Raw genomic sequence first — 144,179 nt, 5'->3', positions numbered from 1 at the left:
AATTTAAATAATATTTTCTCAGGTACCCAAGGACCAAAAAACCTAGGTGGAGTAGTAAATGTGGATTTTTTTTAAATAATATTTATAAATTATAAGGACACATTGATCAATAAAATTTGAATTTTTTGAAGAATATTTTTTCAAGGACCGCATAAAATTGGATTTTTAAAGAACATTTTTCAGAGACATTTTTTTAAGAACAAGAATAATTTTTAAGAATTTTTAAGGAACAATGGACAAATAAAACGTGAACCAATAAAAGGTGGACCAATAAACGAGGATTATTTAAAGAATATTTTTCCAATTGCTAGAGGACAAATAAATGTGGATTTTTTAAAAAATATTTATTCAAGGACCCAAGAAACGTGGATATTTTAAATAATATTTTTTCAAGGATCAAATAAACCTGGATTTTTTAACAATGTTGTATTGGAGAACCAAAGCAACGTGGATATGTTAAAGATTTTTTTCAAATAATATTTTTCTCAAGGACCAAAAAAGCATGGATTTTTTGAAGAACATTTTTTCAATGATCAAATCAACGTGGATTTTTTAAAGAATATTTTTTCAAGGACCAAATTGAACGTGAATTTTTTTAAGAATATTTTTTAAGGACCAATTGAACGTGGATTTTCTAAAGAATATTTTTTCAAGGACCAAATTGAACGTGAATTTTTTTAAGAATATTTTTTAAGGGCCAAATGAACGTGGATTTTTTAAAGAATATTTTTTCAAGGACCAAATGAACGTGGATTTTTTAAACAATATTTTTTCAAGGACTGAATAAACGTAACCCAAAGTAAAAAAATGCATGTACCAAAGAACAAAAAAAATTGGATTATTTAAAGAGTACATTTTCAAGGACCAAAGGACAAATATAATTCGGATTTTTCAAAAAATATTTTTTCAAGGTCAAGGGACAAATGGATGCTGATTTTTCAAAAAATATATACCAATTTTCAAAAATATTAAAAATATTTTGTGTTTAGAGAAACATGCAAGCAGAGGTTTATACATATATTAAAAGAAAAAACATAAATCGGAATTATAATCATAGATTTAGTTTTATTTTCAAGTCATTTTAGAGATCTAATTGTGGATTTTTGAGAAACTATTTTTAAGACCCCTCAGAGTTACAATCGTAGATTATAAATAAATATTTTCCAATGTGAGCTAAAATTATTGACTTTAAACATGAAATTAGAATTTTTTTGAACTTCTATAATTTCTACCGAATCAACTTTCCCAAACGATGTTTTTCACAATTGGAATGAGAATTTAGAAAGATTTTAAAGTTTTGACCTGTCGAAGTTATAATCATGGAGTTTTAGATATATTTTTGTCAAGGTCCTTTAGATTTGTAATCGTGAGCCTTTGAAAGCTCTTTTTCCAAGGCTATACACAGCTATATTCGTGAATTTTTCAAATATTTTTTCAAAGTCTATCTATCTTTCTACAGCCCCTCCATGGACTACTTCTAAAGGACTTTAATGAACCTCCATAAGACTTTCATGGACAAAGAATTTTCATAATTTTTTTTTTGGACACTAAACACCTTCCAAAGACCTCTAAAAACGGAAGACTTTCAATGATTATTTTTTGGACAAAGAGAAGATCTTCCACATATCTTCTATGGGCAGGAAAAGTTGTTTTTGCACGGAATATCTTTCACAGATTATTTTTGAACATGAGACCTCTCAGAGGACTTTTCTGAACAGAAAACCTTTCACATTTCGCCTAAGGACCTCTCAGAGGACTTTTCTGGCCTTAAAATTTGCCACATGTCCCCTAAGGACACTCTATAACTCTTCTATGGATATAATACCTTCAAAAGTTCTTCAATAGATGGAACATCTTTTTAAGGCCCTCTATAGGCATAAGGACTTTACACGTTCTTCCATATACCGTAGGATACATTGGATAGAAAACTTTCTGCAATACTTGGAAACTTTCTGGCGAAGGCATTTCCTAAATCGTTTTTAAAAAGGAAAGAGGATGGGATGTTGATATAAATTAAATTTTCCTCTCCTAACTTCTCTTCCTTTTTCCCTCTCCTCTCTATTTTAGATATCGTTGGCACTACAACAAAGTTCTCCAATGTGTCAATAGTCCTCATATTCAGTATCGCTCCCTATTTGTAGGCCATGGACCTATTTTTCTATCCCAAAAATTTTAAGTGGTCTTTAATTTCAAAATAATTTCCTGGAACTACATAACGTCATAACCAAACCATTTACAATTTGAAAAAAAAAGTTGGGCGAAACCTACAGCTAAAAATGTTCAATTAAAATTTTCAATCCGCATTTGACATTTGCATTTGTTTTGTTATTTCTGATGTGGCATTTGAAAAGTTTTCCGTATTGGCACCGAATATGGTTGCCCAGAAAATGGGTGTTACTCTCGACGCATATTTGGAAGGCCACGCCATTTCTTTATGGCATTTTGGGGTGGCTTCCAACGGTAATGATTGGAGGATGGCCATGTAATCACTGGTCCTCATCAACATTTGCGGTGGTCTATTTTTATACAGATAAAAAATAATCAACGACATATCTCCAACTTGTCGATGATGAAGGCGATTGCAAAAAAAAAAAAAAAAAAAAAAAAAAAAAAAAAACATTTCATCGCCCACAATGAGGAATTTGGCGGCATGTCGGATAATAAAATAAATAAATTGATTGAAAAATAACACAAATCAAACGCTTGTTGATGCTAATGTTGTTGTTGGTGCTGATACTACTGGCTAATGGTCATTTCCAGTACCATTTCAGCAATGCTGTCCAATGGCATTTTTCTAGCCCAAAAATGCCACTTGAGGTGGCATGATGCATGTTATGGAGGAAACGCGAATAAAGGAAAAACATGGGCGAACAATAAATGTAACAAAACACTTTTTCATTGAATAGCCAGCCCAACGCTTTAGCCAAAAGCCTGAACGGGAAAAATCAACTGCGTGTGACCAAAAAAGGATAACCAAGTTAAACCGAAAATGAAAATGGTGCAAAAGCAAACACTCGGTTGAAGTAGTTTTGTTACTGCTGCCTTACAATTGCCCATGACTGGCAATGGTATAGGGAAGTTAAATTGAGAAAAACAGATATGTGGGAAATTCCAGAAAAAATAAACTAACGTAAAATATAAAAAAAATAAGGACCAAAATGTTTAATTTCTTAAAAATATTAATTCAAGGATAATTAGGCGTGGATTTTTTAAAGAATATTTTTTCAAGGATAACAATACACGTGGAATTTTTAAAGAATATTTTTTCAAGGATAATAATAAACGGAGATTTTTTAAAACAATATTTTTTAAGGATCAAAAAACGTGGATTTTTTAAAGAATATTTTTTCAAGGATAATAATAAACGTGGATTTTTTAAAGAATATTTTTTCAAGGATAATAATAAACGTGGATTTTTTAAAGAATATTTTTTCAAGGATAATAATAAACGTGGATTTTCTTAAAGAATGTTTTTTCAAGGTTAATAATCCTCGTTTATATTTCAAAGAATATTTTTTCTAGGATAAGGATGACGTGGATTTTCTTAAAGAATATTTTTTCAAGGATAATAATAAACGTGGATTTTTTAAAGAATATTTTTTCAAGGATAAAAACGTGGAATTTTTAAAAAATGTTTTTTCAAGGATAATAATAAACGTGGATTTTTTAAAGAATATTTTTTCTAGAACCAAATAAATGCGGATTTTTTAAAGAATATTTTTTCAACAACCAAATAAATGTGGATTTTTTAAAGAATATTTTTTCAAGAACCAAATAAATGCGGATTTTTTAAAGAATATTTTTTCAACAACCAAATAAATGTGGATTTTTTAAAGAATATTTTTTCAAGAACCAAATAAATGTGGATTTTTTAAAAACATTTTTGTCAAGGACCAAATTATCTATTTTATTATCCTTGAACAAGCATTCTTTATAAATCCTTTAAAAATATTAATTTAAAAAATCCACATCCTTATTGTCCTTAATAAAATATTCTTTAAGAAATGTTTATTGGTTTTTGAAAAAATATTCTTTACAAAATCCACGTCCTTGAAAAAATATTCTTTACAAAATCCGCGTCCTTGAAAAAATATTCTTTACAAAATCCACGTCCTTGAAAAAATATTCTTTACAAAATCCGCGTCCTTGAAAAAATATTCTTTACAAAATCCACGTCCTTGAAAAAATATTCTTTACAAAATCCGCGTCCTTGAAAAAATATTCTTTACAAAATCCACGTCCTAGAAAAAATATTCTTTACAAAATCCACGTCCTAGAAAAAATATTCTTTACAAAATCCACGTCCTAGAAAAAATATTCTTTACAAAATCCACGTCCTAAAAAAAATATTCTTTACAAAATCAACGTCCTTAAAAAAAAGTAATCTTTAAAAAATCCACGTCCTTGAAAAAATATTCTTTAAGAAATGTTTATTGGTTTTTGAAAAAATATTCTTTAAAAAAATCCTCCTTTGAGTCGGTTCTTGAAAAAATATTCCTTACAAAATCCACGTCCTAGAAAAAATATTCTTTACAAAATCCACGTCCTAGAAAAAATATTCTTTACAAAATCCACGTCCTTGAAAAAAAAGGAATCTTTAAAAAATCCACGTCCTTGAAAAAAAAGGAATCTTTAAAAAATCCACGTCCTTGAAAAAATATTCTTTACAAAATCCACGTCCTTGAAAAAAAGTAATCTTTAAAAAATCCACGTCCTTGAAAAAAAGTAATCTTTAAAAAATCCACGACCTTGAAGAAAAAGTAATCTTTAAAAAATCCACGTCCTTGAAAAAAAAGTAATCTTTAAAAAATCCACGTCCTTGAAAAAAAATAATCTTTAAAAAATCCACGTTTATTTGTCCTTTGGTCCTTGAAAAAAGCAATCTTTAAAAAATCCACGTTTATTTGTCCTTTGGTCCTTGAAAAAATATTCCTTTAAAAAATCCACATTTATTGGTCCTTGAAAAAAAACCACGTTTATTGGTCATTGAAAAAAATATTCTTTAAAAAATCCACGTTTATTGGTCATTGAAAAAAATATTCTTTAAAAAATCAACGTTTATTTGGTCCTTGAAACAATTATTCTTTAAAAAATCCACGTTTATTCAGTCCTTGAAAAAGTTAATCTTTAAAAAATCCACGTTTATTCAGTCCTTGAAAAAGCTAATCTTTAAAAAATCCACGTTTATTTGGTCCTTGAAAAAGTTAATCTTTAAAAAATCCACGTTTATTTGGTCCTTGAAAAAATTATTCCTTAAAAAATCCACGTTTATTTGGTCCTTGAAAAAATTATTCTTTAAAAAATCCACGTTTATTTGGTCCTTGAAAAAATTATTCTTTAAAAAATCCACTTTTATTTGTCCTTGAAAAATGTAATCTTTAAAAAATCCACGTTTATTGGTCCTTGAAAAAAAATATTCTTTAAAAAATCCACGTTTATTGGTCCTTGAAAAAAAATATTCTTTAAAAAAATCCACGTTTATTGGTCCTTGAAAAATATATTCTTTAAAAAATCCATGTTTATTTGGTCCTTGAAAAAATTATTCTTTAAAAAATCCACTTTTATTTGCCCTTGAAAAATGTAATCTTTAAAAAATCCACGTTTATTGGTCCTTGAAAAATATATTCTTTAAAAAAATCCACGTTTATTGGCCCTTGAAAAATATATTCTTTAAAAAATCCTCGTTTCTTGGTCCTTGAAAAAATATTCTCTAAAATCCACGTTTATTGTTCCTTGAAAAAAATATTCTTTAAAAAATCCACGTTAATTGGTCCTTGAAAAAAATATTCTTTAAAAAATCCACGTTTATTGGTCCTTAAAAAAGAAAATTCTTTAAAAAAATCCACGTTTATTGGTCCTTTAAAAAAATATTCTTTAAAAAATCCACGTTTATTTGTCCTTGAAAAATGTAATCTTTAAAAAATCCACGTTTATTGGTCCTTGAAAAAAAATATTCTTTAAAAAATCCACGTTTATTGGTCCTTGAAAAAAAATATTCTTTAAAAAAATCCACGTTTATTGGTCCTTGAAAAATATATTCTTTAAAAAATCCACGTTTATTTGGTCCTTGAAAAAATTATTCTTTAAAAAATCCACTTTTATTTGCCCTTGAAAAATGTAATCTTTAAAAAATCCACGTTTATTGGTCCTTGAAAAATATATTCTTTAAAAAAATCCACGTTTATTGGCCCTTGAAAAATATATTCTTTAAAAAATCCTCGTTTCTTGGTCCTTGAAAAAATATTCTCTAAAATCCACGTTTATTGTTCCTTGAAAAAAATATTCTTTAAAAAATCCACGTTAATTGGTCCTTGAAAAAAATATTCTTTAAAAAATCCACGTTTATTGGTCCTTAAAAAAGAAAATTCTTTAAAAAAATCCACGTTTATTGGTCCTTTAAAAAAATATTCTTTAAAAAATCCACGTTTATTGGTCCTTGAAAAAAATATTGTTTAAAAAATCCACGTTTATTGGTCCTTGAAAAAAATATTCTTTAAAAAATCAATGTTTCTTTGGTCCTTGAAAAATTATTTTTAAAACATCCACGTATATTTGTTCTTTGGTCCTTGAAAATATTTTCTTTAAAAAATCCAAATTTATTTGTCCTTTGGTCCTTGAAAAAATATTCCTTTAAAAAATCCACGTTTATTTTGTCCTTGGCAAAATATTTTTTTTAAATTCCAACAAATTATGGATTGACCCATATATGGTTTCCACGTAGCTCCCTTGCTTGGCATTATGGAAAAAATGTTATTTGCTGATCATGGCAATGGACGTCTATGACTTTTATGATGATGGTTATGACGAGACCAATGACGACGACAGCATCGATATTGACGATGATGATGATGTTGGTGGCGATGATGATGATGTTGGTGGCTATGATGACGATGATTGATTGAACAAATTTGATTGACTTGTGAGAGCTTAGTTTTGTCGAAACAACATTGCTATTCATGTTACACTACTACCACCACAACCTGCCGGTGGCAAATCCAGGCCAACAACAAACCACATCAAGGAAACTTTAGACTTTTAAAGGTAAATCGACCAAGACCCATCAGCAGCAACTACAACTAGGAACCATCCGAAGCAAGACACATTTCAGTTAATGCATTTGTTGGCTGCCAACTGATGTTGTGACTTGTAATGTAACTTGTGGCAGAGAGTAGCTGCAGCATTACACCCTCTGCCTGGTGTTTTTGTGGCAAGTCTTTGTTGTTTTTTGTTTTATTTTTTCTGCCCCAAAAAAGGGGATGCATTTTGGATCAGCATAGTGCCATGGTTTCTAGATGGTTGTATAAAAACTAAAGCATTTCATCACAACATCAGTAGTTGCCCACTGGCATTACAAACTGGCAAATAGTCAACCCTCCAAGAAAATCAAGTGAAGAGAGTGAAAAGAAAAGAAACAAAACAAAGAAATCCAAGTAAACAACTCAAAGTTAATTGAAAATAACGAAAGACTGTGTTTTGAAAAAGGATCAGACCAAAGGATTTCATTTTGTCTTAGTCGAACAGACATATTACATCTTGCAGGGTGTGTGTGTGTGTACGTGAGCGTGTGTTTGTGTGGAAAATACAATTAAAACATTGTTAAAAGCATAATCATGGAAAAACAAAAATATATTGTGAGTAAAAATAAAATAAAAACAATTAAGAAAATAAATAAGTTAAATAAAAATCATTCGAGGTATTTAAAGCTTAATTAAAAGGACTTAAAATAAAAAAGGATTAGTGATTTATGATAGTTAAAAAAATAGTGGAGGCTAAAAGAGAGAAAAAATAAGAGAGAGAGAGGAAAAATAAGAGAGAGAGAAAAATTATTCTTAGAGTTTATTTTCAAAAGTAAAATCTTTACAAGGGATCGAATCAGAAGTCACTTAAATTAGAGTCCCTTTTGGAGATCTTTTTATACCCTCCACAATAGTATGGAGGGTATCTTAAGTTTGTCATTCCGTTTGTAACACCTCGAAATATGCATTTTAGACCCCACAAAGTATATATATTCTTGATAAGCATGAAATTCTATTTCGATTTATCAATGTCCGTCCGTCTATCCGTCCGTCTGTGGAAATCACTCAAGCATCCGAACGATATAAAGTAGGTTGATAAAATTTTACTCAAATGTGTATTATGTCTGCAGGACTTTTGGTATTGGAAATGGGCCATGTAGGTCCATGTTTTCGTATAGCCCCCCATATAACAGTACCTCCCGATATGCGGTATTTTGATGATTTTAAGGACATTATTTACTGGAATAGTTTCAAAATTAATATTTAAAGTTCGTAATAGATACTACGGCTTAAGTTAGAAAATGAGCCATCTAGGTTCACGTCTTCGTATAGGCCCCATATAACGGTACCTCCCGATATTCGGTATTTTGATGATTTTAGCGACATTATTCACCGGAATTGTTTCAAATTTGGTATTTGAAGTTCGTAATGGATATTACAGCCTATGACAGAAAATTGTCTATGCAGGTCCAGGTCTTCGTCTAGGCCCCATGTATCAGTACCTCCCTATATTCGGTATTTTGACGATTTAAGCAACATTAATCACCGGAATTGTTTCAAATTTGGTATTTGAAGTTCGTAATCCTTACTACAGTCTACGGCGGCAAATTGTCTGTGCAGGTCCACGTCTTCGTATAGCCCTCATATATAGGTACTTCCCGATATTCGGTATTTTGATGATTTTAGCGACACTGTTTACCGAAATTTTTTCAATTTTGGTATTTGAAGTTCCTAATGCATACTACATCCTAAGACAGAAAATGAGCTATCTAGGTCCACGTCTTCGTATAGCCCCCATGTAATGGTACCTCCCGATTTTCGACATTTTGACGATTTTAGCGTCATTATTTACCGGAATTTTTTCAAATTTGGTATTTAAAGTTCTTAATCGATACTACAGCCTACCACAGAAAATTGTCTATGCAGGTCCACGTCTTCGTATAGCCCCCATATAACGGTACCTCCCGATATGCGGTATTTTGATGATTTTAGCGGCATTATTTACCGGAATTGTTTCAAAATTAGTACTTGAAGTTCGAAATGGATACTACAGCCTAAAACAGAAAATTGTCTGTGCAGGTCCACGTCTTCGTATAGCCCCCATATAACGGTACCTCCCGATATGCGGTATTTTGATGATTTTAGCGGCATTATTTACCGGAATTGTTTCAAATTTGGTATTTGAAGTTCGTAATGAATGCTACAGCCTATGACAAAAAATTGTCTGTGCAGGTTCGCGTCTTCGTATAGCTCTCATATAACGGTACCTCCCGATATTCGATATTTTGATGACATTATTCACCGGAATTGTTTCAAATTTGGTATTTGAAGTTTGTAATAGATTCTACAGTATTAAACAGAAAATGACGTGGACCTAGTCTTCGTATAGCCACCATATAACGGTACACCCCGATATTCGGTATTTTGATGATTTAAGCGACATGAATCACTGGAATTGTTTCAAATTTGGTATTTGAAGTTCGAAATGGATACTACATCCTAAGACAGAAAATGAGCCATCAAGGTCAACGTCTTCGTATAGCCACCATATAACGGTACCCCCGATATTCGGTATTTTGACGATTTTAGCGGGATTATTTTTCGGAACTTTTTTCAAATTTGATATTTGAAGTTCGTAATGAATACTGCAGCCTATGACAGAAAATTGTCTATGCAGGTCCACGTCTTCGTATAGCCCCCATATAACGGTACCTCCCGATATACGGTATTTTGATGATTTTAGCGACATTATTTACCGGAACTATTTCAAATTTAGTATTTGAAGTTCGGAATGGATGCTACAGCCTTAGACAGAAAATTGTCTGTGCTGATACACATCTTCGTAAAGCCCCCGTATACCGTTACCCCCCTATATTTGGTATTTTGATCATTTTAGTGACATTATTTACCGGAACTATTTCAAATTTGGTATTTGAAGTTCGTAATGAATACTACAGCCTACCACAGAAAATTGTCTGTGCAGGTCCACGTCTTCGTATAGCCCCCATATAATCGTACCACCCGATATTCGGTATTTTGATGATTTTAGAGACATAATTTACCGGAACTATTTCAAATTTGGTATTTGAAGTTTAAAATAAATACTACAGCCTATGACAGAAAATTCTCTGTGCAGGTCCACGTCTTCGTATAGCCCCCATATAACGGTACCCCCCGATATTCGGTATTTTGACGATTTTTTTTCAAGTTTTGCATTTGTATATTTTAATAGCTTGTAACAAAAGTTGCCTATGCAGGTCCACGTCGTCGGACAGACCCTAATGTAACAGCTACATTCGGTATTTTTAAAATTTTAACAGAATTATTAACGGATTTCATTTTTTTTTAAATTGCCAAATTTGTACCAAATGGTGGAGGGTATTCAAAGTTCGGCCCGTCCGAACTTTCAGCTTTTTTACTTGTTTTTTAATTATTTAAAAAAAATTTCGTCCCGCATAGATTGGTTTTCTCATCCTTGGCTCCCTGATAAGCTGCCTGGATGCCGAGATTGTGTATGCCCAAATAACAGGAATGCCAATGCATTTACAACTTCCACCTAATATGAGGCCGCTGCAATCCGCTGGACCACCTCAACTACAGAGGCAACAACGTTCTCTCTATGGTGGGGGATGGCATTCACCAATCCACCCTCCCCCTCCAATTGGTTTGGGACACATCAGCAAGGATGATTTGGTAACACTATTGCAGGCAGCAAAGGAGGTGGCCAAGGAAGAGGCAGCGGCTGCAGCACCCCCAGAGCCGGAGCCCGAACCAGAGCCTGAGCCAGAACCTGAGCCTGAACCAGAGCCCGAACCAGAGGAAGCACCGGCGCCAGATGCTGGTGCCAAGGCTCCACCACCTGGTGTGCCACTCACTGTGAGTTTGCCTGCCTTTGTGCCCATTCAATTGTCGGCCATGTACACTGCCCCGGCACCACCTGCCGCCCCTGAAGCCCCAGCCGAGGGTGGTGATGCGGGCGGCGACGAAGAGGCTGCCGAAGAAGGTGGTGATGAGGAGGAAGCCGAAGAAGAGGAGGAAGAAGAAGTTGTGGAGGAGGAACCTGAACCACCAGCACCCATTCATCCGGCACCCATTCATCCCGGCTATCATGGTTGGGCTCCGGCATATCGTGGTTATCCAGGTTCTAGGCAATTGCCTTTCAGAACTTTCAGTAAACCACGTACCGTTAGCAAGGCCCGTAAGACGACACGCACCAAGTCGAGGAAATTGAAGTCAAAATCCAGATCGAAGACTAGGAAATCGAAAGCCCGGTAAGATAGGATTATTATATTATATTATATTATATTATATTATATTATATTATATTATATTATATTATATTATATTATATTATATTATATTATATTATATTATATTATATTATATTATATTATATTATATTATATATTATATTATATTATATTATATTATATTATATTATATTATATTATATTATATTATATTATATTATATTATATTATATTATATTATATTATATTATATTATATTATATTATATTATATTATATTATATTATATTATATTATATTATATTATATTATATTATATTATATTATATTATATTATATTATATTATATTATATTATATTATATTATATTATATTATATTATATTATATTATATTATATTATATTATATTATATTATATTATATTATATTATATTATATTATATTATATTATATTATATTATATTATATTATATTATATTATATTATATTATATTATATTATATTATATTATATTATATTATATTATATTATATTATATTATATTATATTATATTATATTATATTATATTATATTATATTATATTATATTATATTATATTATATTATTATATTATATTATATTATATTATATTATATTATATTATATTATATTATATTATATTATATTATATTATATTATATTATATTACAAAATTTACAATAAATAAAAATTATTATTAATAATTCTTAAATATTCCTCTCTTTGCAGCAAGGGTTCCCGCAAGGCCGCCAAACCCAGGTATTTTCAAATAAAATATATATATATTTTAATTTAATATTTTTCCACTTCAAATTGTCTCCCCCTTTAGATTCCTCAAATCGAAATTGAGATATGCCGGCTCATCGCAAAGCTTCACAGCTCTACCTCCACCACCGTTTTTGTCCCGGCCCCCAGCACCATTGAAGCTGGTGCCATCCGATCAATTGCTCAGCAATTGGAATTGAGTGTTTTCTTTTCTTTGGCGAAAAGAATAAAAATTAGAGACATTTTTTTAAAAGATTTTTTTCTAGTGGTTTTTTGTTATTGTTGTAAGAATAAATAATTAACACAATTTTGTTTTGTAGTCTGTTAACTAGAATAATTTTGTTTTCTATTTAATTGTATTTTAATACTAATAAGAATCATATGCATTTAAAAAAATAATTAAATATGTGCAATATATCTTAAATAAATGCAAAGTCAATTTTTATATATATTTTTAAATATAAAAATATTTTTTTTTTCAAAAAATATTAAATATCGGAAATCAGGCTATTTATGTCAAAGACTTGGGAGAAATGAGGTTTTGATATTTAAGCCTCTAAGGCGAGCAGCGGAATTTCACATGCAATCAAGTTTCAGAAATATAACTCCAATGGTACAGTGTCAATATATTTCACTACAATTTCTTTAAAAGCTCAACTTTATCACAATCCCAGTTCTAAATCTCAGAATACTCAATACTCCACAGATTTCGAAATCGTATTCTGCAGAATATGCTAGCTTCGTTAGACCTTTAAGCTGTAACAAGCTTTAAAAAAGACTGTGGTTTGGATTTTGCTAAACTCCCTCACATTTAGCGCTTTTGGCACAATGTTAGGTACGAACAAGTAAAAACTGTGTAAGTTCGGCAGGGCCGAACTTTGAATACTCTCCACCAATCGGTGCAAATTTGGCAATTTTCAAAAAAAAAAAAAAATCCGTTAAAAATTCTGTTAAAATCTTAAAAATAGCGAAAGTAGTCGTGTATTTGGATCTACACTACGACGTGGACCTGCATAGGCAACTTTTGCAATAAGCTATTACAATATTCAAATGCGAAACTTGAAAAAAATCTGTTTATAATGTAGCTAAAACCATAAAAATACCGAATATAGGGAGGTACCATGGAGGTTATAAAACGTGGACCTGCACAGAAAATTTTCTGCCATAGGATGAAGTATCGAGTATGAACTTCAAGTACAAAATTTGAAAAAATTCTTGTCAATAATGTCGCTAAAATCATCGAAATACCGAATATCGGGAGTACCGTTATATAGGGGCTAACGAAGTCGTGGACCTACATGACTCATTTTCTGTCCCAGGCTGTAGTATCCATTGCGAACTTCAAATACCAAATTTGAAATAATTTCGGTAAATAATGTCGCTAAAATCATCAAAATACCGAATATCGGGGGGTACTGTTATATGGGGGCTATACGAAGACGTGGACCTACATGGCCTCATTTTCTGTCTTAGGCTGTAGGATCCATTACGAACTTCAAATGCCAATATTGAAACAATTCCGGTAAATAATGTCGCCAAAATCATCAAAATACCGCATATCGGGAGGTACCGTTATATGGGGACTATACCATATGGTGGACCTATATAAACAGTTCTTCTTCAGGGGGTAAGCTACACATGAGGAACACCTTGTGTGGAATTTCAGACAATTCCATTGAAAATGTGGGTAAAATCATCAAAATACAGAATATAGGGGGGTACTGATGTATAGGGGCTATGCGAAGTAGTGGACCTACATGACTCATTTTCTGTCCCAGGTTGTAGTATCCATTGCGAACTTCAAATACCAAATTTGAAATAATTTCGGTAAATAATGTCGCTAAAATCATCAAAATACCGAATATCGGGGGTACTGTTATATGGGGGCTATACGAAAACGTGGACCTACATGGCCTCATTTTCTGTCTTAGGCTGTAGGATCCATTACGAACTTTAAATACCAAATTTGAAACTATTTCGGTGAATAATGTCGCTAAACAACAATTTGAATAACCATAACAAAAGTCAAAATATATTTAAACTATCGAACATTGATGGCAAAACCGACTGATACTTTTTGACTTGTTAAATAATATGTTGTTGATTACGTCTTCGTAAGAAAAGTGTTCTGCATAGGTCGAAGTTTTGGAGCGGTATGACGTTACGGACCAATTATTGGTGTTGCGAATTTTCGGACCAAATTTCTTTACAGGATATGCTTAACTTTGGTACTTCTGATTAGTAGGGATTTTAAAAGCATCAAAATATTTCCCCCATGTTACGGTAACTTCCCATTTTCAGAAAATGTTTAATCCTCCACAGGCAATATATTTATATCTGAACCGGGTTTCTCCAAATTTGAAGTATTAGCTTCTAGACTGAATTCGGTCTTATGTACGAAAAATCAGGTGTTTTGGGCTGATATTGGCCATTTGATGCACAATTAACACGAAATCGGATGAAGATATATATGGGAGCTATATCCAAATCTGAACCGATTTCGATAAAGTTTAAAACAGATATTCCTGTGCTCCATCTAATACCTGGTACCAAATATCACGGTTGTGGAGTGAATATTACGAATGTAAGGGACTAAAACACTAAATGGGATGAAACATATATATGGTTGCTATATCTATATCTGAACCGATTTTCACTAAATTTGATATACTTGCTTCTAGGCTGAATTTGGTCCGATGTACTAAAATTCAGTCCATTTGGACTTATATCGGCCATTTGGTGCACAATTAACCCGAAATCGGATGAAGATATATATGGATGAAGATATATATCCAAATCTGAACCGATTTCGATAAAATTACAAACATCTATTTCTGGGCTGTATATTTTATCTGGTACCAAATATCATTCTTGTGGAGTGCATATTACAAATGTGAGAGGCTTAAACACCAAATCGGATAAAACATATATATGGGAGCTATAGCTGTTTCTTAACCGATTTTCTCCAAATTTGTTGTATTTGCTTTAAGGCTAATCTCGGTCACATGTGCCAAAATTCGGGCCATTTGGGCTGATATTGGCCATTTGGTGGCCAATTAACCTGAAATCGGATGAAGATATATATGGGAGCTATATCCAAATCTGAACCGATTTCGATAAAATTTAAAACAGTTATTTCTGTGCTCCATCTAATACCTGGTACCAAATATCACGGTTGTGGAGTGCACAGTAGGAATGTGAGGGACTTAAAGATCAAATCGGATGAAAGATATATATGGGAGCTATAGCTATATCTGAACCGATTTCCTCCAAATTTGATATACTTGCTTCTAGGCCGAACTCGGTTGGGTGTGCCAAAATTCAGGTAATTTGGACTGATAGTTGACATTTGGTGCATATTTAACCCGAAATCGGATGAAGATATATATGGGAGCTATATCTAAATTTGATCCGATTCTCACCAATTTCAATAGGGTTCGTCCTTGGGCCACAAAAATATTGTTTGGAAAAGTTCATCTCAATCGAATAATAAATACGACCTGCATTTTGTTCACAAGAATACATGGACAGACGGACGGACGGACAGACGGACTGACATGCATAAATCGACTCAGAAAGTGATTCTATGAAGGTTCTCAAAAGTAACTATGGGTCTATCTCGTTTCCTTCTCCATGTTACAAACAAATGCACAAAGACATAATACCCTTATCACTATGTGGTGTAGGGTATAATTACCAACATTTTTTTTTTCGAATACAACTACAGAGTGAGATAAAAAACTAAACAAGGTCAAACGCCATAGTATTTATTATTTTTTAAGTTTTATCGAATTTTAATTTGTATTGAATGTCGGAAATAGTATTAAATTTTAGAATTGGTCACCTTTGGCACGAATTATGGCCTTCAAACGGACAATGAAACTGTCACACGCTGCCCGAATGTTGGTCTGCGTTATTTTGGCCAATCCCAGCGAAGCGCTTGCTTGAGGTGATCGACGCTTTGGTATTTTTTTTTTAGTGCCAACATTAATTTCCAAAATACTCCAGACATAATAGTCCAACGGATTGGTATCCGGAGATTTTAGTGGCCATTGTGCGCTGGAAATAAAGCGAGAAAATCTCATTTTGTAACCATTCTTGGTTGGCGCGTGCTGAGTGCGATGAGTCCTGTTGTGCAAGGATCGCGGTCAAAATGTTTGCGTGCCCAAGGCTTTAACACACCCTCCAGAACATTTTCGCGATAATATTGAAGTCCATCAAGAATAACTTATTTTCTGGAAAATTTTCACCAAATAGTTATATTCTGTCTAATATTACCGTTATTAATACTAGTAGGCGTAATTTTGCGAAGGCCAATATACCCCTACTACGCTCTCTTTCGTTTTATGTGGTGCATCAATGGCGTCATTGATTCATGTGTTTCTAAATTTAATGGACAGCTCAATTTCGCTTTAATTAGCTCCGTACCAATGGCAAAACGATTAGTTGACCAAGGACCTGCCTGGTTTACACCTACACTAAGACGTCAACGCAATATTAAAAATAGATTTTTTAAAATTCTCCAATGATCTAACAGTGCCGCAATTTATCCAAAATATTGGATGGCAAGAAATAGACATAATTCGGAAAATTCCAAATGATATTCTCAGCATTTTGACCAAATGTGGCAGAATTTATTAAACAATCCTAAGAACTTCTGTAAATTTGTAAATTCCAAAAGGAGACCTCCGAAATGTCCTTCCAGCTTGAAACTTGGTAATAAAGAGTCTTTAGACAATCTTGCTGACTTTTTTCAGTCTTCCTATACCCAGGGCACAACTATAGCCCCTTGCGAAATTCATACCACTACTTTGTATCACTTTCCCTGCATTATCTTAATCGAAGACGAAGTCTTCAATTGTCCACAGACATTACGCTCCTCATTTACCTCTGGCCCTGACGGTGTTCCAACCTATATTTTAAAATTTTGTGCTAGAGAATTATACTTACCTTTGAATAAAATATTTAATTACTTCTTGAAAATAGGTCGGACTAGTGGCTTAGAAATGACTCAGGTCTGAAGTTGGTTGCAGTTTTTTCATCTCACCCTGTATATTTTGTATTAAACCAGAAATATTCAGCCTTCCTTAAAACTTAACGTCCCTTACCCTAATATCCTGCATAAATTGATGTTAAGCCTAGTTAAACTACTTTTTCGAAGAACAACACAAATAACTCAGCATTACCACCCTCGCCACTCTCTCTCTCTCTCTCTCTCACACTCTCTCTTGTAACGGAGAAATGTATTTATGTATTATTTATAACAAACACACACACATACACGTTGACACATTTCCTTTCCTATGAATTATATAACTAAAAATATATATTTTATTTATGCACGGCATTGTTTTTCCTGTCCACACACACACACACACACACACTGACACATAATACAAGTTTTATCTGTGTGTTGGTGTTAACAACTTGAGTACCGTTATAATAAATATTTCCGTTTTCTATTTAACTTCGTGTGTCGGCGCTAATGTATGTAGATGGTACTTGGAAAAACAGTTATTGTTTGTTCATTCATTCGTTCGTTCGTTTGTCGGTTGGTTTGTTTGTTTTGTCATTATGTTTTGAGAGAGATGTAGTTAATAATGCCACTGAATCACTTCAAGGCCAAGAGCAATTACTCATGCCATTTGAAGACAGTTTAAAAGCTTCAAGTGCCAACTAAATTTGTTGATGCGTAGATTTTTGTCACGACATATACATGAGGTATTTAATTTCCTCATGGAAGTTGAACTTTCAACTTTTAGATGTTACTACCATTGGATTATTTCGAGAGAGAGAGAGAGTTGAACTTTGGAAGGAAATTATTTTCATTGATCCTTTAGAATCGAAATTGAAATCTAAAATCGAAAATATATAGGAATAAATGGAAGAGGCCTAGAATCTTATTGATAGTAAAAAATGTCAATAATATCGCTAATTTAAAGAGCATATGGACCGTAGGATAAGTAGTATTGTTTTGGCAAGCCAAGCCGTTGTGATATTTTCAATCTCAATACTTAGAAGTAAGAAAAGGCATTGAAAAAATGGTTTAAAAATCCACGTCCTTATAGTCCTTGCAAAAAATATTTAAAAAATGCTTGTAGTCCTTGAAAAAAATTATTTAAAAAAATCCACGTCCATATAGTCCTTGAAAAAAATGGTTTAAAAAAATCCACGTCCATATAATCCTTGAAAAAAAAATGGTTTAAAAAATCCACGTCCTTATAGTCCTTGAAAAAATGGTTTAAAAAATCCACGTCCTTATAGTCCTTGAAAAAAATGGTTTAAAAAACCCACGTTCTTATAGCCCTTGAAAAAATGATTTGAAAAATCCAGGTCCTTATAGTCCTTGAAAAAAAATGTAAAAAGTCCACGTCCTTATAGTCCTTGAAAAAATATTGAAAAAATGCTTATAGTCCTTGAAAAAAATTATTTAAAAAATCCACGTACTTATAGTCCTTGAATAAAAAATTATTAAAAAAATCCACGTCCTTACAGTTTATGAAAAAAAAATATTTAAAAAAATCCACATCCTTATAGTCCTTGAAAAAAATTACTTAAAAAAATCCACGTTCTTATAGTCCCTGAAAAAATGGTTTAAAAGATCCACGTCCTTATAGCCCTTGAAAAAAATTATTTAAAAAATCCACGTCCTTATAGTCCTTGAAAGAAAATTATTTAAAAAAATCCACGTCCTAATAGTCCTTGAATAAAAAATTATTAAAAAAATCCACGTCCTTACAGTTTATGAAAAAAAAATATTTAAAAAAATCCACATCCTTATAGTCCTTGAAAAAAATTACTTAAAAAAATCCACGTTCTTATAGTCCCTGAAAAAATGGTTTAAAAGATCCACGTCCTTATAGCCCTTGAAAAAAATTATTTAAAAAATCCACGTCCTTATAGTCCTTGAAAGAAAATTATTTAAAAAAATCCACGTCCTAATAGTCGTTGAAAGAAAATTATTTAAAAAATCCACGTCCTTATAGTCTTTGAAAAAAAAATTATTTAAAAAAATCCACGTCCTAATAGTCGTTGAAAAAAATTACTTAAAAAAATCCACGTCCTTATAGTCCTTGTCCACGTCCTTATAGTCTTTGAAAAAAAATTATTTAAAAAATTCACGTCCTTATAGTCCTTGAAAGAAAAAATTTTAAAGTATCCACGTCCTAATAGTCCTTGAAAAAAATTACTTAAAAAATCCACGTCCTTATAGAACTTGAAAGAAAGTTATTTAAAAAATCCACGTATTAATAGTCCTTGAGAAAAATTACTTAAAAAATCCACGTCCTTATAGTCCTTGAAAAAAAAATTTTTAAAGTATCCACGTCCTTATAGTCCTTGAAAAAAAATTACTTAAAAAATCCACGTCCTTATAGAACTTGAAAGAAAGTTATTTAAAAAATCCACGTATTAATAGTCCTTGAGAAAAATTACTTAAAAAATCCACGTCCTTATAGTCCTTGAAAAAATTACTTAAAAAAATCCTCGTCCTTATAGTCCTTGAAAAAAAAATTATTTAAAAAATCCACGTCCTTATAGTCTTTAAAAAAAATGGTTTAAGAAATACACGTCCTTATAGTCCTTGAATAAAATGGTTTAAGAAATCCACGTCCTTATAGTCCTTGAATAAAATGGTTTAAAAATCCACGTCCTTATAGTCTTTGAAAAAAATGGTTTAAAAAATCCACGTCCTTATAGTCCTTGAAAGAAAATTATTTAAAAAATCCACGTCCTTATAGTCCTTGAATGAAAATTATTTAAAAAATCCACGTCCTTATAGTCCTTGAAAGAAAATTATTTAAAAAATCCACGTCCTAATAGTCGTTGAAAGAAAATTATTTAAAAAATCCACGTCCTTATAGTCCTTGAAAGAAAATTATTTAAAAAAATCCACGTCCTAATAGTCGTTGAAAAAAATTACTTAAAAAAATCCACGTCCTTATAGTCCTTGTCCACGTCCTTATAGTCTTTGAAAAAAAATTATTTAAAAAATTCACGTCCTTATAGTCCTTGAAAAAAAAATTTTTAAAGTGTCCACGTCCTTATAGTCCTTGAAAAAAATTACTTAAAAAATCCACGTCCTTATAGTCCTTGAAAGAAAGTTATTTAAAAAATCCACGTATTAATAGTCCTTGAGAAAAATTTTTTAACCACGTCCTTATAGTCCTTGAAAGAAAATTATTTAAAAAAATCCACGTCCTAATAGTCGTTGAAAAAAATTACTTAAAACAATCCACGTCCTTATAGTCCTTGAAAGAAAATTATTTGAAAAATCCACGTCCTTATAGTCCTTGAAAGAAAATTATTTGAAAAATCCACGTCCTTATAGTCCTTGAAAGAAAATTATTTGAAAAATCCACGTCCTTATAGTCCTTGAATGAAAATTATTTAAAAAATCCACGTCCTTATAGTCTTTAAAAAAATGGTTTAAGAAATCCACGTCCTTATAGTCCTTGAAAACAATGGTTTAAGAAATCCACGTCCTTATAGTCCTTGAATAAAATGGTTTAAAAAATCCACGTCCTTATAGTCTTTGAAAAAAATTGTTTAAAAAATCCACGTCCTTATAGTCCTTGAAAGAAAATTATTTAAAAAATCCACGTCCTTATAGTCCTTGAATGAAAATTATTTAAAAAATCCACGTGCTTATAGTCCTTGAAAGAAAATTATTTAAAAAATCCACGTCCTTATAGTCCTTGAATGAAAATTATTTAAAGAATCCACGTCGTTATAGTCCTTGAAAAAAAATTATTTAAAAAAATCCACGTCCTAGTAGTCGTTGAAAAAAATTACTTAAAAAAATCCACGTCCTTATAGTCCTTGAAAGAAAATTATTTGAAAAATCCACGTCCTTATAGTCCTTGAAAGAAAATTATTTGAAAAATCCACATCCTTATAGTCCTTGAATGAAAATTATTTAAAAAATCCACGTCCTTATAGTCCTTGAAAGAAAATTACTTAAAAAATCCACGTCCTTATAGTCCTTGAAAAATATTATTTAAAAAATCCAAGTCCTTATAGTCGTTGAAAAATATTATTTAAAAAATCCACGTCCTTATAGTCCTTGAAAAAAAATGGTTTACAAAATCCACGTCCTAATAGTCCTTGAAAAAATGGTGTACATAATCCACGTCCTAATAGTCCTTGAAAAAAAAAATTATTTAAAAAATCCACGTCGTTATAGTCCTTGAAAAAAAATTATTTAAAAAATCCACGTCCTTATATTCCTTGAAAAAAAATTATTTAAAAAATCGACGTCCTTATAGTCCTTGAAAAAAAATGGTTTAAAAAATCCACGTTCTTATAGTCCTTGAAAAAAATGGTTTAAAAAATCCACGTCCTTATAGTCCTTGAAAAGAAATTATTTACAAAATCCACGTCCTTATATTCCTTGAAAAAAAATTATTTAAAAAATCGACGTCCTTATAGTCCTTGAAAAAAAATGGTTTAAAAAATCCACGTCCTTATAGTCCTTGAAAAAAATGGTTTAAAAGATCCACGTCCTTATAGTCCTTGAAAAAATGGTTTAAAAAATCCACGTCCTTATAGTCCTTGAAAAAATTACTTAAAAAAATCCTCGTCCTTATAGTCCTTGAAAAAAAAATTATTTAAAAAATCCACGTCCTTATAGTCTTTAAAAAAATGGTTTAAGAAATCCACGTCCTTATAGTCCTTGAAAACAATGGTTTAAGAAATCCACGTCGTTATAGTCCTTGAATAAAATGGTTTAAAAGATCCACGTCCTTATAGTCTTTGAAAAAAATGGTTTAAAAAATCCACGTCCTTATAGTCCTTGAAAGCAAATTATTTAAAAAATCCACGTCCTTATAGTCCTTGAAAGAAAATTATTTAAAAAATCCACGTCCTTATAGTCTTTAAAAAAATGGTTTAAGAAATCCACGTCCTTATAGTCCTTGAAAACAATGGTTTAAGAAATCCACGTCGTTATAGTCCTTGAATAAAATGGTTTAAAAGATCCACGTCCTTATAGTCTTTGAAAAAAATGGTTTAAAAAATCCACGTCCTTATAGTCCTTGAAAGAAAATTATTTAAAAAATCCACGTCCTTATAGTCCTTGAAAGAAAATTATTTAAAAAATCCACGACCTTATAGTCCTTGAATGAAAATTATTTAAAAAATCCACGTCGTTATAGTCCTTGAAAAAAAATTATTTAAAAAAATCCACGTCCTAATAGTCGTTGAAAAAAATTACTTAAAAAAATCCACGTCCTTATAGTCCTTGAAAGAAAATTATTTGAAAAATCCACGTCCTTATAGTCCTTGAAAGAAAATTATTTAAAAAATCCACATCCTTATAGTCCTTGAATGAAAATTATTTAAAAAATCCACATCCTTATAGTCCTTGAATGAAAATTATTTAAAAAATCCACGTACTTATAGTCCTTGAAAGAAAATTATGTATAAAATCCACGTTCTTATAGTCCTTGAAAGAAAATTATTTAAAAAATCCACGTCCTTATAGTCCTTGAAAAATATTAATTAAAAAATCCGCGTCCTTATAGTCCTTGAAAAAAAATGGTTTACAAAATCCACGTCCTAATAGTCCTTGAAAAAATGGTGTACAAAATCCACGTCCTAATAGTCCTTGAAAAAAAAAATATTTAAAAAATCCACGTCGTTATAGTCCTTGAAAAAAAATTATTTAAAAAATCCACGTCCTTATATTCCTTGAAAAAAAATTATTTAAAAAATCGACGTCCTTATAGTCCTTAAAAAAAAAAATGGTTTAAAAAATCCACGTTCTTATAGTCCTTGAAAAAAATGGTTTAAAAAATCCACGTCCTTATAGTCCTTGAAAAAAATTATTTAAAAAATCCACGTCCTTATAGTCCTTGAAAAAAATTATTTAAAAAATCCACGTCCTTATAGTCCTTGAAAAAAATTACTTAAAAATCCATTATTAAAAAAATCCACGTCCTTATAGTCCTTGAAAAAAATTACTTAAAAATGCATTATTAAAAAAATCCACGTCCTTATAGTCCTTGAAAAAAATTACTTAAAAATCAATTATTAAAAAAATCCACGTCCTTATAGTCCTTGAAAAAAATTACTTAAAAATGCATTATTAAAAAAATCCACGTCCTTATAGTCCTTGAAAAAAATTACTTAAAAATCCAATACTAAAAAAATCCACGTCCTTATAGTCCTTGAAAAAAATTACTTAAAAATCCATTATTAAAAAAATCCACGTCCTTATAGTCCTTGAAAAAAATTACTTAAAAATGCATTATTAAAAAAATCCACGTCCTTATAGTCCTTGAAAAAAATTACTTAAAAAATCCACTGCCTTATAGTCCTTGAAAAAAATTATTTAAAAAATCCACGTCCTTATAGTCCTTGAAAAAAAAATTACTTAAAAAATTCACGTCCTTATAGTCCTTGAGAAAAATTATTTAAAAAATCCACATCCTTATAGTCCTTGAAAAAAATTATTTAAAAAATCCACGTCCTTATAGCCCTTGAAAAAAATTATTTAAAAAATCCACGTCTTTATAGTCCTTGAAAAAATTATTTAAAAAATCCACGTCTTTATAGTCCTTGAAAAAATTATTTAAAAAACCCACGTTCTTATAGTCCTTGAAAAAAATGGTTTAAAAAATCCACGTCCTTATAGTCCTTGAAAAAAATTATTAAAAAAATCCACGTCCTTAAAGTCCTTGAAAAAAATTATTTAAAAAATCCATGTCCTTATAGTCCTTGAAAAAAATTATTTAAAAAATCCACTGCCTTATAGTCCTTGAAAAAAATTATCTAAAAAATCCACGTCCTTATAGTCCTTGAAAAAAAAATTACTTAAAAAATTCACGTCCTTATAGTCCTTGAGAAAAATTATTTAAAAAATCCACATCCTTATAGTCCTTGAAAAAAATTATTTAAAAAATCCACGTCCTTATAGCCCTTGAAAAAAATTATTTAAAAAATCCACGTCTTTATAGTCCTTGAAAAAATTATTTAAAAAATCCACGTCTTTATAGTCCTTGAAAAAATTATTTAAAAAACCCACGTTCTTATAGTCCTTGAAAAAAATGGTTTAAAAAATCCACGTCCTTATAGTCCTTGAAAAAAATTATTAAAAAAATCCACGTCCTTAAAGTCCTTGAAAAAAATTATTAAAAAAATCCACGTCCTTATAGTCCTTGAAAAAAATTATTAAAAAAATCCACGTCCTCATAGTCCTTGAAAAAAATTATTAAAAAAATCCACGTCCTTATAGCCCTTGAAAAAAATTATTTAAAAAATCCTCGTCCTTACAGCCCTTGAAAAAAATAATTTAAAAAATCCACGTCTTTATAGTCGTTGAAAAAAAATTACTTAACAAAAATCCACGTCCTTATAGTCCTGGATAAAAATTATTAAAAAAATCAACGACCTTATAGTCCTGGAAAAAAATTATTTAAATAATCCACGTCCTTATAGTCCTTGAAAAAAAATGTTTTAAAAAATCCATGTCCTTATAGTCCTTGAAAAAAATGGTTTAAAAAATCCACGTCCTTATAGTCCTTGAAAAATATTGTTTAAAAAATCCACGTCCTTATAGTCCTTGAAAAAAAATTATTTAAAAAATCCACGTCCTTATAGTCCTTGAAAAAAAATTATTTAAAAAATCCACGTCCTTATAGTCCTTGAAAAAAAATTATTTAAAAAATCCACGTCCTTATAGTCCTTGAAAAAAAATTATTTAAAAAATCCACGTCCTTATAGTCCTTGAAAAAAAATTATTTAAAAAATCCACGTCCTTATAGTCCTTGAAAAAAAATATTTAAAAAATCCACGTCCTTATAGTCCTTGAAAAAATGGTTTAAAAAATCCACGTCCTTATAGTCCTGGAAAAAAAATTATTTAAAAAATCCACATCCTTATAGTCCTTGAAAAAAAATTATTTAAAGAATCTACGTCGTTACAGTATTTGAAAAAAACAAAATTATTTAAAGTATATATTTAGTGTGTGTTATATATAGTATATTTTGGTCCATTCCCTGCGATGCGCTTGCTTGAGGTGATCGACACATTGGCATTTTTCAGTGCCAAACTTGCTTTCAAAATCCGGAGATTTTGGGTGGCCATTGTGCGCTGGAAATGAAACGAACAACCTCATTTTGTAACCATCCTTGGGTGGCGCTTGCTGAGTGCAATGGTGCTGAGTCCTGTTTAGAATGTCCAAGGTCTGCGGTCAAAATGTTTGCGTGCCTTTTAGACTTTAAGACTTTAATACACCCTCCACATTATTTCCGCGATAATTTTATGATGATTATGAATATTTATACTCTATGGGATCTATGACGAATATTTAGGAATGTCACAACCGGAATGACAAAGTTAATAAAACCTCGTTTTCAAGGTGGAGGGTATAAAAATAATAATAATTTTAAATTTGAACCCACTTTTGGTCGCCGTTGTCCCAAATTTCCCTGTCCCATTTGCTCCGTGTAGGCCATACCGGTGTTGCAAATAATCAACACCTTATTCATTGTTGTCGTTGTTGTGAGACAAGTTAGTTGGACACAGCCGTTATGGAAATAAAGTCAATAATACGGTTAATGTGTAACTCAGTTAAGCTACTCGCCAAATAACGGTTGCATGGGTCCAAATGCGTGACAGACAGAGAGAGAGAGTCATGTTTTATGTGAGTCTGTCTGTCTATCTCTGAGTTTCTTTTGTTGTTTTCAAGGAACTGTCACCCATGTAACATTTTTTTTATTTGGCTTAAATACTTAAAAATCTTAAATGGCTAAATATTATGGACAGCCTGGCTCTTTAGGCGGCGGCTGGTCCATCCGACAGTCATTAAAGTTAACACCATAAGTGTTTAAAGGAAATTTCGTGTTTTTATTTTACTTTCGTTTTCTAAATGTGGAGAGAGGGGGGAGGGGGGGGGGGTTGTCTTCTGAACACCATTTGGCTTAAATTTAAAATAGTTTCACGTGCCTCGCATAACTGGGCCATAAAAATGTGGATTTTGTGTGTAAGTCTGTATATTTATCACCGGCGATAGACTCGGAAAATGTTGAAAGAAAGAAAATTGAGTTTTAAGGAGAAAGCAAAGACTTTCGTACTCCACCTCCGTGAGTACTTCTTAACTTGGAAATTTTCCTTGAAAATTTTCAGAATAAACAAGTTAAAAAACAGTAAATTTGGCCAGTCGGAACTTTGAATACCCTCCACCATTTGGAACGAGTTTCAAAATAAAATCCTTAACAAATTCTGTTAAATTTTAAAAATACCGAATATAGCCGGCATTGTTAGGTCATAAGTCATTACCAAATTCAAATTCGAAACTTGAAATAAACGGTGAATAATGTAGCTAAAATCATCAAAATGTCGCATATAGGGAGATATTGTTATATCGGAGCTGTGCGAAGACCTGGGCCAGCAAAGACAATTCTCTGTCATAGGCTGTAGCATCCATTACGAACTTCAAATAGGACATTTCAAACAATTTCAGTGAGTATTGTACCTAAACTCGTCAAAATACCGAAAATAGGGAGGTACTGATATATGGGGCCTATACGAAGTCCTGGACCTGCATAGACAATTTTCTGTCACAGACTGTAGTATGCATTCCGAACTAGAAATAACAAATTTGAAACAATTCCGGTGAATAATGTCGCTAAAATCATAAAAATACCGAATATCGGGAGGTACGGTTATATGGAGACTATACGAAGACGTGGACCTGCACAGACAATTTTTTTCCATAGATTGTAGTTCTCATAGCGAACTTCAAATACCAAATTTGAAACAATTCCGGTGAATAATGTCGCTAAAATCATAAAAATACCGAATATCGGGAGGTACCGTTATATGGAGACTATACGAAGACGTGGACCTGCTCAGACAATTTTCTGTCTTAGGCTGTAGCACCCATTTCGAGCTTGAAATACCAAATTTGAAACAATTCCGGTGAATAATGTCGCTAAAATTGTCAAAATACCGAATATAGGGAGGTACCGTTATATGGGGGCTATATGAAAACTTGGATCTACATGGCCCATTTACGAACTTAACCTGCCTACTGGAAAAATAAACATGTGTGCAAAGTTTTAGCCTACTATCTAAATTCGTTCGGAAGATAGCGGACATACAGACGGGCAGACAGACAGACAGGCAGATAGACAGACGGATATATAGACAGACATCGCTAAATCGACTTAGAATTTTACGCTGATCAAGAATATATATACTTTGTTGGGTCTGACATGAGTATTTCGAAGAGTTACAAACGGAATGACAAAGTTAATATACCCTCCAAACTATGGTGGAGGGTATAAAAAAACGGTACACCACATCATCAAAAATGTTATCAAATGACATTTCTTTGTTGTTCTCTTCTTAAAGACATTGTGACATCATGAATGGTTTTTTTTTTTTGGCCATAACAAAATGACAAATTATGCAATAAACCAGTAACCAGCCATAAGATATGGGTCATAAAAACTATGAAGACAAACATAGGACACATACCCCCCCTTACTCTACCCCTCATAAAACAAAGATTAAAAGCAAATTTGTTGGGACCACTCAAATGATGATTTTGTTTTGATGCCACCTGAATTGTCAAACAGCGGCATTGCCATAAAAACAGACAATGTCCTGTAGGTTACCTTTTTTGGCCGTAAACCGAAATGAAAAATCTTTGGAGCCTATCTTGCCGCACACGTTGTGGGTGCATGTATGTGTGTGTGTGTGAGTTTGTGATTTCCTAGATTTTATGAGCAAAATGGGATAAACATTATTTTATTAAAATTCGGGTGATGATGCCACTACAAATTGGGGTTCTGATTTTTTTTGGGGAATTTTGAAAGGATTAAACAGGAAATAAAGAAAGTTTTAAAAATAAATACGATTAATTTTTAACTTCACTGCTTTCAGAAGCAATATTAGTAATTTCAAAATTATTTGACAAAAGAATGATTAATCGACGATTAAAAACATTTTGAAAAAAATTCCAGATAAAATAAAAATGTAAAAAAAATGTTATAAAAAAATTGTTAACAAATATTATAATAATATCCACGATTAAAAAATTATTTAAAAAAAAATCGTAAAAAAACCTCGATTTAAAATAAATCATACAAAATTTATGAAAAATAAAATTAAATCATAAAAAATATTTTTCAAAATGACTTATTATTTTTTCTACAAAATAGCCAAGCTTAATCTCATTATTGTTGTTTATCAGGGGGGGGGGGGTAAGGCAGAAACTACCATTATTTCGGAAAGAGCCACGAATCCTCTTTCCAGGGTATATTCTCCCCAGGAGTTGTTTAAAAATTGTACTTTTGATAAAACTTTTTTGTACGAAATAATAAGCTGAATACAAGATGAAGAAAAAACAAGAATAATACAGAATTCAAACAAAGGTAAGTCTACGATTGGGAACTGTTATTGAAAAATATATCTGAAAGAAGATAATTAGTAGATAAAAATTAGCAAAAAAAAAATGAGCAATAAGAAGAATACTCATTTAAAAAGTATTTTTTTTATTAAAAATTATATTTTAAAATGTTAAAAAATCCACAATAAAAATATATTTAAATATCAGCGCTTAAATGGAGTTTATTTTCCTCCACCTTGGGGTAAAGGAAGCATTAGAACCCATAATGACCCACAAATACCACTTTAAAGACATATTCATGGGAAACTGTGGCAAAAATCATCAAAATCCCGAGTATAGGGAGGTACCGTTATATGGGAGCCATACCAAAACGTGGACCTATACATACAAAGTTTCGCCAACGGAGCTAGGACCCATTATGTCCTGCAACTACCAATTTTCAGAGAAATTCGAGACAAAATCTGTCAAAAATCACCAATATACCGAATATCGGGAGGTACCCTTATATGGCGGCAGTACCAAATCTTGAACCCATACATGCAATGTTTCGCCACCAGAGCTGGAACCCATTTTGACCAACAAATACCAATTCTTAGACAAATCAGTGAAAAAATGTGGCAAAACCCATCAAAATATCGAATATCAGGAGGTACCGTTATATGGAGCTATACCAAACCGTGGACCTATACATGCCGTTTTTTGCCACAAGTACAGGGACCAGTTATGACCTACAAATACCAATTTTCAAACAAATCAGTGAAAAAATGTGGCATAAATCATCCAAATACCGAATATCGGGAGGTACCGTTATATGGGGACTATACCAGAACGTGGACCGATATATCTCATTTTCAATACCAACCATCCTAGACACAATACAAATTGCTCTGCTACATTTTGGCGCTCTACGACAAATAATGTGGGCTGTATCGTGATTTCAACAGACGGACAGACAGACAGACAGACAGACGGACGGACGGACAGACAGACGGACATCGTTAAATCGACTTAGAATTTTATGCTGATTATGAATATATATAAATACTTTATGGGATCTACGACGAATATTTAAGGATGTTACAAACGGAATGACAAAGTTAATATACCCTCCTTTCCAAGGTGGAGGGTATAATAATTATTCGACACAAAAATGGGTTAATCCACGATTACAATGTATTTGGAAAAAATCGGAGATTACATTAATATTGAACAGGTTAAAAAGTATCAGACGGTTTCGCCGATAGATATATGCCCTCAGCCAAAGTTCGATTATGAAAATATATTTTGACTTCTATTTTGCTTATTCATATTGTTGACCCTCTATGGATGTGTCACATTGAACATGCCAGGAAGAGAGAATCAGGAATATGCCAAATTTAGTCCGCATACACGGATTATATATATATATATATATATATATATATATATATATATATATATATATATATATATATATATATATATATATATATATATATATATATATATATATATATATATATATATATATGTGCATATAAAATCTAAATTTTTGGGAGGTACCTCCGATTCTGATGCTATAATAGCTCCAGTTTCTAGTGGAATTTCAAAAATTTATATAGCCTATGTTACTTTCAGGCAATGTTGTAGTATATTTAGAAAATTTCAGGAAATTCTTTGAAATTTTGACCCTTTGTGGGGGAGGTGTCAGAAGGTGTGAGCCGATACACCCCATCTTCACAGCAGATCGTGTGTTAGTAGTAATAATGAAATGTGTGAAATATGAAAAGAACTGGATTCTTATTTCGGATTTTATCATTGTTTTGGTTATTTAAAACTTTGACCCAGAAGGAATGGTCCGATCTATACCATCTTTATAACAGATCTTGTGTTGCTGGAAATATTGAGATGTGACAAGCCTGAATGCAATCGGATGATAATGTCATGTTTTATGAGCTTCATGAATATTGAAAATTTTGACCCTTTGTGGGAAATGTACCAGAAGGAGTGGACCTATATATTTCCATCTTCGCATCAAACCCAAGGTTAATAAAAATACTGTGAAATGTTTAATTCGAAGACAATCAGACTTTTATATCACATTTTATTAGAGATATAATTATTCAAAATTTCGATCCCTTTGTGGGGAGGTACTTGATGGAGTGATCCGATATTGTCCATTTTCGCACCTAAACTAGCACTGATGCAAATATTAGGATTTGCAAAGTTGTAGAAAAATTGGATTATTTTTCCCTTTCTGTGCAATAAATTATATTGTTTGAAAAATTCGACCTTTTACGGGGGAGTGGGCCGATTTTTCATACCTCCGAAGTCGATTTAATTTTGACAATAATATTACGATGTACCAAATGGATTTGGTCCAAAGAGACCTAGGGTCTAAAATCGTTATATGGATGAGGCACGTTTTGGCCGTATCAAATGATATATACCATCTATAGACATATGGCTGAGGGTAAGTTATCTTGATATATATGGCATGAAAATTTCTAATTTTTTTGCGTCTCATTGAGAAATTTGAAGGAGAATTTTTTTTTTGACCAAATATATGGTGCAGAAGACACCATACAAATATTTAAAATGTTTGGATTCCAAGGAATCTTCATCCGAAATTTTTCAAAAAAAAAAAAAAAAATTGAAATGTATTGCACAGTTTTAAAAGGGTTCGAAATTCATTGGTCCGTGACCGATACATTCTGACTTTCTACCTTAAGTCTAAATCATTTCCATAGCCATATGACTCTCAAAAGTTCAAGTCTGACACACATGTCTTCTTTTTTAGCTCTACTTTTATAAAATTCTTGATTTTCCCAGCAATTATTTTTTGTTAAAAAAATTATCAAAATCCATTAATCCAGCGTCAATCGTTATGCCTCCAGATCGCATTAATCTCATAACATCACACATAAATGTCCCATCGTGAGTGTATATTTTAAACACATTTCAATCGCCACCATCATTTTCATAATATTCACCATCATTACGTTAATATAAACCATATCAATCATTACATTACCAGGCCGTAATGACCAGACCAACGACTATTCTGGCCATAAAAACAACGTCGGCGACCACCAACAATTATTCACACGAGATGAGAAAAAGAGCTTTGGCCAGTAGCCAAACGTCACAGCCGATGTTCCGTCAAACAAATGTTATGGACTTCCTACTTGGCCGAGTTGTTACTGACCTAACATGGTTGTGGGCGACAAGTGTGTGCATGTGTATGTGTGCGCTTGTATGTTTGGGGTGTTACACTGATGATTTAATGCCAAGCTTATGGTCACACCATATAATGCCTCCAGATCCACTCTCATGTGATGCGATTTCATTCCACTTGATTTGTTGCAATGCCAGCGGAAAGAGAGGCAACAAAAAATTTAATTTGTTGCTCTTTGATGGGAGCATGTGGGTGAGTGTATGTGTGTGTGTGATGTACAACATGACTGGACTAAAGTGCTCAATGGCTGCAATCATTTATGTGGCTATTATTTCTTTCTCATCTCTCTTTTCTCTTTTTTTTTTTTTGTTGGAGGGGTTTCATACATTTATGTTTTGTGTCATTTTAAGAATCCCTTTGGGACATAAAACATTTGTTATTTTCGATAGTAGTTTTTTTTTTAAATTTTTTGGTGGTGTGTGTGTGGGTGTAAGTGTGTTTCATACACATATGTGTATAAGTGTCTTTTTGTTGTTGGTGAGATATTAACTATCATCCATAACCAATCATAGACCAATGATGGCCCATCAATTCCATTCGATTTGTTGGAAGGTAGCTTCGTTAACTGCTGTGTCGTCCAAATGAAAAACTGCAACCGATGCGAAATATTTATCATTTGTGATGACAAACATTAACTTTGTGACTAAGTGTCATATTTGTGACAGGTTTTATGTGTGGTCACTACAAAGTTTTTGAGCTCATGTTGAGCGGGGTGATGTACTTATAACGCATGGAAATTTAAATACAAATACTGATTTTTAAAGGAAAGGAAGATATTCTCTTTGTGTGAAGTTATATTTCACATTATTTGGTTGGAATATAAAAATTCATGAATCCGCCTATTGAAACACATATTATAAAAAACCATAATTAAATAGAGTCCTTCAAAAACTTTAAAATATTTTTAAAACCTTAAAAATTTTATAAAAATCCAATTAAAAAAAAAATATTAAAGTCAAATATTTGAAGTCAGGAGTTACTTGAGTTTTTTTTTAAATTTAAGAGGTCTTACAAAAATCCTAATAAATCGATTAAGTTTTTCTTTAAAAAAAATACGATTTTTATAGGAGGTCCTTGACTATTTCTTAAAAAATCCACGATTTATATCGAAAAATCTTCAATTTGAATTTTTATAACCAGTAAAGAAAGTCTTAAAATCGGGCGGGGCCGACTTTATGATACCCTACACCACTTTGCTAATTTAGTAGAGCTCCGCATAACAAAAGTTTTTTTTTTGTGGGAGAATTCAATCATACACGCTATGATTATAATTTAAAGTTCAAAGGACTAATTATGCCGAAGCATTTGTATCTTTGAAATTCGGATTTGTATTGTCCATTTGGTGCACAATTAATATGAAATCGGATAAAAATATATATGGGAGCTATATCCAAATCGGAACCGATCTCGATAAAATTTGGCAAAGATATCTCTGAGCTGCATTTGATGTATTTCCCTGAATATCGTTGTTACGGAGTGCATATTACGGCTGTGGGTAACAAATACAACAAATCGGATGAACAATATATATGGGAGCTATAGCTTTATCTGAACCGATCTTCACCAAATTTTACATTCTAGCTTCTAGACTCAATTCGGTCGTATGTGCCAAATTTCATCCCATTTGGGCAAATATTAGATGTTTGGTGCACAATAAAATATAAATCGGACGAAGTTATATATGGGAGCTATATCCAAATCTGAACCGATCTCGATAAAATTTGGCAAAGATATTTCTGAGCTGAATTTGATATATTTCCCTGAATATCGTTGTTACGGAGTGCACATTACGGCTGTGGGTAACAAATATGACAAATCGGATGAACAGTATATAAGGGAGCTATAGCTATATCTGAACCGATCTTCACCAAATTTGACATTTTAGCTTCTAGACTCATTTCGATCGTAAATGCCAAATTTCATACAATTTGGGCAAATAGTAGACGTTTGGTGCACAATATAGGGTAAATCGGACGAAGTTATGTATGGGAGCTATATCCAAATCGGAACCGATCTCGATAAAATTTGGCAAAGATATTTCTGAGCTGTATTTGATGTATTTCCCTGAATATCGTTGTTACGGAGTGCATATTAAGGCTGTTGGTAACAAATACAACAAATCGGATAAACAGTATATATGGGAGCTATAGCTATATCTGAATCGATCTTCACCAAATTTGACATACTAGCTTCTAGACTCAATTCGGTCGCAAATGCCAAATTTCATACAATTTGGGCAAATAGTAGACGTTTACTGCACAATAAAAGGTAAAACGGACGAAGTTATATATGGGAGCTATATCCAAATCTGAACCGATTCCAATAAAATTTAGCAAATATATTTCTGAGCTGTATTTGATATATTTCCCCAAAATATTGTTGTTACAGAGTGCATATTACGACTGCGAAGGACAAAAATAACAAATCGGACGAAGATATATATGGGAGCTATATCTAAATTTTGACCGATTATCTCCAATTTCAATAGGGTTCGTCCTTGGGCCAAACAAATGATTTTTGCAAAATTTCATCTGGATCGGGCAATAAATGCGAACTGTACTTTTTTTACAAAAATACATGGACAGACGGACGGACGAACGGACATGCATAAATTGACTCAGAATGAGATTCTATGCAGATCATCAAAATGAACTATGGGTCTATCTCGTTTCCTTTTGCCTGTTACAAACAAATGCACAAAGACATAATACTCTGACCACATAGTGAAACACATGTTTAATAAAATAATCCATGTCCATGTCGTAAAGTCCTTTAAAAAAAGATAAAAAACTACGATTTTTTGTCGTAAAATCCTTGAAAATATTATTTAAAATTAACCAGTTTTTAGTCCTAAAAATTCCTTGAAAAACAGATTTTTTAATCCACGATTCTTAATGAAAAGTAAGCGACTCATGTAAGCAGTTAATTATTTTTTTAAATTCCACTATTATTGTCCTGAAGTCCTAGAAAAATATTTTTAAAAAATCGACCATCCTTGTCTTTGAAAAATATTTCACATATTTTTAATCAATGATTTTTGACAGTAAGTCCTTAATTCTTTTAGGCTGAGAGTTCTTGACAAAAGTTTAAAAACATCCACCATCTTGGATTATGAAGTCCTTGAAATTTTAGAAATCCACGCTTCTTGGGCTTAGTGTTTCAATATATATTTTCTTAAAAATCCATGATCCTTCTTGGTGTAATCCATTGAAAATATTTTTAAAGGAAATCGACTCAGCTCAGCGAAATAGGAAGATCCATATGTAACATTACAATATTTTGGACACAATCATACGTATAATACCCCCAACACCCATTGTTGTAGAGTATAAAAATTCACAATCTTTGCGTTGAAAGTTCTTGAAAAATATTAAAAAAAAAAATATTACCACTGGGAGGCATTTAATTGACAAGTATTTTTTAGAAATCCACAATACTTGGTGCAAAGGAATTTGAATATTTTTTTTTTTAAAGTCTTCGATACTTGAAAGAAGAATTATTGAAAAAATTTCCCAAGGATACACTTCCATGAACATATTTTACCATACCGGGACAAGATGTTCTCGAAAAGATATTCTTGGTATTGTTATCCTCGAACTCAGTTTTAGGACCCATCATAGTCGGCATCACCTGCCCCATTTGTTTCTCTTTCCTTTAATCCCTATTTAAACATTTCATATGGCTATAAATGTGTTAAATGAATGATTTATTATCGAAATCACATTTGCACACACACACAACTATTTACAACTGAGAGTGTTTTGAGTCCAAATGTCAGTTCGTCATCAAATCTATTTTCCCCTCTGTTTTTGGAGATAATGGGTTGAAATTTTCAATGGCCAAATGGGTTTTTAATTAAGTTCGTGAGAAGCCTTTATAAATTAATAGATGTAATATATTATGGAAATCTTTTGATGGGCTGTTTTAGAGAGATTTGTTTAAAAGGTAGAAACATTTAAATAAACCTCTTTTGTTGGCAGGTGTTTGATTCGGATTAAGGGAATTTGTGTGCCAAGTTGCTCTGTAGATTTTGAGGTATTTGAAATAGGAATAAATAGATGGAAGTTTCATGAAACAATTTTTTCAGAATACTTAATGGTATAAGTAATAAGCATTGTTAAAATGCTATTATTTCAATTTTTTTAAAGCTCAACATTAAGACAAAGAAAAAATATAAAATTAAAATAATAAAAAGTAAAAAAAAAAATGTCTCGATTTTTTAACCGAACTATTTTTTTAATTACCACAGAATCTTTTTTATACCAAGTCGTTAAACATTATATTACAATATATTACATTTTCTGTAAAATTTTATTTGAAAATATATTTTTTAAACAAATCAAAGAGTTTTTGTCAAGAAATTGATTAGAAATAATTTGAAAAAGTCCTCCTGCTTAAAGTCCGTATAAGTCCAATACACTACAAATACATGTTTTTGCCCAGGAAGACCTCATACAAATATTTCTAAAAATCCACGATACTTTGTCAGGAAGTCCTATACGAATCATACTAGGAAATTCTTTTATAAATCTGCAATTATTAAATAAAATCTACGATTGTTGTTCTGAATCAACGACATATAAAAAACTATTTATAAAAAGAAAAATTCTAACAATTTAAAATCATGGACGGAAATCTTTTAAAAACGATTCAAAAAAAAAAATCCACGACCCTTGTTCTTCCTTGTAGAATATTTTTTAAAAATCCACGACCCATGTTCTTCCTTGAAAAATATGTTTTAAAAATCCACGATTTGTGTTCGTTCTTGAAAAATATTTTTAAAAAAATGCAAGATCCTTGTTCGTCTTTAAAAAAAAATTCTTTACAAAAAAATTATTTTTAAACAGCCACGGTGTTTGGAAAATTTTTGTTTTAGAATATACTACCTTTTTTGTCTTTGAAAAATGTTAAAAAAATCATGTCTTTGAATAATTAGTTTAAAAATCCTCGGTTCTTTCTCGTCCTTGAAAAATATTTTTTTAATCCACTTTCCTTCCTCGTCCTTGAAAAATATATATATTTTTTTAAAATTAATCGTTTCTTCTTCGTCCTTGGAAAATATTTTTTAAAAATCCACGACAGTAGTTCGCTTTTGGGAAATATTTTTAAAAATCCACGATCCTTATTGTCTTTGAATTTTCTTTTTTAATTCCTTTCTGCTTTTGAAAAAATATTTTCAAAAATCTACGATCCTTTTTGTTTTTGAAAAATAGTTTTAAAAAATTCACAATCCTTTTTGCCTTGGAAAAAAAAATTAAAAAAACCCATGATCATTCTTAGTTTTTAAACAATTTGTTTAGATAATCCTTGAAAAATATATGTATATATTTTAAGAAATTCACGGTCCCTCCTCGTCTTTGAAACAAAAATATATATTTTTTAAATTATCGTTACTTTTTCGACCTTGAAAATGATTTGGAATCTTTGTTCGTCACTTTAAAAATAATTTTTAAAAAATTACACGATCTTTGTTCGTTCATGGAACATATTTTTAGGAATCCAAGGACCTTTTGTCTTTGAAAATGTTTAAAAAAAAATCGCGATCATTGTTCGTCTTTGAAAAATTGGTTTAAAAAATCCGCAATCCTTCCTTGTCCTTGAAATTTATTTTAAAAATCCGTGGTCCTTGCATGTCCTGGAAATATATATATTTTTAAATTATCGTTTCTTTTTCGCCCTTGAAAAATGATTTTGAAAATCGATTGATCTTTGTTCGTCCTTGAAAATATATTTAAAAAACCACGACCTTTTTTCGTCACTTCGTTCTTGGAAATTATTTTTAAAAATCCACGATCCTTCCTCGTTCCCGAAAAATATAGTTTTTTAAATCCAAGGTCCTTCCTCGTCTTTGCAAAAAATATATTTTTTTTAATCCACGTTCCTTGTTCTTCCTCGGGTTAGAAGTCCCTGAAAATAGACGTGATTTGAAATCCTCGAAAACAATTGTAAAACATCAACGATATTTGGTAGTAAAGTCCTTAAAAAATATTTTTTTTTTCAAAAATCACTCAAAAGTCTATGAAAAAAAGGCTCTAATATCATTGTGAAAGAATTTTTTAAATGCCCAGTTTCTTGGACGTGATTTCCTTGAAATATATTTTTGTACAATCCACTATCATAAACTATTTTAAAAATCCACACTCATTGGTCGTGTAGTAAATTATTTTTGAAAAATTAAGGATCTTTTGTCAAAAAGTTCTTTAAAAATACTTATATTCTTGAAAAATATTTAAAAAAGGATCCAAATTTTTTAGTCTTAATAATATTTAAAAAATAGGAACGATTTTTGCTAGAAACTCCTTAAAAATGTTTTATTGTTTTGAGATTATCCTTTAAAAATATCGACAATTCTTGCCAGGAGACATTGAAAAATATTTAAAAAAATATTCGCTTTTTTCTAGGAGGTTCTTGTAAAGTATTTTCAAGAAATACTCCGGTAGTCCTTGAAAAATATTTCTAAAAAAAAAAACACTATTTAGAATCTGGAAGGTTCTTTAGTCCTTAAAATATCAAAAATAAAAATCAAGCATCCTGATTTTTAAGAAATATTTTTAGGGATTAAAGGACCTTCCAGACTTTTAATAGTGTTTTTTAGAAATATTTTTCAAGGACTACGGGAGTAGTCCAGAAAGTCACTGGAGGCAATTTTCATAAAAACCGAGATTTTTGCCAGAAACTCCTTAAAAATGTTTTTTTTTTTTTTTTTTTTTGCAGATCATTTTTTCAAATTCACGATTCTAGCCAGGATGTCATTGAAAACTATTTTGTATACATTCCAAGAAATACGCGATTCTCGCCTAGTAGTCGTTGAAATATATTTCGAAAAAACCACGATTGTAAATCTGAGAAGTCTTTCACCAATTCTTGTTTAAGAAGTCCCTGAAAAATATTTCTAAGCTATCCTGGATTATTGGAATGTAAATCAATCAAAAAATCCTCAAAAGAAAAATTTACAGTTATTTGCTCTCACTCGTGAGAAACAAAAAACCGTTACTTAGAGTACAACATCAGTCTTCTCTCTTTTAAACCAAAAATTTTTCCAAATTTTCAACAAACGACTCTAAAAGCATCCTTGAATCCCAAATTAGATCAACGTCTCTTAAAAAAAATAATCTCCCAAAAATTATAAAAATATCCTCGACGATTATTTTTCAAAATTTACCTCAAAAATCCCTTGTAGATAATTTTTCCTTCCTTGTTCTCTACCAAACCCCAATAAATGATGATCTCTTCCAAAATATCGTTAAAATTCTATACTTAAATTAACATTGAAATATTCCCAAAAATCCACGAGCGCCATCTTCAAAAATATCCTCAAATAAAGACGACCTTTATTCATGAAAAATATCCTTTAGAGAACACCACCTTATTCTCCAAAAATATCATTAAAATTCCACGACTTAAAATATCCTTGAAATCGTAGACTAAAGCTACCTAAATGATCCTAGATTAAATCTTCTAAAATTATCCTTGAAAGTTCACTGCCAAAGCCTCTGAAATATTCCTGAAGCCTACGAATGCTATAAAAACAATGACTTTCATCTTTAAAAAATATCCTTAAAAGGCAACCACACATAGCCCCGAAAAAATCATTCAAATTTTAAAATTTATACTGTCTTTGGTCTTGAAGTCCATGAAAAAAAGGAAAAATATCATCGATCCTTGAAAAATATTTTTATAAAATCCCCGATCTTTGGTCATAAACTCTTTATAGAATAGTTCAAAAAGTCTTTCAAAAATATTTAAAAAATATGACCAATCCTTGGCCGCCTAGTCCTTGAAAAAAAATAATCCTTGGCGCCAAGTCCTTGAAAAATAATTTTTAAAACCGTCCTTAGCTGTAAAGTTCTTAAAACATATTCTTCCATAACCCACGATTCTTAGTAGTTAAGTCCTTAAAAATAATTTTTCTTAAACCATCATCCTTGATGGTCAAGTCCTGTTTTTATAATTAATGTTGTTGTTGATCACAAATAATAGCTAAAAATGCTGAAATGTCAATATAAAGGAGTTATGGCCTTTTTTATTTATGCTATTTGTCCTCTTTGAAAAATTGATCACAAATAATAGGTATCGATGTATTTTTGCCAGAAACTTCTTAAAAATGTTTTTTTTTTTTTTTTTTTGACAAACATTCTTTAAAAAAATCCATGATTCTGGCCAAAAGATCATTGCAACATATTAAAAAAAAATCTTCTCTTTTTGCCTATGAAGTCCTTGGAAAAATGTATGTATGGAGGATGGTATAAAAATATCTTTAAATATATCGACTGTAACATTCGAAAATAACCTTAAAATCCAATACCTTAGTCTCCAAAAATATCCTTGAAATACAAATTTAAATGACATTAACAAAAATCTAACGATTTCTTTGAATCCTTAATTTGCGGTACCGATCCGAATTTCCCATTTTCTCGAATTGAATTCTCCATGAAATGTTTGCTTTTCTTCGAATAAATTTATGTCAACTAAATGGTCTGCGAAATAATGTCTGTAGATTATTTTTCCTTCCTTTTCCTTGACTAAGGCCTCTTAAATATCCCTGAATCCTACGACTAAGGTATCAAACATTTTTCTTAATAAATAATAATTTTTAATTTCTAAATATAACATTGAAAATCCACTACTAAAGCCTTGGATATATCCCCAAACACTACCGACGTTAGCCCCTAAAAATATGCTTTTGAATTCCTCTTCAATTTTAGCTAAAACACCAATCAATGAAAGTTTAACAAATTTTTGAGAAACTCTCACCATCAGCTATCCTTTCGCTATCAAAGGAAAATTTCTTTAATATTCGACATCTAGGCTCTCCCTCCTCCCTTTTGCAGAAAACTGTCCCAAATTTTGTCTTTTGTATTCTCTCTAAGAAATATTTGCTTTCCTTCCAAATAAATTAATGCCAACTAAGTGGTCTAAAAGTTGTGCAACAAATTTCTGTAGATTTTGTATTTTATCCTTCTCTTTTGTTAATTTTTACATATTTCCACTGAAAATCATGTAGCGAAGCGTTTCGCATTTCATTTCTTCGAAATATAATATCTCTGCCAAGTATAGCCTCCATCGAAATTATGTGATTATTCCATGGATGCCTTTGTAACCCAGTTTCATAACTGACCAACATCGTAGTTGTCCAACAAAAACATTTCATGCGAAGCTCATTAATTTGATTAAGACGGAAGTTAATCATGATGACAAGAAATTTCTCTCCCTTATTCTCACCCACTCTCACACTTTCTCCTTCGTTCGCCCTCTCTCTCTCCCTAGTAATTATGTTACATTTCGGCCTTCATCTCACAATTAGAGAAATATTCAACACATAACTGGCTGACTAAATGCATGTGTGTTAAATGGAAGAATCAGAGAAATTCGTAACCAATTGAGAAGGAGTAACTCCTTCAAAGCAAAACAATGATGAATGTGTCCCAAATGGCTAGCCTTGGCATTGCCAATTCAATGCCGACAGAAGATGTTGCCTTAAAAGTTAATAGTGACTTTTGCATGAACGGCAACAGCTCCTTGACTGTGAACTGAACATGTGTATGGAGTGTGTGTGAGTAATATGTGTGTGTGCGTATGTATTCCATGGAGACCACATGGAAAATCTGGTCAATTCTTGACAATTCATTACACCATTTCACAGTTAAATGTGTCTCCGGGAATCAAATGCCAAGACAAATACATTAACGTCTAGAGTTTCATAATTTAATTTTAATTATTATTTACCAAAATGAAATCTTACTAATGGCATTGTCGAGAACGGGAGATGGACGACGATGGCGGCGGCGACGTGTTAGAAGGTCAATGTTAAATCTATATACTAAAATATAGCCATTTTAGTTGGCCTTTTTTTTTGGGATTTGTAAATAAAGATTTAGTCGTAAGTTTTGTTATTTTCAAATAGTCTAGGATTCAGTTTTAGTTAAATATTGATCTGATAATCCTTTTTTTTTTTTTTGAAAACATCATATCTTAAAAAAGTTGGTTTATATAACAAGAATACATTTTTGAATAATATCTCCTCCAAAAATATCCCAACAATAGATTTATATTTTTTTAATTCCAAAAATGTTTTCAAAAATTCCACGAATAAATGCCTTAACAATACAAATAAATCCTCGACTACAGCATCACGAATATTCTGTAAAATCCGCGATTAAAGAAAAAAAATCTATTATAGCCTCCCAAAAAAAAAATATTTTTAAAAAAATGATTATTATACCCTCCACCATACTATGGTAACTCCTAGAAATACTCATGTCAGACTCAAAAAATTATATACATTCTTGATCAGCGTAAAATTCTAAGTCGATTTAGCGATGTCCGTCTGTCTGTTGTAATCACGCTATCTTTTGAACGATTTGAGATAGAAGGCTAAAATTTTCCACACATGTTAAATTTTCCAGTAGGCAGGTTAGGGCCATGTAGGTCAACGTTTTCATATTGCCCTCACATAACGGTACCTCCCGATATTCGGTATTTTGATGATTTTAGCGACATTATTCATCGGAATTGTTTCAAATTTGGTATTTGAAGTTCGAAATAAATACTACAGTCTGATATAGAAAAATTATCTGCGCAGGACTACGTCTTCGTATTGCCCCCATACAACGGTACCTCCCGATATTCGGTATTTTGATGATTTTAGCTACATTATTCACCGAATTCTTTTTATTCGAGTTTCGCATTTGAATATTGTAATGGTTTATGCCTTTGCAGGTCCACGTCGTCGTATAGACCCTAATATAACGGCTACATTCGGTATTTTTAAGATTTAGAAGATTTAGAATTTTTAACGGATTTTATTCTTTTGAAAATTGCCAAAATCGCTCCTAATGGTGGAGGGTATTCAAAGATCGGCCCGGTCTAAGAGTTTTTTTTTCTCGTTTTTCATTTTTAAATTCGGTTATAAAGCTTCCAACATTATTTTTAAAAACCCACAATTTGGTATTTAAAATCGTTGGTTTTATTTAGGGTTAAGTCTCAAAAAATATCCTTAAATACCAACCTAAAATAAATGACAATAAAAAAATTAACGACTTTTTAACGCCTTTTCAAAAAATCATAACTAAATCCTCTATAAATGTCCTTAAAAATCCACAAGAAAAGTATCTAAAACTATCCTCAAAAAATCCTATATATTAATTGGGAATGGAGCCTCTAACAATATTCTTAAAGACCTTTACCTATGATTCCTAAAATATTTTTAAGAGAACACAACTTATATTCCACAAAAATATCCATATCAATCTACGACTAATGTCTCCTAGAATACCTTTACTTTTTGCCTTGGATGATTTAATGATATTTGTCATTAAACCATCCAAGGATATTATTATAAATCCACGACTAAAGCATCTTTTATAAGAGTATCCACAAATAAAAATGCAAAACCTTGTCTCCAAAAAAAATATCCTTTACAATTAACTATTTATCATTCCAAAATATCCTTGAAATTCTCGACTAAAGCCTCAAACATATTCGTATAAATCCATGACTGAGGCCTCTAAATCCGTATCCGTAAAAATTCACCGCTGAAGCCCAAAAATATCATTGACTCAGTTCTCTAAAAAAAAAGAAACATAAAAATCCATGATTAAGGTCTCGAAAAATCCAAGATATCAAAAAAATGTTTAATAGCTTTTGCAAACATATCCTTAAAAATCCATCAATTAGTCTCATTCCCTAAAAATGCATATTTTTTAAAACATATTTAGAAATCCCGGCTTATGTTAATCTACAAACATTCCTAAAAAGCAACGACAAAAATCTAAAACATATTCTTAAAAAACAATGACTTGAGTTTAAAAAATTCATGATATCCTTTGTTCTGAAAATAAACTAAAACAAAAAAATCCACGAAAATTTTGAGGCTATTTTGATTACCGCCTCTAAAAATATTTTTTAAAAAACCGAGTGTACCCCCAAAAAGAGTCTTTCGAAATCCTCAAATATATTTCAACTAAATCTAATCTGTTCTAATTTCAAAATTATTGATTCTTAAAAAATGTTTTCAAAAAACTCTGCAACAGCTTTTAAAAACATTTCTAACAAAAATATACATAAAATAAGTAAAAAAGTATCAGTATATAATTATTATAATTATTCAAATTGTTGACTCTCTATGGAGTAGATTCGGAAGGAATGGCCCAATATTGTCCCTATCGTGTCGCACCAAAATAAATCTATATATATAAAAATCAATTGTTGTTTGTTGGTAACGGAATCAGTTGAAAACGGCTGGACCGATTTGCATAATTTTTTGTACAAACGTTTGTCGTACCCCGAGTTAGGTTTTTAAAGAAACAAATATTGACCACGCCTCCTTTTACGCCCACTATTTCGATTTATCTAAAATCCTTATATTTCCCAAAAAAAAAAAAAAAAAAAAAAAAAAAAATATTACAGGAGATACTGTTGATCTTCCCTCCAACCCTAAGTATTTGTTTGGGGGCTGAGGAACTGACCACGCATACTTTTTAATCTATCTATACATCTTCTATACATATAAATGAAAGTTGTGTTAGTTACTGCGCTTATAACTTAAGAACCGCTGAACTGATTTTAATGATTCATACAAATTCGGGGTTGTCTCTTATCCGAAAAGGATAATATCCAAAAAAATCGCGTAAAAATGTGATATGTTAACATTTTCATTTTGACTTTTGAAATGTACAATAGTAATGTTTTTTTTTTTTTGCATGATTTTTTCCATTTTGACTTACTTTTTTCTAATGTACATTTGTAGTGTTTTTTATATTTTATTTTTGAATTCGAATATTAATACCAATTTATTTAATTGACTTGATTTCTTGAGAACTGAAATTGATGGCGGGTTACATGGAAGTGTAGTACCGAATAATTTAAGGCGGTCACACCAAAGTTAAAAGATAATTACTTTTTCAAAATCGTTAAAAAAATCACGAAACAAGAGACCTCATTGCAACAATTCTCAAAACGAGAAAATATCGAAAAAAAATTTCCAATTGAATTGAATTTTAAAATAAAAGGTGAATGCTATTGACAAACTTTTTAAGGATCTTTAAACAGTTGCTGTAAAGAATCAGCGAACAAGTTGAAGATTTTTTCAAATTGTTTTTCTCCTTTTGTAATTTTTTTTTTCAATTTGTAATATCATATTGAATTCAGTAGATTTTTTGGGAACAAAATAAAGAATAATTTTTCACTATATACAATTTTTCACCAAAAATATGAAATAAGTGCGAAATACGATGGTAACTGACATCTACCTTTCAACTCCAGGGCCTACATCGTGCTTCAGCTGAAAGATGCGCAAACATTTAAACAAACAAAAATGACCGAAAAAGACTAATGGGGCTTATTTCAAAGCGTGGCCCTACTTCTTTCATGTGACAATAATCCGTCCAATGAGAGCTCAAAATGCAAAAATTTTTGGCAGTACAATCAGTAAAATACCAAATATAAACGGTGCAAAATAGTAGAGCGAATGGGACTTTTAGTAAGAAAAGGATTTATATCCTTCCAAAAATTCTTCCTGAACATTTAAGACACCTTAAATCACTTTTGCAAGTCATGATATCGATCATAAATAACCATCGTATGATTTAAGCCATTTTTGGAGTCTTCGCCACTTTCTTCTATTTTTGGTCCTTATTTGGCATCTTTGTTTCTAAGGGGGTAGTAGTAGTAGTAAAATTTTCGGAGTAGTGCCCATATTGGTCTTGACCACTAAAAAATTGTATTTATGCTACCCTGGGGTAAGGAACCATCGTACTTGCCACATAGAAATTTATTCATGTGAAGTCCCCACATTGGAGTATTCCCAAGTCCACTTACACATATAATGTGTGGTCAGAAAAAAAAAAAAAATTGTATTCTATTGAATTTGTAACCCCCAAGAGAATATTGGTTGGGAACGTAGATTTGGGATATACACCTATATGAAATAAATTGTGAAAACTATTCTGAAATTAGTCTGACCTCAATTATGAGGTGGATAAAACTATTTTTACTTATTTAAATCACGTGATTTTTTTTTTTTTTCAGTTTGATATGCTATGTTGTTCTGCTATATTTTCGATTTGGCCTCTATTTGTCATCTTGAATTATAAGGGGTGAAGAAAGTTTTCAATGTAGGTCGGTGTTTCGCATTTTACCATATTTCAAAGGATTTGGCTAAAAATGTATATTTGGGGGTGAAAATCTTACACAAAAATTTCAACATATCTACGAATTTTAGAATTTTCTCCATGTAATAGTATCCCCTCAAGTCCACCTTTTGACGGACAAACAGACCGACATGTTTAGGGGGACTTATGAGGACTCACAATCTGAGGTGCTAATGGGTTTAAAAAAGTAATTATCTTTGGATATTCTTAAATCAATTAGCCCTTAATTATGAGGTGTACAAAGTACAGTAAATTCCAAATTACTGCTCATTTGACTAAAAATTAAAAACTAATCGACCAGTACGTGAACATTTATAACATTCATATCTTTGAATAATTATGCTTTGACAAATATGCATAATAGACAAAAACTACGGGCCGGCAACGCGGACCGGGCCAGCTAGTATCATATAAATATTGCGACGTGCCAGGTTTGGACTATATTGGTTACTTCCTGCACTTTATATATGAAGTATGTGATAATTTTCAAAAAATGTTAAAATATGCGTGAGGCACCAGCTGTAGTCGACCGAAGTATTTCATTTTCACACATCATCTAATACAGATAAAAATATTGGTAAGGGCAAAATTACAAGAAAATCGAGCATTTATATCCAATTGATTGCGAAAACATAAATTCCATATTCATATCAGGTTTCTGATTGAGAGATATTATTCAGGCATATCAAGTTGTAAATAATCGCTGAGTTGTTTCGCATGTTATGACAGATATAAGCATTGGATTGTGACCTTTTGTTGGTGAGGTACCAGAAAGGGTTCGCAGATATATAGCATCTTCACAACAGATCTTGTGTTATCAAACATGTTTGTATGTGTGAAATTTGAAGAAAGTTGGATGTTTATTTCACTTTCTTTGAGCGTTTTGTTTTTCAGATCTTGTGTTGATGAAAATATTCAGATGTGCCAAGTCTACATGGAATCGGATGTTACTCTCGCATTTTATGAGCTTAATGGATATTCGACCTTTTGCGGAGGAGGTACCAAAAGGAGTGGACCGATATTTCCCATCTTCACACGAGACCTTGAGTTAATAAGAATACTGTGATGTATGTAATTTGAAGAGAAATGGGTGCTTATTTCGGATTATATTATCGTTTTGGTTATTCAAAACTTTGACCCTTTGTGAGGGAGGTACCAGAAGAAATAGTCCGATCTCTACCATCTTCATAGCAGGTCTTACGTGAATGGAAATATTCAGGCGTGTCTAGTCTAAATGGAATCGGATGGACGGAATTTCGCGTTTTATGAGCTTAATGGATATTCAAAATTTCGACCTTTTGTGGGGGAGGTACCAGAAGAAGTTGACCGATATATTCCATCTTAAGACCAGTCCTTGGGCTAATAAAGTTATTGGGATGTGTGAAATTTGAAGACAATCGGGCACTTACATCACATTTTATAAAAGTTATAATTATTCAATATATAGACCCTTTGTGGGGGAGGTTATTTATGGAGTGGAAAGATATTGTCCATTTTCGCACCTGACCTAGCACTGATGAAAATATAAGGATTTGCAAAGTTGAAGCTAAATAAGATTACCATTTCTCTTACTGTGCAGAAAATAATTTTTGTTAAAAATTTCGACTTTTTGTGGGGAGGTACCAGAAGGAGTGCACCGATGTATTCCATCTTAGCACCAGAGCTTGGGTTATTAAAAATATTCAGATGTATGAAATTTGAAGACAATCGGATTCTTACAATACATTTTATAAGAGTTGTAATTATTCAAAATGTGGACCCTTTGTGGGAGAGTGGACCGATGTTGTCCTTTTTCACACCTGACGTAGCACTGACTCAAAAGTTAGGTCTTGCAAAGTTGGAGCAAAATCGTATAATCCTTTCTCTTTCTGTGCAAAAAATTATTTTCTTTGAAAACATTGACATTTGTTGGGGAGGTACCGGAAGGAGTGAACCGATATTGCCCATCTCGAACTCGATATAAAAATATAAAAATATTATGATGCGGCAAGTTTGGATCGAGTGTTATCGTGCGCAGCAGTCTGCCGGGCAGACGAGTGGACGGACGGACATCGCTACATCGACTCCAAATGTCGTTAAACGGATTTGGTTCAAAGAGACCTAGGGTATTTCGATGAGGCACGTTTTGGCCGTATCAAATGATATATACCCTCTCTAGCTGAGGGTATGCAAATATGGTTAAATTGCAAAGAAGTACCTGAAATCGGGGTATACCCCTATATGGGGGCTGTACCAAAACTTGAACCGACATGATCCATATTTTGTACAATTTTGAAGACCTATCTTAAATTATGCCAAGTATAGAGTAAAATATAATATAATGGGCCCTCGAAAGTGTTCGACCAGGAAAGTCAAAGCCCTGCCATTTGAAATTTCCCACCAACCAGATAGCTATTGTGTAGGTTTTTCTTCGATGGTTTAAAGTAATTAAATTGAAATGATTATAAAACCATTGTCCAGGCAAATATGTTCGCTAAAAATACCAGAATAGTGGTACGATTGGTTTTTGATGAAGAATTTTGTCCCCAGGGACTTGGAAAATTTTCCAAGAAAAAAATTAAATTTTTCAATTGAAAATGAAATCTGCGCTCCCTTTTTTATATCCTCCACCATTCTATGGAGGGAATATTAGCCTTGTCATTCCGTTTGTAACTCCTTGAAATATTCATGATAGACCCTACTACAAAGTTTACATATATTCTGGATCAGCGTAATATTCTAAAACGATTTAGAGATGTCCGTTTGTCTGTGTGTCTTTCTGTCTATTGTAATTGTACGCTATCTTTCGAATGAATTGAAATAGAAGTCTAAAATTTTCCTCACAAGTGTTTTTTGCCAGTAGGCAGGTCCACGTTTTCGTATAGCCCCCCTATAACGGTACCTCCCGATATTCGATATTTTTTGATTATTTTAGCGATATTATTCGCCGAATTTTTTTTTTTCAATTTTGGTATTTGAAGATCTTAATGGATACTACAGCCTGTGACAAAAAATTACTTATGCAGGTCCACGTCTTCGTATAGCCCAACTATAACGGTACCTACCGATATTCTATATTTTTTGATTATTTTAGCGACATTATTCGACCGAATTGTTTCATATTTCGTATTCGAAGTTAGTAATGTGTACTACAGCCTACGTATAAAAACTTCGTATGCAGATCTACGTCTTTGTATAGCCCCCAAATAATAGTTATTCGTTTTTTTATGATTTTAGCGATATTATTCACCGGAATTGTTTCAAATTAAGTATTTGAAGATCTTAATGGATTCTACAGCCTGTGACAAAAAATTACTAATGCAGGTCCACGCCTTCATATAGCCCCCGAATAAAGGTATAACGGTATTTTTCAGATTTTTTTTTTGTAATTTTTCAAGTTCAATGGTGGAGGATATTAAAAGTTCGGCCCGGCCAAACTTAGATGTTTTTAAACTTGTTTAACTTTTAAAATAGTTTCTTTAGACACTTCTCGAAAAATCTCCACAATTGCAAAATTTTTCCACTCACCATTTGATTTTCCAAAATAAAAAGACATTCATATTTTTTTTTTAAATTCATTCAACATTTAATAAAGAGAATATATATATATATATATTTTTTTTTTTTTCTTAAATCAAATTCGTTATACATTAGCAATTTATATATATATTTACTTATTTTACAATTATATACACAAATATAAGTCTTAATCTATTTTTCGTATTGGAAAACACAAAAATGCTTCCGTTATAAAATAGTTATACGAAAATTTAAGCTGCTGTGGACCACCTCTTTACACCTTCGAGAGAGGCTGTTTGATTGGTCAACTAGTTGGGTTGGTCCGTACGAAGCAAGAAACCCCATAGGTTATGGACTTGGTATACATTTAATAGAGCTTATCGAGCATAAATAACAATAAATATAGAGTTTGAATATACGTCGTGAATTCATTATTTTCAACAAATTAATAATAATTTGATTTAATATTTTTTTTTTAATTAAATAATATATGTATGTATATTTACAACAATAATAATTTACAGTGTTAATGAGACTTTCTTTTTTTCGTAAAATTATTTATTTAAAATTAATCTATTAAAAGTATAAAATATTTTTAGTCTTTCTTCGAAAACGGAATATCAAAACAAATTGCTATAACTACATTTTTTTTAATATTTTATAAAATAATTGTTATAATATTATTAAACATAGTTTTTGATGTATTTAACGACATTTATATTTTAGTAAATATTTTTCGTATATTTTTATATAATTTAATTTTTTTTTTACTTTGGTTTTGTGAAATTACAACAATAAACAAATTAGTAGTAGCATCACAAATAATCACAATTATTTCAATAGTTTTGTTTCCGTTGTTGTTCTTTTTTTTTGTAATATAATATGTCGTCTTAACTCTATGAGAAAAAAATATAGACTAGTATATAGATTTATATTTATAAATAAAAATAATTTAATTTTAGTTGCAATGTTGAAAAAAAAAATATGAGAAAATTGGGAAATCTTTTTAATAATTAATTAATTAATAATTAAATGATAATTAATTAATAATTAATTAAATAAGTAATTGTAAGTAATTTGGAAACTTTTCCAATTCCTTTTTTAACCTAAAACTGTTTTTCCAAATCGAAAAAAAAATCTCTTAAAACCCGGCACTAAGAAAATATGAAGTAGGACTATTTTCCTTAAACTTCGTATAAATCAATATGAAAAAAAAAATCAAAAAATATAACGGTTAAATTAGAATTCTGAAATTTGAAATATGAGTTGTCAAGATACTGTTCCCACTTTCAAAAAAAAAAAAAAAAGAGAGTCAAAGCAGATCATTTTTTCACTTTCGAACATTTCGAATACGTACGTTTTGGTAATTTTGCGCAAAACTAAAACGTTGGAAAAAATGTCACTTTTTTCTGAACAAACATTTCAAATGACTACGGTACGAATGCGTACTTTTTGAAAGTAAAGGTGGTTCTCTTTTCGTAAAATAATTTGAAAACGTTATGGATGTGAATGTGTAATTATTGCTAAAAAAATTATAATCCTTTAAACACACAGGGTACACAGAAAACGAGATTGGAATTTTAAAGGTTATTTTTTCATAAATCAATAATCGTGGATTTTTTATTTTTATTTTTTTTTTTTTTAGAAATAATAATTTTTGGGAAATAAGGTCAATAAACGCGAAATTTCAAATATTTTTTTTTAAAAGACCACACGACCAATTATAGCCAGATTTTAGAGAATATTTTTTTGAAGGACCAACAGAAATATATCCATAAATTAAAAAAAAAAAACAAGTTAAAAAGCAGTAAGTTCGCCCAGGCCGAAACCTCCATCCTCCCTTGAATAGCCTCCACCATTTGAAACGAATTTGGAAATTTTCAAAAAATAAAATCCTTAAAAAATTCTGTTAAATTTTTAAAAATACCGAATATAGCCATTATATTGGGGTCTATATGACGTGGGCCTACATAGGCATTGTTTGCTATAAGTCATTGCCATATTATAAACGGTGAATAATGTAGCATCATCAAAATACCTTATATAAGGAGGTACAGCTATATCGGAGATAGACAATTTTCTGTCACAGGCTGTAGCATCCATTACGAACTTCAAATACGAGATCTCAAACGATTTGGGTCAGTATTGTACCTAAAATCGTCAAAATACCAAATATAGGGAGGTACTGATATATGGGGCCTATACGAAGACAATTTTCTGTCATAAGCTGTAGGATAGTATCCATTACGAACTTTAAATGCCAAATTTGAAACAATTCCGGTGAGTATTTCGAGGAGTTACAAACGTAATGACAAAGTTAATATACCCTCCATAGAATGGAGTAGGGTATAAAAACAAGTAAAAAAAGTATCAGTCGGTTTTACCGACAGATGTATACCCTCAGCCAATGTTCGATTATTTAAAAATATTTTGACTTCTGTTATGATTATTAAAACTCTTGACCCTCTTTGGGATGGGTTATGAAAAAAATGGACCAATATTGTCCATTTCGTATCGGACCTACATAAATATGATATGAATATTGCGACGTGCCAGGTTTGGACTATATTGGTAGCTTCCTTCACTTTACATGAGATATGTGATAATTTTTAGAAAATTTTTAGAAAATGTTAACATGTCCGTGAGGTACCAGATATAGTCTTCCGAATTATTCTATTTTCATATTCCATCTAATACAGATAAAAATATCGGTATGGCCAACATTTTAAGAAAATCGAACATTTGTATTCAATTTATGGGAAATCATAAATTCAATATTCATCTCAAGATTCTGGTTGAGAAACGTTGATTTAAATATAGGAAGTTGTAAAGAATCGCTGAGTGGTTTCGCAATTTGCAACAAATAAAAGTTTTGAAAATTGTGACCTTTGTGAGTGAGGTACCAGAAGGGGTTGGCTGATATATATCATCTTCACAACAGGTCTTGTGTTAGCAAAAATGTTAGTGTGTGTGTGAAGTTTAAAAAGAGTTAAATGCATATTTCGCTTTCTTTGAGCGTTTTGTTTTTCAAAATCTTGAGCCCTGTGTAGGGGAAATGGTCCGATCTTTACTATATTTTTTTTAACAGATCTTCTGTTGATGGAAATATTGAGATGTGCCAAGTCTGAATGAAATCTGATGTAAATTTTGCGTTTTATGAGCTTCATGGATATTAAAAACGTTGACCCTTTGTGGGGGAGGGATCCCAGAAAAAGTGGACCGAAATATCCCACTTTGACAGCAGATCTTGCGCAAGTAAATATAATGTGTGATATGTGAAATTTGAAGAGAATCAGATGTTTATTTTGCATTTTAAAAGCTTCATGGTTATTCCAAATTCCGACCCTTGGTGAGGAAGGTACCAGAAGGAGTGGTCCGATACCATCCACCTTTAGTGTTAGTAAAAATAATGGGATGTGTCAACTATAATGAGAACCGATTTTTTTTTTCGGATGTTATAATCGTTTTGGTTTTTCAAAACGTTGACCTTTGTGGGGGAGGTACCTGAAGAAATGGACCGATCTCTGACAACTTTATAACTTATCTTGTGTTAATAAAAATATTGATATGTCCCAAGTCGGAATGGAATCGGACGTTAAGTTTGCGTTTTGTAAGCTTCAGGATATTCAAAATTTCGACCCTTTTTGGGGGAGAGGTACCACAAGGAGTGGACCGATATATCCCATCTTCTCATCAGACCTTGCGATAATAAAAATATTATGATGGGTGTAAATTGAAGACAATCGGAAACATACATCAAATTTTATAATAGCTAAAATTATTCAAAATTCTGATCTTTTGTGGGAGAGGTACTTGATGGACTGCAGCGATATTGTCCATTTTCTCACATAACCTAGCTCTGATGCAAATATTGAAATTTGCAAAGTTGGAGGAAAATCGAATGATCCTTTCTCTATCTGTGCAGTAAAATATTTAGTTTGAAAATTTCGACCTTTGGTGGGGGAGGTACCGGAAGGAGTGGACAGATATTGCCCATATCCGAACTCCATCTAAGTTTGATAATAATATTATGATGTACCAGGATTGGACCAAATCGGATACTCCCTTCGAGAGTTATTGTGCCCAGCAGCCAGCCAGACAGACAGACGGACGGACGGACGAACGGACATCGCTAGATCGCCTCCAAATGTTCTGAAACGGATTTTGTCCAAGAAGACCTAGGGTCTAAGAACGTTATTTCGACTAGGCACTTTTTGACCGTATCAAATTATATATACCCTCTGTAGCCATATGGCTGAGGGTATAAAAATTAATTTTATAAAGACCATTAGTCCGAGTATCGGGGATCTTTTAAAGAATATTGTTTGAAGGACCAGAAAGGGCCCAGTAAATGTGTATGCTTAACAAAATTTTTTCAAGAGTCAACAGACCAAAAATTGAACTTTTTTATGAAAATAAATGTTTAAGGGCCAACAGATGATTAATTCTTTTTTTTTAATTATTGTGAATTTTCATGGAATATATTTTTTGAAAAAATCAAAATTATTGAACAGTTGGTCCAAAAGCAAAAACTATTCGTGAAAATATTTTTATAATTTTTTTTAATATATTTTCCTAGAAGAAAAATATCTTGATCATAGAAGAAATATTTTTAAGCAGACATACCGCTTGTTTGCTTAAAAATATTTCTTCTAGGATCAATTTTGATTTTAAGTTTTTTTAAATGGTTTTAAAAAAATCCCAATTATTTTTTAATTTAATTATTGTCAAAAAATAAAGAAAAAAAAACTTGATATAATATTTTTAAAAGTTTTTTTTTCACATTCTGGAAATTTTGGAAAATTTCCATATTGGTCCTAAAACAGTCACATATTTTTGAAAATATTTTTAATGTTTTCCTAGAATATTTTATCAGGACAAGCAGCACCCAGGAACGTAGGAAATAATTGTTCATTGACCAATAGTACAATTAGCAAAAAAAAAAAAAAATAATCTTTAAAAAATTTATAACATTTTTTAGAGACCAGACATTCTGGAATTTTTGGAATATATCTAAGTATTTTTCGTTAGACATCTATGATGGTCCTGGAAAAAAATATTTTAAACACCAGGATGTCTATTGATCCCTGAAAAGAAAAAAAAACTCAAAATAGATTGTCGGCCTGTTTATCTTGGAAACAATTTTGAATTTTCATAAGAAATATATTTGGAAAAACTATGAATTATCGGACTGTTGGTCCTCGAACAAGTAAAATATTCATAAAATAATTCTCAATTTTTTTTTTACTTATTTTTTTTTTATTTATTTATTTATTTATTTATTTTTTTTTTTTGAAAAAGTTGGCATCCTTGTATTTTAAGAAAATTTTTTTTGATCAAATAATTTTTTTTAGTTTTGTTGATTTGATTTTTTAATAAAAATAATTTTCAAAGAAAAACAAAAAAAAAACAAATCTTGAATTTTTAAAAGCTGACCATTTTTTAGGATCGTCACATTTTTTAAAATTTTTGATTTGATTTTTTAATAAAATAGTTTTCAGAGAAAAAAAAAAAAAAAAAAAACAATTTTTAATTTTTAAAAGCTGACCATTTTTAATATTTTGATTTGATTTTTTAATAAAAATAATTTTCAAGGAAAAACAAAAAAAATGAATTTTTAAAAGCTGACCAACTGAGAAATGGCAATGAATTTTTTAATTTTTTTAATTTTGTTGATTTGATTTTTAAATAAAAATAATTTTCAAAAAAAATTGACTTTTTAAATTTTTGATTTGATTTTTTAATAAAATAATTTTCAGAGAAAAACAAAAAAACAATTTTTAATTTTTAAAAGCTGACCATTTTTAATTTTTTTTTATTTGATTTTTTAAAAAAAAATAATTTTCAAGGAAAAAAAAATTGAATTTTTAAAAGCTGACCAACTGCGCAAATGCAATGAATTTTTTCAAGAGTATTTTTTAAAGACTTAAAGACAAATTGCCGAGGTTTTTTATTTATTTTTTTATTTTTTATTATTATTGTTTTTTTGTTTTAAATATTTTTTAATTTTTTATTAAAGGATTTCTTAAGAAAAAATCAAATATAAAATTAGCTATATGTGTCATTTTCTTAAAAAGATATAATTCTTATTTAATTTCTGTCGACCAAGTAACGAAATTTGGAACAGATATATATTCATATTTTTGGAATTTAATTTCATCAATATTTTGGGTGTTTCGCAATGTGAGATATTTTTTTTTTAATAATCCAAGATCATAACCTTTAATTTTCATAATTCTCCCCAGGATTTCAGGATCTTAAATATTTTTTTTTTCACTGAATGATTAAAAGTTTGGATAAATTTCATAAAATGTCAACTAATTAAATTGTTTAAATTTAAATTTAAATAATTCTTATTTAAATATTTTTCCCAAATTAAACAAAAAAAATTCCCAACTTCTCACTAAATATTTAAAATAACAAAACGTTTTATATATACACTTAATCATACTTAAAAATAGAAAAGGAATTTTCTTCTATTCTAAAATTTAAAAAATGCTTTCTCTTTTTATACATAATTTACACGTACCGAAGTTTGTCGCCTCACTCTGGCCTTGGACTATATGCAGGTCTCGTTGGTCTTATATTTGCTCAACAGAGATTCCTTGGCTTCGTTTTCGGTGAAAACTTTGGTGCGTCCATTAATGCCATTATCGACGCACACCACCATGGCATTGGTTCCAGTTGATAGAGCGGCCGTGTGATTTTGGGAAATTTCCTGCAACGACAAGGAAGAGCAGAAGGAAAAAGAACATAAGTATAATGATGATGCTGATGATGATGGAAATTGGGAAAAAGTCTTAAATAACATTCGTTATAAATATGAAATGACAAACCAGGAACCCAAAACGCAAAAAAGTTTGTTTTCTTTGTGGCCGGGAGATTTTATGGAGATTGTGAAGGCAGTTTTCTTGGAGCGTGCTGGTCATTCATAAAATGTGGCGATTTTTATCACTACTAGGCAAGGAGTGACGGACAGTTGTAGGCCACCCACAACATCATCAGTTGTTGGTTGTGGTTAAAAGCACCGTAACATAATGGACGAGATCCATTATTTCCACCATCGTGGTGTTCCAGTTTTTTCCAACGAGCGAATGTGTTAATATTCCTTGACAGATAAAAGAAATGTTAGGGAGGGTGGGGGAGGGGGTCAAAGTGGCATATTGTAATGGCTCTTAACATATTTTAGTTGTATTTTTTTTCGGCTCCTTTACTTTATGGTCGTTGGGGAGGGAAGGAAAAAAGGTTATTGGTCCTCCTAGGCATTAAACTTCATCATATTGGATGGCTGAACATTGAACTTTTTCCTATCAGCAGCCTGCCTAGAAGCAGGCAGGACATGGCCCAAGGAAAAAACATAAACAAAACTTCGCGTTTGATTTGCTTTCATTGATGACAGTGACAAAGGCGAAGTGTCAAAGTGGAATATGGCTAATTCCCGGCATTTTTGTGTTGTTGTTGGTTTAATTAAGTTGCCATGTTCAAAAAAAACTAATTACAAACTTTAATAATAATTTGGGATGAAATGTTTGAGTTACGGGTGCGAGGGTAGGATTAATTAATCAAAGAGAAAAGGGAAGGGGGGAAAACAATGGAATTAGGGAGCTTTTATAATTCCCAAGGACCCAATAAACGTGGATTTTTTAAACAATATTTTTTCAAGGACCAATCGACGTGGATTTTTTTAAAAAATAATTTTTCAAGGACCAATGACGTGGATTTTTTAAAAAATAATTTTTCAAGGACCAATAGAACGTGGATTTTTTAAAAAATATTTTTTCAAGGACCAATAGAACGTGGATTTTTTAAAAAATATTTTTTCAAGGACCAATAGACTTGGATTTTTAAAACAAAATATTTTTTCAAGGACCAATAAACTTGAATTTTTAAAAAAATATTTTTTTAAGGACCAATTGACGTGGATTTTTTATAGAATATTTTTTCAAGGACCAATAGAACGTGGATTGTTTAAAGAATATTTTTTAAGGACCAATAGACGTGGATTTTTAAAAAAAATATATTTTTTTAAGGACCAAATAAACGTGGATTTTTTAAAGAATATTTTTTCAAGGACCAAAGAAACGTGGATTTTTTAAAAAATATTTTTTCAAGGACCAATAGAATGTGGATTTTTTACAAAATATTTTTTTCAAGGACTAAATGTCCAAAAAAATAAGATTTTTTAAAAAATATTTTTTCAAGGACCAATAGAACGTGGATTTAAAAAAAATATTTTTTCAAGCACCAATAGACGTGGATTTTTTAAAAAATATTTTTCAAGGACCAAATAAACGTGGATTTTTTAAAGATTACTTTTTTCAAGGACCAATAGAACGTGGATTTTTTAAAAAATATTTTTTCAAGGACCAATAGAACGTTGATTTTTTAAAAAATATTTTTTTAAGGACCAGATAAACGTGGATTTTTTAAAGAATATTTTTTCAAGGACCAATAGAACGTGGATTTTTTAAAGAATATTTTTTCAAGGACCAATAGAACGTGGATTTTTTAAAGAATATTTTTTCAAGGACCAAATAAACGTGGATTTTTTAAAGATTACTTTTTTCAAGGACCAAATAAACGTGGATTTTTTAAAGATTACTTTTTTCAAGGACCACATAAACGTGGATTTTTTAAAAAAATATTTTTTCAAGGACCAATAGAACGTGGATTTTTTAAAAAATATTTTTTCAAGGACCAATAGAACGTGGATTTTTTAAAAAATATTTTTTCAAGGACCAATAGACGTGGTTTTAAAAAATATTTTTTTAAGGACCAGATAAACGTGGATTTTTTAATGAATATTTTTTCAAGGACCAATAGAACGTGGATTTTTTAAAGAATATTTTTTCAAGGACCAATAGAACTTGGATTTTTTAAAAAATATTTTTTCAAGGACCAATAGAACGTGGATTTTTTAAAGAATATTTTTTCAAGGACCAATAGAACTTGGATTTTTTAAAAAATATTTTTTCAAGGACCAATAGACATGTTTTTTTTAAAAAAAAATATTTTTTTAAGGACCAATAGACGTGGATTTTTTGAAAAAAAAAAATATTTTTTCAAGGACCAATAGACATGGATTTTTAAAAAAAAATATTTTTTCAAGGACCAATAGACGTGGATTTTTTGAAAAAAAAATTTTTTTTCAAGGACCAATAGACGTGGATTTTTTAAAAAAAATATTTTTTCAAGGACCAATAGACTTGGCTTTTTTAAAAAAATATTTTTTCAAGGACCAATGGAACGTGGATTTTTTAAAAAAATATTTTTTCAAGGACCTATAGAATGTGGATCTTATAAAAAATATTTTTTCAAGGACCAATAGAATGTGGATTTTTTAAAGAATATTTTTCAAAGACTAATAGAACGTGGATTTTTTAAAAAAATATTTTTTCAAGGACCTATAGAATGTGGATCTTATAAAAAATATTTTTTCAAGGACCAATAGAATGTGGATTTTTTAAAGAATATTTTTCAAAGACTAATAGAACGTGGATTTTTTAAAGATCACTTTTTTCAAGGACCAAATAAACGTGGATTTTTTAAAGATTACTTTTTTCAAGGACCAAATAAACGTGGATTTTTTAAAGATTACTTTTTTCAAGGATCAGATAGACGTACTTTTTTCAAGGATCAAATAAACGTGGATTTCTTAAATATTACTTTTTTCAAGGATCAAATAAACGTGGATTTTTTAAAGATTACTTTTTTCAAGGACCAAATAAACGTGGATTTTTTAAAGATTACTTTTTTCAAGGATCAAATTAACGTGGATTTTTTAAGATTAAAAAAAACGTGGGTTTTTAAAGAATATTTTTAATTTTTTATTTCAAGGACCTCTGACCAATAAAAGTACTATTTTAAAAAGAAAAGTTCCAGGATCTTCTGAATAATTAACGCAGGCTTTTTAAGGATTATCTGAACAATAAACATGGATTTTATGCCCTCAACCATATGACCACAATGTCATAATCTTATGTCTCTTGTCCTTGACAAATTATGGCCATACTGCCACCTTTTTAGCAAAAGATCCTTTTTCTCTGCAGTTATTGCCTTATTTTCTTGTAATTACTTTCCCACATTTTCCCAAGGCTAATTTATTGCCTCGAAGGTATAATTTTTGGCCTTACAACATGTCCCTGATTGCTAATTCGGCTGCAAGAGAATATTTGCTTTTCGCATAATCATTTAAATACACACAGATATCAAGGGCAATAAATAAAATTCGACTAAGAGGATGTCTGGCCCCTGGTTCCGATTCCACTAATTTGAATGCCTCCACTTGTTTATTGTTTGATTTATGCTTTAACAACAACAACAACATTGCAAATTAATGTCTTTGAATGCCACAAACATTGAAAAATATTTAAATTTATTTTTCTCCATTGATGCCTATGAATGGTTGTGTGTGTCTTATCTGAAAATTTAAAGTTGAAGCAGACACCACCAACATCCTTGACGTCACCATACCATGGCGAATACTTGACTGGCTGGCTGGAGTTGTTGTTATCTTTGCCATTGCGCTGTTCGCCGTTCGTTTCCCCAGTTGGATTGTCATTTGCAAAGCTTACCCTTCACCGACATGAGTCTTTTATTTTTCTGAGGAAATTTTCCCCGTCTGGTGGCCTCCTTTCATTCTTATCATTCAATTTCGTGGAACGAATTTATCCACCCCTCCGTCCACCGATAAATTATATTTTCTTTGAAAATGTCTTTAAGGGATTTCCGATGACTTTTCTATGTCGCCTTCAGCTTTAAGTATTCCAAGTATTTATTTATTTATTTTTTTTATCTTACAATAATTTAATCTTTGTGCTTCGTATCATTTTGTTTATTATTTTATGTTAATTTGAATACAAATGATTTGGAATTCAAGATAGATATGTATAAGTGTCTTAAAATTGTATAAAAGTTTCAGACGACAACGAATTTTTAGTTTTTAATAAAAAATCCTTGAAAAAATATTTTTTAAAAAATTCACGTTCATTGATCCTTGAAAAAATATTCTTTAAAAAATCCACGTTTATTTGGTCTTTGAAAAAATTATTCTTTAAAAAATCCACGTTCTATTGGTCCTTGAAAAAATATTATTTAAAAAAACCACGTTTCTGTTGGTCCTTGAAAAAATATTCTTTAAAAAATCCACGTTCTATTGGTCCTTGAAAAAATATTATTTAAAAAAACCACGTTTATTAGTCCATGAAAAAATATTCTTTAAAAAATCCACGTTTATTTGGTCCTTGAAAAAATATTCTTTAAAAAATCCACGTTTATTTGGTCCTTGAAAAAATATTCTTTAAAAAATCCACGTTTATTTGGTCCTTGAAAAAATATTCTTTAAAAAATCCACGTTTATTTGGTCCTTGAAAAAATATTCTTTAAAAAATCCACGTTTATTTGGTCCTTGAAAAAATATTCTTTAAAAATCCACGTTTATTTGATCCTTGAAAAAATATTCTTTAAAAAATCCACGTTTATTTGATCCTCGAAAAAATATTCTTTAAAAAATCCACGTTTATTTGATCCTTGAAAAAATATTCTTCAAAAAATTCACGTTTAATTGATCCTTGAAAAAATATTCTTTAAAAAATTTTCGTTTATTGGTCCTTGAAAAAATATTCTTTAAAAAATCCACGATTATTTGATCCTCGAAAAAATATTCTTTAAAAAATCCACGTTTATTTGATCTTTGAAAAAATATTTTTTAAAAAATCCACGTTTATTTGTTGCTTGAAAAAATATTCTTTAAAAAATCCACGTTTATTTGTTGCTTGAAAAAATATTCTTTAAAAAATCACGTTTATTTGTTGCTTGAAAAAATATTCTTTAAAAAATCCACGTTTATTTGTTGCTTGAAAAAATATTCTTTAAAAATCCACGTTTATTTGTTGCTCGAAAAATATTCTTTAAAAAATCCACGTTTATTGTTGCTTGAAAAAATATTCTTTAAAAAATCCACGTTTATTTGTTGCTTGAAAAAATATTCTTTAAAAAATCCGCGTTTATTTGTTGCTTGAAAAAATATTCTTTAAAAAATCCACGTTTATTTGTTGCTTGAAAAAATATTCTTTAAAAAATCCACGTTTATTTGTTGCTTGAAAAAATATTCTTTAAAAAATCCACGTTTATTTGTTGCTTGAAAAAATATTCTTTAAAAAATCCACGTTTATTTGGTCCTTGAAAAAATTTCTTTAAAATATCCACGATGATTGGTTTTTGGACAGTGAAATTATTAGAAGGTTTACAATCATGTACCCCAAAAACTTTGTAATTTTCTTTCCAATCTAATTAAAATTAATGGGGCCCCTTGCAAAACTTGCATCGTATTGCCAAACAAAAAATCTTTCTCAAAATGAACAGAATTCCACAGCAACATGTCATCTCACCACGAATGTCAATAAAACGAAATGTGTTAAAGTTATGCGCCTGGGAATGTATGAATATAAAATATTCATTCGCAAAACTCTCTAACAAAGTGGAGAACTTTAAGGTCAGAAACGCATAAAATTTTGGGAACCCGAAACTTTTTTTACGATGCTTTGTTACTCAATATTATTATTATTTGTTTTTGTTGTGTTTTGAATTTATTGAAATACCCAGCCTGAGTCATGTCACACAAACCATGCCTGTCTCTGTGGATTAGAGAGAAAAGTTCACTTTAAGAAGCAACAACAAAGGCAACAACAAAAATTTTATTCATTATTCTTATAGTTTTTTGTTACTGTCCTTGTTGTTGTTTTTGTTAGATGTAGAGATAATAAAATTTCATATAGTATGTCAGGAATTTCAATAACAAAATTTTCCGGATACTTTTATTGCTTACCTGATAATAAATGTGTGTATGAGGGTGTGCTTGTGTGGCTGTGTAAGTTAGTGCCTTTGGGTATGTGTATTTCTGGGTGAATGGGTGTGTGTGTGTGTCTGTGAGCTTTGCTCTGTTCTGACATTGCCAGCCAACAAATAATAACAAATATGTGAAATTCCTTTAATTAAAGTTTTAGTTTTGAATTATTGTTAACAGGCGAATCTGGCTTTTTGGAATGGGAGAAGGGTAGGTGGTAGTAGGTGCCCAAGAAGACTGTAGGGTAGTAAGGGAATTTTTGAGGTGAGAGTCTAAAATTCTCATATTTTTGCTTTCACATAAAAAAATCTATAATTACCGAAAATTTTGAAAATTATTTAAAAAAGTCGATAATCATAGAAAATAATGAAAAATGTTGTTAAAAATTTAAAATAATTGAAAAAGATTCGCAATGTTTAAAAATTCAGCAATTGTAGAATTATAGGCGGCAACTGGGCCCATCTATTCTACAGTAAATGGCCTCCGGGCCCATCTATTCTAGATGGTATTTGGGCTTATCTACTCTGGATGACCTCTGGACCCACACATTCCAACGTAGATGGCTTCTGGGCGTATCTACTCCACGTAGATGACCTCTGGGCCCATCTAGTCTACTGTAGAGTAAACGGACATCGGGGCCATCTACTCTAAAGTAGACGGCCTCCGGGCCCATCTACTCTACAGTAGACGGCCTCTGGGCCCATCTACTCAACAGTAGACGGCCTCTGGGCCCATCTACTCAACAGTAGATGGCCTCTGGGCCCATCTACTCAACAGTAGATGGCCTCTGGGCCCATCTACTCAACAGTAGATGGCCTCTGGGCCCATCTACTCAACAGTAGATGACCTCTGGGTCCATCTACTCAACAATAGATGGCCTCTGGGCCCATTTACTTTACAGCAATCGTGGATTATTGAAAAAAAATGATAATGCCTTAAGGACCCACGAAATTATTTTTTAGCTATCCACTATCAATGACAATTATTGAAAAAATATTTTTTTTAAATCCATGATTAGTAAAAAATAATAAATAAATATTTTGAAAAGCTCTCGATTGTTGAAAAATATTAAAAAAATCTCGATTGTTGAAAATCAAAAAAAAAAAAAAAAACTTCAAATAATATCTATTGTTGAAAACATATTAAACAATATATTAAAACATATTAAAAAATATTCAAAATTAATAAAAACTAAAACAAAATATAAAATAAAATTTTCGATTGTTGAAAAAATATATTTCCAAAAAATTTAGAACAATAAAAACTAAAAAAATATTTATTTTTAAAAAAATCTCGATTGTTGAGAAGTATTTTTATATACAAAATTCTATTTTTTATATTTTTTAAACCAAGTTTCTCGACAATTAAAATAATAAAAAAATTGATCGTTGAAAAAAATATTTTTTTATTGAAAAATCTACGATTTATAAAAACTTTTAAAAATTGTAAAAAAAATTCTCTATTTTTGGAAAAATTATTTTTTTAAAATCACTTTACGTAATAGTGGATTATTGAATATATATATATATATATATATATATATATATATATATATATATATATATATATATATATATATATATATATATATATATATATATATATATATATATATATATATATATATATATATATATATATATATATATATATATCTGATATTGACTTAAGGACCCACGAAATTATTTTTAAGATAACCACGATCAATGACAATTATTGAAAAAAAAATTTTAAACCCAGGATTAGTAAAAAATAATAAATAAATATTTTGAAAAGCTCTCGATTGTTGAAAAATATTAAAAAAAATCTTAATTGTTGAAAATTAAAAAAAAAAACTTCAAATAATATCTATTGTTGAAAACATATTAAAAAAATTCAAAATTAATAAAAACTAATAAAATAGGAAATAAGAATTTTCGATTGTTGAAAAAAAAATATTTCTAAAAATCTACGATTAATAAAAACTAAAAAAAAAATTATATCTCGATTTTTCAAAAGTATTTTTATATACAAAATTCTATTTTTTTACATCTTTTAAATCAAAATTCTCGACTATTAAAATACTAAAAAAAATGATCGTTGAAAAATTATATTTTTTCTTTAAAAATCTACGATTAATAAAAACTTTTAAATATTTTAAAAAATTTTCTCTTATTGGAAAAATTATTTTTTAGAAAATCTGGGCCCATTCACTTTACAGTAATTGTGGATTATTGAAAAAAATATGATATTGTCTTAAGGACCCACGAAATTATTTTTAAGCTATCCACGATCAATGAAAATTATTGAAAAAATATTTTTTTTTTTAAAAAATCCACGATTAACAAAAATAATAAATATATATTTTTTGAAAAGTTCTAGATTGTTGAAAAATATTTTTTAAAAAACTATTAAAATATTAAAAAAGCTCTGTATTGTTGAAAACATAGTAATCCACAATTAATAAAAACTAATAAAATATAAAAAAAAAATTCTCGATTGTTGAAAAAATTTATTTCTTAAAATCTACGATTAATAAAAATTAAAAAAAAATATAATATATATTTTTATTTTTAATATATATATATATATTTTTAAAAATCTCGATTGTTGAAAAGTATTTAAAAAAAACTATTTTTTATGGTTTTTAAATCAAAAGTCTCGACTATTAAAATACTAAAAAAAATTGATCGTAGAAAAAATATATATATTTTTTAAATCTACCATTAATAAATACCTTTAAAAATTGTAAAAAAATTCTCTCTATTGGAAAAATTATTTTTTAAAAAAAATCTACTATTAATAAAAGCTATTAAAACACATTTAAAAAAATTCGATTTAAAAAAATCCACGATTAATAAAAACAATTAAATATATTTCAAAAAAAAGATCTCAAAAGTTAAAAAAAAATATTTTTTTAAAAAAATATTAATAAAAACAATTAAATATATTTCAAAAAAAAGATCTCAAAAGTTAAAAAAAAATATTTTTTTAAAAAAATCCACGATTAATAAAAACAATTAAATATATTTCAAAAAAAAAGATCTCAAAAGTTAAAAAAAAATATTTTTTTAAAAAATCCACGATTAATAAAAACTCCTAAAATATATAAAAAAAACATTTCAATTGTTGAAAAAATATTTTTAAGATATCCACGATTAATAAAAACTATTTAAATTAAAAAAAAAACGAGATGATGAAAAAGGTATTAAAACACATTTTAAACAATTTAAACAAAAATATCCACGATTAATAAAAAAAAAATTAAATATATTTTAAAAAATCTCAAAAGTTGAAAAATATTTTTTTAAAAAAAATCTACGATTAATGCAAACGCCTAAAATATGTATAAACAAATTTCAATTGTTGAAAAAATATTTAAAAAAAAATCCGCGATTAATAAAAACTCCTAAAATATATATAAAAAAATTTAAATAGTTGAAAAAATATTTTTTTAAAAAAATCCACGATTAATAAAAACTGTTTAAATTAAAAAAAAATCGAGATGATGAAAAAGGTATTAAAACACATTCTAAACAATTAAAAAAATTAAAATTAATAAAAAAATGAATAGATCTCAAAAGTCGAAAAATATATTTTTTTTTTAAAATCCACAAATAATGAAAACTCCTAAAATATATATAAACAAATTTCAATTGTTGAAAAAACATTTTTTTAAAAAAAATCCGCGATTAATAAAAACTATTTAAATTAAAAAAATCGATTGATGAAAAAAATATTTCAATCAACGATTAATGAAAACAATTAAATATTTAAAAAAAAATCAACGATTAATTACAACTCCTAAAATATATATATAAACATTTCAATTGTTGAAAAAATATGTTTAAAAAATCCACGATTAATAAAAACTATTTAAATTAAAAAAATCGATTTATGAAAAAAAATTTAATCAACGATTAATAAAAACTATTAAATATATGTGATCTCAAAAGTTAAAAAATATTTAAAAAAAGAGCACGAATTATTAAAACTCCTAAAAAATAAAAAAAATCCCGATTGTTGAAAAAATATTTTTTAAAAAATCCACGATTAATAAAAAGTATTAAAAAAAAAATACTTGATTGTTGAAAAAAAAAAATTAAAAGATCCACCTTGTAAGGGAGTTTTTAACAATTTTTTTTAAATGCCACTTTGATGACAAATAATCTTCTTATTGTTATTTGTAATATTGCCGAAGACAGTATATACCAAAAATGAACAGATTCCATGGAAACTTAAATCGAAAATTTCGAAAAATGTGGGATCCTGCTCTCTCTATTTAGGTAACGTGGCAATATAAACTTTCAAAACGCCAATACACGTGTCATCTATTTTGTAGCTCTACTTTCGTAAACTGCTGGTCACTAAAACTACTAAAAATATTTATAAGAAACCCAGTATTATAAAAAATTTCTAAAAATCCACGTTTATTAAAAAATTATAAAAAATATATTTTTTCCAAACCACTTTTATTCAATTTACTAAAAAATAGGTTTAAAAAATCCAAAACTATCCAAAACGATTGAAAACATAGAGAAATCTATTCTTTGAACTAATTTTCTCTCCTTGACAATTTTGAATATTTTTTTAATTTTCCAATTTCTATCAACAATTTACATTTAGGCAGATTCAACTGTTCCAAAATTCTAATTTCTGTTCGGGATGATCTTCTTCGGCGAGATAATAATTCAAATATATGCATGAGCAGCCAACATATCCACACTCACACACACAAATATAGTTACATTTGTTTATATTACTTCCCCGAATTCTGTGTGTGAGCGTGCGAGTGTGTGTGTGTACACAAATCATAAAACGAGTCTATTTTCAGGAGTAGTTCATTTTAATTTATTGCATATCTTGAGGAGCTGTGCTGAAAACAATAAATGTGTATGTGTGTGTAGGAATATGCCTGCCAAAACATTATTCTGCGAAAGGTTATTTTTTGCATTCTGTGTCGATTTTATGTCTCCATAAATGTCAACCTATAACAAAGGCATTTTGTGTGGAGATATTGTATCCATTGTTGTTACGATTATTTTTTGTGTGTGGAAATTTTTGGAAAAATTAAAATGGACTTTCTATTCATAATGAAATCTATACAAATTTCAAGAGACGTCACTTTTTTTTGGGCAGTAGTGTGAAGGGCACATTTAGTAAAGGAAGTTCATCATTAGACTGTGAGAGAAAATACAATTTTTCAGATATTACAAATAAAACTCAGATAATTACACTATGCTACCAAAATATTGTTTTTCAATAATTACAGAAAATATCCATAGAGCCAAAAATAGAAGACACGGTTGTGGGCGTTTTTAAAGTTTACATCGCAAAGTATCGTAAATAGAGGGGGCAAGTTCCCCTTTCTTCAATACTTTTGAAAATTTTCGGATTAAGATTCCCTGGTGTCTTTGGCAATGTAACAGATAACAATACGAATATGATTCTGGTCCAAAAAATTAACCCTCAAGCGAGTCAAGAAAAGGGGTCTTTTTGGTCCTTTTTTTCGTAAATGTTGTTAAAAACACCCTTTAAACATCAAGCGAGTCAAGAAAAGAGATCTCTTGGGACCTTTTTAGAAAATTTTTCTTTAAGACTCCCTTTAAATTTTAACCCTCAAGCGAGCCAAGAAAAGGATTTTTTTGGCTTAAAAAAATAAATAAAAACTCCCCTTAAATAAAATAAAACTCTATTTAAATTATATAACAAGGAAATATTTGTTTCAATTTGCAAATTTGGTATTTTGGCACATCCGACCGAATACATTATAGAAGGAAGAACAAAAAAGTTGGTGAAAATTGGTTCAGATATAGCTATAGCTCCCATTTATATGTTTCATTCGATTTGGTGTTTAAGTACCACACATTCGCAATATACACTCCACAAGAATTATGTTTGGTATCAGATTCAAATACAGCTCAAAAAGATCGGTTCAGATTTGGATATAGCTCCAATATATATTCAACCGATTTCGGGTTAATCCGACCGAATTCAGTTAAGAAGAAAGTTCATCAAATTTGGTGAAAATCGATTCAGATATAGCCTTAGCTCCCATATATATGTTTCATCCGATTTGATTTTTAAGTCCCTCACATTCGTAATATGCATTCGACTACAATGATATTTTTGGTACCAGATATCTTATAGAGCTCAGAAATACCTTTGCCAAATTTTATCGAGACCGGCTAAAATTTGGATATAGATTGCTTCCATATATATCCTTAATCCGATTTCAGGTTTATTGTGCCAATAATGGCTAATATTGACCCAAATGGAGTGAATTTCGGACGTACGTTTCCATTTGGCGGAACTCTACTATACATAGTATGGAGGGTATATTAAGATAATTATTCCGTTTGTTACTCTTCTTATATTCTCTCTTATATTCTAGATCAGCGTAAAATCGTAATTACGTTAAAGTCAAAACGTCAAAAAAGATAGGAAGCTGCAATTTTGGATAGATCAGACTTTTGAATGCAGGCAGGTCCATTTCGAAGATGGGCTATATCGTATAGCCCCCTTATAACGGTACCCCAACATTCGGTATTTTGATGATTTTAGCCACATTTTTTAATGGTATTGTCTGCACAAGGAGTCGTTTGTGGGTACTTTACCGCCTCTAAGAGAATTATGTCCATAGGTCCAAATAACGGTACCTCCCGATATTCGGCATTTTAATGATTTTGGATACCAGATACGAGATACTATGTAATTGTCTAAAAATGCACACCAGGAGTTCCTTCTAAATACTTCACCCCCTGGAAGTGTATTGTCTATATAGGTCCACCATATGGTATATCCCCTATGTAATGGTACCGCCTGATATTCGGTAATTTGATGATTTTAGCCACATTTTTCAATGGAATTGTCTGAAAATCTACAGGAGGAGTTCCTTCTAAGTTTTTTTTTTTTTTTTTTGATTTTCAAGATCCTTTAATATGGTGGAGGGCCAGGCCGAACTTAGCTGCTTGTTTACTTGTTTTAATTTAATCCTTCTCGAAGTGATATCATGCACTATATAACATTGTTATTAGGTAAAAAAGATAAAAATGTCTTCTTTAAATTTAGTGAAAATTGATTCAGAACTAGTTCCCTCTGAAACCAAACTATAACTGCTCTAAAGCCAAATATTGATAGGTGGTATGATCTACTTCAAATAAACTATTTTGTTACGGGAGATCTACTATGCTTAAAATGCACGTTTTATCCTTCAAGTATCGTAGATAAAAAATTTTGCACATATAACCAAATTAGGACTGCAAATAAATGTGCCAAATTTGAACGAAATCGGTTCAGATATAGCTATAGCTCCCATATATATTGTTCATCCGATTTGTTATTTTTGTTATCCACAACCGTAATATGCACTCCATAACAACGATATTTAGGGAAAAATATCAAATACAGCTCAGAAATACATTTGCTAAATTTTATCGAGATCGGTTTCGATTTTGGATATATATCCCATATATAACTTCGTCCGATTTACTTTTTATTGTGCACCAAACGTCTAATATTTGCCCAAATGGGATGAAATTTGGCACTTACGACCGAATTGAGTCTAGAAGCTAGTATGTCAAATTTGGTGAAGATCGGTTCAGATATAGCTATAGCTCCCATATATATTGTTCATCCGATTTGTTGTATTTGTAACCCACAGCCGTATTATGCACTCCGAATTTAGGGAAATATATCAAATACAGCTCTATCTAAATCTAAATATCTTTGCCAAATTTTATCGAGATCGGTTCCGATTTGGATATAGCTCCCATATATATCTTTATCCGATTTCACATTAATTGTGCAACAAATGGGCAATAGAAGTTCGAATTTAAAAGATACAAATACTTCGGCATCGGCTTTGGTCCTTTGAACTTTAAATTATAATCATAGCGTGTATTATTGAATTCTCCCATAAAAACTTTTAATTGTTATGCGGAGCTCTACTAAATTAGCAAAGTGGTGTAGGGTATCATAAAGTCGGCCCCGCCCGACTTTAAGACTTTATTTACTGGTCAAATTTCGTTAATATTTTTTTTCTTTGTGTGTATGTTTTATAAACCAAAAAAGTTTCCTTGTGGCATTCAAACAGGGTCCTTGTGCAAAATGTGATCTGCTTGTCATCAAATAATAAGAAAAATCTCAAATTTGACCAAAAACAAACAATAGCAAAAAATCATTTTTTCCATTTTTAAAGTTTTCCTGATTTTTCAAGGAACTTTTTATTTAAGAATAAAATTCTATAATTTAATTTTTTACTTTCATTTTTGTTGCTTTTTTATACACCAGGATAATGAGGGTACTAAACAGGTTTTTTTGTGACAATGAAGTTTTCCATTTTCTCTCACAAATGATTTCAAGAGTATTATACACGCCAGCAAAACATGACAAACTTCCACATCTACCGACGGCCAGCAGACAATGGCTTCTGACAATAGTTTTTTTTTGTTTTGTTTATTATAATCCTACGGTGCCAAGAATTCCATCTATTCTGTCATTGAAGAATGGAAGATGCCATGATTGTTGCCATGTCTAAGGGTCATCACAAAAGGATGCATGCATGCCCGTATGCATGTTTTATGGCAATAATTGAATGTAAGGTAAAAAAATTTTAATTTCATAATAAAAGAGTGGACGAATGTATTATATTCCAACAAGTTGTTGTGAAAAAGGGTAGATACGAAGTTCAAGTCAAAGGCAAAAAAAAATATTTTATGCCAAAAAGGACCTTGATTATTTTTTTTTTTTTTTTTTTTTTTTTTTTTTTTTTTGAGAATGGAAGTAGAAGCTTTAATTTAACTTCACAATTTAATTAGTCTAAGTAAATTTTCGCTCAGATTTTTTCGTTATCCTGGCAATCTCTTTTAATATTTAATATTTTCTTTCACATTTAAAGAACAACTCCCAAGGAGTAAAAACATTGCTCTCTCTCATTCGACACAAAAATAAAGACAAATGTACAATTTCCTCAGAAGAAATTACTGCTCTTTGTGTAATGTTTGCTAATGATTTTTTAATGTCTGAAAGAAGAACATTAAAACTGTCATTCGAAATGAATAACAGAAGACAAACAGATTTGATGTTTAGCCATGAGCGCATTATTATTGTCTTAAAGTCTTTGTAATTTCATGGCGATAGAAAAATTGGGTAATTCAATAGTTTTTTCAAAGATGGAAATAGGAATAAGGTAATATATGCAAATATTGCAGGAAATAAATATGTTGTTCCTAAGGAGTAATTCTCTCTCTGGGAAGAACTAAAGAAGAACTACTTTTACCACAAAAAACCAAAAAAAAAAAAAAAAACCAAAAAAAAACAAAAAAAAAACAAAAAAAAACAAAAAAACAAGTAAAATCAGTAAAAAGAAGTCCTAAAGGGGAGGGGGCGACTTTATGATACCCTACATCACTTTGTTAATTTAGTAGAGATCCACATAACAATTAACGGTTTTTATAGGAGAATTCAATCATACACGCCATGATTTTAATTATAATTTAAAGTTCAAAGGACCAAATATGCCGAAGCATTTGAATCTTTTAAATTCGGACTTGTATTGCCCATTTGGTGCACAATTAAATTGAAATCAGATAAAGATATATATGGGAGCTATATCCAAATCGGAACCGATCTCGATAAAATTTAGCAAATGTATTTCTGAGCTGTATTTGATATATTTCCCTGAATATTGTTGTCACGGAGTGCATATTATGGCTGTGGGTAACAAATACAACAAATCGGATGAACAGTATATATGGGAGCTATAGCTATATCTGAACCGATCTTCACCAAATTTGACATACTAGCTTCTAGACTCAATTCGGTCGTAAGTGCCAGATTTCATCCCATTTGGACAAACATTTGACGTTTGGTGCACAATCAAAGGTAAATCGGACGAAGTTATATATGGGAGCTATATCCAAATCTGAACCGATCTCGATAAAATTTAGCAAATGTATTTCTGAGCTGTATTTGATAAATTTCCCCAAATATTGCTGTTACAGAGTGCATTTTACGGCTGCGGAGGATAAAAATAACAAATCGGAGGAACAATATATATGGGAGCTATAGCTATATCTGAACCGATTTCGATCAAATTTGGCACACTTATTTTCAGGCCTAATTTGATTGTATTTGCAAAATTCCATACCATTCGGGCTGATATTACACGTTTTGTGCACAATAAAAGGCAAATCGGACGAAGTTATATAAGGGAGCTATATCTAAATTTTGACCGATTATCTCCAATTTCAATAGGGTTCGTCCTTGGGCCAAACAAATGTAGTTTGCAAAATTTCATCTCAATCGGATAATAAATGCGACCTGCATTTTGTTCACAAGAATACATGGACAGACGGGCGGACATGCATAAATCGACTCAGAATGTGATTCTATGGAGATTCTCAAAAGTAACTATGGGTCTATCTCGTTTCCTTTTGCCTGTTACAAACAAATGTACAAAGACATAATACCCTTACCACTCTGTGATGTAGGGTATAAACATTAAGTTCGGCCTTAGAATAAAGGAAACATTAGAACCCATTATGGCCCACAAATACCAATTTTTAGACATATTCGTGGGAAAATGTGGCAAAAATCATTAAAAAAAAAATCGGAAGGTACCATTATATGGGAGCTATACCAAAGCGTGGACCTATACATACATTATGACCTACAAATACCAATTTTCAGACAAATCCGTAAAAAAAAAATATGTAGCAAAAAATCATCAAAATACCGAATATCTGGAGGTAACGTTATATGAGAGCTATACCAAAAACGTGGACCTATACATACAATGTTTCGCCACCGCAGCCAGAACCCATTATAACCAACAAATACCAATTTTTAGACAAATCCATGAAAAAATGTGACAAAAATCATCGAAAATACCGAATTTCGGGAGGTACCGTTATATGGGGACTATACCAAAACGTGGACGGATATATCTCATTTTCAATACCAAACATCCTAGACACAATACAAATTTTTCTGCTAAATTTTGACGATCTACGTCAAATAATGTGGGCTGTCTCATGATTTCAAGCGACAGACGGACATCGTTAAATCGACTTAGAATTTTATGCAGATTATGAATATATACTTTATGGGGTCTACGGCGAATATTTAGTTTTAGTTACAAACGTAATGACAAAATTAATATACCCTCCTTTCCTCCTTTCCTTCGGAGATGGGTAAAATCGGTCCACTTCTTTTGGTACCTCCCCCACAAAGGGTCAAAGTTTTAAAAACCAAAACGTTTATAAAATCCGAAATAAGCATTAGATTCTCTTTATACTTCACACATTCCATTATATCCACTAACAACAGATCTGTTGTGAAGATGGAATAAATCGGTTCACTCCTTCTGGTACTTCCCCCACAAAGGCTGAAAATTTTAAATATCCATGAAGCTCATAAAAAGCGAAATTAACATCCGATTCCATTCCAGACTTGGTACATCTCAATATTTCTATCAACACAAGATCTGATATAAAAATGGTAGAGAATGGACCATTTCATTTGCTACCTGCCCCACATAGGGTTCAAGATTTTGAAAATCAAAACTAGCACTAAAAGCGAAATAAGCATCCAACTCTCTTCAAATTTCACACACATACAAACAATATATCTGCGAAACCCTTCTGGTACCTCACTCACAAAGGATCACAATTTTCAATTCTTATATCTGTCATAACTTGCGAATCAACTCAGCGATTCTGTACAACTTGCCCTAAATCTAAATATATGTCTCTCAACCAGAATCCTTAGATGAGAATGGAATTTTTGATCTCCCATAAATTGGATATAAATGTTCGATTTTCTTATATTTCGATAATAATATTTATATCATATTTATTCACGTCCGATTCGAAATGGACAATATTGTCTCATTCCTTCGGAACCCCCTCCATACAAGGTCAAGAATTTGAAAATTCAAAAAACAGAAATCAAAAAATTTTTAAATAATCGAACATTGGCTGAGGATATATATCTCTCGGCAAAACCGACCGATACTTTCTTACTTGTTTTTTGGGGAATGTGGACCAATTATTTCTACTAACATAAATATCAAATTTCAGAATTCCAGTCCTATCCGTTTACTCTTAACAAAACTGTTTCAAATTTAGTACCATTTAGTACAGTTCCCACACTCAGTACATATTTCCAAAATCGCCTTCATATATCAAACTTACTTTCCAACTCGGATACCAAATTTCATACCAAATTTCAAGTTGTTAAATCGAATCATTCGTCATGTTCAAGTTCCTTCTAAATGTTGAAGGGTATTAAAAGTTCGGTCGGGCGAACTGTAAGATCAACTGGCACTGTAAAAAGGGCTAACAAGTCGGAAAAATGAAGATTGCGGAGGGGGCCCGGACCGCCAACCTGTATTCGTCCCTATTCTAGGTATGTGTTCTAATTAATTCAGAACATGTTTTTTAAACGTTCGGTTACTTGTTTTCATACCTGGATGGGTCTTTTAAAAACTTTTATTCTACGACTTACCTTTTCCAGTGTTGAATTGTAATCCGCTTTCTTCCATGTAAGATGACTCGATTTTATTGACATACGATCTTTCAGATTATTCGTATATCGGAAGGATCTACCATACTGTTGGAAGGGAGAAAAATAAAGAGAAAATAAAGACATTAAATTAGGAATAAGTGATGTAAAATATTGTTTCCAAATATTTCAAAAATTTCATAAAATTTTTCTTCAAAAAAAAAAACAAAAATAAAAACTAGATTTTTAGGCTGCTATTATAAACTAACCAGTACAGGCTGTGTATGCCGAAGGAAAAACATCAGCTCAATGTTTGATTTTTATTTAAAATTAAAAAAAATATTTTGAAATCGCCCTAAAAATTGGGTGTTTTCTTCGCACTCATTTCCTTTCGACCTACAGGGTGAGATAAAAAAAGACTGCAACAAAGTCAAACGACATCATTTTTACATTTCTTATACCCTCCACCATAGTATTAAGTTTGTCATTCCGTTTGTAACACCTCGAAATATACATTTTAGATCCCACAAAGTATATATATTCTTCCGTCCGTCTGTCCGTCAATACGTCTGGGAAAATCAATTTAGCTTCCGAAGGAAATGAAATAAGTTGCTAAAAATTTACTCATGTGTGTAATATGTCTGCAAGACTTTTGATAGTGAAATGGGCCATGTAGTTCCACGTCTTCGTATAACCCCCATACAACGGTACCTCCCGATATTCGGTATTTTGATGATTTTAGCGACAATATTCATCATAATTCCTTCAAAATTGTTACTTAATGTTCGTAATGCAGCCTATGACTGAATATTGTCTGTGCAGGTGCACGTCTTCGTATAGCCCCCATATAACGGTACCTCCCGATATTCGATACTTTCTTGATTTTAGCTACATTATTCATCGGAATTGTTTCAAATTTGGTATTTGAAGTTCGAAATGGATACTACAGCCTAAGACAGAAAATTGTCTGTGCAGGTCAACGTCTTCGGATAGCCCCCATATAACGTTACCTCCCGATATTTGGTATTTTGATGATTTCAGCGACCTTATTTATCGACATTAGTCGACGGAATTATTTAAAATTTGGTATTAAAAAATCGTAATGGATACTACAGCCTAAGACGGAAAGTTGTCTGCGCAGGTCTATGTCTTGGTATAGTCCTCATATAACTGTACCTTCCGATATTGGGTATTTTGATGGTTTTAGCGATATTATTTACCGGAATTGTTTCAAATTTCGCATTTGAAGTTCGTAAGGGATATTACAGACTAGGACAGAAACCTTCCTGTACAGGTCTACGTTTTCGTATAGCCCTCATATAACGGTACCTCCCGATGTTCGGTATTTTGACAAGTTTAGCGACATTATTTACCGGAATTGTTTCAAATTTTGTATTTGAAGTCCGTAATGGACACTACAGCCTATGTTAGAAAATTGTCTGTGCAGGTCCACGTCTTCGTATATCCCCCATATAGCGGTACATCCCGATATTCGGTATTTTGACAATTTTTGGCGACATTATTTACCGGAATTGTTTCAAATTTGGTATTAGATGTTTGTAATTGATACTACAGCCTAAGACAGAAGTTTGTCTGTGCAGGTCAACGTCTTCGTATAGCCCCCATATAAGGGTACCTTCCTATATTCGGCATTTTGATGATTTTAGCGACATTATTTACCGGAATTGTTTCAAATTTGGTTTTTGAAGTTCGAAAATCATGCTACAGCCTAAAACAGAAAATTGTCTACGCAGTTCCACGTCTTCGTATGGCCTCCATATAACTGTACCTCCCGATATTCGCTATTTTGATTATTTGATTATTCACCGAAATTGTTTCAAATTTGGTTTTTGAAGTTCGTAATGGATACTTCAGCCTAAGACAGAAGTTTGTCTGTGCAGGTCAACGTCTTCGTATAGCCCCCATATAAGGGTACCTCCAGATATTTAGTATTTTGATGATTTTGGCGACATTATTTACCGGAATTGTTTCAAATTTTGTATTTGAAGTTCGTAATGGACACTACAACCTATTCCAGAAAATTGTCTATGCTGGTCCACGTTTTAAAACCCCCATGGTACCTCCCTATATTCGGCATTTTGATGATTTTAGCTAGCAGAATTATTAACGGATTTTATTTTATTTTATTTTTTTTTTGTTTTTTTGAAAACTGCCAAATTTGTACCAAATGGTGGAGGGTATTCAAAATTCGGTCCGGCCGAATTTACAGCTTTTTTAATTGTTTTTTTTTTTTTTTTTTTGAATGAAATCAAAAAATTTCGGTAACAGCATCAAATTTTAGAATAAGTTTAGATTTGTTCGAATTGATCACCTTTGACAGGAATTATGGCCTTCAAACGGCAAATGAAACTATCACACTCTGCCCGAATGTTGCTCTGCGGTATTTTGGCCCATTCCCGGCGAAGCGCATGCTTGAGGTGATCGACCCTTTTGGTATTTTTTTAGTGCCAACCTTGCTTTTCAAAATACAATAGTCCAAGGGACTGCTATCCGGAGATTTTGGTGGTCATTGTGCGCTGGAAATGAAGCGAGGAACCTCATTTTGTAACCATTCTTGGGTGCCGCGTTATGAGTGCGATGGTGCTGAGTCCTGTTGGAATGTCCAAGGTCTGCAGCCAAAATGTTGGCGTGCCCCCAAGGCTTTAATACACCCTCCAGAATATTTTCGCGATAGTATTCGACATTTATTCTGATGCCATGGTCGATTAAAACGAGCGGAGAGAGATCATCGGCTGTTATAGCGACCCATACCATCACCATGACCGGCGCTTGAGTTCTGGTGGTGGTGTTGCAGTCCTGTTGGAATGTCAAAGGTCTGCGGCCAAAATGTTTGCGTGCGCCCAAGGCTTTTATACACCTTTCAGAATATTTTTTTGGCGATAGTATTCGTCATTTATTCTGATGCCACGGCCGATTATTACGAGCGGAGAGCGACCATCGGCTGTTATGGTACACCACACCATCATCATGGCCGGTGCTTGAGTTCTGGTGGCCAACCGAAGGTGCAAATTTTCAGCTGACCTATTTGCAAAGTGGCGCGTGCTGAGATGGTGCTGAGTCCTGTTGGAATGTCCAAGGTCTGCGGCCAAAATGTGTGCGTGCCCCTAAGGCTTTAATACACTCTCCAGAATATTTTCGTGATAATATTCGGCATTTTGTTCGCTGCCACGGTCGATTAATACGAACGGAGAGCGACCATCGGCGGTTATGGCGGTGACTATGACACCATAACCATGATCAGCGCGTGAGTTCTGGTGGTGGTGTTGGAGTCCTGTTGGAATGTCCAAGGTCTGCGGCCAAAATGTGTGCGTGCCCCTAAGGCTTTAATACTCCCTCCAGAATATTTTCGCGATAATATTCGGCATTTATTTGGATGCCACGGTTGATTAAAACGAGCGGAGAGCGACCATCGGCTGTTATGGCGGCCCATATCATCACCATGGCCTGCGCTTGAGTTCTGGTGGCCAATCGGAGGTGCACATTTTCAGTTGACCTCTTTACAAAATGGCGTGTGCTGAGATGATGCTGAGTCCTGTTGGAATGTCCAATGTCTGCAGCCAAAATGTTTGCGTGCCCAACGCTTCAATACACCCTCCAGAATATTTTCGCGACAATATTCCGCATTTATTTCGATGCCACGGTCGATTAATACGAGTGGAGAGCGACCATCGGCTGTTATGGCGGCTCACACCATCACCAAGGCCGGTGCTTGTGTTCTGATGGCCAGCCGAAGGTGCACATTTTCAGCTGACATCTTTGACAGGTAAATACGATAATTTTATTTGTTTACAAACTGCTGGACAACGAATGTTTTCTCATCGGAGATGGAGAAAACCAAATTCGGCAGTTCACTAGTTTCGGTCAAGAGAAGTAATTCTTTAGCTCTTGTGAGTCTATTTTCTTTCAGTTGCGGTGTAAATTCTTGCACTTTTTGGAATTTCAATGGCTTTAACCCGAGTTCACTTTTCTATATTTGGCGAATGGAATATTGCACTATTTTCAGCTCACAAGTCATTTTTCGGCCACTGCGACACGGGCGTTTCGATCAAGTCGCTTCTTTAATTTTCGAACCATTTCTGCTGATGTTGCTGTGTTTTCTTCCCTCCACTTCCTTGACGTCGGGCTACGCTACCAGTATCACGTAATCGGTAACGAGCGATGGTACGAGCCACAATCGATTTATTCACATTTAAATGCTGGAGTGCTCTAACGATAGCCACTTGGTTGGTGGTTTTCCAGCCAAATATAAAGAAATCACACTATCACCCTTGATTTCCATCACGAATAACTTTTTTTCTGGAAAATTCTCAACAAAATGCTTTTGTAGGTTTGTAAACAATATACCGAGCTGTCACTGGAATAATTTTAACAGCTGTCAGATGAGTGGCTTAGAAATGACAGTAGTCTGAAGTTGATTGCAGTTTTTTTTTTCATCTCACCCTATACATAACTCCGCCTTAGAAACAATTTTTGAAAATCACAAAAATTAATTCCGATTTTTACTCACCCTATCATAGTTGCCATTATTAGACAGACTTGTTGCCAGGGTGTTTTCACGAAAACTCGATTGATCGCGGGCGAAACCATTTTTCCGGCATTTGCCACAGAGGGTGTCCTTGAAGGCGACACGATAGCGATGTGACATCACGTTGTACAAAATCGGATTAATTGTGCTAAAAATAGGAAAAAATAAATAAATAAATAAACACACACACACACGGGTAACCCATTCACACTCACACACACACACTCAAACACACCCACCCACCCACAACTTACCAAGACAAATAATAGGCAAAGCCGGTTATTGAGAAAAGCCATTCGTTGATTTCGAAATAATATTTGCTCTCACGACCGTAGATAATAAATAAACGCTGGATGTGAAACGGCAGCCAGCAGATGAAGAATGTCAGGACAACGGCAGCTGGAAGAGGGCGACAACAAATAAATTATTTACTTTTTTTGTTCAGAGCAAATTCTTCTTCTTCAAATCGAGAGAAAAAATAATAAAAGATTCTGTTTAGCTGTAAATTTGTCTACATCACTTGGGCAGGCGGGGCCTGAGAAGGCCCAAATCTATGTAAATGTTAAACAAATAGCCAACCAACAACATCCACTCGTATTTACATTTGCCAACAATCGTATTTCATTTATTAAGATAACAGATTTAGTTCATAAAAAGCTGTAGCAGAATGCCAACTCAGGTAGATAAGAAGATTAGATAAAATAGCTCATGGACACAAGTGCGAACATTGGTGGGAGTATATTTTTAGAAATGCATCTTTTTATGATTTAATCGTTTCAGGGTTGATGGTATTTCAAATGAATAGATATTTAATGCGGTCTAGTGTGGGAAGATCTAGGAAGGAGAGAAAGGAGGTAAATTGGCAAAACATTGCCAATGACTGAGTTGAAGAATTAAATTGATATGGTAATGGATATTTGAATTTTTTTTAACACAATCCGAATAGACTTCGGCCGACTTCGGAAAAATTATATAAAACAAGTTAAAATGTAACAAGTTCGGCCGGATCGAACTTTGAATACCCTCCACCATTTGGAAGGAATTTGGAAATTTTCAAAAAATAAAATCCTTAAAAAATTCTGTTAAATTTTTAAAAATACCGAATATAGCCGTTACATTGGGGTCTATACGACGTGGACCTACATAGGCCTTGTTTGTCATAAGCCATTACCATATTCAAATTCGAAACAATTTTCTGTCACAGGCTATAGCATCCATTATGAACGTCAAATACGACATCTCAAAAAATTTCGGTGGGTATTGTACCTAACGAATATATGGAGGTACTGATAAATGGGGCCTATACGCAGACCTGTACCTGCATAGACAATTTTATGTCACAGACTGTAGTTTCCATTACGAATCTCAAATACCAAATTTGAAACAATTCCGATGAATAAATTCCCTAAAATCCTCCAAATATCGAATATCGGGGGGTACCGTTATATGGCGCCTATACGAAGACGTGGACATGCACAGACAATTTTCTGTAATATGCTGTAATATCCATTTCGAACTTCAAATTCCAATTTTGAAACAATTCCGATGGATAATATCGCTAAAATCATCAAAATACCGAATATCGGGAGGTACTTATATATGGGGGCTATACGAAGACGTGGACCTGCACAGACAATTTTCTGTAATATGCTGTAGTATCCATTTCGAACTTCAAACACCAAATTTAAAACAATTCCGGCGAATAATGTCGCTAAAATCATCAAAATACCGAATATCGGAAGGTACCGTTATATGGGGGCTATAAGAAGACGTGGAACTGCACAGACAATTTTCTGTAATATGCTGTAGTATCCATTTCGAACTTCAAACACCAAATTTAAAACAATTCCGGTGAATAATGTCGCTAAAATCATCAAAATACCGAATATCGGAAGGTACCGTTATATGGGGGCTATATGAAAACGTGGACCTACATGTCGCATTTACGAACTTATCCTGCCTACTGGAAAAATAAACATGTGTTCAAAATTTTAGCCTTCTATCTCAATTCGTTCGAAAGATAGCGTGATTACAACAGACAGACAGACAGGCGGACGGACAGGCGGACGGACAGACAGACACACCGACAGACAGACTGACATGGCTAAATCGTCTTAGAATTTTACGCTGATCAAGAATATATATACTTTGTTGGGTCTAAGATCATTATTTCGATCAGTTACAAACGGAATGACAAAATGAATATACCCTCCTCCATAGTATGGTGGAGGGTATAAAAATAGGTATTTGTTGGTCATAATGGGTTCTAGGTCCGGTGACGAAACATTGTATGTATAGGTCCACGTTTTGGTATAGCCTCCATATAACGGTACCCCCGATTTTCGATATTTTTTCTGAATTTCGACTTCGGAAAAAAATTATCAAAAAATATTTAGACCCTACAACACAATGTGTTGGGGTATTATAAGTTTGATTGTGCCAAAATGTTTGTAACACCGATCCTCAGGAAATTTTTGTATGGAGGTGGAGTTAGGATCAGAATATAAGTCTATTGTTTCTGCAGATGATTGCAAAATATTAAGGGGTTAAAATGAACATTTTCTTGTTTCAGGTCACAATTTAAGAAGACCAATCGACACTGAATTTTGCATGGGGTTAGAATTAAGGCCAGGGCAGAACCTGGCAGTTTCTATGGTCATCAGTTAGGGGTTAAATGCGCTACAACTTTTGTGTAAAAAAAAAACTAAAATTAACAAATTACTAAAATTGCCAAAGGTAGGTGAATTATTAACAACATTCATTATACCCTCAGCCATATGACTGGAGCAGGTATATATCATTTAATAGGACCAAAACTTGCCTCATCAAAATTAAAACTTGGTACATCGTAATATTATTATCAAACTTAGATCCAGTTTGGAGATGGGCAATATCGGTCGGCTCTTATCAAAAAAACAAAAAACAAAAAAAAGAAAACAGTAAAAAAAGTCCTAAAGTCGGGCGGGGCCGACTTTATGATACTCTACACAACTTTGCTAATTTAGTAGAGCTTCACATAACAATTAAGGGTTTTTATGGGAGAATTCAATCATACACGCCATGATTATAATTATAATTTAAAGTTCAAAGGACTAAATATGCCGAAGCATTTGTATCTTTTAAATTCGGACTTGTATTGCCCATTTGGTGCACAATTAATTTGAAATCGGATAAAGATATATATGGGAGCTATATCCAAATCGGAACCGATCTCGATAAAATTTGGCAAAGATATTTCTGAGCAGCATTTGATATATTTCCCCGAATATCGTTGTTACGGAGTGCATATTACGGCTGTGGGGAACAAATATAATAAATCGGATGAACAATATATATGGGAGCTATAGCTATATCTGAACCGATCTTCACCAAATTTGACATACTAGCTTCTAGGCTGAATTCGGTCGTAAGTGCCAAATTTCATTCCATTTGGACAAATATTAGACTTTTGGTGCACAATAAAAGGTAAATCGGACGAAGTTATATATGGGAGCTATATCCAAATCTGAACCGATCTCGATAAAATTTAGCAAATGTATTTCTGAGCTGTATTTGATATATTTCCCCAAATATTGTTGTTGCAAAGTGCATATTACGGCGGCGGTGGACAAAAATAACAAATCGGATGAACAATATATATGGGAGCTATTGCTATATCTGAACCGATCTTCACCAAATTTGACATACTAGCTTCTAGGCTGAATTCGGTCGTAAGTGCCAAATTTCATTCCATTTGGACAAATATTAGACGTTTGGTGCACAATAAAAGGTAAATCGGACGAAGTTATATATGGGAGCTATATGCAAATCCGAACCGATTTCGATAAAATTTAGCAAAGGTATTTCTGAGCTGCATTTGATATATTTCCCCAAATATTGTTGTTACAGAGTGCATACTACGGCTGCGGAGGACAGAAATAACAAATCGGATGAACAATATATATGGGAGCTATTGCTATATCTGAAACGATTTCGATCAAATTTAACATACTTATTTTCAGGTCTAAAAATTCCACACTATTCGAGTTGATATTACACGTTTGGTGCACAATAAAAGACAAATCGGACGAAGATATATATGGGAGCTATATCTAAATTTTTACCGATTATCTCCAATTTCAACGGGGTTCGTCCTTGGACCAAACAAATGTTGTTTGGAAAATTTCATCTCAATCGGATAATAAATGCGACCTGAATTTTGTTCGCAAGAATACATGAACAGACTGACATGCATCAATCAACTCAGAAATTGATTCTATGGAGATTCTCAAACGTAACTATGGGTCTATCTCGCTTCCTTCTACATGTTACAAACAAATGCACAAAGACATAAAACACTATGTGTTGTAGGGTATAAAAAAGAAATAGTAAGGACTATATGTGATACCCTACACCACCATGCACATTTAGAGGGGCCCCCTAAAAAGAAGAATTTATTTGAAGTAGATCGTATCAACTATCAACATTCACATTTGGCTTTAGAGCAGTTATAGTTGGGCTTCAGAGGGGACTAATACAGGGTGCGATGAAAAAACTGCAACCAATTTCAGACTGCTGTCATTTCTAAGCCACTCGCCCAACAGCTGTTAAAAATACTCCAGTGACAGCTTATTATATTGGATTTTGGTGAGAATTTTCCAGAAAAAAAGTTATTCGTGATGGAATTCAAGCGGGATAGTGTGATTTCTTTTTTTTGGCTGGAAAACCACCAACCAAATGGCTATCATTAGAGCACTCCAGCATTTAAATATGAATAAATATTTTGTGCCTCGTACCATCGCTCGTTACGGTTACTCATTACTGGTAGCGTAGCCCGACGTCAAGGAAGTGCACGTGGACGGAAGAAAACAACAACATCAACAGAAATGGTTCGAAAAGTAAAGAAGCGACTTGATCGAAACCCGCGTCGCAGTGGCCGAAAAATGGCTCGTGAGCTGAACATATCGCAATATTGCATTTGGAAAATATTGAAAAATGAGCTCGGGGTAAAGCCAATGAAATTCCAAAAAGTGCAAGAACTTGCACCACAACAGAAAGAAAATAGACTCAAAAGAGCAAAAGAGTTGCTTCGGTTGGCCGAAAGTGGTGAACTGCCGGATTTGGTTTTCTCCAATGAGAAAACATGTGTTGTCCAGTAGTTTGTAAACAACAACAAACAAAATGATCGTGTTCACTTGTCAAAGAGGTCAGATGAAAATGTGCACCTTCGGTTAGCCACCAGGACTCAAGCGCCGGCCATGGTCATGGTGTGGGCTGCCATAACAGCCGATGGGCGTTCTCCGCTCCTATTAATCGACCATGGCATCAGAATAAATGCCGAATATTATCGCGAAAATATTCTGGAGGGTGTATTAAAGCCTTGGGCACGCAAAAATTTTTGGCTGCAGACCTTGGACATTCCAACAGGACTCAGCACGCGCCACCCAAGAATGGTTACAAAATGAGAATGGTTACAAAATGAGGTTCCTCGCTTCATTTCCAGCGCACAATGGCCACCAAGATCTTCGTATACCAATCCGTTGGACTATTGTGTCTGGAGTATTTTGGAAAGCAAGGTTGGCACATAAAAAGTACCAAAGTGTCGATCAACTCAAGTAAGCGCTTCGCCGGGAATGGGCCTAAAAACCGCAGAGCAACATTCGGGCAGCGTGTGACATTGACCGCTTGAAGCCCATAATTCGTGCCAAAGGTGACCAATTCGACCGAATCTAAACATATTCTAAAATTTTATGCTATTTTCGACATTTTTTGCTTTTATTTAATAAAATTTAAAAAATTTGTAAAAATTATGACTTTTGTCTTTGTTGCAGTTGCAGTCTCACCCTGTAAATACACATTACATTACAATATAATACAATATTTTTTAATGTTGATTCTCCCAGCTTAATTTCATCAAAATAAAAAAAAATCCTGCAAATTTTCTCCAAAAATGTTCTCAAATCTTTTTTTTTTTTTTTGAAAGCAACTTTGAATCTGCCATTTACTTTTTTCTATAGAAAAACCTTGGGTCCTCTGAAATTCAGAATGAGAAAAATTTGCACAAAGCAGAACAAAAAAGGCTCACAGGTCTGTAGTTTCTGTAGAAATTATGTTAAGAAAATATGGAAAAAATTTTCATAAAATGAAGTAGATATCGAATACGAAAATTGTCTGTTTGTAGAAGGTGTATATCTATCGGAAATCCGACTTATACATTCTAGCATTTTTAATTTTTTTTTTTTAAAGATAAGCCTTACTTATTGAATATTGTCTTCTCCGCATCAAAGCCCTTGATTTTATTATCCTCAGTTTATTACATTGATTCAACGGAATGTCTTGGTAAGACATTCTTAAAGACTCTTCATAGGTTGTCTGCTGCCAGGCAATTTTTTGTTCTTTTCTCTCTCTCTCAAAAAAAAAAAATATATATATATATATATATGTCGCAGGAAATTAAACATTGTTAACATCTGTGTCCTACAGACGGTGTTGTGAACACAACAACCACAGCGACAACAAAAATGCTACTTTACGACAATTCTATGACATATATTTATTCGAAGATAATTTTTACGCACGCACACCAAAGCACCAATAACAAAATTAGCACTCCCAATCAGAGTAATGGCAAAGTGACTTCAGACGGAGAGAGAAGATGGACGGACAGACAGACATTCAGACAGCCATAGATTGTCAAAGTGCAAAAAAAGAACTCCTGAGACAGAACAAAGCCATTGATAGCAACTGCTACAAGCTGTGTTAATAACTTTTTCTGGTCGCCAAAGGCTGGTTGGCTTGGTTGGTTCGGTTCAGTTGGATTGGCTTGGCTTGCCTTGGCAGACAAACCGAAAACAATTTCCCAAAGTATTGGCCAAATCAAATCAAAGTCCAAAGATTCTCACACCTTTTTATGGTGCAACGAAAAGAACCAAAAGGGCATGTTTTTCACATGCCAGAGAGGGAGTGCGTGTGTGAGAGAGAGAGAGAGAGAGCGAAACAACAAAAAGGCTTAAAGCCATTGAACTTGTATTTGATGGCGATAATAAACATCGACATTACCGAGATAAACATTTGTAACGAAACCATGCACCGATGGCGTCTATGTGTCAATTTACTCGCTCTCCCTGGCGCCTTTTCCTCTCCCTCTCTCCCCTTCTCTTTCTCCCTTTAAGGGACACAAGAAAACATGCCATAAATTTAATATGGCCACATTTAAGAAATTGTTTTTTTAGGGGCTGCCATTTGGCCATGGCTGGTCATCAAATTTTATGGCGGCCAAAGTTGAAAAATGTTAGCTAACATTAACGAAAGCGATGATATGGCATGTTTTTCCTCTACACACATTCATACGCACATACATACACATATGTACATATGTATATGTGTGTGTGTATTGGTGTGCGTGAGTATATTACAGCCATCAATAAAATTGATTGAGTTATTATGATTATTATTAGCACTTTCTTTTTTTGTTACTGAAACAATGCCAATAAATGAACGTCCAAATGGCCAAAGTTCAAAAGGAGAGAAGAAAAAAAATCGGAAAACACATACACATGTAATAAATGTCATATATCCATGACAGACAATGGCTTATCGCCAGAGAGTATGACACGCAGTTTTTTGTTGGAGTTAAATGAGAATCAAAGGAAATTGGTTATGACTGGGAATTTTATATTTTTTATTTAAATTCAAAAATATTAAATATTTATGAGTTGAATGAAATTCAAGGTCTAACGGGTATATTGGGCGCCATTAAAATCAGATGAATTGAATTTTTGGCTTTCAATGGGATTTTCAAACCAAAAATCTTGTGGATTTCTTACCATTCCCAATGGAGGCAATTAAAATAAAAACAAAATAGGTATCAGTCGTCTTGCCGACATCTGTGGATAGTTGTAGTAGTTATACCAGCAAATGTCCAGTACTTCGTCATCGTCCACCTTAAAACTTTAGATACGTTCCAAGAGTTAATGTTGTGCCTTTTCAGTACTCAACAAGTTAAAAACCAGTAAGTTCGGCTGGATCGAACTTTAAATACCCTCCACCGATTGAAACGAATTTGGAAATGTTCACAAAATGAAATCCGTAAAAAATTCTATTAAAATCTTAAAAATACAATTGTTTGTTATAAGCCATTACCATATTCAAATTCGAAGCTTAAAATAAACGGTGAATAATTTAGCTAAAATCATCAAAATGCCGTATATAGAGAGATATCGTTACATCGGAGCTGTACGAAGACCTGGACCTGCAAAGACAGTTTTCTGTCACAAGCTGTAGCATCCATTACGAACTTCAAATACGACATCTCAAACAATTTCGGTGGGTTTCGTACCTAAACTCGCCAAAATACCGAATGTAGGGAGAACTGTACGAAACCTATACGAAAACCTGGACCTACATAGACAATTTTCTGTCACAGACTGTAGTTCCGATTACGAACTTCAAATCCCAAATTTGAAACAATTTCGGTGATTAATGACGCTAAAATCATCAAAATACCGAATAAACGGAGGTACCGTTATATGGGGGCTATATGAAAACGTGCACCTACATGGCCCATTTACGAACTTAACCTGCCTACTGGAAAAATAAACATGTGTGCAAAATTGTAGCCTTCTATCTCAATTCGTTCGAAAAATAGCGTGATTACAACACACAGATAGACGGACAGTAGACAGACGGACAGTAGACAGACGGACGTCGCTAAAGAATTTTACGCTGATCAAGAATATATATATACTTTGTTGGGTCTGACATGAGTATTTCGAGGAGTTACAAACGGAATGACAAAGTTAATATACCCTCCATTGTATGGTGGAGGGTATAAAAAATGCACATTTTTTGTCAAAACTTTACGCATCCTACTAAATTTTCAGTCTTTCAGGGATTTATATATTATTTTCCTTGAACGGAAAGAAAAATGGGAAAAATGTTTAACTTTTCCTCCAATAATTCCTCAAAATATTTCGTTTTGATGTTTACCGAGGAGGAGATTAGTAAAACCATTGCACAATGGACCCTCATACAATTTTGCTGTTCAAAACTATTTCAATGCCTCCATATCTAAACCCTTGAAACCAATAGTGACCTCAATATCATATTTCAGAAATTCAGCTCTATCTCTTTACCCAATACCAAATTAAGTAAAATTTAGTACGCATATCAGAAACAATCTCATCTCTACATCATAGACAACAACAGTGATCCATACTAAGTACCATTTAGTACTTTTCGAACAATTATAGTATGCATTTGCGAAATCACCATCAGATCTCAACGTCAGATACAAACAGAGACCTGAATATCAAATTTCGGGATTCGAGTTCTATCCCTCCACCCAACTCCCAATTTTGTATCAATTAGTACTTTTGGTACAATTATAGTACAAATTTCCAAAGCCACAACCGTATCTCAATTTCGGATACCAACAGATATCACAATATCAAATTTCAGGTTTTCAGCTATATCCCTTCACCCTATACAAAATTTAGTACTTTTTGTACAATTATAATACACACTTCCAAAACCACCGCCATATCTTAACCACTGACCAAAATAGTGGCATCTCTACCAAATTTCAGGATACAGCTCTACTTCTTCATCCAATGCCAAATTTCGTACCAACTAGTACTTTTGTTACAATTATAGCACACATTCCCAAAATCAGCGCCATATCTCAATTCTAGATACCAAGGGAGATCTCATTATCACATTTCAGCCCTGTTCATTCACCCAATACCGAATATCGTACCATTCAGTACTTTTCGTACAATCATTGTACACATTTCAAACCCACCTCCATATCTTAGCCACATACACCAACAGTCACATGTGCTTCAAATTATAGGATTTCAGCTCTATCCCTTCAGCCAATATCAAATGTTGTACAATTTAGTACTTTTCGTACAATTATAGCACACTTTCCGAAACCGCCTCCACATCTCAATTCCAGATACCAACAGCGACTTCAATAAAAAAATTTTAGGATTCCAGCCCAATCCCTTCACTCAATAAAAAATTTAGTACTATTAAGTACTTTTCGCACAAATATGGGAGACATTTCCAAATCACCTTAAATTTCCTACCTCAAATACCAACAGTAATCTAAATATCAAATTTCCAAAATTAGCCAAATTTAGTATCATTTAGTACTTTTTGTACAATTACAGTACACATTTTTAATCCTCTAGGCTACAGACGAACATTGACCCCAATACCGAATTTCACATTTCAAGCACTATATGTTATCCCGATACCAAATATATTACTACTTAGTACTTTTCGTACAGTTGTAGTACACATTTCCAAAACTATCTTTTAATCACAAACCCCAAAACAAAATTTCAAAATTAAAGCTTCGTCCGTTCACCCTAAACTAAACTGGTTCACATTTAGTACCATTTAGTACAGTTTGCACACTTAGTACATTATCCATGAAACCACCATCATATATCAAACTTACTTTCCAACCTTGATTCTCATACCAAATTTTAAGTTTTTAGCTCTATCAGTTAACATAATACCAAATGGTACCACTTTAGAGGTTTAGTGCCATTTTAGAACTTTTCGTAACCTTAAAATTCGAATTTCCAATAGCCCTTTTGATGCATCATCTCTCCTGCACTCCATCAGTGACTCTCATTCCAAATTTCGCAATTACAGTTCCATCGGTTCATCACAAATGCAAATTGTACCCAGTTTAGTACCATATAGTACGAATTTCCAAAGCTTCGTACATACCCCAATTCTTCACTCCCACAGTAAACCCAACTCCAAATTTTAGGATCGCTTAGGTTTCGCTTTAGGTTCGCCCAAATACAAATTCTACCTTATTTAGTACATTTTAGTACAAATTTATAAAACTACCACCATATCCCAATCCTACACTCCGACATTAATCTTATTTCCAATTTTCAGGATACTAGCCCTATCGGTTCATCCAAATTTTAATCTTAGTACTATTTAGTACATATAAGTACGAATTTCCAAAGCTGCCAACATACCCCAATCCTACACTTCCACAGTAATCCCAATTCCAAATTTAAGCATTTCATCCCTATCGGTTCGCCTAAGTGCAAAATGTACCATATAGTACAGATAAGTACGAATTTCCAAAACCTCCCATATGACCCAACCCTACACTCCCACAGGATTCAATCCCACAGGAATTCCAATAATTCAGGATTCCAGCTCTATATGTTCATCTAAATCCAATTGTACATTTTAGTACAAATCTCTAAAAACTACATACCCCAATTCCTACACTCCGATAGTAATCTTATTTACAATTTTCAGAATTTCAGTTCCATCGTTTCATCACAATTCCAATTTGTACCAAAATTTAGTACCATTTAGTACATATGAGTACAAATTTTCATAACTACCTAGATCATACAGTCCAATAGAAATATTATTTCCAGTGTTAAGAATACCAGCCACATTTGTTCATCCAAATCCAAATTGTATTAAATTTGGTACCATTTAGTACAACTAAGTATACATTTTAATAACTATCTCCATCATACAGACCAAAAGAAATCCTATTTTTAAATTTCATAATCTCAACTCTACCGGTTCTCCCAAAATTCATATTGTACTAAATTTAGTAGACATAAGTACGAATTTAGTACATATAAGTGCAAATGGTATAATATTCTAAAAATACCTATATATCCCAATCGTACACTCCCACAGTAATCTTATTTTCAAATTTCAGAATATTAGCTGTATTTGTTTCTCCCGAATCCAAATTGTACCAAATTTAGTACCATTTAGTACACTCAAGTATACATTTTCATAACTACTTACATCATACAGACCAATAGTCTGTAATCTTATTTTTAAGTTTCAGGATTGCAACTCTACCAGTTCTCTCAAAATTAAAATTGTACCAAATTTAGTACACATAAGTACGAATTTAGTACATATAAGTAAAAATTTCCAAATATTCCTACATATTCCAATCCTACACTTCGACAGTAATCTTATTTCCAAATTTCAGAATTCCAACTCTATTGGTTCTCTCAAAATTTAAATTATATCAAATTTAGTACCATTTAGTACACATAAGTACGAATTTCCAAAACTCCCTACATTTTTCATTCCTAGAATGCTATAGTAATCTTATTTCTAAATTTATAGAATTCCAGCTCTATCAATTCAATGAAATCGGAATTGTACCAAATTTAGTACCATTTAGTACACATAAGTACGTATTTCCAAAACTTCCCACATTCCTCAGTTCAACAATGCAATGCAGTATTCGTATTTCTAAATTCCAGAATTTCAGTTCCATCGGTTCACCCAAATCAAAATTGTACCAAATCTAGTACTATTTAGTACATTTATGTACGCATTTCCAAAAACTCCCTACATTTTCAGTCCTAGAATGCTATAGTAATCTTAGTTCTGAATTTTTAGAATTCTAGCAGTACCGGTTCACACAAATCGAAATTGTACCAAATCTAGTACCATTTAGTACACAAAAGTACTCATCTCCAAAAACTCCCTACATTTTTTAGTCCTAGAATTCAGTAGCAATCTTATTTCTAAATTACAGAATTTCAGCTCTATCGGTTCACCCAAATCGAAACTGTACCAAATTAAGTACCATTTAGTACTTTTCGTGTACATAAGTACACATTTCGAGAATTTTCTCCATATCACAATCCTACACTCCACCAGTAATGTTTATTTTAAATTTCAGGATTTCAGCTCCATCCATTCACCCAAATTCAAATTGTACAAAATTTAGTACCATTTAGTACTTGATAAGGCACTTCCAAAATTAGCTTCTTACATCGTCAGTACTCTTCAACCTTGATTTCCATTCCAAATTTCAAGTTTTTAGCTCTAACCGTTTACATGCTACGAAATTGTACTAAATTTAGAACATTTAAGTACTTTTCGTACACTTATAGTACGAATTTCCAAAAATCCTTTGTTATGTCCGTCATGCACTCCATCAATGACTCTCATTCCAAATTTAAATTTAATTTCTAGCTCTATTGCTTCCTCAAATACAAAGGATACCATATTTAGTACCTTTTAGTACTTTTCGTACTATTCTGGTACGAATTTAGAAAAATCCAGCCTTATCTTTACATTTGCCTTTTTAACTGCTGGGTGAATATATATTTGCATGCCAGTTTAAAACAAATGTGTGCTTACCCAACATCCTGATGACAGCTTTCCTGGACTGCTCGTGTCTGGATGGCCTATGCAGAGATCCTCTTTGGACACCTTAAAAAAACAAAAACAAAAAATTAAATAATAATTTCCCTTAACTTACATCACTTCATTTAGAAAAAAAGAAAAAATAAGAAATGAGTAGGAGTTTCCCCCCAACTTACCCAATTTCTGCACCGTCCTTGCTCGAATCTCCGCACCCATACGCCCATAGAAATAGATGATCATTATCATGGGAATCAGGAAGAAAAACAGAAAGGAGGCCTCAAAGACATACCATTCTTCCGGAGGAAACATGGCACACATTGCCGAGTCACAGATGGTTTCATTGTCTGCAGGATATAAACAAAAGAGGAAGAAAGCCATTCACAACTCTCAGCTGTAATCCAGGATAATTAGTACTTCCGATGCTTACCTGGAGGATAGCTGAGATATTGAATTTCGCTTAGCATGCCAAACGGTATGGCTGCAATGAAGCTAAGTAGCCATAGGCCGCCTATTATACGCAGAGCTCTCTTAAAGCCATACATGGCGTAAGAGTTCAATGGGTGGCAAATGGCCAGATAGCGTTCCACGGAGAATGCCACAATGGTAAAGACGGAAACATAACTGCAACTGGGGGGATTTTCGGGGGGATGGGAACGTAAAAAATCATTATTAGGCAAATATAAAAAAATGAAAATAAATAAAGCAAAAAAAAAAAGAGATTTATTTGCGACTTACGCTTCTGATATATAGGCCCGCACTTTGCAAAATGTTAGGCCAAACAGAAATGGATACTGATGCCAATAGAGAAACACTTCCGTAGGCAGTCCTGCAAATATCAACAACAGCAGAGAGTAGAAAAAAAGGAAAAACAGGATATTAGACAAAGAAATGCTTTATTGCTACTCGGGGTTATGTTTTCTGTTGCCAACATTAAACAGTTGTTCGGAAATATTTTTCTCAATATTTGTAAAGCTTTTTTATGAGGCTCTCTCTCTCTCAGAAAATAAATCATTTAACAATGTTTGCATAAATTATTTATGGCAGCTGATTGAATTTTCTTTTTTAAGATGATAATTTATGACTTTTAGGCATTAAATAAATTGGCAAAATTAATCAAATTGAAAATTTCACAGAGGGAGGGGAGGCAAAATGATTCGAATGAAATATTAAAGATGGCTAGGATTTACCTAGAATTTATTAGGAGGAAATGTCCTTGAGAAAATATGCTTTAAAAATTCAAGGACAAAATAAACGAGGATTTTTTAAAGAATATTTTTTCAAGGATCTTCCAATTATTAACGTGGATTTAATAAACGTGGATTTTTTAAAGAATATTTTTCAAGGACCAAATAAACGTGGATTTTTTAAAGAATTTTTTTTTCAGGACCAAATAAACGTGGATTTTTTAAAGATTTCTTTTTTCAAGGACTAAATAAACGCTGATTTTTTAAAGATTATTTTTTTCAAGGACTAAATAAACGTGGATTTTTTAAAGATTTATTTTTTCAAGGACTAAATAAACGCTGATTTTTTAAAGATTACTTTTTTCAAGGACTAAATAAACGTGGATTTTTTTAAGAATATTTTTTCAAGGAGCTTCCAATTAATAAACGTGGATTATTTAAAGAATATTTTTTCAAGGACCAAAGGACCAAATATTTTTTCAAGGACCAAATAAGCATGGATTTTAAAAATATATTTTTCAAGGCCCAAATAAACATGGATTTTAAAAGAACATTTTTGCCAACACCAAATAAAGTTGGATTTTTTAAAGAATATATATATAGAATATAGAATATTTCTTCAAGGACCAAACAGACGTGGATTTTTTTTAAAGAATATTTTTCAAGGACCCCAGACCAATAAACGTGGATTTTTTAAAGAATATTTTTCCAAGGACCAAAGGACAACCAAAGGTGGATTTTTTTAAGAATATTTTTGAAGGACCAAACAGACGTGGATTTTTTTGAAGAATATTTTTTCAAGGACCAAACAGACGTGGATTTTTTAAAGAATATTTTTTCAAGGACCAAACAGACGTGGATGTTTTAGAGAATATTTTTTCAAGGACCAAACAGACGTGGATTTTTTTAAGAATATTTTTTCAAGGACCAAACAGACGTGGATTTTTTTGAAGAATATTTTTTCAAGGACCAAACAGACGTGGATGTTTTAAAGAATATTTTTTCAAGGACCAAACAGACGTGGATTTTTTAAAGAATATTTTTTCAAGGACCAAACAGACGTGGATTTTTTAAAGAATATTTTTTCATGGACCAATAAAACGTGGATTTTTTAAAGAATATTTTTTCAAGGACCTTCCAAATAATAAACGTGGATTTTTTAAAGAATATTTTTTCAAGGACCAAAGGACAAATAAACGTGGATTTTTTAAAGAATATTTTTTCAAGGACCAAAGGACAAATAAAGGTTGATTTTTAAAGAATATTTTTTCAAGGACCTTCCGATCAATAAACGTGGATTTTTGCAAGAATATTTTTTCGAGGACCTTCCAATTAATAAACGTGGATTTTTTAAAGAATATTTTTTCAAGGACCTTTCAATTAATAAACGTGGATTTTTTAAAGAATATTTTTTCAAGGACCTTCCAATTAATAAAAGTGGATTTTTTAAAGAATATTTTTTCAAGGACCTTCCAATTAATAAACGTGGATTTTTTAAAGAATATTTTTTCAAGGACCTTTCAATTAATAAACGTGGATTTTTTAAAGAATATTTTTTCAAGGACCTTCCAGTTAATAAACGTGGATTTTTTAAAGAATATTTTTTCAAGGACCTTCCAATTAATAAACGTGGATTTTTTAAAGAATATTTTTTGAAGGACCTTCCGATCAATAAACGTGGATTTTTGCAAGAATATTTTTTCAAGGACCTTCCGATCAATAAACGTGGATTTTTGCAAGAATATTTTTTCAAGGACCTTCCGATCAATAAACGTGGATTTTTTAAACAATATTTTTTCAAGGACCTTCCAATTAATAAACGTGGATTTTTTAAACAATATTTTTTCAAGGACCTTCCAATTAATAAACGTGGACTTTTTAAAGAATATTTTTTCAAGGACCTTCCAATTAATAAACGTGGACTTTTTAAAGAATATTTTTTAAAGGACCTTCCAATTAATAAACGTGAACTTTTAAAGATAATTTTTCAAGAACCCAGAGACAAATAAACTTGGATTTTTTAACGAATATTTTTTCAAGGACCAATTAAACGTGGATTTTTTAACGAATATTTTTTCAAGGACCAATTAAACGTGGATTTTTTAAAGAATATTTTTTCAAGGACCAATTAAACGTGGATTTTTTAAAGCCTATTTTTTCAAGGACCAACAGACGTGGAATTTTTTAAGAATATTTTTCTAAGGACCAATTAAACGTGATTTTTTTAAAGCCTATTTTTTCAAGGACCAACAGACGAGGATTTTTTTAAGAATATTTTTTCAAGGAAAATCTTGAATTTTATATTCCATCTTCATGCCAGATCTTTCGTTAGTAAAAATATTGGGATGTGTTAAATTTAAAAAGAATCGGATTTTTATATCTCTTTCTATAAGTATTTTGGTTATTCACAATGTTGGACCCTTTTGTGAGGGAGGTACCATTTTCAAAACAGATCTTGTGTTAGTAGAAATTTTGGAATGCATGAAGAATGAAGAGAATCGGGTGCTTATTTCGTACTTCATAAGGCAAATAATTCCGCAGCTGACCTAGCACTGACAAAAATATTGGGATTTGCAACGTCTGCAGAAAATCGAATAATCCTTCCTCTTTTCATGCGGTTTTTTTTTTTTTTTTTGTGAAATGTTGACCTTTTATGGGGGAGGTATTAGAAGGAGTTGACCGATTTTTTATTTGGTCCTTGATAAAATTTTCTTAAAAAAATATTATTTAAAAAATCCACGTTCTTTTGGTCCTTAAACAAATATACTTTAAAAAATTCACGTTTTTTGGTCCTTGAAAAACTATTTTTTAAAAAGTCAACGTTTTTTGGTCCTTGAAAAACTATTTTTTAAAAAGTCAACGTTTTTTGGTCCTTGAAAAAATATTATTTAAAAAATCCACGTTTATTGCTTGAAAGGTCCTTGAACAAATATTCGTTAAAAAATCCACGTTTATTTGATCCTTGAAAAAATTTTCTTTAAAAAGTCCAGGTTTATTTGGTCCTTGAAAAAATATTCTTTAAAAAATCCACGTTTATTGCTTGAAAGGTCCTTGAACAAATATTCGTTAAAAAATCCACGTTTATTTGATCCTTGAAAAAATTTTCTTTAAAAAGTCCAGGTTTATTTGGTCCTTTAAAAAATATTCTTTAAAAAATCCACGTTTATTGATCCTTGAAAAAATATTCTTTAAGAAATCCACGTTTATTTAGTCCTTAAAGAAATCCACGTTTAGTTGGTCATTAATAAAATTTTCTTTAAAAAATCCACGTTTAGTGGAAAAAATCAAGAATAATTTCTTCAGTCTCTCAGGACCTATATGCTGTCAAAATGTAATTTATAAATAACATTCAGTCGCTGTTCTACAATTTAAAAATACCTCAGATCCTGCACACAATGATAAATTGTTATTCAACATTATGGCATTTAATCTCCCCTACCCCCCTGCCCCCACACATTTGCTAAATCTATTCATAGAATATGTTTTTATGACTAACACAAGTCCACATAAAAACCGTATCCTCGCTAATACATAAGTTATGATTTTTATGTGACCCCCTAGTGGATTCGAGAGTTTTTGAACATTTTTATTAAAGTGCAATATTTCATACACATGACAGATTTGACAGCAAAGAGAAACAGAAACAAACAGAAAAAAAACGAAGCCAACAATATATGAAATATGGTTTAAAATAAAATGTTCGGAAAAAAGTGGCATCATCCCATTGCCGCCTCCGAGAAGCTTTTAGAAATTTTGTTATCCCACTGAAAGTGAGTTCATAAAAGTACAGAAACAAAACCACCCAGAGCTCTGTGCACAAATTCGCAACATCATGCAATTCCATGGTGGGAGGAGGGGGAAGGGGAGTGTTTGGAGGAAAATAAATATAAAATTTGTCAAAAACTTTTATTGAACTATGGAAAAACAAACAGTTCCGTGACATTTTGAAAAATTATTGGAAATAAGAGAACATTTATTAAAACAAATTATGGCGAATCATTTAATAAAGTTGATGCGGTGCATGGTTAGAGGTTATCGATTTAGTTTTTGGTGAAGTTATAAATAGACAGCGAATTGTAGGAATTTTTGAAAATAGATTTTAATTTCTGTGAATGGATAAGAAACATCGAGTTTTTAAAGTATATTTTTTTAAGGATAATCTGACCAAAAAACGTGGATATTTTAAAGGACCAATAAAAACAGATTTTTAAAAACTATTTTTTCGAGGACCATCTGAACAATAAACGTGGGTTTTTTAAAGTATATTTTTGTCGAGGACCAAAAGACCAATAAATACAGATTTTTAAAAAAATTTCCTTCGAATACCTTCTGAACAATAAACGTGGACTTTCTAAAGAATATTTTCCCAAGGATCAATAGAACGTGGATTTGTTAAAGAATATTTTTTCAAGGACCAATAAAGGTGGATTTTTTAAAGAATATTTTTTCAGGACCAACAGACGTGAATTTTTTTAAGAATATTTTTTTCAGGACCAACAGAGGTGGATTTTTTTAAGAATATTTTTTCATGGACCAAATAAACGTGGATTTTTTTTAAGAATATTTTTTTCAAGGACCAAATAAACGTGGATTTTTTTTAAGAATAATTTTTCAAGGACCAAAAGACCAATAATCGTGGATTTTTTAAAAAAATATTTTTCGAAGGACATTCGGATAAATAAATGTGGATTTTTGAAGAATATTTTTTTCAAGGACCAAAGGACCAATAAACGTGGATTTTTTAAAGAATATTTTTTTCAAGGACCAATAAACGTGGATTTTTTAAAGAATATTTTTTTCAAGGACCAATAAAGGAGGTTTTTTTAAAGAATATATTTTTCAAGGACCAATAAAGGAGGATTTTTTAACGAATATTTTTCCAAGGACCTTTATATCAGCAAACGTGGATTTTTTAAAGAATATTTTTTTCAAGGACCAAAGGACCAATAAACGTGGATTTTTTAAAGAATATTTTTTTCAAGGACCAAAGGACCAATAAACGTGGATTTTTTAACGAATATTTTTTCAAGGACCAATAAAGGAGGATTTTTTAACGAATATTTTTCCAAGGACCTTTATATCAGCAAACGTGGATTTTTTAAAGAATATTTTTTCAAGGACCAATAAAGGAGGATTTTTTAACGAATATTTTTCCAAGGACCTTTATATCAGCAAACGTGGATTTTTTAAAGAATATTTTTTCACGTATCAAAGGACGAATAAACGTGGATTTTTTAAAGAATATTTTTTCAAGGACCAAAGGACCAATAAACGTGGATTTTGTAAAGAATATTTTTTCAAGTATCAAAGGACGAATAAACGTAGATTTTTTAAAGAATATTTTTTCAAGGACCAAAGGACCAATAAACGTGGATTTTGTAAAGAATATTTTTTCAAGTATCAAAGGACGAATAAACGTGGATTTTTTAAAGAATATTTTTCGAAGGACATTCGGATAAACAAATGTGGATTTTTAAAGAATAATTTTTCAAGGACCAAAAGACCAATAATCGTGGATTTTTTAAAAAATATTTTTTGAAGGGCGTTCGGATAAATAAATGTAGATTATTGAAGAATATCTTTCAAGGACATTCGGATCAATAATCTTTGACTTTGAAGGATATTTGCTTACATATTATACTTGCCAGCATTTTTATCAAATAATTATATGGTTTAAAATTTAATACAATTTGGAATTTCAATTCTCCCCAGTCCCTCTTAAACTGAAAATAAAATTTGTCGGCACAGAGAATTTCCATCCATAAACTAATCACCCTCCGGCTTACAGTTTGTGGCAGATAGACAACCCCTCCAAAAAGTGATGATCCCTTACAAGTAGTGAAACACTTATGTGGGGAAAAAAATAGTCATACATATATTCCTTTTATTGGGTGCCACCATTTACACATATACATGTATATTTACACATGTATGTACACACACATATACTATTTTTTGTATGTGTAGCATTTGGTTTTTATTGTTGCCACGAAGATGATACATTGTTTTTCATTTCATTGGAATGTATTCATCCGAACACATAAATTCTGACACATCCACCAGTCCCGGCAAAATTGAGCCTGGCATCCGTAGGGGAACAGTACTCGAATGTGTTCATTTTTCTATAGCCCTCCGCCCCCACCGAATTCCAATTGATTTCGTTTGTGTTCATAAATCCCATAACAGATGGTTATAAAATAAACGATGGGGTATGAAGTGGTAGAAGAAGTAAAAAAAAACCGTTACAGGATATTACAGCAAATCAGACAACGATGTTGGTGGGGTTCTTCATTTCCGCTAAGAAAACACACAAAAAGAAGACCAACAATCATCATAAAGTATTGAAATTATTATTTGTTTTCGTTTATTTTTTATTACTGCGTGTTTTTGGAGTCTATGGCGAAAAGGGTTAAATTTTAAATTGTTTTTTGGATACCCTACAACAGCAAAATAGGTTGTTGAAAAATTTGGGCGGAAAATCGAGGATTTGTTAAAGAAAATATTTTTTTTAAGGACCAAAAGACCAATAAAAGTGGATTTTTTAAATATTTTTTCTTTCAAGGACCAAAGGACAAATAAACGTGGATTTTGTAAAGATTACTTTTTTCAAGGACCAAATAAACGCAAAGATTACTTTTTTTAAGGACCAAAGGACAAATAAATGTGGATTTTTTAAAGATTACTTTTTTCAAGGACCAAAGGACAAATAAACGTGGATTTTTTAAAGATTACTTTTTTCAAGGACCAAATAAACGTGGATTTTTTAAAGAATAATTTTTTCAAGGACCAAATAAACGTGGATTTTTTAAAGAATAATTTTTGTCAAGGACCAAATAAACGTGGATTTTTTAAAGAATATTTTTTTTTCAAGGACCAAATAAACGTGGATTTTTTAAAGAATAATTTTTTCAAGGACCAAATAAACGTGGATTTTTTAAAGAATATTTTTTTTCAAGGACCAAATAAACGTGGATTTTTTAAAGAATAATTTTTTCAAGGACCAAATAAACGTGGATTTTTTAAAGAATAATTTTTTCAAGGACCAAATAAACGTGGATTTTTTAAAGAATAATTTTTTTCAAGGACTAAATAAACGTGGATTTTTTAAAGAATAATTTTTTTCAAGGACGAAACCTTTAGATCAAGGAATGTGGCTTTTTAAAAAAAAAAAATATTTTTTCAATGACAAAATAAACGTTGATTTTTGAAAGAATATATTTTCAATGACAAAACTTTTAGATCGAGGAATTTGGATTTTTAAAGAGTTTTTTTCAAGGACCTATAGGTCAAGGAACGTGGATTTTTTAAGATTTTTGTTTTCAAAGATCTATAGCTCAAGGATTTTTAAAGATTTTTTTTCAAGGACCTATAGGTCAAGGAACGTGGATTTTTTTAAGATTTTTTTTTTTTTCAAAAACCTTCAGATCAAAAAAATTGAATTTTTTTTAAGAATTTTTTTTCAGGGACCTATAGATCAAGGTACGTGAAATGTTTAAAGATTTTTTTTTTCAAGGACCTATAGATCAAGGAACGTCGATTTTTTAAAGAACTTCAAGGAACTATAGATCAAGGAATGTGAATTTTTTAAATAATTTTTTTTTCAAGGACCTATAGATCAAGGAATTTGGATTTTTTCAAGGACCTATAGATCAAGGAATGTGAATTTTTTAAAGAATTTTTTTCAAGGACCTACAGATCAAGGCACGTGGATTTTTTGAAGAACTTCCTTTCAAGGACCTATAGGTCAAGGGTACGTGGATTTTTTAAAGATTTTCTTTTCAAGTACCTATAGGTCGAGAAACGTGGATTTTTTAAAGAATTTTTTTCAAGGCCCTTTAGATCAAGAAACGTGGATTTTTTACGAATTTTTTTCAAGGACTCATAGATCAAGGTACGTGTATTTTTTAAAGAATTTTTTAAGGACCTATTAATCAAGGTACGTGGATTTTTTAAAGAATTTTTTTTCAAGGACCTATAGATCGAGGAACGTGCATTTTTTAAAGAATTTTTGTTCAAGGACCAAAGGAAAAATAAACCTGAAGAATATTTTTTAAAGACCCAAAAATTGTTAATTTTTAGAGATTACTTTTTTCAAGGACCAAAGAATATTTTTTAAAGAATATTTTTTTCAAGATTCAAAGCCCAAGTAAACGTGGATTTTTAACGAATAATGACTAAATTACCAATAAACGTATTTTTAACTATTTTTTATCCACGACCTTCAGCTTATGAAGGGCATCCTTTGGTCGGATTCGCCCAGCTGTGGCTTTTTCCATATAACTTCCAATATTTGTTTGTGTTTTTTCCGCTTCGCCAGTTTATTTTCAAAGAGTGTTGAAGGAAGGATATTTGTCTAAAAGCCACTGAAATGGCAAAGGAAATTGTGGTATCGATAACATCTGAGTATGTGTGAGTGGGAGGGTGAATAAGTTTATAGTTTACATTTAGTCAAAGTTTTATGCAAACGAGATACTTTTTTTTGGGAAAAAAAAACGCCCAACATAAGTTGGGGGAAATAGTCAATATGTGAAATAAAGTTATTGAATGACTTTGAAAAAGAGATATTGAAATTCATTTTTTGAATAGTTTTTTTTTTGGCAAATTGTAAAGTTCCCACAATTTGTTTTTATTTCAACATGTTTGGATGTCAAAAATGTTTTTTGCCATTTTTTTTATCATAACCCACGAACAACTCATTTAAATATTTATTAACTTGTTAATTTCTAAATAAAGGTTAGCTAATCTAATCAGCTATCATCTGGCCTTATCAACGCCAATCAACAGCAAATCATTGCCAGATCATATGATTAGATAACACAACTAACTATTTTAGTTGGCCATAGTTATTTTTTTTAGCGGTCTTACCAAATATGAGAAAAATGAGATCTGACACCGCCAAACTGAAGAGATAATAGTTCGTGGCCGAGTGCATGGACTCGTGCCTGACAATAACCACGCAAATCAGAACATTGCCCACCAGGGCCGAGATAAAGATGATGCCATAGACAACGGTTACCTGAAATGAAGAAAAAAAATGGAAAGATAAAAATATTGAGTCAATAAAGGGGGAAAACAGAGGGAAATAGGAAAATAGACGACAGGTTAATGGAAGTACAGACGTCAATTGTATCTTTTTTTTTGTTTTCTTTTTTTTTTTTTGATCGAGAAATGAGACTATTTATCCAAAGTGAAATTTGAAGGATATTTTTCAAGGTGCATTTTGTATATTATTTTTTCAAAGAACCAACAGAGACACAAAAGAAGAATTTTAAAGAATATTAAAAAGCTGTTTTGTACTGCTTTTTAATATTCCTATATTACTGAAAATATTCTCTCAGGATCCCCATTTTTGATCTACTGGTTTTGGCAATTTTTTTTTTGAAGTTTCCCATTTATTGTTTCTTTAAAAAAAAAATATTTCAAGGACTAACAGAACCCCAAGCGAAGGACTTTTAATTTTTGGCGAGGTCTAATAAAAATATATTTTTTTATCAATTTTGTAAAGTTTTTAAGACTTTTTTGAAAAATTTAGTATTTTTTTTAATTTTAGCTTTACAAGTGGAGTCTTTAGAGCTCAAAGGATAATTTCTTTTAAATGTTTCTTAATGAGATTTTAAAGTCAATTTTATTAACTTTCAAAGCTTTTAAGGCAGTTTTAAAAATCGAGTTTTTTATGAATAATTTTAAAGAACCTTTAATACTTGAAGAGTACTTTTCACTTGAGAGTTAATAGTGGTGCTTTAGAGCCCAAAGAATAATTTATTGTAAATATTTTATTTAAAGATTGGTTTTATTAATTTTCAAGAGCCTTTTTTGTCTTGTGTTGTTTTATTATTGCTAAAGAAATTGTTTTTAAACAAAATTTTTTAAAGAACTTTTAAGGTAGATTTATCAAATATTATTTTGAACGTTTTTTAAAGGATATTTGAAAATATTTTTAAAACAAAAAGTAATTTTTTTCTAATTTTTGAGGGTTATCATAACCCCAAATGGGGGTTTAAAGATTATTTTAAGATTTTTTAAAAAGGAACGTGGACTTTTTAATTTTTTTCCAAACACATTCCCAGACACTAAATGCTGATTTTTAAAAATATTTTTTAGGGTACATTTGGGATTTAAAAAAAAAATGTTCTTCAAATAGACATTCCGCGCTCCCAACGTGGATTTTTAAAATATAAATTTTCAAGGAATTCTGAGTCAAACAACCTGGATTTTTGAAAATATTTTTCCAAGGACATTCAGAGCTACAAAATATAAAAATTTTTAAAAACAATTTCCAAGAATCTTAGTACCGCAATTATTGGATTAATATTTTTGAATGGTATTTTTCAATACCCATTTATATCTACAAAACGTAGATTTTTAGAGGTTTTTTCCAAAGGTCATTTATAGGTGCGGGGATTTTTTAAATATGTATTTTTAAGGATTTTCAGAGCAAAAAACGTGGATTTTCAAAAGCATTTATAAATATATTTTTAAGAAAATCCAGAGTCAAAAAACGCGATTTTTTGAAGATATTTTTCAAAGGACATTTAGAAGTACAAAGATAAAAAGATTTATTCAAGGATTTTTGGAAATATGTTTTAGAGCACACTCAGAGCCACAAAACTTGGAAATTCTTAAACATTTTTAAAGGGTCCCTAGTGTTGTAAAAAATGTATTTTTTAGGTATAATTGTAAAGGACCGTCTGAGTCATAAGACGTGCATTTTTAATAATATTTTTCAAAAGACATTCAGGGACACAGAGACATTCAGAAAGGTGGATTTTGAAAAGTATTTCTCAAAGGACATTCAGAGCCACAAAACGTGGATTTTTCAGAAAATTTTTAAATTACCACAAAACTTGGCTTTTTAAGGTATTTTCAGAGGACATTTAGAGGTAAATTTTATATGTATTTTTCAAACGACATTTAGAGCCACAAAGCGTGGATTTTTAAAAAATATTTTTCAAAGAATATTCGCAGCTTCTAACATGTTTTTTCAAACAAATATTTTACAAATATTCGGAATTTTCAATTAAATTTTTAGAGGGAAATTTTTCAAAGGAAAGTGAATTATTTTAGGACTATTGAATTTTTAAAAATAATTTTTAAATAGACATTACGAGCTTCTAAAGTAGATTTTTTTAAAAGGACATATGGATTTTTTAAATTGGATTCTTTTAATATTTTTCAAAGCATTTTCAAAAACACCCGGTGCTTTCAACGTGTTTTTTTTAATTTTTTTTAACCATTTTATATTTTTAAATAATTTTTTTAAAGACAATTCGAGCTTCCGGCTTGGTGATTATTTAAGATTGCTTTTAACATGATACTGAGGGCTTTCAATGTAGATTTTAAGGATTTTTTTTAAAACTAATCGATGTTTCTAACGTGAACTCGTAAGAAAAGGACATTCAGAGCTTATTACGGAGACTGTTTTAAGATTTTCAATTTTTTAAAATATATTTAAATAATACTGTTCAAAGGAAATCCGGATCTGCCAACGTGGTTTTTTTTTTTTCAAAAATGTGTCTCAAAGGGCATTCAGAGTTTCCCATGTGTGTTTTCAAAAGAGAGACACAAAACCTGGATTTTATTAAAAATATATTTTAAGCGATGTTTAGTTCTTCTAATGATGAATATTTTTCAAAAAAACATTACGAGCTATTTAAAGATACTTTCAAAGGACATTCCTTTTTTTCAACGTAGTTATTTTTAAATATTGTCAACGTGGTAGCATCCAACGTGAATTGTTTCGAAATAAAGAACATTCAGAGCCATACAATGTTAATTTTTAAAACTATTTTTGTTAGAGGACATTCCTTCAAAGGATATGTGGATTTTTAAAAATATTTCTTTAAAGGACATTACGAGCCATAAAATGCGGATTTTTAAAGAAATGTCTTCAAAGGATAGTTACAGAACCACCAAAATGGATATTTAAAGATAAGTTTTTATAGTTTTAAATAGGATACCCAGGAAGCTCTATGGATTTGAGGATGTATTTTTATTGATATTTGGAGCTACGAATGGGGAATCTTAAAAGAATATTTTTCAAAGAATAATCTGAGCTTCCAATGCGGATATTCAAGAAAATATTTTTCAAAAAAGTGTTAATGGCTGAAACTGGGGATTTTTAAAAAAGGACGTTGGGACCTTTGCATATTTTGCAATATTTTTTCAAAGGATATTCGGAGCTTTCAACCTAGGTTGTTTTTAAACATTCATAACAAGGATTGTTTAAAATATTTTTCAAAAAGATCTTTAGAATTCCTAACGTGTTTTTATGAATAGTTCGTAGGACCTTCAGAACACCCAAAACATTTTTTTGTAGTTTTCAAAACAATTTCCGCCATCCAACTTTCATTTAATTTTAAATATTCTTCTTAGGATATTTCGAGCTTCCATCAGATATTAAGGTATATTTTTTCAAAGGATAATCGCAGCTTCCAACTTCAATTATTTAATACAATTTTTTAAATATATCCAGGGCTTCCAATTTTGATTTTTTTAATGCACTTTTAGAAGAATATTGTTTAAGGATATTCAAAAGTTTCAATGTGGTTTTATAAAATATTTTTCAAAAAATATTAAATTTTCTACCACGTGGATTTTTTTAAAAATATTTTCAGAGTTTTTTTGTGAAGTTTTTAAAAGATTTTCATACTTTACAACTTGTATTTTTCAGAAATGTTATTGTGGATTTTTAAAATATTTCCAAAGGATATTCGGACTTTAGAGAATGTTCATAAAAATCTTTCACAACTATCAAATCGAAAATCTTTAATAATGGGTTTTCAAAGGAAATTCAGAAGTGATTTTAAAGGCTTCCATTTTCGATATTTTTGAAATATTTTCAGAGGTTTCAACATGATCCTATGACGGAATATGGATCAAAGAATACACAAAGCTTTTAATGTGATTTTTTTTAAATATTTTTCAAAGATGTTTTTATAGTTTTCCACGTGGATTTATCTAATATTTCAAATGTTACATTGGGAGTATTTTTAGGGCTTATATCATGAAATGTTAACATTTTTTTAATATAACTTTCAAAATTTCCACGTATTTTTTTAAGAATATATTTAGAGCTTATAATGTGGATTTTAGAAGAATTTTATTAAACGAGCTTTCAAAGTGATTTTATTAAGAATATTTTTAAAGGATTTTAAGAGCCTCTAACAAAGATATTTTAAAAGCCTATCTTACTTTTTTAATAGTTGTTTCCCAGCAAAACTGATAAAGGGGTGCAAATAGTTCCCCCACCCATAATGTCTGCATTTTATAGTTTTCTCAAAGGATACACACGTGTGCATGTTATTTGCCAATATCCTGCCGAAAATCAAATAAACACAAATTAACACCGTTACGGTTGGCCATTAAGTGTTTTGTTCTTCTTTTGGTTTAATCCATTAATGATGGCTATAAATAACACTGGTCTTTCGTTTATGGCCTAGTCTCGTTACGAGACTATTTATTCTTCCGTAGCGGTGGTTTTTCTACGGCACTCTTTATAGCCAGAAAAAAAATCCACATAATAATTACGATGAAGGCCAATAACTAACGGTAAATTATGTCAACAAACGTTTGCGGATTGTCGTCCGAAAAATAGCCGTTAATGAGCATGAAAATTATTGAAATAGGATACTATGTGATATCCTTTTTAAGAGAACGAAAATTACGTAGGAAATGTAGGAAATAGTAGTTAGCTGGAAATTTCTCTGGTTAAAGGATATTTTGAGAGTTGGCCAGGGGGTAGGTCAATTCCATGAAAATTTCCCTTATTTGTTACTTGAAAATTATTATTTAAATTTTCAGATCTTTTCAAAGACCATCATAGCCCTCACATTTTTCAAGAACAAGTATTTTCTATCAACCCATTGTAATTTTAATCCAGCTGCAATTTAAAGCTCCCTTCTACACAATAGACAGGATATTTTTACCCACACACACACACGCACGCATATCTCTCTCAAGTGGATAATTTCGTTGTATTATATGTCTTCTTGTAAAGTCCATTTGAAACATGCTATTATTATCAGGGAAACATACAATATTCTTCCGTCCCTTACCATCTTCACATAGCACAACAGTTACTTTTCCTATTATCCTTCCCTTTTGTCCTTTGAAGTGGATAGTTGTAGTTCCTTGTAAAATGCTTTGTTTGGTTGATAAAAACAAATCGAAAACAAACGACCAGAGATAGGAGAAGAAAAAAACCCCTGACATTGGAAAAAATATATATATTTTAGATTCCATAAAAGAGGCATGCTGTGAAAACCCTCACACACACACACACGCATAAGTACACTCATACATGTAATCGAACATTTAACAAGTAAAAAAGCCTTAAGTTCGGCCAGGCCGAACTTTGAATACCCTCCACCACTTGGAACGAATTTGGCAATTGTCAAAAACAAAAAAAATCCTTTAAAAATTCTGTGGACCTGCACAGACAGACATTTTCTGTCTTAGGCTATAGTATCCATTACGAACTTCAAATGCCAAATTTTAAACAATTCCGGTGAATAATGTCGCTAAAATCATGAAAATACGGAAAATCGGGAAGTACCGTTATATGGGGGCTATACGAAAACGTGGACCTGCATAGGCAATTTCCTGCCATCGGCTGTAGTATCTATTACGAACTTCAAATACCAAATTTGAAACAATTCCGGTGAATAATGTCGCAAAAATCATGAAAAGACCGAAAATCGGAAGGTCCCCTTATATGGGGGCTATACGAAGTCGTGGACCTACATGGCTCATTTTCTGTTTTAGGCTGTAGTATCCATTACGAACTTCAAATACCAAATTTGTAACAATTCCGGTGAATAATGTCGCCAAAAGTCATCAAAATACCGAATATCGGGAGGTAGCGTCATATGGGGACTATACCAAAACGTGGACCTACATGGACCATTTTTAATACCAGAAGTCCTGCAGACATAATATACATTTAAGTAAAATTTTATCAAACTACTTCAATTCGTTCGGAAGTTAGAGTGATTTCCGCAGTCGAACAGACGGACGAACATCGCCAAGATCGACATAGAATTTTATGCTGATCAAGAATATATTTTTTTTGTGGGGTCTAAAATGTATATTTCAAGGTGTTACAAACGGAATGACAAACTTAATATACCCTCCATACTATGGTGGAGGGTATAAAAAGAAAGGAAGGGCAAAAAGGACCCCCCCCCCGCACACACAACCTTACCCCAACCACAGTGATAATATTTTTTAAACAGCAACTGCTGAATGTATTTGACAGAATGAAAACTATTTTTCCGCCACCCGGAGAACATTTTGTTGTTGTTTGTTGTCGCATTCAAATGTCCTTGACGTTGTCGTAGGCATCGGAAACGAGTAAAATATGCCTGCAGGGCAACAATAGCAAATAATTATTGTAATCTTATTCTAGTTGACTTTTCCACACAGAAAAGGGGGATATGCCACATGCGGATATGTATTTTTTTCGTCTTCTAATTTGTCAGGAGCAACAAGGATAAGACAAATTTTTGACAAAAAATCCTGCTGGGGGCAACATGAGGTTTTCTGTGTTGTTTATGATTTGTTCAGATTTTTTTTTTCCTTTTGTAAGGTGAAAGTGGTTGGAGGTTGATTGTAAGTGGTTGTACCAAAAACAAGGGGGTGAAGAATAATTTGAAAACCTATTTTTATGAAATCCACATTTTATACCTCCTAGACCTTTGAAAAAAATCGAAAATTCTAAATTTTGTACCTCTCAAAAATCAAAGTTTCTAGTTAGAATGGAATATACTCTATATCTTTTAAATAGCCCTTTGAATAAAATCTCTACTAAATCCATTTTTTATGGGCCTTTTGAAAATATTCTTCAAAGAATCTCAATTCGGCTGGACTATTGATCGTTCGAAATGTATTCTTTACAACACATATTTTTCAAAGAAAAATAGGAAAATGTTCCCCTTTAACAACAAAAAGTATTGAAAATCTTTCATTTTTAAGTTTTCCGAGGAGGATATTTTTCAAACCTTTGCACAATGGACCCATATCACATTTTTTTCTGTCCAAAACAATTTCAATGTCTCCATATGTAAACCCTAGAAGCCCTACTTAAATATAAGAATCTCAGCTCTATTCCTTAAATCTATACCAAATTTAGTAACAATTAGTAGGCATAACCAAAAAAATCTACATCTATCTTTGAGGCCAACAGTGACCCAAAATTTTTTCAATTTAGTATTACTCTAACAACCACTTCCATACTTCAATTCCAGATACTTCCAGAGACCTCAATATCAAATTTCAGGATTTCAGTTATATTCCTTCACCAAGTACCAAATTTAGTACCATTTACTACTTTTCTTTCAATAACAAAACACACTTCCAAAAAAAAAAACTACACCCATAACTCAATTCCACACACCAAGAAAGTCCTGAATATCAAATTTGAGAATCCCAGCCCTGTGTCTTCACTCAATACCCGATTTAGTACCATTTCATACAAATGTAGTACAAATTTCAAAAATTTTCAGGATTTCACCTCTATAATTCCCCCAAAAACAGTTTTAGTATCATTTAGTACTTTTCGTACAATTTTAGTACACAAATTGAGGATTTCAACTCTATATCTTTACCCAATACAAAATTAAGTACCATTTAGTACTTTTCGTCAAATATAGAACGCATTTCCGAAAACACCCCCATATCTCAATTCCAGAGACCGAAATATTAAATTTAAGGATTTCAGCACTATTATTTTACCAAATACCAAATTTAGTACCCTTTAGTACTTTTCGTAAACTTTTAGTACATATTTCCAACAGCATCTCCATATGTCAATACCAGACACCCAGAAAGACCTCAATAACAGATTTGAGGATTCCAACTCTATACCTTCATCCAATACCCAATTGAGTACCATTTCGTACTTTTCGAACAAATTTAGGGCTCATTTCGAACCCCACCTCCAAATCTCAACAATATATATCAACAGTAGTCTTAATATCCAAATTTTACAATTTTATCTCTATCTGCTCACCCAAGCCCAAATTTAGTACCATTTAGTACTTTTCTTACAATTATAGTACACATTTCAACAACCACTTCCAATACCATGGAGGTTATATTAACCTTGTCATTCCGTTTGTAACTGGGTATTTTGATGATTTTAGCGACATTATTCACCGGAATAGTTTCAAATTTGGTATTTGAAGTTCGCAATGGATACAGGTCCACGGATACAGGTCCATGTCTTCGTATAGCCCCCATATAACGGTCCCTCCTTATATTCGGTACTTTGGTGATTTTCGCGTTATTATTTTTTTTAAATTACGCATTTAGAGTTCGTAATGGAACCTACAGTCTGTGACAGAAAATTGTGCAGGTCCAGGTCTTCGTATAGGCCCAACATACCAGTACCTCCCTATATTCGGTATTTTGACGAGTTTAGGTACAATACTCACCGAAATTTTTTGAAATGTCGTATTTGAAGTTCGTAATGAATGCTACAGCCTATGACGGAAAATTGTCTATTCTGATACAGGTCTTCGCACAGCTCCGATATAACGGTACCTCCCTATATACGATATTTTGCCTGTGTGGGTCCACGATACCAATATAACGACTATATTCGGCATTTTTAAAATTTTAACAGGATTTTTTTAAGGATTTATTCGTTCCAAATGGTGGAGGGTATTCAAAGATCGGCCCGGCCGAACTTACTGCTTTAACTTTTTTTCTTAAATTTTATTGAATGAAAGCAAACAATTTCGGAAAAAGCATCAAATTTTAGAATGAATTTAGATTTGTTCGAATTGGTCACCTTTGGCACGAATTATTGCCTTCAAACGGCCAGTGAAACCGTCACACGCTGCCCGAATGTTACTCTGCCGTATTTTGGCCCATTCCCGGCGAAGGGCTTGCTTGAGGAGATCGACACTTTGGTATTTCCTTGTGCCAACCTTGCTTTCCAAACTACTCCAGACACAATAGTCCAACGGATTGGTATCCGGAGATTTTGCTGGCCATTGTGCGCTGGAAATGAAGCGAGGAGCCTCATTTTGTAACCATTCTTGGGTGGCGCGTGCTAAATCCTGTTGGAATGTCCAAGGTCTGCAGCTAAAATGTTTGTGCGCCCAAGGCTTTAATACACCCTCTAGAATATTTTTTGGTGATAATATTCGGCATTTATTCTGATACCACGGTCAAATAATACCAGCGGAGAGCGACCATCGGCTGTTGAGTTCTGGTGGTGGTGTTGGAATCCTGTTGGAATGTCCAAGGCCTGCGGCCAAAATATTTGCGTGCCCCCAAGGCTTTAATACACCCTCCAGAATATTTTCGCGATAATATTCGGCATTTATTCTGATGCCACGGTCGATTAATACGAGCGGAGAGCATCCATCGCCTGTTATGGCGGCCTACACCATCACTATGGCCGGCGCTTGAGTTCTGGTGGCCAGCCGAAGTTGCACATTTTTAGCTGACCTCCTTGGCAAGTATACACGATCATATTGTTGTTGTTGTCTACAAACTTCTGGACATCGAATGTTTCCTCATCGGAAACGGAGACAACCAAATTCGGCAGTTCACCACTTCCGGTCAAGCGAAGCATCTCTTTAGCTCTTTTGAGTCTAATTTCTTTCTGTTGCGGTGTAAGTTCTTGCCCTTTTCGGAATTTAAATGACATTACCCAGAGCTCATTTTTCAATGGAGCTCATTGCCGAATGAAATATTGCGATATGTTCAACTCACAAGCCATTTTTCGGCCAATGCGACGCGAGTTTCGATTAAGTCTCTTCTTTACTTTTCGAACCATTTCTGCTGATGTTGCTGTGTTTTCTTCCGTCCACTACCCTCGACGTCAGGCTAGGCTACCAGTATCACGGTAATGAGCGATGGTACGAGACACGAAGAGTTATTCACATTTAAATGCTGGAAAGCTCTAACGATAGCTACTTGGTTGGTGGTTTTTCAGCCAAATATAAGGAAGTCACCCTATCTCGCTTGAATTCCGAATCACGAATAACTTTTTTTCTTGAAAATTCTCCCGAAAATGCTTTTGTACGCTTGTAAACAATATAATGAGCTGTCACTGGAATAATTTTAAGAGCTGTCGGACGAGTGGCTTAGAAATGATAGCAGTCTGAAGTTGGTTGCAGTTTTCACATCTCACCCTGTATATAATATGTATTCATTTTTTTATTCTTGTTTTTATGATCCTTTGAAAAAAGATTCCAAGGAAGCAGAAAGTATTTTCTCTCCAAATATTCGACCTCCCACTTATATCTCACAATTTATGCGATTACATCAATAAAACTTGATTAACATCCAAACTATGACAATTGAGGTTATAAATATCGACAAGGACCTTGAAAGATAATTAACACTTCAAATGTGTTCGACAAAAAAATTATCGATTTCATTTCTATTCGGCGAAACAAAATGAAACCCATGGAAAAAATAACTAAAATTAATGAACTTTAATTATAATTTAGTTGGAATGTTATTTATGATCATTATCGTCATCATCATCATCATCTTCATAATTCAAGAAGGAGTGGAAATCTCGTTTTCATAGAGCTCATGGAAGCCCTAAGCTCCTGGGAATTTGGAAACATTGCAACAATTGTCCATCTGCATACATAGCCAGCTCATCATCATCATCATCATCTTCGTCATCATAATTAATGACTATTTTCTGCCACTGTACCGTCCACCAAAACCCAAAGCTAAGGCGCCGACACGCATCTGCCAAAACTAATGATTAATGTGGTCATGTTTAACAATCATCTAAGACAGAACCGAAATAAACAAACAAACAAATAATGTTTTCAATTTTTTTCGGGAGACCAAAAAAGAAACAAAAAAAAATAGAGATACAAAAATAAACAATAATTGAAAGATTTTAATTATTTATTTTTCCTGTTAAGCATCACTTAACATAACACATTCGAACAGAACAAAATAAAGTAACAAAAACAAAAAAAGCTGGAGAATAATGAAAACATCAGTCAGTGTCTAGGATAATGGCAGTAGCAGCAACAAAAAAAAAAAAAAAAAAAAAAAAAACAATGAAAATAAAAAGAACAAAGCCATTCATGTTAGTGAACTTTTTTCGAAGAATTAAAACAAACAAAGAGGAGAGCCTTTTAATGGTAGAGTATGTGAAATCTGTGGAGAAGTATGGTGTCAATGGGTTGTAAGCCGTTTTCAAATTAGATTGTTACCGATTTTATTTGGTGGTGTGGGTTTAAAGGATAATGATGAATGCAAAATACAAAAAAAAAACAAGTTAAAAAGCAGTAAGTTCGGCCGGGCCGAACTTTGAATACCTTCCACCATTTGGAACGAATTTGGAAATTTAAAAAAATTAAAACCCTTAAAAAATTCTGTTAAAATTTAAAAAATACCGAATATAGCCGTTTGGGGTCTATACGACGTGGACCTACATAGGCATTGTTTGCCATTAGCCATTGCCATATTCAAATTCGAAACTTGAAATAAACGGTGAATAATGTAGCTAAAATCATCAAAATATCGAATATAGGGAGGTACCGTTATATCGGACCTTTGCGAAGACCTGGACCAGCATAGACAATTTTCTGTCACAGACTGTAGTTCCCATTACGAACTCTAAATACGTAATTTGAAACAATTCCGGTAAACAATGACGCTAAAATCTTCATAATACCGAATTTTGGGAGGTACCGTTATATGGGGGCTATACTAAGACGTGAACCTGCACAGACAATTTTCTGTCATAGGCTGTAGTATCTATTACGAATCTCAAATACCAAATTCGAAACAATTCCGGTGAATACTGTCGCTAAAATCATCAAAATAACGAATATAGGGAGGTACCGTTATATGGGGGGTATACGAAGACGTGGTCCTGTCCAGATAATTTTCTGTCATAGGCTGTAGCACCCATTTTGAACTTCAAATACTTAAGTTGAAACAATTCCGATTGGAATTCAAGGGTGATAGTGCGACTTCTTTATATTTGGCTGGAAAACCTCAGGTGGCTATCGTTAGAGCACTCCAGCATTTAAATGTGAATAAATCTTTTGGGTCTCGTACCATCGCTCCTTACCGTGATACTGGTAGCGTAGCCTGACGTCAAGGAAGTGGCCGGAAGAAAACAGCAACATCAGCAGAAATGGTTCGAAAAGTAAAGAAGCGACTTGATCGACACGCCCGCATCACAATGGCCGAGAAATGGCTCGTGACCTGAACATATAACAATATTCCATTCGGCAATGAGCTCTTTTGAAAACTGAGCTCGGGGTAAAGCCATTGGAATTCCAACAAGTGCAGGAACTTACAACGCAGCAGAAAGAAAATAGACTCAAAAGAGCGCTAGAGTTGCTTCGCTTGGCCAAAAGTGGTGAACTGCCGAATTTGGTTTTCTCCGTCTGCGCTGAGAGAACATTCGTTATCCAGCTGTTTGTAAAAAAAAAAAAAACAAAAATGATCGTGTTTACTTGCCAAAGAGGTCAGCTGAAAATGTGCACCTTCGGTTAGCCACCAGAACTCAAGCGCCGGCCATGGTGATGGTGTGGGCCGCCATAGCAGCCGATGGTCGCTCTCCGCTCGTATCAATCGACCGTGGCATCAGAATAAATGCCGAATATTATCGCGAAAATATTCTGAAGGGGGTATTAAAGCCTTGGAGGCACGCAAACATTTTGGTTACAAACCTTGGACGTTCCAATAGGACTCAGCACCATCGCAGCACGAGCCACCCAAGAATGTTTACAAAATGTGGTTCCTCACTTCATTTCCAGCGCACAATGGTCACCAAAATCTCCAGTTACCAATCCGGTGGATTATTGTGTCTGGAGTATTTTTGGAAGCAAGGTTGTCACTAAAAAATACCAAGGTGTCGATCACCTCAAGCAAGCGCCACGCCGGAAATGGGCCAAAATATCGCAGAGCATCATTCGGGCAACGTGTGACGACTATAAATTCCAGCGTGTGAAGGCCATAATTCGTGCCAAACGTGACCAATTCGAACAAATCTAAACTAATTCTAAAATTTGATGCTATTTCCGATATTTTTTGCTTTGATTTAATAAAATTTAAAAAATAAAATGTAACAATTATGGCGTTGGACTTTGTTGCTGTTATTTTATCTCACCCTGTAGGTAGGGCTCTTTGAAATATATTCTCCAAAAACTCACGACTCCTTTAGATTTTTCGAAAAAAATAAAAAAAAAAATACCTTGAATGATCCTTTAAAAATGAATGAAAAAAATTCTTGAAAAGCAATGCTTTTGGTTCGTGAAAAATATTTCGATCAAAATTCAAGATTTTCGGTTGGAATTATCCTCTACATGAATATTCTAAAAAATACACTTTTTGTATTTAGGATGGCTCTTCGATACATTTTCTTAAAAAATCCAGGTTCTGTGATTGGGAGAGCCCTTTGAAATTTTTCAAAAAAAGAAAATCAAGATTTACAGTTGGATGGCTCTTTCAAAAAAAAAAAAAAAAAAATATTTAAACCATTAAGGAAAAGTCAAAAGTCGGGTGGGGCCGACTATATGATACCCTACACCTCTATGCATATTTGGTAAAACTCCCGTAACAAAAGAATTCATTTGAAGTAGATCATACCATGTATCAACATTTGGTTGTAGAGCAGTTATAGTTTGGTTTCAGAGGGAACTAATATAGGGGGGGGGGGGGTGGCATATCGAAATTCTGAATCGATTTTCTCTAAAATCGGCGGAGACATTTTAACTTTGCTATAGAGTGCATGATGTCACTTTGAGAAGGATTTTTATTAAAAACACATGTATATCGGAGCCGCTTTCCACAAAATGGAAACGTACGTCCCGAAATTCGCTCCATTTGGACTGATATTAGCCATTATATGCGCAATAAATCTGAAATCGGATTAAGGATATGTATTGGAGCTATATCCAAAACTTAGCCGTTCTCGATAAAATTTGACAAAGTTATTTCTGAGCTCTATAAAATATTTGGTTCCAAAGATCAGTGCTGTGGAGGGCATATTACGAATGTCAGGGACTTAAACAGCAATTCGGATGAAACACATATATGGAAGCTTCTGCGCTATATCTGAACCGATTTTCACAAAATGTCATGTTCTTGCTTCTAGACAAAATTCAGGTTATTTGGACTTATATAAGTCATTTGGTGCACAATTAACCCGAATCGGTTGAAGATATATGGGAGCTATATCCAAATCTGAACCGATCTTGATAAAATTTGGCAAAGATATATTTGAGCCCTATAAGATATTTGGTACCAAATATCATTATTGTCGAACACATATTACGAATGTCAGCAAATCGGATGAAACATATGTATGGGAGCTATAGCTATATCTGAACCGATTTTCACCAAATTTAAAGCACTTGCTTCTAGACTGAATTCGATCGGATGTGCCAAAATTCAGTCCATTTGGGCTGATATTGGCCATTTGGTGCACAATAAACCTGATATCGGATAAAGATATATATATGGGAGCTATATCCAAAGCAGAACCGATCTTGATAAAATTTGATAGAGGTATTTTTGAGAAGTATCTGATCTCCTGTACCAAATATCATTCTTGTGGAGTGCATATTACGCGTGTGAGGGACTTCAAACCCCAAATCGGATAAAACATATATATGGGAGCTATAGCTATATCGGAACAGATTTTCACCAAATTCGAAGTGCTGGTTCCTAGGATGAATTCAGCCGTAATTGTCAACATTCAGGTCATTTGGGCTGATATTAGCCATTTGGTGCAGAATAAACCTGATATCGGATAAAGATATATTTGGGAGCTATATCCAAATCTCAACCGATCCTGATAAAATTTGGTAGAGGTATGCACATAGACATAATACCCTATGTGGTGTAGGGTATAAACTCATTATAGCCATCCACATTTGTATCGAAGCTACAAATATGTATCTTCATAATGTTCTGGAAATTTATTTGAAAAGAGAATAACTTTTACATTTCTCCGACAAATAGATGCAAGATTTAAAGCTCTTTCATGAATAGATAACCTTTTTACAGATCTCTACAGAATTTCCTCCTCCCAAAATCCCACTCGAGCACATTCAGAACTTTTTCAAATTTATTTTAACGACATAAGGTTTTTGTGGTCAAAAACAAAACTTTCGCTTTTAACAGTTTTCCTTAACTGAATACGAAATTCTGAAAGCAATGCAACAACAGCAACAACACCAAACTGCAACATATGCAAATAATGGAGTTCGGTTCAAACAACTAACGGGTTAATTAAAAAGTTTAGATAAAATATTTGTTTTGCGGACAAGTTTGGCAATAATTCTCTCGTTTCGTTTTGTTTCTTTGAATTTTTTTTTTGAGAACTACTCACCAGCAGAGCTTTGTAGAGGGGTAAAGTTTTGGGGCCGAGAGTAAACTCTACATAATCCTCGATGCTGCAATTAAAGTTGGGATTCAGAGGGTGGCAGAGGGGCCAGTCGACGTCAATCATGGCATTCGATGAGAGGTTGTCGTTGTGCAGGAATAGTGTTGAGGTGGCGGCATCTGTAATACTCTGGGGCAGGTAAGGATGTTGTGTCGTTGTCGTCGTTGTTGTTGTTGTGGATGACAGGACATCTAACATGGTAGTGGATGCCATTGTTTCGTTGAGTCTGTGCGTTATGTTGTTGGCCATTGTTGTCGCTGTGGCATTCAGCCATTGGGCGGCATAATCGACCACCACGGCTGAGGTGTTCATGACGATATCGTTTAATAGTGACGCAGCGGTTGCGTTGATACTAGGCTTTGGTTCCATTGTTGTCGTTGTATTTGTATAGCTACTGAGTATGTCATTATGCGGCGGATTCGTTGCAGATATAATTGTGGTATTTAACGGATTAAGATCGAAATGTTCAAGCATATTTGTTGTTGTTTTTTTTTTGTATTTTGGAAGGAGTAGTTTTTGTACGGCGGATTTTTTTGGGTGGTTCAATGCAAATTAAGACCGTTAATTTACCTCAACATTTTTGTGGTTTTTGTGGGATTGTTATTTTTTTGTTCTGAAAGTAGAAAGGAAATGGGAATAGTTTAATTAAAAAAATTAATTAAATTAAAATTATTTTAAAAATGGACTATTAAAGTTTTAAAAAAAGGAAACGAACTTCACTTCATCGGAAATGTAAGGTATCGCAGTAGAATATTTTAAGAAATTCAATTGACTAATAATATGGACCTCTTAATTTTATCCTTCACCAAGTGAAAATCTGGCTTATGACCAAATCCGATATCCTCAAGATATTGCCAAAAATTGGACCTAAACTGAAAAACATTTTTGCAGGAAAATCTAGCCTTAATGAACCCGAAAGGTCATTGTAGAGACGATTCGGTTGGAAACGTGGGCGAAAATCAGGGCTGTACCGAAAAATTGGACCTACATAGAATATTTTTGCGAGAATTCCAACTATCCACTGAGAACCCGTTTATGTTTTGGATTCTTCAAAACAAATGCGAAACTTGAAAAAAGTTGGTAATAATGTCGCTAAAATCATCAAAATATCGGAGGTTCTTGAATCAAATGTTTACAAATCAAATTTAATGTTCAGATGGTCCTTGAAAAATATTCTTTAAAATCAATATTACTTAGTAAGATGCTGCTTAAAGATCTTAAACAATTCCCGATCGTTGGCCAAAAAGTACTCGGAAAATATAAAATATCCCAGGATTTAAAAAAAAAATCGTTTGAAAACCACGATATTTGGTGAGGAGGACCTTGAAAAAATATTCTTACAATCTAAAAAGAAACAAGTAAAAAAGCATCTTAATTTGTCGGGGCCGAAGTTTACATGACCTCCACCATTTGGAAGGAACTTGAAATTTTTCAAAAAAAAAATTCCGGAATTCCACTTAAATGATAACTGATATAGGAGACTATACGAAGACGTGGACCTGCTTACAAAATTTTTTGTCGTAGGCTGTAGCATCCATTACGAACTTCAAATACCAAATTTGAAACTATTCCGGTGAAAAATGTCGCTAAAACCATCCAAATACCAAATATCGGGAGGTATCGTTATATGGGGGCTATACGAAGACGTGGACCTGCAAAGACAATTTTTTGTCATAGGCTGTATTATTCATTACGAACCTCAAATACCAAATTTGAAACAATTCCGGGAAATAATGTCTCTAAAATCATCAAAATACCGAATATCGGAAGGTACCGTTATATGGGGGCTATACGAAGACGTGGACCTATATGGCTCATTCTCTGTCTTAGGCTGTAGTATATATTGCGAACTTTAAATACCAAATTTGAAACCATTCCGGTAAATAATGTTGCTAAAATTATCAAAATACAGAATATCGAGAGGTAACGTTATATAGGGGCTATACGAAGACCTGGACCTACATGGCTCATTTTCTGTCCTAGTCTGTAGTATTTATTACGAACATCAAATACCTAATTTGAAATAATTCCGGTAAATAATGTTGCTAAAATCATCAAAATACCGCATATCGGGAGGTACCGTTATATGGGGCCTATACGAAGACGTGGACCTACATGGCCCATTTTCAATACCAAAAGTCCTGCAGACATAATACACATTTGAGTAAATTTTTATCAACTTACTTCATTTCTTTCGGAAGCTAGAGTGATTTCCACAGACAGACGGCAGATGGGGTGACGGATAGACGGACGGACATGCTAAATCGACATAGAATTTTATGCCGATCAAGAATATATATACTTTGTGGGGTCTAAAATGTATATTTCGGGATGTTACAAACGGAATGACAAACTTAATATACCCTCCATACTATGGTGGAGGGTATAAAAATATAAGGAGCAATAAAATCAAAAAATTTTGGACAAAACTTTTTTCATTTTTTCAAAAGATTTCATGTCAAAATTTCGCAAAATTTCGAAAGAATTTCTATTAAGAAATTGTAGAATTTTTTGTTAAAAAATCTCAAATTTTAAAGGCTCACAATTTTTGTGTGAAGTTGTTTTGAAAAGCTCTCGGGAAGGCGGAGGGCGTAAATATAGGCAAATGTTACCGGTCAAAAAGCAAAGGTAACTAAATAGGTTTGGATCGAAGGGGATATAATGATAAATAAATTATAGTGTTGTGATACCCTACATGGTCGACCCAGTTTAAGGATTTGTAAGCCAACTTCCCCAAAAATTTAGGATTTTTTGGAAATATTTCAAGAGCTTCCTGGCAAAAATAATGGATTTCTACAAATTGTATTAAACGACAAAATCATGAAGTTTATACAAAATTTTCAGGGTCTTATTGTAAAAGATGAAACATTTTTTTGAACATTTTCGAAGAGCCTTTAAGGAAAAGTACAGTTTTCAGGAGCTTCATGCCCAACAACGCTGACTTTTATTTATTTATTTTTTTTGCAAAATTTTCAAGGGTTTTCTAGAAAAAAAGATCGTGATAATTTAAAATTGTATGCCCAAAAATCGTGCAACTTCATTCAAACTTTTCAGAGATTTTCAGAGATTCTGAAAAAAATTGTAGATTTTTATAAAAATTTTCAAAAAGTTAAAATTACCAAAAAATCCTGGATTGAATGCAGACTCTTCGGCAAATCGACTTCATGCCCGAAAAATAGTAGATTTTAGGAATTTTGCATTACGAAATTTTTGTATCGACATTATGGCCAAAATCCTTTGATTTTTAAAATAACCGATTTTTTTTAATTTTTTTAAGACTTCTGGCTATAAACGCGTATTTTTATTCAAATTATTCAAGAGCTTAATGCCAAAAAAAAATCTTTGATTTTTAAGATTTTTTCCAAGGACATCCAGGACAACAAAAGTTGTGAAATTTAACAATTTTTTCCAAAAAATAGTGCATTTTATACAATTCGTTTAAGGTTTTTTTTTTTAATTTCATGGATTTTTAAGATTTTTTTTCAAGAACTTCCTTACCCAAACCCGAGGAGTTCTACGCTAATTTTTCAAGCTAAAAAATTTTAAATTTGTTTGAAACATGAATTTTTAAGATTAAATTTATGTACCCTCTCATCTAACATCGTGTATTTAAAAAAAAAAAAATCAATTACCTCCTTATCGAAATTCATGGTTTGTATGTATTTCAAGGACTTTTTTTTTTTCATTCAAAATGTCCAAAAGCTGTGGACATAAAAATTTCAAGGATTTAATGGTAAAGAATCGCAAAATCTTAAGATATTTTTCATAGGAAAACTTGTCTAGACCTCATGAATTTTTATGGGCTAAAATTTTGCCCAGATCTCTCTTTTGTCTGCAGGCAGTTCAAGTTCGAAGATGGGCTATATCGGTTCACGATATCGTATAGCCCCCGATAGCCGGTACTTTGATGATTTTAGCCATATTTTTCAATGGAATTATATGAAAATCTACACAATCAGTTCTCTAAGGGCACTTTATCTCTTGGCAGAAAATTATCTATATAGGTCCACGATATCGTATAGCCCCCATATAACGGTATCCCCGGATATTCGCGATTTTGATGATTTTAGCCACATTTTCCAATGGAATGGTCTGAAAATCCGCACAACGAGTTCCTTGTGAGCACTTTATTCATTGAAAGAGAATTATCTCTATAGGTCCATGATATCATATAGTCCACATATAACAGTACCCCCCCGATATTCGGTATTTTGATGATTTTAGCCACATTTTTGAACGGAATTGTCTTAAATTCTATGCAAGGAGTTACTTGACATAAATTTGTCTATATAGGTCCACAATATCGTTTATCCCCCCATATATCGGCACAATCCAAGATTTTAACAGAATTTTTAATGGATTTTATTTTTATTTTTTGAAAATGTCCTAATTCGTTCCAAACGGTCGAGGGTATTCAAAGTTCGGCCCCTCTCAAAAAAATCGTTAATTTTTTATGATTTTTGACATGGACTTCTTGAGATTTTTTTTTATTTTCAAGATTTTTTTTTAGGCGTTTCATTCTCAAAATTCGTGAATTTGTGAAATGATACCCATAATTCCCGTAATCTAAAATTGGGGGTTGAAGATGATTTTAAGATACCCATACATGGTCTATGGATAAATATCTGACGAAAAACCAACCGATACTTTCTAAATTCGTAAATTTTGAGTCGAAAATTTTAAGATATTTTTCATAGGAATACTTATTCAGACCTCATGAATTTTTATGCGTTTTTTTTTTCAAGTACTTCCTCCCAAAAAAACCGTTTATTTGTAAGATTTTTGACATGGACTTCTTGACATTTTTTTTATTTTCAAATTTTTTTTTTCAGTTGTGAATTTTTCGTGAATTTTTGAAATGATACCCATAATTTCCGTAGTCCAAAAATGGGGGTTGAAGATGATTTTAAGATACACATACATGGTCTAGGTATAAAATCTGACGAAATATCAACCGATACTTTCTAAATTCTTACATTTCTCAATCAAATCCCATTACAGGAGAGGTGTGGTTTTTCAAAATGGTATTTATATTTCAGTAAAAAAAAGTCTTTAAAGGGTTAATAGTCACAGTGTCAGAATTTTTCAATTTTATTATTTAATTTCCAATATTAATAAATTGTGTAAAACTAACCTTCATAAATTCAAAATTGTTGTAAATATTTCTCGTAAACGTTTAGTAAAATTTCTAAAATAAATATTTTTTTTTTTTTTTTTGTCGTTGCACTTCATTCAATTATTCACTCTCTTGGCGATGTTTTCAATTAAAATTATTGAATATTCATTTCGATATTAATTCAATTAATTTATCACACACAAAACAAAAACAGAAAACAACACAACAAAATGTTTGCAACATTTCACAACAACCGGACCGGATCGGACAGGTTTTGGAAATTCTCAGCAGGAGGAGAGTATAAGCACGCCAGCCCGATGATGGATGAAAGACACAACCTATTGGCGGACTGAATGAATGAATGAACAGACGATTGAATGCTATTTCGAATATTTTTCAAATATTTTTTTTTTTTTTTTTGGAACTTTACTAATTAATTTTTCACAATATTTGCTATAAACATTTCTTTCATCATTTTTGATGCTGCTTCCGCTCCATCTTCTTCTTTGGCGTTTCTTAATTTTGTTTGCTCTTTTGCGGGCGTTTATCAAAACTTTGCTGCGGATCAATTAATTATCAAAGCTAAATAGAAAATATTTTCCCCCCCCGCACAATAAATTCAATTAATCAGCGGCATTGGAGAGAGAGGGGGAGCGAGGGCGGGAGAGGGGTAGGACAGCCAATAATTTTCAATGGAAGCGCTTGAAACTTTTTAATCGATTCATTATGTTGCAGCGTGTTGACTGCTGACTGGCTGTCAATGATGATGATGAGCGGCTAATTTAGTGGTGACCTTGGCTTGTTGAGAAGCTCAATATTTCGAAATTATTTTTTATTGACACAAAACTTTGTTTTTCGGTTTTCAATAAATTTGTAATTGTTCGGAATTTTTTTTTTTTTTTTTTTTTTTTTTCAAAAATATTTTTTATTTGATATTTTCTTGAGCGTAGCACCCACGCCATACGGTGATCAACAAAAAAAGCGGCACTTTCGATTTTTTTACTTTCCGACAACTAAGAAACAAGATAGCCCAAAAACCGTTTAGGACCGTCGAAACAATTAGGCGTCTCGGAATTAAGCCAATACACGGACAATAAAACACCAAAAAATAAAAAACGAGATCGCCAGACAGACAACTTGCGATAGCAAAATGATGTTTATTACTGCAGTGGAAACAAGTGCGAGTAATTACACTGGCTGGCTTGTCCGACACGCTGCTGCTGCTGCCGCCGAGGAGGAGGAGAAGGAAAACGAAAAACAAACTTAAATATTCTCAACACTCTAGTTGTTTTTGTAAAACAATAAAACGTAATAGATACTTGTATCGCTGAGCTGAGGTGGGTGGTTGATGGCGGATAAAGGCAAAGATGAACAACAACGACGCGACCACTGCTGATATCTCGGCGATGATGCGATATGGGCAACGAGATAATGCCGCCTTGTTTTTATTTTCCCAAGAATTTGTTGTTTTTTTTTTTGTGGGGGGGGGGGGATTGAGATAAAATGCCGCAATATGAGTTAGCAAAATGTAGGATATGTCGGATTTTATAATTTTGCTTTTTTTTCTGAATTTATAAATAATAACTGTGATATATTTATAAAGAAATAAATTCAGGGGGATAATAGGGTGGGATAATAGAACCTATTTTGGAATTTAAAAAAAGGAGAATTTTTAAAGAATATTTTTTCAAAGACCAATAAATTTGGATTTTTGAAAGAATATTTTTTCAAGGAGCAAATAAACATGGATTTTTTAAAGAATAATTTTTTCAAGGAACAAATAAAAGTGGATTTTTTTAAAAAATATTTTTGCAAGGACCACCAAACGTGGATTTTTTTAAAGAATAATTTTTTCAAGGAACAAACAAGCGTGGACTTTTTAAAAAAATATTTTTTTCAAGGCCTAAATAAACGTGGATTTTTTAAAGAATATTTTTTTAAGGCCTAAATAAACGTGGATTTTTTAAAGAATAATTTTTTTCAAGGAACAAAGGACAAATAAACGTGGATTTTTTAAAGAATAATTTTTTTCAAGGAACAAAGGACAAATAAACGTGGATTTTTTAAGGAATAATTTTTTTCAAGGAACAAAGGACAAATAAACGTGGATTTTTTAAAGTATCAATTTTATACCCTCAGCCATATGGCTACAGAGGGTATATATCATTTGATACGGCCAAAACGTGCCTAGTCGAAATAACGGTTTTAGACCCTAGGTCTCTTTGGACCAAATCCGTTTCAGAACATTTGGAGTCGATCTAGCGATGTCCGTCCGTCCGTCTGTCTGTCTGTCTGTCTGGCTGGCTGGCTGGTGCGCACGATAACTCACGAAGGGAGTATCCGGTTTGGTCCAAATTGGCTACAACGTAATATTTTTGTCAAACTTAGATCGAGTTCGGAGATGGGCAATATCGGGCCACTCCTTCTGGTACCTCCCCCACAAAAGGTCGAAATTTTCAAAAAATATATTTTTTGCACAGGAAGAGAAAGGATAATCCGAATTTGCTCCAACTTTGCAAATCCTAATATTTGTGTCAGTGCTAGGTCAGGTGTGAAAATTGGCAATATCGGTCCACTCCATCAAGTACCTCCCCCACAAATGGTCAAAATTTTGAATAATTACAACTCTCATAAAATGTTATGTAAGAGTCCGATTGTCTTCAAATTTCACACATCCCAATATTTATATTAACCCAAGGTCTGGTGTTAAGATGAACAATATCGGCCCAGTCCTTCTGGTACCTCCCCCACAAAAGGTCGAAATTTTCAAAAAAAAAAAAAACAAATCTTTTGCACAGAAAGAGAAAGGCTAATCCGAATTTGCTCCGACTTTGCGAATCCTAATATTTGCGTCAGTGCTAGGACAGGTGTGAAGATGGACAATATCGGTCCACTCCATCAAGTACCTCCCTCACAAAATATTGAAATTTTGAGTACCCATGAAGCTCATAAATCGCCAAATTAAAATCCGATTCCATTTAGACTTGGCACATCTGTCGAAATATTTATATCATATTTTGGGTCCGATAGGAAATGGGCAATATTGGCCCATTCCTTCGGGATCTGCTCCATAGAGGGTCAAACGTTTGAATAACCTTAACACTAGTCAAAATATATTTAGATAATCGAACATAGGCTGAGGGTATATCTCTGGCGGCAATACCCTCTGATACTTTTTAACTTGTTTCAAGGATCAAAGGACAAATAAACGTGGATTTTTTAAAGAATCATTTTTTTTTTCAAGGAACAAATAAACGTGGAGTTTTTAAAGAATAATTTTTCAAGGAACAAATAAACGTGGAGTTTTTAAAGAATCATTTTTTCAAGGAACAAATAAACGTGGATTTTTTAAAGAACCAAATAAACGTGGATTTTTTAAAGAATAATTTTTTCAAGGAACAAATAAACGTGGATTTTTTAAAGAATAATTTTTTCAAGGACCAAAGTATAAATAAACGTGGATTTTTTAAAGAATAATTTTTTCAAGGACCAAATGATAAATAAACGTGGATTTTTTAAGATTACTCTTTTCAAGTGCCACATAACCAATAAACGTGGATTTTTAAAAATATTTTTTCAAGCATCAAAAGAGCAATAAACGTGGATTTTTTTTAAAAAAAAATATTTTTTCAAGCATCAAAAGAGCAATAAACGTGGATTTTTTTTAAAAAAAAATATTTTTGCAAGGACTTAAGAACAAATAAACGTGGATTTTTTTTAAAAAAAAATATTTTTGCAAGGACTTAAGAACAAATAAACGTGGATTTCTTAAAAAATATTTGTTCAAATTTAACTTTTTTAAGACTTTTTTAAGAAAACATTTTTATCAAGGACCACATAAATGTTAACTTTTTTAAAATATATATTTTTAAAAGAGAAGTAAATGTTGATTTTTATGTCCCCACCCATATGGGCCAAAACGTGTCTTATTGAAATAACGGTTTAAAATCTCTTTTGGCCTGTTTGGGCCGTTTTAGGACATTTGGAGTCGATCTAGTGATATCCAACGCTCCATCTGTCTGCCTGAATGTCTGGAGGGTTGATACGCACGACAATTCTCGAAAGAAGTATCTGATTGGTTTCAAACTTCCTACATCGTAATTTTATTCTCAATCCTTGATCGAGTTCGAAGATGAGCAATATCGGTCCACTCCATCAAGTACCTCCCCACAAAGGGTCAAAATTTTGAATAATTACAACTCTTATAAAATGTGATGTAAGAGTTCGATTATCTTCAAATTACACACATCACAATATTTTTATTAACCAAAGGTCTGATGTGAAGATGGAATATATCGGTCCACTCCTTCTAGGAACCTCCCCCACTTAGGTTCAGAATTTTGAATATCCAAGAAGCTCATAAAATGCGAAATTAACATCCTTTGCCATTCCGACTTGGTACATCTCAATAATTCCATAAACAAAAGATCTGTTATAAAGATGGTAGAGATCGGACTGGTACCTCCCCACAAAAGCCAGGGCTTTCGATGGTCATCAAAGAATATTTTAAATATTGCTCAATTTTTTTTTTTTTTTATTTTTCAATTGTTTTTTTACAATTTTCGCAAATTTTTGGAAGTGTTTATCTTCAATTCCTTTCAATGCAGAACTTACAACCACACACCTACAAATTGCATCTGGCCCTTAAGGCAAATGGTGATTGAAATAAATTATTCTTAATTTAAGCAATTTACATTAAGCCATAACAATTTATGCCGACGCTGCCACCACCAACGCACTTGAGAAGCCTCGTTTATGGCCTTATTCTATAATCTTGGCTATATCTCATTTAAATTTATTGCTTTGAAATGTTTGATCTCTCCTTGCAAGTGGTTGTATACATACAAATATATCTCTATATGAGAGAGAGAGAGAGACTGTGAAGGAGAGAGAGAGGAGAGCAAATACCACAAAATCTTAAGTAAACTTTAACAAATCAGAGCAATCGTTTAAGGCCTTTTGTGCATTTAGGTGGTAAAATGCAATTTAGAAAAATACAGCAACAAAAAAAAAATTATTTAACAAAGAAAATCTACTTTCGCTTTTTCTATTAACTCGCATTTTATTCAGAAAAAAAATTGTTATAAAAATAGTACAAAGAAGTCAAGACATGAAATTTTTTGCTAGTTAATCGTAAAACAAAGAAATTGTCGCAAGAAGTCATAGCCGAAGCCAGCCACGGAGAGTGTCGTTTACCTCTCGGGTTATCCAGCATTTAATGCAGTTGTTTTTGTTGCACGCCTGTCGAATAGACATGTGAGCAAACATAAATGTCAGTTTTATCAGCGGAGCCATCCATCCATCAGTTGGCCAGCCTTGTCAGCATATTTCGTGATGGGAAGCAGCATCATCAACAGCGGCAACAGCAACAGCATCACGGTGATGGAAATTTGTGATAAACGTTATAAATAACAACAACATGAATAAATTTATTGTAATCACATGAATTTAGGGGAATATATTCCAGGTCAAAATTTAAATGTTTTTGCTTTATTGATTTAAGGCATATTTTTAAGCGTGCTAATAAATATTCAAGAATATAAAATTTGGTGTTCCAAAATTATGCAGGTCAAAGCTATGCACAAAATATTTTTAAATATAATTTTTTAAACTAAAGCTGTAAGTTCGGCCGGGCCGAACTTTGAATACCCACCACCATTTGGCAATTTTCAAAAAAAAAAATAAAATAAATAAATTCCGTTAAAAATTCTGTTCAAATCTTAAAAATACGAAGACGTGGACCTGCATAGGCAAGTTTAGTCATAAGGCATTTAAAATATTCAAATGCGAAACTTAAAAAAATTAGTGAATATGGCCAAGGTTTGGTTAAAGGACGCGCGGTTATCATATGGCAACCGCTCCACTCGGAGACCTATAGGTCCATTGTGTTCATCCTAAAAGAATGTTAAGAAGAGAGGAAGAAGTGGTTGGTAGAAGAGGTGAAGATAAAAGATAAAGTTGTAGAATGTGATCTACGGCTGAGGAGTTTGCCGTGTCGTCTTTAGCCACTTGAATCTTCTGGCTAATTGAAGGATTACTATAGGGTCAGTGTTAGAAAAAGAAGACAGGTCATGTGATACTAGTTCTCCCACTAGCCTGTGTCTCACATTAATGAGTGCTGGGCAGTGGCAGGGCAAGTGTTCGAGTGTCTCGATTTCTTCTTCATCTTGACAGATCCTACAGTAGTCAGTGTCGTCGCTGTCCCATTTCGTGGTCATGGCCCTCACCTTACAGTGACCTGTGATGATACCCACCACAAGTTTTAAATCAGGTTTTGACAATGACATCAGTGACCTTGTTCTCTTCTCTGAGAGTGTGGGCCAGATTCTTTTGGGGATGGTGCATCCCATTTCGTCCAGCCATTTTTTGTTGGATTTTCTCAGAGTAATGTCTGTGAATAACCTGTAGGAAATGGCACAGTGGTGGTTTAACCGAGTTGTCTACTTCAATTGTAGTTGATGCGGATAATAGTCTGGCCAATTCGTCTGCAGTCTCGTTACCTGGGATGTTATAATGTCCAGGAACCCAACAGAGCTTGATGGAGAACCCAGTGTTTTTCAAGGCATCCCTGCAGTTCTAAACAGCCCTGGACTTGATAGTAAAGGAACTCAAGGCTTTCAGTGCCGCTTGACTACCGACATATATAGTCACCGGACCGCTGACCTCAATGCTCCTCGTGACCAGCAGGTCTATGGCCTTTTTGACCGCAACGATTTTCGCCTGATATACGCTACAGTTGTTTCCAAGCTTTTAGGATTCACGAACATTAAGGGTATCACAAAAGACACCAGCGAAATGGCCAAAATCATCAACATAACGAATATCGGGAGGTACCATTTTATGAGGCTATACGAAGTCGTGGACCTGCACAGACAATTTTCTGTCATAGGCTGTAGTAGCCATTACGAACTTCAAATATCAAATTTAAAGCAATTCCGCTAAATAATCAGATACACCTGTATACGAAAAATTTTGCCATAGGTTGTAGTACCCTTTAAGATCTTCCAATAAGAAATATTAAATAATTCCGGTGAATAATGTCGCTAAAATCATCAAAATACCGAATATAGGGAGGTACAGTTATATGGTGGCCACACGAAGACGTGGACCTGCATAGACAATTTTCTGTCTTAGGCTGTAGTATCCATTACGAACTTCAAATACCAAATTTGAAGCAATTCCGGTAAATAATGTCGCTATAAACACCAAAATACCGAAAATAGGGAGGTACAATTATATGGGGGCTATAAAAAAAAACGTGGACCTATATGGCCCATTTTACCAATACCAAAAGTCCTGCAGACATAATAAACATTTGAGTAACATTTTATCAACCTACTTCATTTCGTTCGGAAGCTAGAGTTATTTCCACAGACGGACAGATTGGTAGACGGACAGACATTGATAAATCGACATTTTATGCTGATCAAGAATATATGTTTGTGGGGTCTAAAATGTACAATGACATGAAAAAACTGCAACCAACTGCAGCCTGCTGTATCTTCTAAGCCACTCGTCCGACAGCTGTTAAAATTATTCCAGTAACAGCTCATTATGTTGTTTACAAGCCTACAAAAGCATTTTGGTGAGAATTTTCCAGAAAAAAAGTTATTCGTGATGGAATTCAAGCGGGATAGTGTGATTTTTTATATTTGGCTGAAAACCACCAACCAAGTGGCTATCGTTAGAGCACTCCAACATTTAAATGTGAATAAGTCTTTTGTGTCTCGTACCATCGCTCGTTACCGTGATACTGGAAGTGGACGTCAAGGAAGTGGACGGACGAAAACAACAAAACCACCAGCAGAAATGGTTCGAAAAGTAAAGAAGCGACTTGATCGAAACCCGTGTCGCAGTGGCCGAAAAATGGCTCGTGAGCTGAACAAATCGCAATATTCCATTCGGCAAATTTTGAAAAATGAGCTCGGCGTGAAGCCATTGAAATTCCAAAAAGTGCAAGAACTTACAACGCAACAGAAGGAAATAGACTCAAAAGAGCTAAAGAGTTGCTTCGCTTGGCCGAAAGTGGTGAACAGCCGAATTTGATTTTCTCCGATGGGAAAACATTCGTTGTCCAGCAGTTTGTAAACAACAACAACAAAATGATCGTGTTTTCTTGCCAAAGAGGTCAACTGAAAATGTGCACCTTCAGTTGGCCACCAGAACTCAAGCGTCGGCCATGGAGATGGTGTGGGCCGCCATAACAGCCGATGGTCGCTCTCCACTCGTATTAATCGATCGTGACATCAGAATAAATGCCAAATATTATCGCAAAAATATTCTGGAGGGTGTATTCAAGCCTTGGGGGCACGCAAACATTTTGGCCGCAGACCTTGGACAATCCAACAGCACCATCGCACTCAGCACGCGCCATCCAAGAATGGCTACAAAATGAGGTTCCTCGCTTCATTTCCAGCGCACAATGGCCACCAATATCTCCGGATGCCAATACGTTGGACTATTGTGTCTGGAGTATTTTGGAAAGTAAGGATTGCACAAAAAAATGTCCATCACCTCAAGCAAGCGCTTAGCCGGTAATGGGCTAAAATACCGCAGAGCAATATTCGGGCAGCGTGTGACAGTTTCATTGGCCGTTTGAAGGCCATAATTCGTGCCAAGGGTGATCAATTCGAACAAATCTAAACTTGTTCTAAAATTTGATGCTATTTCCGACATTTATCGCATTTATTAAAAAAAAAAAAAAAAAAAAAAAAAAAAAAAACATTAAGTTCGGCCGAGCCAAACCTTTGATACTCTCCACCTTAGGGTAAAGGAAACATTAGAAGAAATGTGGCAAAAACCATTAAAATGCCGAATATCGGGAGGTACCGTGATATGGGGGCTATACCAAATCGTGGACCTACACATGCAATGTTTCGCCAAAGGAGCTAGAACCCATTATGACCTACAAATACCAGTTTTCAGACAAATTTGTGAAGAAATGTGGCAAAAAAATTTAAATACCGAATATCTGGAGGTACCTTTATATGGGGGCTATACCAAAACGTGGGCCTATACATGCAATGTTTTGCCACACGCACAGGGACCCGTTATGTCCTACAAATACCAGTTTTCAGACAAATCCGTTAAAAAATTTGACAAAAAAAATTAAAATACCGAATATTGGGAGGTACCTTCATATGGGGACCCGTTATGACCTACAAATACCTATTTTCAGACAAATCCGTGAAAAAATGTGGCATAAATCATCAAAATACCGAATATCGGCAGGTACCGTTATATTTGGACTATACCAGAACGTGAACCGATATATCTCATTTTCAATACCAACCATCCTAGACGCAATACAAATTGTTCTGCTAAATTTTGGCGCTCTACATCAAATAATGTGGGCTGTATCGTGATTTCAACAGACAGACAGACAGGCTGACGGACATCGTTAAATCGACTTAGAATTTTATGCTGATTATGAAGATACATATACTTTATGGGGTCTATGACGAATATTTAAGGATGTTACAAACGGAATGACAAAGTTAATATACCCTCCTTTCCAAGATGGAGGGTATAAAAATGTATAAATTATGGCATTTGACTTTGTTGCAGTTTTTTCTTATCTCACCCTGATCAAGGTATTCCAAGGAATCTCAAACCGAAAATTTCACAAAATGTGTTAGAGGGTAGAACTTGTCCCCTCCATTTAGGTTAGTTTGCAATCCAAATTTTGAAACGACAATTAAATTTGTCGTACAGTGTAATTTTTGCAAGTATGGCTTTTTATTTTTTTTTTCAGATTTTAAAAAATTCCTGTATTTATAATTAAAATTCAAATCTATAAATGTTTTTATTTTTTATTTTTTATTTAGTAATTTATTTATTTTTTTAATTTTATTTTATTTATTTATTTATTTTTTTATACCCTACACCACATAGTGATAAGGGTATTATGTCTTTGTGCATTTGTTTGTAACATGGAGAAGGAAACGAGATAGACCCATAGTTACTTTTGAGAACCTTCATAGAATCACTTTCTGAGTCGATTTATGCATGTCAGTCCGTCTGTCCGTCCGTCCGTCCGTCCGTCCGTCTGTCCATGTATTCTTGTGAACAAAATGCAGGTCGCATTTATTATCCGATTGAGATGAAATTTTCTAAACAATATTTTTTTGGCCCAAGGACGAACCCTATTGAAATTGGTGAGAATCGGATCAAATTTAGATATAGCTCCCATATATATCTTCATCCGATTTCGGGTTAAATGTGCACCAAATATCCACTATCAGTCCAAATTACCTGAATTTTGGCACATCCAACCGAGTTCGGCCTAGAAGCAAGTATATCAAATTTGGAGAAAATCGGTTCAGATATAGCTATAGCTCCTATATATATCTTTCATCCGATTTGATCTTTAAGTCCCTCACATTCCTACTATGCACTTCACAACCGTGATATTTGGTACCAGGTATTAGATGGAGCACAGAAATAGCTGTTTTAAATTTTATCGAAATCGGTTCAGATTTGGATATAGCTCCCATATATATCTTCATCCGATTTCGGGTTAATTGACCACCAAATGGCCAATATCAGCCCAAATGGCCCGAATTTTGGCACATGTGACCGAGATTAGCCTTAAAGCAAATACAACAAATTTGGAGAAAATCGGTTCAGAAACAGCTATAGCTCCCATATATATATATTCATCCGATTTCGGGTTAAATGTGCACCAAATGTCCACTATCAGTCCAAATTACCTGAATTTTGGCACACCCAACCGAGTTCGGCCTAGAAGCAAGTATATCAAATTTGGAGAAAATCGGTTCAGATATAGCTATAGCTCCCATATATATCTTTCATCCGATTTGGTGTTTAAGCCTCTCACATTCGTAATATGCACTCCACAAGAATGATATTTGGTACCAGATATAAGATACAGCCCAGAAATAGCTGTTTGTAATTTTATCGAAATCGGTTCAGATTTGGATATAGCTCCCATATATATCTTCATCCGATTTCGGGTTAATTGTGCACCAAATGGCCGATATAAGTCCAAATGGACTGAATTTTAGTACATCGGACCAAATTCAGCCTAGAAGCAAGTATATCAAATTTAGTGAAAATCGGTTCAGATATAGATATAGCAACCATATACATGTTTCATCCGATTTAGAGTTTTAGTCCCACACATTCGTAATATTCACTCCACAACCGTGATACTTGGTACCAGGTATTAGATGGAGCACAGGAATAGCTGTTTTAAATTTTATCGAAATCGGTTCAGATTTGGATATAGCTCTCATATATATCTTCATCCGATTTCGGGTTAAATGTGCACTAAATGGTCAATATCAGCCCAAATCACCAGTCTAGAAGCTAATACGTATAATTTGGAGAAACCCGGTTCAGAGATAGCTATAGTTCGTAAAATGCACGATAGAATTAGATAGATTTTGATTTTGTACCAAATATCTCATAGAGCTCTGAAATGTCCTGTATAAACCTTTTTACGAGAGCTCTACTAAATATGCATAGTGGTGTAGGGTATCATATAGTCGGCCCCGCCCGACTTTTGAGCTTTCCTTACTGGTTTTTTTTTTTTTTTGAAAATGGTCCTAAATATATAAAAAATATACCTAAATATGTTTTGCGTGTCCATTTTCATAATTTAATGTTATATCCTCACCGAAAGGTCAATTTAGGCTATCGATATTTATAAACTCTCATTCAAAAATAATTCAATTTCAATTCACTTATTGACTTTCATTTCTTGTCCTACAGCATATTAATATTCAATATTCGGCAATTTAGTTGCGTCATAACAATAAATATAACCTTAAATGTGTCTTGGATTGTTATGGCTGCCATGACTATTTCACCTATTATTCTGATGGGCTCTGCCAAGGTAATAAAGGAATACAAAGGAGATTTTTTCCAACAAAGAAAATAAGACGATTGTTGCATAGGTTCTCTACATAAATTTGAGATTTGTTAGAGTAATGGGCGGGGGCTGGAATTTGCGAAATAGTTATTACAACATTTAACCTTGGTTACATTACCTTTGCCATTATGGCTGCTTAATGGGAGGGTGCGGAGGAGGTGAAATGACATTTAAACGTTTGCTGATTTTAAATTAGGCGGATGAGGGGTTAATAATTCAGGTGGGTTTGAGGTCAAAACAGCCTTTAATGAAATGGATATGCTTTTGAATTATTAAAAAGGAGGAAATATTCGATTAACAAGTTTCCGGAAATTTAAGATGTTTTTTGGGCCAAACCCAAAGGGAGAACAATTTAAGTGATTAAAACGTGCGTAAAAATAACAAAATGGCTCAGTTTTCACTGGGTTCGCTAAATGTGACTACCATGGGTTTCCTGATATTTGAGAAAAGGAAATGAACAGAAATTAAAAAAAAAAACAAAAAATAAAAATAATAATAATATTAAATATAACCAGTAAAGAAAGTCTAAAAGTCGGGCGGGGCCGACTTTATGATACCCTATACCACTTTGCTAATTTAGTAGAGATCCACATAACAATTAAAAGTTTTTATGGCAGAATTCAATCAAACACGCTATAACTATAATTATAATTTAAAGTTCAAAGGACTAAATATGCCGAAGCATTTGTATCTTTAAATTCGGACTTGTAGTGCCCATTAGAAATATATATATGGGAGCTATATCCAAATCTGAGCCGATCTTGATTAAATTTGGCAAAGATATTTCTGAGCTATATTTCATATATTTCCCTGAATATCGTTGTTATGGAGTGCATATTACGGCTGTGGGTAACAAATATAACAAATCGGAAGAACTATATATATGGGAGTTATAGCCATATCTGAACCCCGATCTTCACCAAATTTGACATATTAGCTTCTAGACTCAATTCGGTCTTATGTGCCAAATTCCATCCCATTTGGACAAATATTAGACGTTTGGTGCACAATAAAAGGTAAATCGGACGAAGTTATATGTGGGAGCTACATCCAAATCTGAACCGATCTTGATAAAATTTGGCAGAAATATTTCTGAGCTGTATTTGATAAATTTCCCCAAATATTGTTGCTACGGAGTGCATATTACGGCTGTGGGTAACAAATATAACAAATCGGAAGAACTATATATATGGGAGTTATAGCCATATCTGAACCCCGATCTTCACCAAATTTGACATACTACCTTCTAGACTCAATTCGGTCGTATGTGCCAAATTCCATCCCATTTGGACAAATATTAGACGTGTGGTGCACAATATAAGGTACATCGGACGAAGTTATATACGGGAGATATATCCAAATCCGAACCGATTTCGATAAAATTTGGCAAAGGTATTTCTGAGCTGCTTTTGATATATTTCCCTGAATATCGTTGTTACGGAGTGCATATTACGGCTGTTGGTAACAAATATAACAAATCGGATGAACAATATATATGGGAGCTATAGCTATATCTGAACCGATCTTCATCAAGTTTAACATATTTGCTTCTAGTCTCAATTCGATCGTAAGTGCCAAATTTCATTCCATTTGGGCAAATATTAGACGTTTGGTGCACAATCAAAGGTAAATCGGACGAAGTTATATATGGTAGATACATCCAAAATCCGAACCGATCTCGATAAAATTTAACAAAGGTATTCCTGAGCTATATTTCATATATTTCCCTGAATATCGTTTTTACGGAGTGCATATTACGGCTGTTGGTAACAAATATGACAAATCGGATGAACAATATGTATGGGAGCTATAGCTATATCTGAACCGATTTCGATCAAATTTGGCATACTTAGTTTCAGGCCTAATTTGGTTGTTTGTGCAAAATTCCATGCTATTCGGGCTGATATTACACGTTTGGTGCACAATAAAAGCAAATCGGACGGAGCTATATCCAAAATTTTTACCGATTATCTCCAATTTCAATAGGGTTCGTCCTTGGGTCAAACAAATGATTTGTGCAGAATTTCATCTGGAGCGGGTAATAAATGCGAACTGTACTTTGTTCACAAAAATACATAGACAGAAAGACGGGCGGACAGACGGATAGACAGACGGACATGCATAAATCGACTCAGAATGTGATTTTGTGATGCAGATCATCAAAAAGAACTATGGGTCTATCTCGTTTACTTTTGCCTGTTATAAAAAAATAAACAAAGACATAATACCCTGACCACTTTGTGGTGTGTAGGGTATAAAACTGTAAGCACGGAAACTTCCATCAACCCATGAGTTTATACATTACCCACGTCATAACAAAAAAGTCTGACGTCACAAACTGCCTACCATGAGTAATATCCCCTTTCACTGTCACCTTATCAAAATTTACACAGTTTTTGTTCTGCCTCTTAATTTCCTCTCCTAAATTTCAATTAAGCCATTCTCTCGGGAATTGTTGTCTGAAATGTTAACTTGAACTTTTAACATTTTTATTTTTATTTTTATGAACTAAGTTGTAATCTCGTTCCTATTTTTTGTTTTTGTTTCTTTCATTATTTTTATTATAACTGCAGTTGTAATCTCATTTTTAGAATCTGTTCTTTTTATATTTGTTTTCGTTTTTTTTTTTGTTCTTTATTTAATATTTGCCTAAAATGGTAGATGATAACATTCTATTCTATTGTTGTTGTGGTGAATGTAAATAATTTCAACCAAAATTAGCTTAAATTAGAGAAATTTGTAAATTATGTGGAAATTATAACGGTTATTGTTGTGAAAATATATATACTTAGATATAATTAAAAAAAAAAAAACAAATTTTTAAGGAAATTAAATAAGGCAAAGAATTTGGAAATCTTAATTAAAAAACTAGTTAGAAAATATCAGTCGGGTTCCCGAAAGATGTATAGCCTCAGCCAATGTTCGATTATTTAAATATATGTTGACTTCTGTTATGATTATTCAAGTTGTTGACCCTCTATGGAATAGGTTCCGAAGGAATAGGCCAATATTAAATATTATTATAATAAATATGATATAAATATTGCGACGTGTCATGTTTGGACTATATCGACTTCTTTCTTCACTTTATACGAGATATGTGATAATTTTTGGAAAATGTAGAAAAAATGGGATATGTGCAATTTCAAGAGAAACGGATGATTATTTCGGATTTCAAAATCGTTTTGGTTATTCAAAACTTTGACCCTTTGTGGGTGAGGCACCAGAAGGAATGGTCCGAGCTCTACCAACATATCTTGTGTTGATGGAAATAGTGTAATATGTCAAGTCTGAATGAAATCAGATGTTAATTTCGCTTTTTATGAGCTTCATGGATATTCAAAATTTTGAGCTTTTGTGGGAAGTTACCAGAAGGAGGGGAGCGATATATCCCATTTTCACAACAGATATTTTGTTAGTGTAAATAATGGGATGTGTGAATATAAAGATAACATGATGCTAATTTCGGATTTTATAAATGTTTTGGTTATTCAAAACTTTGAGCCTTTGTGGGGGAGGTACCAGAAGGAATTGTCCGATATGATCCATCTTCACACCAGACCTTGGGATAATATACATTTTGGTATGTGTGAAATTTCAGGACGTTCGGATCCTTACATCACATTTTATAAGAAATATAATTATTCAAAATCTTGACCCTTTATAGGGGAGGTATTTGATGGAGTGGACCGATATTATTCATTTTCGCACCTAACCTAGCCCTAATGCAAATATTAGAATTTGTAAAGTTCGAGCAAAATCGAATCATCCTTTCTCTTTCTGAGTACAAGAATTTCGAAAGAGTTGTATTTTTTGCCCACTGGTATAGCATATGGTCTCTTGCTCATACGCCTACTAGGGATACATAGTCGAAATACATTTTGAAACAAGTTGGAGAGTCGTCCACAATAAGTACTTTCAAAACTCCACTTTTCTTGTATTTCGGGTATTTAAAAAAAATGTTATTTATTGATTCTCAATTAAATTGAAATCAAATTCTCAAACATCCTTGTTGATCGATCTATTGGTCCTCGAAAAATATGCTTTAAAAAATTCTTAAAAAATATTTTTAAAAAAGTCTATTTTCCATAATAAAATATTCTTTAAAAAATTAATGTGGGACCCTAAAAAATATTCCATTTTATTTTGTACTTTTTTTTACAAAATTTCCAGTATTGGTTAAAAACTATTGTCTTTTAAAAACCCTTAAAAAATTAAATTAAAAAATTCGCAATAATTCAAGTTTGCCTTAAAAAGTCAAAATTCATTGTCTATGAGTGGTTGAAGAAGATATGCTCTTTAAAAATCCCTGTGCGTCCTTGAAAACTATTTGCAAAACATCCGTGTTTATTGGCCTGTGGGTCCTTGAAAAATATTTTTGAAATAAAATAAATTCAGTTTTTGAATTTGCCTCTAATATATTCTTAAAAATATTCTATTCAAAACAACTTCCTTTGAAAAATCCACTTTTATTGGTTGAATAGTCACCGAAAAAATATTATTTTACAAATTCAAGTCTGTAGGATCCGTGGATCCTTAAAAAATATTCTTTAAAAAATCCAAGTGGATCCTTGAAAAATACTGCAAAAATACGAAGGGAGTTTTTGAAGAATAGTTAGATGAAATCCACCTTTATTCGTCTGTGTTCTTCCTTCATAAATATTCTTTAAAAAATCCAAAAAATTATTTTTTAAGAACCCAAGTAGGCCCTTGAAATATATTTGCCAAAAATCCAGTTTTTATATTGGTTCTTCGAAAAAAACATTTTCTCTGGTCGTTTATTGGTTGCATGGTTGGTTGTTGAAAATAAAATAATAATAAATAAATAAAATAAATAAATTAGACCCCTGAAAAGTATTTGCATAAAAAATATTCTTTAAATTAAACAAGTAAAAAAGCTGTAAGTTCAAACAACAAAATCCGTTAAAAATTCTGTCAAAAAATCTTAAAAATACCGAATTTAGCCATTATATTAGGGTCTATACGACGACATGAACCTGCGTAGGTAACATTTTTTATAAGCCATTACAACATTCTAATGCGAAACTTAAAACAAATCGGTTACAATGTCGATAAAATCAAAATACCGAATATCGGGAGGTACCGTTATATTTTCTGTCAAAGGCTGTAGTATCCATTATAAACTTCAAATACCAAAATTGAAACTAAAATGTCCCTAAAATTATTAAAATTCCGAATATCGGGATGTACCGTTATATGAGGGCTCTACGAAGACGTGGACCTTCACAGACAATTTTCTGTCGTAGGCTGTAGTATCCATTACGATCTTCAAATATCAAATTTGAAACAATTCTGGTGAAAAAATGTCCATAAAATCATTAAAATACCGAATATCGGGAGGTACAGTTATACGGGGTTATACGAAGACGTGGATCTGCACAGACAATTTTCTGTCTTGGGCTGTAGTATCCATTGCGAACTTCAAATATCAAATTTAAAATCATCAAATACCCAATTTCGGGAGGTAACGTTTATGGAGGCTATACGAAGAGGTGGACCTGCACAGACTATTTTCTGTCTTAGTTTGTAGTATTCATTACGAACTTCAAATATCAAATTTTTAACAATTCTGGTGAAAAAATGTCCATAAAATCATTAAAATACCGAATATCGGGAGGTACCGTTATATGGGGGCTCTACGAAGACGTGGACCTGCACAGACAATTTTCTGTCTTAGACTGTAGTATCCATTACGAACTTCAAATATCAAATTTGAAATAATTCCGGTGAATAAATTCGCTAAAATCGTCAAAATACCGAATATCGGGAGTTACCGTCATATTGGGGCTATACGAAGACGTGGACCTGCACAGACAATTTTCTGTCGTAGGCTGTAGTATCCATTACGAAGTTCAAATACCAAATTTGAAACAATTCCGGTGAATAATGTCGCTTAAATAACCAAAATACCGAAAAAAGGGAGGTACCATTATATAGAGGCTATACCAAAACGTATACCTACATGACCCATTTTCAATACCAAAAGTCCTGCAGATATAACATATATTTGAGCAAAATTTCCGTAATCTACTTCAATTCGTTCGGAAGCTAGAGTGATTTCCACAGATGGACGGACGTCGCTAAATCGACACAGAATTTTATGCTGATCAAGAAGATATATATACTTTGTGGGGTCTAAAATGTGTATTTCGAGGTGTTACAAACGGAATGACAAACTTATTATTTTCAAAACGTCGAGGTTTTGTATTGGCCCTCGAAAAAATATTCTCTGGAAAATCTACATTTATTGGTTGGATGGAGCTTAAAAAAATCTTCCTTGAAAAGTCCAAGTGAATCCTTGGAAAATTTTTGCAAAAAAAAAAAAAAACATGGCGACCCCAATTCAATGAGGCTCATTTTTCCATTTTTTCAATATACGCAAATGTGGTACAGATATCTACTTTCATATGACGGAACATCTAAAGGTATTGAATATTGCGGAATTAGCCAAAATTAGATAAAATAAATTTCGAAAAAATTAAATTTATCAATTTTCGTAAAATGTCTCGCAAAAAGAAAAACTGATGGTAATTCCTACTTCTGCCGATATTGGCCCTCCTTTGAGCAAAATTAATTTTAATGGGTAGATAGGATACCCTATTCCAACAATAGATTAAATAAATTGGGTTTTCAATTTCATACTATGACTCTGATAATTTCCTCAATTATTCCTCCTAGAAACTCCCGGAAAAAAATCCAAATCAAGATCGATTTTCTTTCCAAGAAATTCCAAGAAAATATTATGTTCGGAACAACCCCCAATATCCCAATATAACAATTGACGTTAATCTCTAATCGATCCTTAATGACCCTAAACACCTATCCCTTTTGAGAAACAAACCAAATAACATTAACTAATGTGCGCTCCTAACACCTGAAGATTTTCATTAATTCCTACAAGAATTCGGAAAAAAATAGAACATTTTCATTCTTCATCTTTTAATATGATTTCCAATCTCATTCCAGACAGACAGTCTCATACGAAAATTACATTTATTCCCACACGTTTTGCTCGGAGACGTTCTATTACCATCATTCGCACCTACGCCAGCTACACAGTCATTTGTCGTTGTTGGCGTGTTTAATATCCATTTTCACACCCGCAGAACATAAGGAAATGTGTCGAAGAAAGTTCGTGTGGGAACATAACCTCTTTACAGGCGGCACATAATTTGAAATAAATATGTTTTTCACAAAAAGAACAGTGTCAAATTTTTCGCACACACACACATAGATACCCACCTGCGAAGGTGTTAAAGCACGCAAACAAAATATATTTTGTTAAGAAAATGTTACAACAACTTTGTGCTCGGCAGCATATGTTGGGCGGTTGGTTGGCAAATGGGAAGCTAATGATTTTCTAATAGTTTTCTTGAGAATAGAGAAAATATTCAAAACACGTGGTTCGATGGTCTTTAAAAAATCCACGTTTATTTGGTCCTTGAAAAAATTATTCTTTAAAAAATCCACGTTTATTTGGTCCTTGAAAAAATTATTCTTTAAAAAATCCACGTTTATTTGGTCCTTGAAAAAATTATTCTTTAAAAAATCCACGTTTATTTGGTCCTTGAAAAAATTATTCTTTAAAAAATCCACGTTTATTTGGTCCTTGAAAAAATTATTCTTTAAAAAATCCACGTTTATTTGGTCCTTGAAAAAATTATTCTTTAAAAATCCACGTTTATTTGGTCCTTGAAAAATTATTCTTTAAAAAATCCACGTTTATTTGGTCCTTGAAAAAATTATTCTTTAAAAAATCCACGTTTATTTGGTCCTTGAAAAAATTATTCTTTAAAAAATCCACGTTTATTTGGTCCTTGAAAAAATTATTCTTTAAAAAATCCACGTTTATTTGGTCCTTGAAAAAATTATTCTTTAAAAAATCCACGTTTATTTGGTCCTTGAAAAAATTATTCTTTAAAAAATCCACGTTTATTTGGTCCTTGAAAAAATTATTCTTTAAAAATCCACGTTTATTTGGTCCTTGAAAAAATTATTCTTTAAAAAATCCACGTTTATTTGGTCCTTGAAAAAATTATTCTTTAAAAAATCCACGTTTATTTGGTCCTTGAAAAAATTATTCTTTAAAAAATCCACGTTTATTTGGTCCTTGAAAAAATTATTCTTTAAAAAATCCACGTTTATTTGGTCCTTGAAAAAATTATTCTTTAAAAAATCCACGTTTATTTGGTCCTTGAAAAAATTATTCTTTAAAAAATCCACGTTTATTTGGTCCTTGAAAAAATTATTCTTTAAAAAATCCACGTTTATTTGGTCCTTGAAAAAATTATTCTTTAAAAAATCCACGTTTATTTGGTCCTTGAAAAAATTATTCTTTAAAAAATCCACGTTTATTTGGTCCTTGAAAAAATTATTCTTTAAAAAATCCACGTTTATTTGGTCCTTGAAAAATTATTCTTTAAAAAATCCACGTTTATTTGGTCCTTGAAAAAATTATTCTTTAAAAAATCCACGTTTATTTGGTCCTTGAAAAAATTATTCTTTAAAAAATCCACGTTTATTTGGTCCTTGAAAAATTATTCTTTAAAAAATCCACGTTTATTTTCAGGAAGGTCCTTGAAAAATTATTCTTTAAAAAATCCACGTTTATTTGGTCCTTGAAAAAATTATTCTTTAAAAAATCCACGTTTATTTGGTCCTTGAAAAAATTATTCTTTAAAAAATCCACGTTTATTTGGTCCTTGAAAAAATTATTCTTTAAAAAATCCACGTTTATTTGGTCCTTGAAAAAATTATTCTTTAAAAAATCCACGTTTATTTGGTCCTTGAAAAAATTATTCTTTAAAAAATCCACGTTTATTTGGTCCTTGAAAAATTATTCATTAAAAAATCCACGTTTATTTGGTCCTTGAAAAAATTATTCTTTAAAAAATCCACGTTTATTTGGTCCTTGAAAAAATTATTCTTTAAAAAATCCACGTTTATTTGGTCCTTGAAAAATTATTCTTTAAAAAATCCACGTTTATTTGGTCCTTGAAAAAATTATTCTTTAAAAAATCCACGTTTATTTGGTCCTTGAAAAATTATTATTTAAAAAATCCACGTTTATTTGGTCCTTGAAATACAATTCAAAAAATTATTATTTAAAAAATCCACGTTTATTTGGTCCTTGAAAAAATTATTATTTAAAAAATCCACGTTTATTTGGTCCTTGAAAAAATTATTATTTAAAAAATCCACGCTTATTTGGTCATTGAAAAAATTATTATTTAAAAAATCCACGTTTATTTGGTCCTTGAAA

At 32.2% G+C, this 144,179-nt stretch overlaps 2 protein-coding genes across 2 annotated transcripts; one reads left to right on the top strand and one right to left on the bottom strand.

Moving 5' to 3' along the window:
* The first annotated feature begins 6,763 nt into the window (after window positions 1-6,763).
* LOC131801284 (protein enabled homolog) lies at window positions 6,764-12,250 on the top strand. Its single transcript, XM_059119814.1, has 4 exons — window positions 6,764-6,871; window positions 10,476-11,287; window positions 12,015-12,044; window positions 12,115-12,250. The coding sequence occupies exons 1-4, from the start codon at window positions 6,764-6,766 to the stop codon at window positions 12,248-12,250; spliced, it is 1,086 nt and encodes a 361-aa protein (XP_058975797.1).
* Window positions 12,251-55,728: 43,478 nt separating this feature from the next.
* LOC101898165 (neuropeptides capa receptor) lies at window positions 55,729-123,926 on the bottom strand. Its single transcript, XM_059119442.1, has 11 exons — window positions 123,019-123,926; window positions 117,831-118,497; window positions 102,359-102,509; window positions 93,045-93,135; window positions 92,737-92,936; window positions 92,486-92,653; window positions 92,304-92,375; window positions 79,403-79,547; window positions 79,131-79,296; window positions 74,606-74,710; window positions 55,729-55,990 (listed from the first exon to the last, which is right to left on the bottom strand). Exons 2-11 carry the CDS (start codon window positions 118,356-118,358, stop codon window positions 55,832-55,834), a joined length of 1,785 nt encoding a protein of 594 aa, XP_058975425.1. The 5' UTR covers window positions 118,359-118,497; window positions 123,019-123,926; the 3' UTR covers window positions 55,729-55,831.
* Window positions 123,927-144,179: the final 20,253 nt, after the last annotated feature.

This window comes from Musca domestica, unplaced genomic scaffold, assembly GCF_030504385.1.
Source record: "Musca domestica strain aabys unplaced genomic scaffold, Musca_domestica.polishedcontigs.V.1.1 15, whole genome shotgun sequence".
Classification (NCBI taxonomy): Eukaryota; Metazoa; Arthropoda; class Insecta; order Diptera; family Muscidae; genus Musca; species Musca domestica.
This window is presented reverse-complemented; position numbering and strand designations above follow the sequence as displayed.

Coding starts and splice junctions, on each gene's coding strand:
- LOC131801284 (XM_059119814.1), top strand. CDS start 6,764: ATGGCAATGGACGTCTATGACTTTTATGATGATGGTTATGACGAGACC. Junction 6,872..10,475: donor TTGGTGGCGATGATGATGAT/GTTGGTGGCTAT, acceptor CGTCCCGCATAG/ATTGGTTTTCTCATCCTTGG. Junction 11,288..12,014: donor ACTAGGAAATCGAAAGCCCG/GTAAGATAGGAT, acceptor CTCTCTTTGCAG/CAAGGGTTCCCGCAAGGCCG.
- LOC101898165 (XM_059119442.1), bottom strand. CDS start 118,358: ATGCTTGAACATTTCGATCTTAATCCGTTAAATACCACAATTATATCT. Junction 102,510..117,830: donor CCCTCTACAAAGCTCTGCTG/GTGAGTAGTTCT, acceptor TCTTCATTTCAG/GTAACCGTTGTCTATGGCAT. Junction 79,548..92,303: donor AGCTGTCATCAGGATGTTGG/GTAAGCACACAT, acceptor GCCCTCTTCCAG/CTGCCGTTGTCCTGACATTC.